The sequence below is a fragment of the Rattus norvegicus genome, chromosome 9 (genome assembly GCF_021556685.1).
Source record: "Rattus norvegicus strain SHRSP/BbbUtx chromosome 9, alternate assembly SHRSP_T2T, whole genome shotgun sequence".
Taxonomy (NCBI): domain Eukaryota; kingdom Metazoa; phylum Chordata; class Mammalia; order Rodentia; family Muridae; genus Rattus; species Rattus norvegicus.
The window spans coordinates 5095274-5239452 of record NC_141542.1 but is presented as its reverse complement, the minus strand read 5'-3'; the positions used below and the strand labels follow the sequence as shown (position 1 = coordinate 5239452).

General features: G+C 39.8%; 1 protein-coding gene, 1 non-coding gene and 2 pseudogenes across 2 annotated transcripts; 3 read left to right on the top strand and 1 right to left on the bottom strand.

The window, feature by feature from the left end:
• Window positions 1-44060: 44060 nt before the first annotated feature.
• LOC148003247 (ubiquitin-ribosomal protein eL40 fusion protein pseudogene) lies at window positions 44061-44472 on the bottom strand (annotated as a pseudogene).
• Window positions 44473-73637: 29165 nt separating this feature from the next.
• On the top strand, window positions 73638-74646 carry LOC148003246 (18S ribosomal RNA; annotated as a pseudogene).
• A 517-nt stretch (window positions 74647-75163) lies between these two features.
• On the top strand, window positions 75164-75316 carry LOC120102558 (5.8S ribosomal RNA). Its single transcript, XR_015630013.1, has one exon. It is a non-coding gene; the product is annotated as a 5.8S ribosomal RNA (ribosomal RNA).
• Window positions 75317-75338: 22 nt separating this feature from the next.
• On the top strand, window positions 75339-112464 carry LOC148003245 (uncharacterized). The gene is made up of 2 exons (XM_087568226.1): window positions 75339-75824; window positions 110939-112464. The coding sequence occupies exons 1-2, from the start codon at window positions 75377-75379 to the stop codon at window positions 111166-111168; spliced, it is 678 nt and encodes a 225-aa protein (XP_087424352.1). The 5' UTR covers window positions 75339-75376; the 3' UTR covers window positions 111169-112464.
• Window positions 112465-144179: the final 31715 nt, after the last annotated feature.

The window sequence follows — 144179 nt, the reverse complement described above, 5'->3', positions numbered from 1 at the left end:
AGACAGATAGACCAATGGAATAGAATTGAAGACCCAGAAATGAACCCACACACCTATGGTCACTTGATTTTTGACATAGGAGCCAAAACCATCCAATGGAAAAAAGATAGCATATTCAGCAAATGGTGCTGGTTCAACTGGAGGTCAACATGTAGAAGAATGCAGATCGATCCATGCTTATCACCCTGTACAAAGCTTAAGTCCAAGTGGATCAAGGACCTCCACATCAAACCAGACACACTCAAACTAATAGAAGAAAAACTAGGGAAGCATCTGGAACACATAGGCACTGGAAAAAATTTCCTGAACAAAACACCAATGGCTTATGCTCTAAGATCAAGAATCGACAAATGGGATCTCATAAAACTGCAAAGCTTCTGTAAGGCAAAGGACACTGTGGTTAGGACAAAATGGCAACCAACAGATTGGGAAAAGATCTTTACCAATCCTACAACAGATAGAGGCCTTATATCCAAAATTTACAAAGAACTCAAGAAGTTAGACCACAGGGAAACAAATAACCCTATTAAAAAATGGGGTTCAGAGCTAAACAAATAATTCACAGCTGAGGAATGCTGAATGGCTGAGAAACACCTAAAGAAATGTTCAACATCTTTAGTCATAAGGGAAATGCAAATCAAAACAACCCTGAGATTTCACCTCACACCAGTGAGAATGGCTAAGATCAAAAACTCAGGGGACAACAGATGCTGGCGAGGATGTGGAGGAAGAGGAACACTCCTCCATTGTTGGTGGGATTGCAAACTGGTACAACCATTCTGGAAATCAGTCTGGAGAATCCTCAGAAAATTGGACATTGAACTGCCTGAGGATCCAGCTATACCTCTCTTGGGCATATACCCAAAAGATGCCCCAACATATAAAAAAGACACGTGCTCCACTATGTTCATGGCAGCCTTATTTATAATAGCCAGAAAATGGAAAGAACCCAGATGCCCTTCAACAGAGGAATGGATACAGAAAATGTGGTACATCTACATAATGGAATATTACTCAGCTATCAAAAACAATGAGTTTATGAAATTCGTAGGCAAATGGTTGGAACTGGAAAATATCATCCTGAGTGAGCTAACCCAATCACAGAAAGACATACATGGTATGCACTCATTGTTAAGTGGCGTGGCTATTAGCCCAAATGCTTGAATTACCCTAGATCCCTAGAACAAACGAAACTCAAGACGGATGATCAAAATGTGAATGCTTCACTCCTTCTTTAAATGAGGGAAAAGAATACCCTTGGCAGGGAAGGGAGAGGCAAAGATTAAAACAGAGACTGAAGGAACACCCATTCAGAGCCTGCCCCACCTGTGGCCCATACATATACAGCCACCCAATTAGACAAGATGGATGAAGGAAAGAAGTGCAGACCGACAGGAGCCGGATGTAGATCGCTCCTGAGAGACACAGCCAGAATACAGCAAATACAGAGGCGAATGCCAGCAGCAAACCACTGAACTGAGAATAGGTCCCCTATTGAAGGAATCAGAGAAAGAATGGGAAGAGCTTGAAGGGGCTCGAGACCCCAAAAGTACAACAATGCCAAGCAACCAGAGCTTCCAGGGACTAAGCCACTACCTAAAGACTATACATGGACTGACCCTGGACTCTGACCCCATGGGTAGCAATGAATATCCTAGTAAGAGCACCAGTGGAAGGGGAAGCCCTGGGTCCTGCTAAGACTGAACCCCCAGTGAACTAGTCTATGGGGGGAGGGCGGCAATGGGGGGAGGGTTGGGAGGGGAACACCCATAAGGAAGGGGAGAGGGGAGGGGGATGTTTGCCCGGAAACCGGGAAAGGGAATAACACTCGAAATGTATATAAGAAATACTCAAGTTAATTAAAAAAAAAAAAAGAGAGAGAACTTAAGACCATCAGGACCCTTCCCCCATTGTAGGGTTTCCTTAAATAAAAACTGTCAAGAAAATACAAAAAAAAAACCACTTAGTCACATCTTAAAATTTAAGAATTCACAAGGACTGACTGAATATTATTGTTTATTGTAAAACTGTGAATAATTGAAGAAATCATTGTAGATTTTAGTGTCTAAGAGTGAGAGTTAAAAAACTGAGAGGCTCAGTTGAGCTGTGATTCTGTAACAGAACACAGTGAGATGTGAGCAAGAAGGGGCCAAGTATGAATTATGATATTCTTTTGTGTTAAGGATTACAGTATTTTAGTAATAGACTTCATGTTTATATATCAAACTTTTAATTTTTATTCACATTCTCATGTTTATTAAATGAAATTCTACCATTCTGTGGAATTTTGATCTAAATAAATTTCTAACTAGAGACAACCAAAAAAAAAAAAAAAAAAAAAGAATCGACAAATGGGATCTCATAAAACTGCAAAGCTTCTGTAAGGCAAAGGACACTGTGTAACCTAACAGACAAAACGGCAACCAACAGATTGGAAAAAGATCTTTGCCCATCCTACAACAGATAGAGGCCTTATATCCAAAATATACAAAGAACTCAAGAAGTTAGACCGCAGGGAAACAAATAACCCTATTAAAAAATGGGGTTCAAGGGGTTGGGGATTTAGCTCAGTGGTAGAGCGCTTGCCTAGGAAGCGCAAGGCCCTGGGTTCGGTCCCCAGCTCCGAAAAAAAAAAAAAAGAACCAAAAAAAAAAGTTTAAAAAAAAATGGGGTTCAGAGCTAAACAAAGAATTCACAGCTGAGGAATGCCGAATGGCTGAGAAACACCTAAAGAAATGTTCAACATCTTTAGTCATAAGGGAAATGCAAATCAAAACAACCCTGAGATTTCACCTCACACCAGTGAGAATGGCTAAGATCAAAAACTGAGGGGACAACAGATGCTGGCGAGGATGTGGAGAAAGAGGAACACTCCTCCATTGTTGGTAGGATTGCAAACTGGTACAACCATTCTGGAAATCAGTCTGGAGGATCCCCAGAAAATTGGACATTGAACTGCCTGAGGATCCAGCTATACCTCTCTTGGGCATATACTCAAAAGATGCCCCAACATATAAAAAAGACACGTGCTCCACTATGTTCATCGCAGCCTTATTTATAATAGCCAGAAGCTGGAAAGAACCCAGATGCCCTTCAACAGAGGAATGGATACAGAAAATGTGGTACATCTACACAATGGAATATTACTCAGCTATCAAAAACAACGACTTTATGAAATTCGTAGGCAAATGGTTGGAACTGGAAAACATCATCCTGAGTGAGCTAACCCAATCACAGAAAGACATAAATGGTATGCACTCATTGATAAGTGGCTATTAGCCCAAATGCTTGAATTACCCTATATGCCTAGAACAAATGAAACTCAAGACGGATGATCAAAATGTGAATGCTTCACTCCTTCTTTAAAAGGGGAACAAGAATACCCTTGGCAGGGAAGAGAGAGGCAAAGATTAAAACAGAGACTGAAGAAGACGTCAGAAGATGGAAAGATCTCCCATGCTCATGGATTGGCAGGATTAATATAGTAAAAATGGCCATTTTACCAAAAGCAATCTACAGATTCAATGCAATCCCCATCAAAATACCAATCCAATTCTTCAAAGAGTTAGACAGAACAATTTGCAAATTCATCTGGAATAACAAAAAACCCAGGATAGCTAAAGCTATCCTCAACAATAGAAGGACTTCAGGGGGAATCACTATCCCTGAACTCAAGCAGTATTACAGAGCAATAGTGATAAAAACTGCATGGTATTGGTACAGAGACAGACAGATAGACCAATGGAATAGAATTGAAGACCCAGAAATGAACCCACACACCTATGGTCACTTGATTTTTGACAAAGGAGCCAAAACCATCCAATGGAAAAAAGATAGCATTTTCAGCAAATGGTGCTGGTTCAACTGGAGGTCAACATGTAGAAGAATGCAGATCGATCCATGCTTATCACCCTGTACAAAGCTTAAGTCCAAGTGGATCAAGGACCTCCACATCAAACCATTCACACTCAAACTAATAGAAGAAAAACTAGGGAAGCATCTGGAACACATGGGCACTGGAAAAAATTTCCTGAACAAAACACCAATGGCTTATGCTCTAAGATCAAGAATCGACAAATGGGATCTCATAAAACTGCAAAGCTTCTGTAAGGCAAAGGACACTGTGGTTAGGACAAAACGGCAACCAACAGATTGGGAAAAGATCTTTACCAATCCTACAACAGATAGAGGCCTTATATCCAAAATATACAAAGAACTCAAGAAGTTAGACCACAGGGAAACAAATAACCCTATTAAAAAATGGGGTTCAGAGCTAAATAAAGAATTCACAGCTGAGGAATGCCGAATGGCTGAGAAACACCTAAAGAAATGTTCAACATCTTTAGTCATAAGGGAAATGCAAATCAAAACAACCCTGAGATTTCACCTCACACCAGTGCGATTGGCTAAGATCAAAAACTCAGGTGACAGCAGATGCTGGCGAGGATGTGGAGAAAGAGGAGCACTCCTCCATTGTTGGTGGGGTTGCAGACTGGTAAAACCATTCTGGAAATCAGTCTGGAGGTTCCTCAGAAAATTGGACATTGAACTGCCTGAGGATCCAGCTATACCTCTCTTGGGCATATACCCAAAAGATGCCTCAACATATAAAAGAGACACGTGCTCCACTATGTTCATGGCAGCCTTATTTATAATAGCCAGAAAATGGAAAGAACCCAGATGCCCTTCAACAGAGGAATGGATACAGAAAATGTGGTACATCTACACAATGGAATATTACTCAGCTATCAAAAACAACGAGTTTATGAAATTCGTAGGCAAATGGTTGGAACTGGAAAATATCATCCTGAGTGAGCTAACCCAATCACAGAAAGACATACATGGTATGCACTCATTGTTAAGTGGCGTGGCTATTAGCCCAAATGCTTGAATTACCCTAGATCCCTAGAACAAACGAAACTCAAGACGGATGATCAAAATGTGAATGCTTCACTCCTTCTTTAAATGAGGAAAAAGAATACCCTTGGCAGGGAAGGGAGAGGCAAAGATTAAAACAGAGACTGAAGGAACACCCATTCAGAGCCTGCCCCACATGTGGCCCATACATATACAGCCACCCAATTAGACAAGATGGATGAAGCAAAGAAGTGCAGACCGACAGGAGCCGGATGTAGATCGCTCCTGAGAGACACAGCCAGAATACAGCAAATACAGAGGCGAATGCCAGCAGCAAACCACTGAACTGAGAATAGGTCCCCTATTGAAGGAGTCAGAGAAAGAACTGGAAGAGCTTGAAGGGGCTCGAGACCCCAAAAGTACAACAATGCCAAGCAACCAGAGCTTCCAGGGACTAAGCCACTACCTAAAGACTATACATGGACTGACCCTGGACTCTGACCCCATAGGTAGCAATGAATATCCTAGTAAGAGCACCAGTGGAAGGGGAAGCCCTGGGTCCTGCTAAGACTGAACCCCCAGTGAACTAGTCTATGGGGGGAGGGCGGCAATGGGGGGAGGGTTGGGAGGGGAACACCCATAAGGAAGGGGAGGGGGCAGGGGGATGTTTGCCCGGAAACCGGGAAAGGGAATAACACTCGAAATGTATATAAGAAATACTCAAGTTAATAAAAAAAAATAAAATAAAAAATAAAAAAAAAACAATGACTATGAAATTCAAAGGCAAATGGATGGAACTAGAAAATGTCATCCTGAATGAGGTAACCCAGTCACAATAGAACACACATGGTATGTACTCACTGATAAGTGGATATTAGCCCCAAAGCTCAGAATACCCAAGATACAATTCACAGACCACATGAAGCTCAAGAAGGAAGAAGAAGGGGGAACAAAATGCTCAAGGGAGGAATTATAGAGAGAAAGTGTAGAGTAGAGACTGAAGGAAAGGCCATCCAGAGACTGCCCCACCTGGGGATCCATCCCATATGCAGCCACCAAAGCCAGTCACTACTGCTGAAGCCATGCAATGCTTGCTGACAGAAGCCTGAATTGGATGTCTCCTGAGAGGCTCTTTCAGAGCCCTACAGATACAGATGAGGATGCTTGCAGCCAACCATTGGACTGAGTACAGTGATCCCAGTGGAAGAGTTGGAGAAAGGACTGAAGGAGCTGAGGATTTTGCAACCCCATATTAAGAACAACAATACCAACCAACCAGACTCCCTCAGAGCTCCACTAACCAACAAGTACACATGGAGAGACCCTTGGGCCTGTGAAGTCTTGATGCCCCAGTGTAGGGGAGGTGAAAGGGAGTAGGTGGGTGGGTGGGGGAGTACCATCATAGAAGCAGGGGCAGAAGGGATGGCATAGTGGGTTTCTGGAGGAGAAACTGGGAAAGGAGATAACATTTGATATGTGAATAAGGAAAATATCAAATAAATAAATAAATAAATAAATAAATAAATAAATAAATAAATAAATAAATAAATAAAAACAGAGACTGAAGGAACACCCATTCAGAGCCTGGCCCACATGTGGCCCATACATATACAGCCACCCAATTAGACAAGATGGATGAAGGAAAGAAGTACAGACCGACAGGAGCCGGATGTAGATCGCTCCTGAGAGACACAGTCAGAATACAGCAAATACAGAGGCGAATGCCAGCAGCAAACCACTGAACTGAGAATAGGACCCCCGTTGAAGGAATCAGAGAAAGAACTGGAAGAGCTTGAAGGGGCTCGAGACCCCATATGTACAACAATGCCAAGCAACCAGAGCTTCCAGGGACTAAGCCAGTACCTAAAGACTATACATGGACTGACCCTGGACTCTGACCTCATAGGTAGCAATGAATATCCTAGTAAGAGCACCAGTGGAAGGGGAAGCCCTGGGTCCTGCTAAGACTGAACTCCCAGTGAACTAGACTGGTGGGGGGAGGGCGGCAATGGGGGGAGGGTTGGGAGGGGAACACCCATAGGGAAGGGGAGGGTGGAGGGGGATGTTTGCCTGGATAACGGGAAAGGGAATAACACTCGAAATGTATATAAGAAATACTCAAGTTAATAAAAAAAAAGTACATTTATTACTAGAGCCTGCTAGTGGGAACTACCTGAATTCACAAAGAAACTGTGTTTCAGTTTTAAAATGTTGCTGTATCTTGAATGGTACCATTATTACATGCACATCCTATTGGGAACCTAATGAATTCACCATGATGCTTAGATTCGGTTCGTGAAAATGGTGCTATATCTTGAAAAGTACCCATATAACAAGCGTGTCTTATTGGCAACTAACTGATTTCAGAAGACACTGACATCCCATTATTGAAAATGTTGCTGAATCTTGAAAAGTACACTTATTACAAGAACTTAGTATTGGGAACTAACAGAATCGGCGGAGAAACTGAGTTTCTGTTCGTGAAAATGTTGCTATATATTCAAATGTATATTAATTCCAAGCGTGTCAAACTGAGAATGAACTGAATTCTCCAAGTGAATGAGATTCCGTTCGTGAAAATTTTGCTAAATCTTTCAAAGTACACTTATTACAAGGGCTCCTATTGAGAAGTAACTCAGTTCGTAAAGAAACTAAGATTCCACTAGTGAAAATGTTGCTATATCTTGAAAAGTACACTGATACAAGCATGTCTTATTGGGAACTCACTGAATTCGCCTAGGAATTTTCATTCCTTTTGTGAAAGTTTTTCTATGTCCCGAAAATTCCACTTATTACTATCGCTTCCTATTGGTAACTAACTGAATTTGCCAAGTAACTGAGATTCGGGTAGTGAAAATTTTGATAAATCTTTAAAAGTACATTTATTACTAGAGCCTGCTAGTGGGATCTACCTGAATTCACAAAGAAACAGTGTTTCAGTTCGTTAAAATTTTGCTCTATCTTGAATAGTACCCTTATTACAAGCGCATCCTATTGGGAACCTACTGAATTCACCATGATACTTAGATTCAGTCCGTGGAAATGCTGCTATATCTTGAAAAGTACATTGATACAAGCATGTCCTATTGGGAACTCACTGAATTTGCCTAGAAATTTTGATTCCATTTGTGAAAACTTTTCTATATCCCGAAAAGTCCACTTATTACTATCACGGCCTATTAGGAATGAGAAATTAGAAATCTACAGAAAGAGCCATGCCCAGGAGTTTAATGTAGGCCTTGTTCTGTCTGAGAACAGAACTTCGACTAGATGTTGTCCCTTCACATCATTGTGTTGAACATTGAGCGTCCTATTTCCCCAGTCCATTCCTCTCTTGTATTCTGCTGAAATCTGTGGCACTGCTCTGTGTAAGATGATGCCATTATGGAGCAAGGCTAGTCCAGGATAAGGCATACCCTATCATTGGATGAGAAGGAAGGGCAGGTGGGGAAATGTCTAGGAAGGAGGGAGGAGAAAGAGAGGTGAGGAAAATCAAGATGGAGACAACAGAGCAGGATGATCCAGGTCCAGGTGGATAGTTTTCCAAAGCATTATTTAAATTTGGCTTATGAGAAAGGAACAGATTTGTAGAGCTAACAGTACTTGTTTGGTTCACATGGTATAAAAGAAACCAGTATGTTTACTTCCTTTTGACTCATGACCCCAGTCCTCACTCTTTTGTGAGCTACATCTTAAAAGGACAAAGTTTTGCATTTTGCCGTATATTCATAAGTGTATGTTCATCCAAATTACTGGCAGTATTTCATTATTTTTGCCTAAGAAGATGTTGTCTGATTCCTGGCAGCTGTAGTGACTGGTGTTTGCAGGATGCTGGGATTCAGACTGCAGGCCTCATGATCGCACAGCAAGTTCTTTCAACCTGGGAAGTATCTGTCTAATCACCAGAGCTATAGTTTATAAGGAGGCGAATATAGATTTAAACATGGACACTAAGGGAGGAGAAACACACATGAAAGAATGACAGGCATGAGAGAAGGGGAGGCAGATGTGGGGAGTTGAGCTGTGTAAAGCAAAGACAGAGTGAGCTGGGGCCAAGAACAGATAATTAGAAAAACTTTTAATTAATTAATTAACTCATTAACGTATTCTGTCTCCATATGTCTATACATGTTAGTGTGTGTATATGGAGACCAGAGGACAAATGAGTGGGGAGGTCGTCCTCCTACCCCATGGATTGTAGTGATAGAACTTGGATCCTCATGGGTGATGACAAGTTCCTTTACCCCCTTTTAAAAGTGACAATTTTTATTTGTGTGTGTGTGTGTATGGCAGGAGTTGTATGTGTGAATGTTGTAGAAATTGTTTGATCCTCACACAGGTTTTCTCCCCTTCCTCTGACCACTTAGTTCCTAGATAAAAGACACCCACAAGCTTTATCTTTACATTAATCAGCAAAGGAGCTGGGCAGATATGGATCCTCTTGCTGTTATGTCTGTTTCACAGCCAATAATCCCACTATAAAATTAAATTTCCTATGTCTGGGCTTCTCTTAACTCCAATTAGCCAACCTACCTGACCCATGGAGGCTTCCTCCTCCCTTCACATTCTTTTCCCCTCATGGTTCTTCCAGAGGTTCATGCCAGAAGTCCTGGAATGCTAAACCCTGTCTCTGTGTTTTCTGCCCAGCTGTTGACTGTTGGCATCTTTATTCACTTATCAGAAATAATTTGGGGAAAAGATCACATCTCATCACTTGGGTCTACTTGTGGACTCTTGTCTCTGGGACAATCAGGCATTGGGGGTCTGCAGTTAGCATTACAATACAGAGCAACAGACCAAACCACAAAACAAGAGGTCAGGGGCATCTGGTAGGAGTCAGGTTTCAGTGTAGGTCCAAGGTTACATCAGGCTTTGCCACACAAGAACCTTTACCCATTGAGCTATCTTATTGGCGCATGAAAAACCTTTTACAGGCTCGTTTGGCCTGGTGGCTCTGCTTATGTGAGCTTGCAAGTGTGGAGGCCAGAGGACAACTTGGGTGTTACTCTTCAGGTGCCATCAATAGGACAGGTCGACTTGGCCATCTGGCTAGGGAGGATATGGAGTCTCTGTCTCCCCAGCACAAGTTTGTGCCACCAAACCAGGTTTCGTTTTTTTTTTTTTTTCTTTTCTTTTCTTTTTTTTTTTTATTATCTTGAGTATTTCTTATTTACATTTCGAATGTTATTCCCTTTCCCGGTTTCCGGGCAAACATCCCCCTAATCCTTCCCCCTTCCCTTTTTTATGGGTGTTCCCCTCCCCACCCTCCCCCCAAGCCGCCCTCCCCCCCAACAGTCTAGTTCACTGGGGGTTCAGTCTTAGCAGGACCAAGGGCTTCCCCTTCCACTGGTGATCTTACTAGGATATTCATTGCTACCTATGAGGTCAGAGTCCAGGGTCAGTCCATGTATATAGTCTTTAGGTAGTGGCTTAGTCACTGGAAGCTCTAGTTGCTTGGCATTGTTATTCATAAGGGGTCTCGAGCCACTTCAAGTTCTTCCAGTGCTTTCTCTGATTCCTTCAACGGGGGCCCTATTCTCAGTTCAGTGGTTTGCTGCTGGCATTCGCCTCTGTATTTGCTGTATTCTGGCTGTGTCTCTCAGGAGAGATCCACATCCGGCTCCTGTCGGCCTGCGCTTCTTTGCGTCATCCATCTTGTCTAATTGGGTGGCATTATATGTATGGGCCACATGTGGGGCAGGCTCTGAATGGGTGTTCCTTAAGTCTCTGTTTTAATCTTTGCCTCTCTCTTCCCTGCCAAGGGTATTCTTGTTCCCCTTTTAAAGAAGGAGTGAAGCATTCACATTTTGATCATCCGTCTTGAGTTTCATGTGTTCTATGCATCTAGGGTAATTCAAGCACTTGGGCTAATAGCCACTTATCAATGAGTGCATACCATGTGTGTGTTTCTGTGATTGGGTTACCTCATTCAGGATGATATTTTCCAGTTCCAACCATTTGTCTATGAATTTCATAAAGGCATTGTTTTTGATAGCTGAATAATATTCCATTGTGTAGATGTACCACATTTTCTGTATCCATTCTTCTGTTGAAGGGCATCTGGGTTCTTTCCAGCTTCTGGCTATTATAAATCAGGCTGCTATGAACATAGTGGAGCACGTGTCTTTTCTATGTGTTGGGGCATCTTTTGGGTATATGCCCATCCTCAGGTAGTTCAATGTCCAATTTTCTGAGGAACCTCCAGACTGATTTCCAGAATGGTTTTACCAGTCTGCAATCCCACCAATAATGGAGGAGTGTTCCTCTTTCTCCACATCCTAGCCAGCATTTGTTGTCACCTGAGTTTTTGATCTTAGCCATTCTCACTGGTGTGAGGTGAAATCTCAGGGTTGTTTTGATTTGCATTTCCCTTATGAGTAAAGATGTTGAACATTTCTTAAGGTGTTTCTCAGCCATTCAGCATTCCTCAGCTGTGAAGTCTTTGTTCAGTTCTGAACCCCATTTTTTAATAGGGTTATTTGTCTTCCTGTGGTCTAACTTCTTGAGTTCTTTGTATATTTGGATATAAGGCCTCTATCTGTTGTAGGATTGGTAAAGATCTTTTCCCAATCTCTTGGTTGCCCTTTTGTCCTAATCACTGTGTCCTTTGCCTTACAGAAGCTTTGCAGTTTTATGAGATCCCATTCATCAATTCTTGATCTTAGAGCATAAGCCATTGTTGTTTTGTTCAGGAAATTATTTCCAGTGCCCATGTGTTCGAGATGCTGCCCTAGTTTTTCTTCTATTAGCTTGAGTGTATGTGGTTTGATGTGGAGGTCCTTGATCTACTTGGACTTAAGCTTTGTACAGGATGATAAGCATGGATCGGTTTGCATTCTTCTACATGTTGACCTCCAGTTGAACCAACACCATTTGCTGAAAATGCAATCTTTTTTCCATTGAATAGTTTTGGCTCATTTGTCAAAAATCAAGTGCCCATAGGTGTGTAGGTTCATTTCTGGGTCTTCAATTCTGTTCCATTTTTCTATCTGTCTGTCTCTATACCAATACCATGCATTTTTTATCACTATTGCTCTGTAATATTGCTTGAGTTCAGGGATAGTGATTCCCCCTGAAGTCCTTTTATTGTTGAGAATAGTTTTAGCTATCCTGGGTTTTTTGTTATTCCAGATTGATTTGCAAATTGTTCTGTCTAACTCTTTGAAGAATTGGATTGGTATTTTGATGGGGATTGCATTGAATCTGTAGATCACTTTTGGTAAAATGGCAATTTTTACTATATTAATCCTGCCAATCCATGAGCATGGGAGATCTTCCCATCTTCTGAGGTCTTCTTCAATTTCTTACTTCAGAGTCTTGAAGTTCTTATTGTACAGATCTTTTACTTGCTTGGTTAAAGTCACACCAAGGTACTTTATATTATTTGGGTCTATTATGAAGGTTGTCGTTTCCCTAATTTCTTTCTCGGCTTGTTTCTCTTTTGTGTACATGAAGGCTACTGATTTATTTGAGTTAATTTTATACCCAACCACTTTGCTGAAGTTGTTTATCAGCTTTAGTAGTTCTCTGGTGGAACTTTGGGATCACTTAAATATACTATCATATCATCTGCAAATAGTGATATTTTGACTCCTTCTTTACCAATCTGTATCTCCTTGATTTCCTTTTGTTGTCTGATTGCTCTGGCTAGAACTTCAAGAAGTATATTGAATAATATAGTTTAGTCCCTGATTTTAGTGGAATTGTTTCAAGTCTCTCTCCATTTAGTTTAATGTTAGCAACTGGTTTGCTTTATATGGTTTTTACTATGTTTAGGTATGGGCCATGAATTCCTATTCTTTCCAACACTTTTATCATGAAGGGGTGTTGAATTTTGTCAAATGCTTTCTGAGAATCTAATGAAATGATCATGTGGTTTTGTTCTTTCAGTTTGTTTATATAATGGATCACGTTGATGGTTTTCTGTGTATTAAACCATCCCTGCATGCCTGGGATGAGGCCTACTTGATCATGGTGGATGATTGTTTTGATGTGCTCTTGGATTCGGTTTGCCAGAATTTTATTGAGTATTTTTGTGTCGATATTCATAAGGGAAATTGGTCTGAAGTTCTCTTTCTTTGTTGTGTCTTTGTGTGGTTTAGGTATAAGAGTAATTGTGGCTTCATAGAAGGAATTCGGTAGTGCTCCATCTGTTTCAATTTTGTGGAATAGTTTGGATAGTATTGGTATGAGGTCTTCTATGAAGGTCTGATAGAATTCTGCACTAAACCCATCTGGCTCTTTTTGTTTGGGAGATCTTTAATGAGTGCTTCTATTTCCTTAGGAATTGTGGGGTTGTTTAACTGGTTTATATGTTCCTGATTTAACTTCAGTACTTGGTATCTGTCTAGGAAATTGTCCATTTCCTGCAGATTTTCAAGTTTTGTTGAACATAGGCTTTTATAGTAAGATCTGATGATTTTTTGAATTTCCTCTGAATCTGTAGTTATGTCTCCCTTTTCATTTCTGATTTTGTTAATTTGGACACACTCTCTGTGTCCTCTCGTTAGTCTGGCTCAGGGTTTATCTATCTTGTTGATTTTCTCAAAGAACCAACTTTTGTTTCTGTTGATTCTTTCTATGGTCCTTTTTGTTTCTACTTGGCTGATTTCAGCTCTGAGTTTGATTATTTCCTGTCTTCTACTCCTCCTTGGTGTATTTGCTTCTTTTTGTTCTAGAGATTTTAGGTGTGCTGTCAAGTTGCTGACATATGCTCTTTTCTGTTTCTTTCTGCAGGCACTCAGAGCTATGAGTTTTCCTCTTAGCACAGCTTTCATTGTGTCCCATAAGTTTGGGTATGTTGTACCTTCATTTTCATTAAATTCTAAGAAGTCTTTAATTTCTTTCTTTATTTCTTCCTTGACCAGGTTATCGTTGAGTAGAGCATTGTTCAACTTCCACGTATATGTGGGCATTCTTCCCTTATTGTTATTGAAGACCAGCTTTAGGCCGTGTTTGTCTGATAGCACGCATGGGATTATTTCTATCTTTCTGTACCTGTTGAGGCCCGTTTTTTGACCAATTATATGGTCAATTTTGGAGGAAGTATCATGAGGAGCTGAGATGAAAGTATATCCTTTTGCTTTAGGATAGAATGTTCTATAAATATCTGTTAAGTCCATTTGGTTCATGACTTCTCTTAGTCTGTCTATGTCTCTGTTTAATTTCTGTTTCCATGATCTGTCCATTGATGAGAGTGGGGTGTTGAAATCTCCTACTATTAGTGTGTGAGGTGCAATGTGTGTTTTGAGCTTTAGTAAGGTTTCTTTTACGTATGTAGTTGCCCTTATATTTGGGTCATTGATATTTAGGATTGAGAGTTCATCTTGGTGGATTTTTCCTTTGATGAATATGAAGTGTCCTTCCTTATCTTTTTTGATGACTTTCAGTTGAAAATTGATTTTATTTGATATTAGAATGGCTACTCCAGCTTGCTTCTTCCAACAATTTGCTTGGAAAGTTGTTTTCCAGCCTTTCGTTTTTTGTTTTTGTTTTTTTTTTTTTTTTTGGTTCTTTTTTTCGGAGCTGGGGATCGAACCCGGGGCCTTGCGCTTCCTAGGCAAGCCCTCTATCACTGAGCTAAATCCCCAACCCCGTTTTCCAGCCTTTCACTCTGAGGTAGTGTCTGTCTTTGTCTCTGAGGTGTGTTTCCTGTAGGCAGCAGAATGCAGGGTCCTCGTTGTATATCCAGTTTGTTAATCTATGTCTTTTTATTGGGGAGTTGAGGCCATTGATGTTGAGAGATATTAAGGAATAGTGATTATTACTTCCTGTTATATTCATATTTGGATATGAGGTTATGTTTGTGTGCTTTTCTTCTCTTTGTTTTGTTGCCAAGATGATTAGTTTCTTGCTTCTTCTAGGGTATAGCGTGCCTCTTTATGTTGGGCTTTACCATTTATTATCCTTTGTAGTGCTGGATTTGTGGAAAGATATTGTGTAAATTTGGTTTTGTCATGGAATATCTTGGTTTCTCCATCTATGTTAATTGAGAGTTTTGCAGGATACAGTAACCTGGGCTGGCATTTGTGTTCTCTTAGGGTCTGTATGACATCTATCCAGGATCTTCTGGCTTTCATAGTTTCTGGCGACAAGTCTGGTGTGATTCTGATAGGTCTGCCTTTATATGTTACTTGACCTTTTTCCCTTACTGCTTTTAATATTCTTTCTTTATTTTGTGCATTTGGTGTTTTGACTATTATGTGACGGGAGGTGTTTCTTTTCTGGTCCAATCTATTTGGAGTTCTGTAGGCTTCTTGTATGCCTATGGGTATCTCTTTTTTTAGGTTAGGGAAGTTTTCTTCTATGATTTTGTTGAAGATATTTACTGGTCCTTTGAGCTGGGAGTCTTCACTCTCTTCTATACCTATTATCCTTAGGTATGATCTTCTCAGTGAGTCCTGGATTTCCTGTATGTTTTGGACCAGTAGCTTTTTCTGCTTTACATTATCTTTGACTGTTGAGTCGATGATTTCTATGGAATCTTCTGCTCCTGAGATTCTCTCTTCTATCTCTTGTATTCGGTTGGTGATGCTTGTATCTACGGCTCCTTGTCTTTTCCTTTGGTTTCCTATATCCAGGGTTGTTTCCATGTGTTCTTTCTTGATTTCTTCTATTTCCATTTTTAATTCCTTCAATTGTTTGATTGTGTTTTCCTGGAATTCTTTCAGGGATTTTTGTGATTCCTCTCTATAGGCTTACTTGTTTATTTATGTTTTCCTGGAATTCTTTCAGGGATTTTTGTGATTCCTCTCTGTAGGCTTCTACATGTTTATTTATGTTTTCCTGTATTTCTCTAAGGGAGTTCTTCATGTCTTTCTTGAAGTCCTCCAGCATCATGATCAAATATGATTTTTGAAACTAGATCTTCCTTTTCTGGTGTGTTTGGATATTCCGTGTTTGCTTTGGTGGGAGAATTGGGCTCCGATGATGCCAGGTAGTCTTGGTTTCTGTTGCTTGGGTTCCTGTGCTTGCCTCTCACCGTCAGATTATCTCTTGTGTTACTTTGTTCTGCTATTTCTGATAGTGGGTAGACTGTCCTATAAGCCTGTGTGTCAGGAGTGCTGTAGCCCTGTGTTCCTGTTTTCTTTCAGCCAGTTATGGGAACAGAGTGTTCTGCTTTCGGGCGTGTAGTTTTTCCTCTCTACAGGTCTTCAGCTGTTCCTGTGGGCCTGTGTCTTGAGTTCACCAGGCAGGTCGCTTGAAGCTGGAAGGTTTGTCTTACCTGTGGTCCCAAGGCTCAAGTTTGCTTGTGGGGTGTTGCTTATGAGCTCTCCGAGGTGGCAGCAACCAGGAAGATCTGAGCCGCCCTTTCCGGGAGCTTCTGTGCAACAGGGTTCCAGATGGAGTTTGGAATTTCCTCTGGAGTCAGAGATGTGGGCAGAGTGTAATCTCTTCTGGTTTCCCAGGCGTGTCTGCCTCTCTGAAGGTTTAGCTCTCCCTCCCACGGGATTTGGGTGCAGAGAACTGTTTATCTGGTCGGTCCCTTCAGGTTCCGGCCGTGTCTCAGACACAGCGGATTTCCTGCTTTTGTGCCCTTATCCAAGGGAACCCAGAGGCCTTATACAGTTTCCTCTTGGGCCGGGGATGTGGGCAGGGGTGGGCAGTGTTGGTGGTCTCTTCCACTCTGCAGTCTCAGGAGTGTCCACCTGTCTCTGCGGTGAGCTCTCTCTCCCACGGGGTTTGGGATCAGTGAGCTGGAGGCAGGGAGGGCGAGATTCAGGTTTCTTTATTGTTGTTGTTATTTTAATTTGCTTCTTGTGTTTGGACTGAAGTTTATTATCTGAGTTTCTGGCCCCATGGCTTTCAATGTGTGCAGGAGAGGACAAAAAGTGTCTGTGATTGATGTGTGTATTGTATATGATTTTTCTTGAGTCTAGCATAAAACTGAACAGAATGTTCCTTTCTGGCTTAGTCTTGTTTGATCACACTCAAGGTTTAAGAGGAACTTCTTTGTTTTTTTTTTAAATTTTTTTATTAGGTATATTTTTATTTACATTTCTATATTATTCCCCTTCCCGGTTTCCTGTCCATTCGCTCCCCCACCCTTCCAAGAGGTTCTTCTTGAAGGTTTGGTTATAGGACAAGGGTTGTATAATTCTCTAAACTCTAAGTATGTACTTTGTTTCATTTTTTCCCTTTTGGCACAATCTCAATTATGTAGCTGAAATGTGGAATAAATTACTAATACTAAAATTATTAAGTGTTCTTAAGTTCACTAGGGCACAGGCCAAGAGATTGGAAAAGACTGGATCTGATGCAAATACTGAGACTTTTCTCTTGCCTGTGCTGGCCCAAAGGTAGGCAGCTAATCCACAGAGGGCAGCATTTCTCTGGCTATTAAGGACCACGGGTCACTCTGTCTGCTGAGCCATTCTCTACGGATTTCATTTGACACTATTTTAGTCTACTGTAGAGAAATGACAGGAAGCAACTGCTCCTAGCTTGCCAGCTGCAGGGCAAGCTAGAATGGTTTGGTCACTCCCAGCACACTGAGATACCGAGGAGGCACACTTCCTTAAGCAGAGGATTCTGGTAACTCTTACTGCCAAGTAATCTGCAAACCTGAGGACGTGGCCTTCATGTTCATTCTCTCGTGAGAAAGTAACTTTGTTTATAGGTTAGACAACAGCACATCTAACAGATCGAAGAGTTGGAGTGCTGAGAAGTTTCTCAGTTTGCAAAGATGTTTGCATCACTTCGATCTAAGATATGCTATTGGTAGGGAAGCAGCAGTGGTGAGAACTATAAATTGTGGGAAACTTTTATCCTGCTTTGCCTTTAAAAGAAGTTGAAACTGAATAAACTGTGCATTGGCTGACTGGGCTGTGAATCCCCATATCCAGGTTAATGCAAACCTCACTTGAGACCTTAATGTACTAGACTGTAGCATTGAATCCATTTTTCTGCTTTGGCTCCATAGTTTGTCATGGCACTGCTCAAGAGTTTTCTGAATGAAACACACACGTGACCAGACGTGGATGTGCACATGCTCGCACACACACACACACACACACACACACACACACACACACACACACACTCACATACACGCACACCTGTTAATTTTGATACACCTCGAGTATGCCCAATGGCTGGACATTTCTAATCCTCCTGACATCTAGCATACATTTCCCTCTGGTATCCCAGGAGGGATCTATGTTTAAATCTGTGTTTTATCTTTGTTGCTCTGTTACCTTCTGGGAAAGCCTCCACTTTCCCTATAGGGTCCTATTCCCTTCCATGAATATTGTAGGCTGCTTTCTCTCTTGCAGCTCTTAAATCTGATCCTTCTAAATATGGATCATGGTGATTCTCTTCATTTTCCCCTCTCTCAATCCCTTGCCCTTTCTTTCTGTCTTTCTACCCAGCCATTGCTTATATGGCAACTCTTTATTTGCAATTAAGGGACTCCAGGAGCCTCAGGCCTGGAAGTGTGGTTTTTTGGGGAGCCAAAATAAGACAATGCTCAACACCAGATGTTTACCCTTTACGCATTCATTCTTGATATTAAATTAAGCAAATTTCTTTAAGAATATAGGAATTTGATCCTCAGTACTAGGGAGGGTAAACATAAAGAAGGAAATGGCAGACATTTTGACTGTGGCCTGGGTTCATATGTTGCTGGCTAGAACTTAGTCAACATGCATACTCTTGATTTGATAGTCACTTAGGAAATATAATTCATAGTTCCCAACTCTGTACCCTATTAAAGATATAGGAAATGTGAAAGGAAGATAGAACATAACAGTACAGACTCTCTCAAAATTCTCTTAGACCTCTGGGTTTGTATTCCATTTATTTAAGCATGCCTGAGTGCTCTGTATTCTCTTAGTGGCCATTCTCTGATCCACATTTTTATCTTTAAGCCATTAAATACACCATTTAAAACTGTGGTGAAGTGCTAAAATGCTTAAAACATAAAAATGTAACATTTTGATGATCCTTTTTTAGTTATCGTTTTATGTGTAAAGGTATTTTTGCTTGCTTGTATGTCTCTACACCACATTCTTGCCTGGCACCCACAGAGGCTAGAAGACAGCATTGGGTACTCCCAGTACTAGAGTTAAAGACAGCTGTGAATCACCATGTGGGTGCTGGCAGTGGAGCCCACCATAGTCCTCCGAGAGAGAAGCCAGTGCCCTTGGCTGCTCAGCCATCTCTTTGGTCCCAACCATTTTTACATGGGTTGTTCAGTAACATTAATACAGTGTGCAACAGACATTACCACCATTCGTCAGTAAATCCCTTTCATCTTGACCTAAGATGCTCCTGTTATTACCCCAATCCCGAAACACACTCTCCTGTTTTCAGTATCTCCTAAATACTTGAAGTATCTGGTCTGAGTGGGATGGTAGAGCAGTTTACCTTTACAAATGACTGCTTTTCTTAGCATCTTGTTTTCATGACTATGCTGTTGCACATCCTAAATTTCCTGAGTCTAAATAATATTTCATATGTGTATGTGGCATGTTTTGTTTTTTGATCGTATGTCAATTTATATTTAGGATTGCTTTCTCCTTTTAGCTACTATGAATGCTGCTGTTGGGAATACAGGTGTACAGATAAATGTTTCATTGTGAGCAAGTGGACCATGACATCAGACAGAAGAACTCAGAAGGTTTAGTGATCTCAAACACCATGAATCTCAGAATTGATAATGGTAGGAACGAGGCCATTACCTGCTCTAGAACATGTAACCAGGACACCACACTGAGAAGACCAGGACTATTAGTCACGTAGGAAAAACACCTGGAATCCTTCCCCATGCAAATAGAGCATCACTAGCTTCTCAAACTGATCCAGTGGGAAGCATCTTCCCTTGGATCCCACTCTACTTCTCCAAAAGTATATTTCCTATTCACATTTAATAAAGTACAGGAGCTATGTTACCTAGAGTAATCTGTGAGTGTCTGTTTTACTGAGCTGTAACTCTTGGGAAAGAGCTTTCTCTCCAGAAGCTGTCATCAGAAGCTTTCAACTGGACCTTGGTGCAGCCTCTTGCCATCAGCAAAGCCTACTGCTGCTAATGCCACCATCGCACTGGCACTGGCACTGGCACTGGCACTGGCACTGCCACAGTAGCAGAGGAGACCCAGGACCCTGGCTACCTCTCTTATATTGTCCTCCCAAACCTTCCCACTTTCCTTGTAAGAGCTGTTAACACTCTGCCCATTTGCTGCCAGACCAGAGACCCCGAGAATCAACTCAATCCATTTTCACCAAGGGCCACATCTACTTTGAGTTTGGGTCTATACTCAGAAGTGGACATAGATAATGTAGTGCTGTAGTAATGATTTGGATTTCTGCCATGCTTTTTCCCACAGTGGTAGCATCATTTTATCCTCTCACCTATTTCGTCTCTTGGGAGATGAAAGTAAGAGGATCAGGAATTCTGGCTATTTGGGTTACATAGAGTCTGACTCATGGGAAAAAAGGGCTGAGGAGAGTTAAGTGGTAGAGCACTTGCTTAGGGCACACATGACACTGGATTCAATAGATTATGCCGAACACCCTGAACCCCAGTACCCATCCATTTGGGTGTGAGGAGGCCTCTCCTAGGGGTTTTGTATGATTGGTGAATGAGAGCATATTTTCCTGTGCTTATTGGCCATGCATACATCAAACCTGTTAGATTACTTTTTCAGTGATGATAAAATTAGTTTTAAGTAGCCTATATCTTTATCTCTTATTGAATATAATTTCACATACTTTCTTCCATTTTGTAAGTTGCCTTTTCACTGCTGTGTGATTTGATGCAGTTTTAACTTAAATATTTATTTTCTTAATGTGTATGAGTGTTGTGGATTGGTTGTAATGCTATTTGTGTTCATTTGGCTCCCAAAAGCACATGGGAATCACATGTCTGCCTGTAAGACTCTGAGGGTCCTTACCCCCAGTAGGCTCTGATTGGTAATAAAATTGCTGGTGGCCAATGGCTGGGCAGGGAGACAGAGGCGGGACTTGCGAACGACCATTCCCAGGGAAAGGGAAGGTCCTGGCCTGAGAAATGTAGTACAGGGAGACAAAGACACAGAGACACTGACAACATGTAAGAATTGGAGATCAAGGCGCATGAGGGCTGCAGGCTTGGGTCTGTGGCTGCCAGTATTGAAAATAGGCTTTAGTAAGAAATAATTAAAGCATATGGGAGGGGAGACTGTTTTAGTTGCAGGGATGTTTGATGGGTCCAGACATTTCGATGTTTAAAGTATATTAAATAGAAGGCTCTGAGTGTGTGTGTGTGTGTGTCTGTCTGTCTGTCTGTTTGTCTGTCTGTGTGTGTGTGTGTTTCATTCACGAATCCAGATCATTTTGGCGGGCGGTGAGGATCGTGATTGTGTGCTGCTGCCACCGCGGCAGTATTTGAGTGCTGATATTTATTAATTCAACATACGAATATTTGACTACATGTTTGTATGTTTACAGAATACATGTAGAGGCCACAAAATGTTGCATATACTGAAACTGGAGTTACAGATGGTTCCAAGTTGCCTTGTGTGTGCTGGATACTAAACCTTAGTCCTGTGCAAGAGAAGCAAGTGTTCTCAAGTGCTGAACCATCTCTTCAGCTCCAGTTTTTACTTTTTCTCCCCAAAAGTTTAATTAAGAGTTGTAGTTGGCACACAAAATCATGGGATTTATTCTTGTCATGGACCCCCTTCTGCTTTCACAGAATTATATCTGAGTATTTTCTAGTTTATCTACTTTGTTGTGAGTATATGTTCATATCATATCCAAGAAATCATTAACAAATCCACTGTCAAAATATTTACCTATGTTCTTTTTCTAGAGTTCAGTAGTGTTGGTCTCATGTTTAAGTCCATTTTAAAATCTATTATGAATTAATATTTATATATAGTGTAAGCTAATGGTCCATCTTCTTTTGCATGTGATATCCCAGTTTCACTAACTCTCTTCATTTAAAAGACTGTCCCATTGATTTCTTACGGAGAAGCCCCTTTAAATACAGATGTCCCCGGATTGCACTATACCTTAAGGTCCTCAGTTGTAAGTAACTGCCTAAGTAGGAAACTGATAGCTAAGGTAAGGGGGAAAGGTACTGAGAAGAGAGATAAGTAAGTGACCCCAGGTTGCTTTCTCTACATTTGTGGCACATTATGTGTTATGTCATACAACTAAAATGGGCACAACAGTGAACTCATTGTACATTTGTTTTAGTTAACAAATATTTCTTGTAACTATTAAGTGAGGGTAAGGTAGCGCTTTGTATCTGTATATGACCATAGCAATGAGACTGAATAAGGTCACTCAAAGGCAGTTGCACTTATTTGTTTTGGTTATTGGTTTGTTTGAGATAGGATCTAACTACATAGCTATCTAGCCTCTGTTGGCTTGAACTCAGAATCCTCTTGCCTTAGCTTCTTCTTTGTTCTGGGATTACAGGTGTGACTTCCTGTACCTGGCTTGTTCTTCCTATGTCTCTTCCCCACAACACCGCCATTACCACAACTACATAGCCCAAACCAGCCATAACTGTTCAGCCTCAGTCTTCTGAGTGTTGAAATTATGGGGGCATGGGGGGCAGGCAAGCTTCAGTTTCTCTCATTAATACTTCATATCTTTAGGAGTTACAAATGCCATTAGCTGTATTTGGAAGCATTTTGTCAGGGTGTGATAAATGAGCTCTTTATTATTTATTGTATAAGTAATTTTCTTAGTAAATATGTGAAATGCCACTTTTGCAAAACCTGATTGTTCCTAATGATGATAGTTCCTTTGACAAATATTAAAATTAAGAATCAAATGTGGTAGTGTATGCCAAGACCCAGTCTGAGTCAGTAGGATAACTTTGAGTTCTAGGCCATCCCGGGCTATAGAGACCCTATGTCAGAAAAACCAAAAAGTAAGCAAAATTAAGTAAAGCTTACCAATGCCCACGTAAGCAGACAAAAGGAAGTTTTTTGATGGGGTGTCAGAGGCCTCTTAACATGTACATTGAAGTCCAGAATGAGCTGCTACTGCTGTGCCCAGCAAGAAGGATACATGCTTTAGTAATCCTGTAAGTCAAGAAGCCTATTGTAACATTCTAAATCCATGCTGCTCTACCATTCCCCTTCCATTGAAGGGAAGCCAGCTGGCTGACTGTTGTGGTATGTTGAATGGAACAGGGCTGAGTTATACTTTATAGTCACTGATTGGCTGACCTTTAATATTTTTGCCTTAATATTTCTTTACAGTTTTAGCTTACAGAACCTTTCAGTGGTTGAGGCACTTTGGGCAACTTTCATAGAGTCATATGAAAACAAGAAGTAAGAACTGTGCGGTACCATGAAAGACAGCCTGGTTTCTGGTTGAAGTAAGGCTAGAAATCCTGGTGACACTGAAGAGACAGTAGGCATTTGGCCTGACTCCTGGGAAACTAGGCAGATCACAAGCCCACAGTCCTCCATAGATTCATGGCCATCAGTCACATAACAGTAATGCCTCAAGTCCCTCCACAGGTAGAGGACATGGCCTGTGGTCTCATAGACTCAAGACAGATCTCCATTTTAATGAGGTACCAAAGACCTGGAGGCTTAGCCAATAACCTTTCCTTCCTAGATATTTCACCCTTCAAAAGGTACTTAATCGCAAGTCCACCCTAAGAAGTAGGGTACGTTTTTTTTTGTTTTTTTTGTTTTTTTTTTTTTTTTTTTTTAATACTCTTTTTTTTTTTTTATTAACTTGAGTATTTCTTATATACATTTTGAGTGTTATTCCCTTTCCCGGTTTCCGGGCAAACATCCCCCTCCCCCCTCCCCTTGCTTATGGGTGTTCCCCTCCCAACCCTCCCCCCATTGCCGCCCTCCCCCCATAGACTAGTTCACTGGGGGTTCAGTCTTAGCAGGACCCAGGGCTTCCCCTTCCACTGGTGCTCTTACTAGGATATTCATTGCTACCTATGGGGTCAGAGTCCAGGGTCAGTCCATGTATAGTCTTTAGGTAGTGGCTTAGTCCCTGGAAGCTCTGGTTGCTTGGCATTGTTGTACTTTTGGGGTCTCGAGCCCCTTCAAGCTCTTCCAGTTCTTTCTCTGATTCCTTCAATAGGGGACCTATTCTCAGTTCAGTGGTTTGCTGCTGGCATTCGCCTCTGTATTTGCTGTATTCTGGCTGTGTCTCTCAGGAGAGATCTACATCCGGCTCCTGTCGGTCTGCACTTCTTTGCTTCATCCATCTTGTCTAATTGGGTGGCTGTATATGTATGGGCCACATGTGGGGCAGGCTCTGAATGGGTGTTCGTTCAGTCTCTGTTTTAATCTTTGCCTCTCCCTTCCCTGCCAAGGGTATTCTTTTTCCTCATTTAAAGAAGGAGTGAAGCATTCACATTTTGATCATCCGTCTTGAGTTTCGTTTGTTCTAGGGATCTAGGGTAATTCAAGCATTTGGGCTAATAGCCACTTATCAATGAGTGCATACCATGTATGTCTTTCTGTGATTGGGTTAGCTCACTCAGGATGATATTTTCCAGTTCCAACCATTTGCCTACGAATTTCATAAACTCGTTGTTTTTGATAGCTGAGTTATATTCCATTGTGTAGATGTACCACATTTTCTGTATCCATTCCTCTGTTGAAGGGCATCTGGGTTCTTTCCATTTTCTGGCTATTATAAATAAGGCTGCGATGAACATAGTGGAGCACGTGTCTCTTTTATATGTTGAGGCATCTTTTGGGTATATGCCCAAGAGAGGTATAGCTGGATCCTCAGGCAGTTCAATGTCCAATTTTCTGAGGAACCTCCAGACTGATTTCCAGAATGGTTTTACCAGTCTGCAATCCCACCAACAATGGAGGAGTGTTCCTCTTTCTCCACATCCTCGCCAGCATCTGCTGTCACCTGAGTTTTTGATCTTAGCCAATCGCACTGGTGTGAGGTGAAATCTCAGGGTTGTTTTGATTTGCATTTCCCTTATGACTAAAGATGTTGAACATTTCTTTAGGTGTTTCTCAGCCATTCGGCATTCCTCAGCTGTGAATTCTTTGTTTAGCTCTGAACCCCATTTTTTAATAGGGTTATTTGTTTCCCGGCGGTCTAACTTCTTGAGTTCTTTGTATATTTTGGATATAAGGCCTCTATCTGTTGTAGGATTGGTAAAGATCTTTTCCCAATCTGTTGGTTGCCGTTTTGTCCTAACCACAGTGTCCTTTGCCTTACAGAAGCTTTGCAGTTTTATGAGATCCCATTTGTCGATTCTTGATCTTAGAGCATAAGCCATTGGTGTTTTGTTCAGGAAATTTTTTCCAGTGCCCATGTGTTCCAGATGCTTCCCTAGTTTTTCTTCTATTAGTTTGAGTGTGTCTGGTTTGATGTGGAGGTCCTTGATCCACTTGGACTTAAGCTTTGTACAGGGTGATAAGCATGGATCGATCTGCATTCTTCTACATGTTGACCTCCAGTTGAACCAGCACCATTTGCTGAATATGCTATCTTTTTTCCATTGGATGGTTTTGGCTCCTTTGTCAAAAATCAAGTGACCATAGGTGTGTGGGTTCATTTCTGGGTCTTCAATTCTATTCCATTGGTCTATCTGTCTGTCTCTGTACCAATACCATGCAGTTTTTATCACTATTGCTCTGTAATACTGCTTGAGTTCAGGGATAGTGATTCCCCCTGAAGTCCTTTTATTGTTGAGGATAGCTTTAGCTATCCTGGGTTTTTTGTTATTCCAGATGAATTTGCAAATTGTTCTGTCTAACTCTTTGAAGAATTGGATTGGTATTTTGATGGGGATTGCATTGAATCTGTAGATTGCTTTTGGTAAAATGGCCATTTTTACTATATTAATCCTGCCAATCCATGAGCATGGGAGATCTTTCCATCTTCTGAGGTCTTCTTCAATTTCTTTCCTCAGTGTCTTGAAGTTCTTATTGTACAGATCTTTTACTTGCTTGGTTAAAGTCACACCGAGGTACTTTATATTATTTGGGTCTATTATGAAGGGTGTCGTTTCCCTAATTTCTTTCTCGGCTTGTTTCTCTTTTGTATAGAGGAAGGCAACTGATTTATTTGAGTTAATTTTATACCCAGCCACTTTGCCGAAGTTGTTTATCAGCTTTAGTAGTTCTCTGGTGGAACTTTTGGGATCACTTAAATATACTATCATGTCATCTGCAAATAGTGATATTTTGACCTCTTCTTTTCCGATCTGTATCCCTTTGATCTCCTTTTGTTGTCTGATTGCTCTGGCTAGAACTTCAAGAACTATATTGAATAAGTAGGGAGAGAGTGGGCAGCCTTGTCTAGTCCCTGATTTTAGTGGGATTGCTTCAAGTTTCTCTCCATTTAGTTTAATGTTAGCAACTGGTTTGCTGTATATGGCTTTTACTATGTTTAGGTATGGGCCTTGAATTCCTATTCTTTCCAGGACTTTTATCATGAAGGGGTGTTGAATTTTGTCAAATGCTTTCTCAGCATCTAATGAAATGATCATGTGGTTTTGTTCTTTCAGTTTGTTTATATAATGGATCACGTTGATGGTTTTCCGTATATTAAACCATCCCTGCATGCCTGGGATGAAGCCTACTTGATCATGGTGGATGATTGTTTTGATGTGCTCTTGAATTCGGTTTGCCAGAATTTTATTGAGTATTTTTGCGTCGATATTCATAAGGGAAATTGGTCTGAAGTTCTCTTTCTTTGTTGTGTCTTTGTGTGGTTTAGGTATAAGAGTAATTGTGGCTTCGTAGAAGGAATTCGGTAGGGCTCCATCTGTTTCAATTTTGTGGAATAGTTTGGATAATATTGGTATGAGGTCTTCTATGAAGGTTTGATAGAATTCTGCACTAAACCCGTCTGGACCTGGGCTCTTTTTGGTTGGGAGACCTTTAATGACTGCTTCTATTTCCTTAGGAGTTATGGGGTTGTTTAACTGGTTTATCTGTTCCTGATTTAACTTCGATACCTGGTATCTGTCTAGGAAATTGTCCATTTCCTGAAGATTTTCAAATTTTGTTGAATATAGGTTTTCATAGTAAGATCTGATGATTTTTTGAATTTCCTCCGAATCTGTAGTTATGTCTCCCTTTTCATTTATGATTTTGTTTATTTGGACACACTCTCTGTGTCCTCTCGTTAGTCTGGCTAAGGGTTTATCTATCTTGTTGATTTTCTCAAAGATCCAACTTTTGGTTCTGTTGATTCTTTCTATGGTCCTTTTTGTTTCTACTTGGTTGATTTCAGCTCTGAGTTTGATTATTTCCTGCCTTCTACTCCTCCTGGGTGTATTTGCTTCTTTTTGTTCTAGAGCTTTTAGGTGTGCTGTCAAGCTGCTGACATATGCTCTTTCCTGTTTCTTTCTGCAGGCACTCAGCGCTATGAGTTTTCCTCTTAACACAGCTTTCATTGTGTCCCATAAGTTTGAGTATGTTGTATCTTCATTTTCATTAAATTCTAAAAAGTTTTTAATTTCTTTCTTTATTTCTTCCTTGACCAGGTTATCATTGAGTAGAGCATTGTTCAATTTCCACGTATATGTGGGCATTCTTCCCTTATTGTTATTGAAGACCAGTTTTAGGCCGTGGTGGTCCGATAGCACGCATGGGATTATTTCTATCTTTCTGTACCTGTTGAGGCCCGTTTTTTCACCAATTATATGGTCAATTTTGGAGAAAGTACCATGAGGAGCTGAGAAGAAGGTATATCCTTTTGCTTTAGGATAGAATGTTCTATAAATATCCGTTAAATCCATTTGGCTCATGACTTCTCTTAGTCTGTCTACATCACTGTTTAATTTCTGTTTCCATGATCTGTCCATTGATGAGAGTGGGGTGTTGAAATCTCCCACTATTATTGTGTGAGGTGCAATGTGTGTTTTGAGCTTTAGTAAGGTTTCTTTTACGTATGTAGGTGCCCTTGTATTTGGGGCATAGATATTTAGGATTGAGAGTTCATCTTGGTTGATTTTTCCTTTGATGAATATGAAGTGTCCTTCCTTATCTTTTTTGATGACTTTTAGTTGGAAATTGATTTTATTTGATATTAGAATGGCTACTCCAGCTTGCTTCTTCTGACCATTTGCTTGGAAAGTTGTTTTCCAGCCTTTCACTCTGAGGTAGTGTCTGTCTTTGTGTCTGAGGTGTGTTTCCTGTAGGCAGCAGAATGCAGGGTCCTCGTTGCGTATCCAGTTTGTTAATCTATGTCTTTTTATTGGGGAGTTGAGGCCATTGATATTGAGAGATATTAAGGAATAGTGATTATTGCTTCCCGTTATATTCATATTTGGATGTGAGGTTATGTTTGTGTGCTTTCATTCTCTTTGTTTTGTTGCCAAGACGATTAGTTTCTTGCTTCTTCTAGGGTATAGCTTGCCTCCTTATGTTGGGCTTTACCATTTATTATCCTTTGTAGTGCTGGATTTGTAGAAAGATATTGTGTAAATTTGGTTTTGTCATGGAATATCTTGGTTTCTCCATCAATGTTAATTGAGAGTTTTGCTGGATACAGTAACCTGGGCTGGCATTTGTGTTCTCTTAGTGTCTGTATGACATCAGTCCAGGATCTTCTGGCCTTCATAGTTTCTGGCGAGAAGTCTGGTGTGATTCTGATAGGTCTCCCTTTATATGTTACTTGACCTTTTTCCCTTACTGCTTTTAATATTCTTTCTTTATTTTGTGCGTTTGGTGTTTTGACAATTATGTGACGGGAGGTGTTTCTTTTCTGGTGCAATCTATTTGGAGTTCTGTAGGCTTCTTGTATGTCTATGGGTATCTCTTTTTTTAGGTTAGGGAAGTTTTCTTCTATGATTTTGTTGAAGATATTTACTGGTCCTTTGAGCTGGGAGTCTTCACTCTCTTCTATACCTATTATCCTTAGGTTTGATCTTCTCATTGAGTCCTGGATTTCCTGTATGTTTTGGACCAGTAGCTTTTTCTGCTTTACATTATCTTTGACAGTTGAGTCAATGATTTCTATGGAATCTTCTGCTCCTGAGATTCTCTCTTCCATCTCTTGTATTCTGTTGGTGAAGCTTGTATCTACAGCTCCTTGTCTCTTCTTTTGGTTTTCTATATCCAGGGTTGTTTCCATGTGTTCTTTCTTGATTGCTTCTATTTCCATTTTTAATTCCTTCAACTGTTTGATTGTGTTTTCCTGGAATTCTTTCAGGGATTTTTGCGATTCCTCTCTGTAGGCTTTTACTTGTTTATTAATGTTTTCCTGTGCTTCCCTAAGTGTGTTCATGTCTTTCTTGAAGTCCTCCAGCATCATGATCAAATATGATTTTGAAACTAGATCTTGCTTTTCTGGTGTGTTTGGATATTCCATGTTTGTTTTGGTGGGAGAATTGGGCTCCGATGATGGCATGTAGTCTTGGTTTCTGTTGCTTGGGTTCCTGCGCTTGCCTCTCGCCATCAGATTATCTCTATTGTTACTTTGTTCTGCTGTTTCTGACAGTGGCTAGACTGTCCTATAAGCCTGTGTGTCAGGAGTGCTGTAGACCTGTCTTCCTCTCTTTCAGTCAGTTATGGGGACAGAGTGTTCTGCTTTCGGGCGTGTGGTTTTTCCTCTCTACAGGTCTTCAGCTGTTCCTGTGTGCCTGTGTCTTGAGTTCACCAGGCAGCTTTCTTGCAGCAGAAAAGTTGGTCTTACCTGTGGTCCCGAGGCTCAAGTTCGCTCGTGGGGTGCTGCCCACGGGCTCTCTGCAGCAGCAGCAACCAGGAAGACCTGTGCCGCCCCTTCCGGGAGCTTCAGTGCACCAGGGTTCCAGATGGTCTTTGGCTTTTCCCTCTGGCGTCCGAGATGTGTGTGCAGGGAGCAGTCTCTTCTGGTTTCCTAGGCTTGTCCGCCTCTCTGAAGGTTTAGCTCTCCCTCCCACGGGATTTGGGTGCAGAGAACTGTTTATCCGGTCTGTTTCCTTCAGGGTCCGGCGGGGTCCTGCCGCTCCTGGGCCCTCCCCCACGGGAGCCCAGAGGCCTTATACAGTTTCCTCTTGGGCCAGGGATGTGGGCAGGGGTGAGCAGTGTTGGTGGTCTCTTCCGCTCTGCAGCCTCAGGAGTGCCCACCTGACCAGGCGGTTGGGTTTCTCTCTCACCGGGTCTGGGAGCAGAGAGATAGGGTACGGTTTTAATCATTCACTTTTCACCATGCCTATAAATATCGTAAAACCATGGACTGCCTCTTTTTGTTGGGATTCGCCATGGTGAGCCACAGAGAAGGCCTTAGACTACAGAGCCAGCATCTAATCTCCTGCAGAAGGCCTCCCTGCTCTCCCAACCATAGCAACCACCCCAACCAAGCCAAACCAAGCACCCCCTCACCAAGCCAAAGCCTCTCCTCAAAGGACCAGCTAGAAGCCCCCTTCTTTCCTCTTCAGCCCTGGACTAGATCCAGTTCCATGGGCCCCAACTATTCTCAACTCTTCTGTGGCATTCAGGGGCACCTGGATGCCTAAGAGCAGAAGGACCAGACAGCCCCTGCCTTGTTGCAAGCCCAAGGAACCTTCCCAATCCCTCAGGCAGCTCCAGTGGTCCTGTGCCTCAGACTACATTTCATCACCCCCAGAGCAGTGTCCCTTGACCTCCCATACAACCACTGGTCGATGGGCTAAGTGCAGTCATCTCCCACATCCCGCCTATTGCAGCCTTGCCCTGTGGCAGAGTGGACATGGGACCCACACAAAAGTACACTGAGGAATTTTACACTATTTTTAGGTGACTAGTTTAAATCAGTCTCATCCGTTCAAAACTCTTTTACTTTTAAACCTTGAGGAGACTCTATTCAGAACTTAAATCTAAAACTTAAATAAGAAAAAGACTGCTAAAGACAGGATTAAAAAATGGAACCCTCCTTGCTTGACATATTTATGTTCAGTTCTCTTTACTTTGGTCACATCTCTACCTAACATCCACATATGGCCCCACATGGGGATTTTCTAATCACTAGTCAGTCACATTTCTTGTTAATAGGTGAAGAGATCTGAGGCTCACTGCTCTTGAATATACTCTGTATAATAGCGAAGGTGGCAGTCCTTTGACTAAGATCTGAGCTGAGGTCTTTCATTAGTAAATCCTTTCCATTGTGTCTCTCTGTAGCGGTTGGATGGTTCTTTTAAGTAACTTTATGTTTTGTATAGTTTTCAAAGGGATTCTAAATCTGTTCCAACATGATTTTTGCTCTGCACTGGCAGGATAGAATCCCGTGATAAATCACTAAAGTGTTTTGAGGACATTCCCCAAATGATGGGCATAATGTGTTGTAGATTTATGAGTTCATGTCTAATTTACTTTTAAGCTTAAGGTTTTGACATCATCATTGATAGTTTCTCTGTTAATGCTGCAGAGTACAGAGAAGTTGTAGGCTGATTTATTTTGTGCATTATTTTTTAGACACTGTTTATCACTGATGCTCACCTGAGATGAGCAAACACCATACAATTAGCTTTGGAAACCCAATCACCTCAAACAAGGTGGTTTTTACCTACAAGTCTAGCTTTATAATTGATGACTTGTCAGTACAGAACCATTGCTTCTTAATGAGTCAGCATGGTAAAGAGGACACATTGTAATTGCAAAAGTTGCTTGGAACAGGAAGAAAACAACTCATTTTTTGAACTATTCCTCATCATGTTATTTGTATCCTAATCCACTGCCCTCTTCCTTTTAGACAAAGTCTTATTTAAATAAACAGACAAGTCTTGTGGAGTGGAGAACCTGTCTATAGATAAGACCACAGAGATATCGATAAACTATTTCTTTGTGGTGATCATTATGGATTAGCAGAAATTTATGCTTTTATACCATGACACCTCATAGATTATAATCCTATAAATGATTTGTAGTAATTTTCCACATACTACGTGGTTCTTCTTGCTATCAATGAGGTCCAAATGCTGGAGTTTTTTCCTATACTACTTTTAGGAGAGAATTTGTGATATATATGTTCAGAGTTTGAGTCTGAATTTTCAGAACTTTTTCTATTAAAAATGTTTTATTTTATTTTAATAATATGCATGTGTATGTAGTAGCTGCTTGGTGGTAATGGTGGGTATGCACACATGTGAATGAAGGTGCTGGCATCCAGAGAGTGTGTCTGAGCTCTTGGAGCTGAGTCAGGTGGTTGTTAGCTGCTAGATGTGTTTGCTTTGGCCAAACTCTGATCCTCTGCAAGATTATTATGTTCTCTTCTCTACTGAAGCATCTCTTCAGTCCTGGAAAAAGCTTTTTTGTTCATTTTGCTTGTTTGTTTTTTGTTTTTGTTTTTATTTCTTGGAAACAGGTTCTCACTATGTGTTAGTTTTCTGTCTAAGCTCCACCCACACAGTTACTTGGTAACAGCCAAGTATGCCTGGCACTGTAAAAGGGGTTGCTTGTCCCCTCCCCATTCTCTTACTCTCTTCCTTTCTTGCTTTTTGTTCTTGCCCTGCTTCCCCTCTTCCTCTTTGTCCCTTCTCTTCCCATTCTCCTTCCCCCTTCCCTCCACATGCTCATGGCCAGTCTTTACTCCTCTCCTCTTCTACTCTTCTCTCATTAAACATTTCCACATGGAACCTTGTTGTCCCATTGTGGTTTGTCTGGATGCGAAATGAGATTTCTACCCCAACATTATGTAGTCCTGGCTGGACTGAAACAGTCTTTGCTACCCAATCACATGTACAGTTAATGGCAATTTAATATATTTTCATGATAATATTTGAGTATGTGAAACAAGATTCTTGTTGGTTTCAGTGAAATATGAACGTGTACACATGAATATGCTCTCCATGTTTATGTCAGCTCAATCTAGGCTATAGTCATCATAAAGGAGGGAACCTCGATTAAGAAAATGACTCCCCATAAGATCAGGTTGTAATCAAGCTTATAGGGTGTTATTTCAGTGATTTACATAGGAGGGCCCAGGCTGTTGTGGGTGTGGCCGCCCCTGGCCTGTTGGTCCTGGGCTGTATAGGAAAGCAAGCTGAGGAAGCCAGTAAGCAGCACCACTGGTTGACCACTGTACCAGTTCCTGGTTTTAGGTTGCTACCATGTTTGGGTTCCTGTCCCAAGTTCCTTCAGTGATGGATTACCATGTGGAAGTGTAAGGCAAACACTCTTTCCTCCGCAACTTGCGTCAGTGTTTCATCACAGTGATAATAACCCTAATTAGGGCAATGAGTATCAATGCAAGTGTGGAGAAATGTATCACTTGCCTTGTATTTGGCCTTTTAGTAGAAGTTGTCGGGGGTTTAATTTCCAGAAAAATTGATTTGTTTACTTCTAGTTTGTTATTTCTTTTTTTTTTTAATTAATTTATTTATCTTATGTATGTGAGTATACTGTCACTCTCTTCAGACACACCAGAAGAGGGCATCAGATCTCATTACAGAGCTGATCTGAGCTACCATGTGGTTGCTGGGAATTGAACTCAGGACCTCTGGAAGAGCAGTCAGGGCTCTTACCCACCGAGACATCTCTCCAGCCTCAGTTCTTATTGATAATATAGAGATCAGTATATTTGGAAGATTCTTCAACTCCAGTTCTCATTCCTTTCGTGTGGTGTTTGTTAAAATTATGGCTGCTCTTCAGCCACTCCTCTGGAGTTGACAGATTATTCTCAGAGAGGAAAGAATCCCATTGGGGAGAAGTAGCAGGTATTTGTAAATTTTGTTCTCTTGAGATAATTATTTCACTAATTTCCACTACTTGGGAAGTGACCTTGCCTTGGGACAACTTTTTATAGAAAACATAGTTTTAGTTTCTTGTGGGGCTTGCTTGGTTTTGCGTTTTTCCTTAATTATTGACACCAAACCCACAGCCTCTTCAATGACAGGCGAGTGCTGCACCCCTGATGCATATCCATAGCCTTAGCATCTTTCGCAGTGTCAGACTTGATTGATAAACTCCTTGTTACACCATCAATAAGGATTTTCTCACTGGCTTTTCACAGCAGAATTTTTAGTGAGCATACCGTGCTCTTAAATGAATAATCAAATGAATTGTTATTATTTTTTACTTCTCACTAATTTTTCTTTCATTTGTTCATTTTTTTAAGAACTGAGACTAGGGTTCTGTAGTTGAGGCTGGTCCTGAGTTCATTATATAGATAGGGCTGGCCTTGAACTTCTGATTCTCCTCACTGTACCTCCCAGACACTGAACGTAAAGGTGTAATACACCATACCTGACTTTAAGTTTGAAGATATATTCTATTATTTGTAGAGAAATGGCAGGAGGACACTGTTCCCAGCTTGCCAGCTTGCAGGAAACCTACAGCGTTTTGTCATTCTAAGCAAACTGAGACCAAGGAAGCAGACTTTCTCAAGCAGAGAATCCTGGTGCTCTGCCAAGTAAGCTGCAAACCTGAGGAAGAGACCTTCCTTTTGCTTTTCCCATGAGAAAGTAACTTTGTTTATAGTTTAATAGACATCTTGATGGGAAGCATGGTGGTGAGCAGAAGCAGAGAGAGCAGACTGGACAAAGAACATTCTTTACCTCTCCAAGCTTCCCTCCTGGGACATGCTTCTTCCAGCAAGGCCATACCTCTTAATCCCTTCCAAACAGCACCACCAGCTAAGTGTCTAAATATCTGAGTCTGTGAGGACATTCTCATGCATATGACTACATGTTGTTACATTTAATGACTGCCACATACACATTAGCAGAATGTTCAAATCATTTGCTGTTAAAAGTACGTGTATAGATTCAGAGTTTCTTTGAACCAGCCATTATGCAATAGGAATTTCTTTGGCTCTTAAGGGATGAAGACTAGCAAATAAACCTCTTAAGGAGAATTAATGAGATACATCTGGCAATTCTGGGCTTGATAAGGAACACACCATGGAACACCCTGTTACCCGCCTAGAGCAAATTTAAGAGCAAAGTCCACAGAATTAGTAATTTATTCTCAGGGCCTTTTACATAGGCCCCTAAAACATTTAAATTGTCTTTCTCACTCCTAGGACTTAGCTGACAATGTCCATGTGTCTTTAGCCATTTTTCATGTATATAATATGTTGTTAATACAAATGTCAGAAAGAGAAACCAAATCAAAAGGCTTTTCAAAAACTAGAAGTCATGTGTGTGGATAAAATATGTTTTAAGATTAAAGATTCTTATAAATCTTACCAAAGCTTGTTTGACTTTGATAGTGAAGGCTTCATATAATAGTCTTTGATATAATCTTAGAGAATTACAGAAAGCGATGTAAATGTTGCATTAATTTATGAAAGTTAATGCAGTGGTGGCCTAACTTGTACCTAGAAAAATTTAACTTTGTGCCTCTTTTGATCCAACAATGACTTAACTAGCTGACAAGTTAGTCCCTAAGCTGGAATCTTGAGACATGCTAGGATCTGGTAATCTTGGTGTTGTAGAGTACAGTTAAGTGTTGCATTAAGAATGCCAGTGTTTTCTGTCCTCTGACCTTGTCTTCCCTTCTCTGCCCTCATGGCTCTGCTCTTGTCTGCCTGCTTCTACCCAGTCTCCAGGCCCTCACCCCTCCCCAATCCTTCTTACCCCTGATCTCTTGCATGTAATAATTTCTCAAGAGCACATCTTGGCATGGGTCTGCAGTAAGTAATACTCCTTTATGTATTTCGTTTCAACCTCATGTATTAAATTTGTTATCACACTAACAAGTCGCTTATGTAGATCTTTTTATGAACTTCTTAGGGGTGCATTTTGTTTAGCAGATACGTTATACTATGTGTGTTTTCTTGAGTGGCTTGTATGACACAGTTTAAGAGTCATTTTAGGTCAGATGATGAAGGGAATATTTTAGTAGATTGTTTAACCAATTAATGGTAACAAGTAAATGACAGTTGGATTTATTGATGTTTTATGCAAAGTGGATGTTAAGTGTTATTCAGGAGGGCATAGATTCCCCATTGACCCCGATTACAAGTAGAAAGTTTGAAAGTGTTTAAATATGAGACTAAAAGTGTAGGGAGGATGTTCTCTGGACAGACTGCACTGATAAAGCAACCTGAAAATAACACATTTTGATAAGGTTCACTTGGGATTATACTTTTGTCTTTCGTTAATTGGACATTTGAGTTTTCAAATTTCCCATTTCCCTTGATAAAATATCAATGAAGAGTACGTTATGGTATAAAACTGACTTATTGTTTTCTCCCCATACAGAATCTCCACCTACCATGAGGTGGTGTTGTTGGAGGAGGAAATCCGAAAATCATGGCTGGGAAAAGCGCTGTGTTTTAATGAATAAAGATGTTTACATATCCAGATAATTTTTGTTCATTTTAGTTTCCAATATGGCTTCAGGTAGAATATATTTTCACTGCTCAAAAATTCTAACCTTTAAAGTTAATTTTACTCTCAAAAATTTTGTTCAGAGGAAGTAGATATTCTTGCACAGAACAATTCAATATATTTTTGTTTAGCTCAGCATTGCTAGTAATACTGAGAATTAGGAAAAACATATAAGTATCTAGTACATAGTGTTATTAGTTAATCATCTGTATATAGCAAAACATTTTCTTTTTATGTTTCTAATTTTTGAAAAATACAAAGAACATATAAAATTTACTAATCAGTAAAAGTAAGTTGTTTGCAGTTTGGACAAAGTATACCACTAGTTGTCACCTATAGCTTGACTTTAAAGGCAAACTAATCTTTACTATATTAATCCTGCCAATCCATGAGTTTGGGAGATCTTTCCATCTTCTGAGATCTTCTTCAATTTCTTTCTTCAGAGGCTTGAAGTTCTTATCACACAGGTCTTTCTCTTGCTTGGTTAGAGTCACACCGAGGTATTTTATATTATTTGGGACTATTATGAAGGGTGTCATTTCCCTAATTTCTATCTCTGCTTGTTTCTCTTTTGTGTAGAGGAAGGCTACTGATTTGTTTGAGTTAATTTTATACCCAGCCACTTTGCTGAAGGTGTTTATCAGGTTTAGTAGTTCTCTGGTGCAACTTTTGGGATCACTGAAGTATACAATCATATTGTCTGCAAACATGATATTTTGACTTCTTCTTTTCCAATCTGTATCCCTTTGATCTCCTTTTGTTGTCTGATTGCTCTGGCTAGAACTTCAAGAACTATATTGAATAAGTAGGGAGAGAGTGGGCAGCCTTGTCTAGTCCCAGATTTTAGTGGGATTGCTTCAAGTTTCTCTCCATTTAGTTTAATACTAGCTACTGGTTTGCTGTATATGGCTTTACTATCTTTAGGTATGGGCCTTGAATTCCTGTTCTTTTCTGGAACTTAATCACCAAGGGGTGTTGTATTTTGTCAAATGCTTTCTCAGCCTCTAATGAAATGATCATGTGGTTTTATCTTTCAGTTTGTTTATATAGTGGATTATGTTGATGCTTTTTCGTGTGTTAAACCGTCCCTGCATCTCTGGAATGAAGCCTACTTGATCATGATGGATGATTGTTTTGATATGGTCCTGGATTCGGTTTGCAAGAATTTTACTGAGTATTTTGTGTTGATATTCATAAAGGAAATTGGTCTGAAGTTCTCTTTCATTGTTGGGTCTTTGTATGGTATAGGTATAAGAGTAATTGTGGCTTCATAGAAGGAATTCAGTAGTCCTCCACCTGTTCCAATTTCATGGAATAGTTTGGATAGTATTGGTATGAGGTCTTCTATGAAGGTCTGATAGAATTCTACACTGAACCAATCTGGACCTGGGCTCTTTTTGATTGGGAGACTTTTAATGACTGCTGCAGATTCAATGCAATCCCCATCAAAATTCCAAGCCAATTCTTCATGGAGTTAGACAGAACAACTTTCAAATTCGTCCAGAATAAAGAAAAGCCCAGGGTAGCTAAAACTATTCTCAACAATAAAAAGACTTCCGGGGAAATCACTATCCCTGAACTCAAGCAGTATCACAGAGCAATAGTGATAAAAACTGTATGGTATTGGTATAGAGACAGACAGTTAGACCAGTGGAATAGAATTGAAGATCCAGAAATGAACCCTCACACCTATGGTCACTTAAGTTTTTGACAAAGGAGCCAAGGAAAAAAGATAGCATTTTCAGAAAATGGTGCTGGTTCAAATGGAGGTAAGCATGTAGAACAATGCAGATCTATCCATTCTTATCACCCTGTACAAAGCTTAAGTCCAAGTGGATCAAGGACCTCCACATCAAACCAGATACACCCAAACTTATAGAAGAAGAAGTGGGGAAAAACCTCAAACACATAGGCACTGGAGAAAATTTCCTGAACAAAACACCAATAGCTTATGCTCTAAGATCGACAAAGGGGATCTCATAAATCTGCAAAGCTTCTATAAGGCAAAGGACACAGTTGTAAGGAAAAAATGGCAACCAACAGATTGGGAGAAGATTTTTACTAATCCTATGATCAATAGAGGGCTTGTATGAAAATATACAAAGAACTCATGAAATTAGACTGCAGGGAGACAATAACCGTATTAAAAAATAGGGTTCAGAGCTAAACAAAGAATTCACAACTGAGGAATGCTGAATGGCTGAGAAACACCTAAAGAAATGTTCAACTTCTTTAGTCATAAGGGAAATGCAAATCAAAACAACCCTGAGATTCCACCTCACACCAGTGACTGGCTAAGATCAAAAACTCAGGTGACAGCAGATGCTGGTGAGGATGTGGAGAAGGAGGAACATTCCTCCATTGTTGGTGGGATTACAGACGGGTAAAACCATTCTGGAAATCAGTCTGGAGGTTCCTCAGAAAATTGGACATTGAACTACCTGAGGAACCAGCTATAACTGTCTTGGGCAGATACCCAAAAGATACCCTAACATATAACAAAGTCACATGCTCCACTCTGTTTAAAGCAGCCTTATTTATAATAGCCAGAAGCTGGAAAGAACCCAGATGCCCTTCAACAGAGGGATGGATACAAAAAAATGTGGTACATCTACACAATGGAATACTACTCAGCTATCAAAAACAATGACTTTATGAGATTCATAGGCAAATGGATGGAACTGGAAAATATCATCCTGAGTGAGGTAAGCCAATCACAGAAAAATACACATGGTATGTACTCATTGATAAGTGGATATTAACCCAAATGTTTGAATTACCCTAGATGCACAGAACACATGAAACCCAAGAAGGATGACCAAAATACGAATGCTTCACTCCTTCTTAAAATGGAAAGAAGATAACCCTTGGGAGGGAATAGGGAGGCAAAGTTTAGAATAGAAACTGAACAAACACCCAGTCAGAGCCTGCCCCACATGTGGCCCATGCATATACAGCTACCAAACTAGATAAGATGGATGAAGGAAAGAAGTGCAGGCTGACAGGAACTGGATTTAGATCTCTCCTGAGAGACACACCCAGAATACAGCAAATACATAGGCGAATGCCAGCAGCAAACCACTGAACTGAGAATGGGACCCCCATTGAAGGAATCTTAGAAAGGACTTAAAAAGCTTGAAGGGGCTTGAGATCCCATATGAACAACAATGCCAACCAACCAGAGCTTCCAGGGACTAAGCCAGTACCCAAAGAGTATACATGGACTGTCCCCGTGCTCCAACTGCATAGGTAGCAATGAATAGTCTAGTAAGAGCACCAGTGGAAGGGGAAGCCCTTGTCCTGCCAAGGCTGAATCCCCAGTGAATGTGATTGTTGGGGTGAGGGTCATAATGGGGGGAGGATGGGGAGGGGAACACCAATATGAAAGGTGAGTGGGAGGGGTTACGGGGATTTTGTCCTGGAAACCAGGAAAGGGAATAACAATTGAAATGTAAATAAGAAATACCCAAGTTAATAAAGATGGAGGAAAAGAAGCAAACTAATCAAAACAGTGTAAAAAAACATGAAATTGTATTTGTAAGTGTGCTGGGACTTTAAAGTTATTTTTGTGGCAGGGAGTTGTACCTGCTGTTTATTGGAATGTCTTTTCTTGGTTGTAGGATGAGCACCTGGCTGCCTTATTCTAGAAGCTGGAGGAACCGTTTGTTCTGTTAAGCAGAAGGATGGGACACTGCAATATTTAGAGGAAGTGCTATCTATATTAATGGGTAGAGATGTTGAGTGCTTTTTACTGGTTTTGTGTCCAATTTTATCATGAACTTTTTAAGATTAAGAAAATTTTGTTTTAATCTTCAATTACTTATAGTCTGACTTATTTGCTTTTCTGTTGCTATGATGAAATACCATGACCAAGCCAGTTTATGGAAGAGTTTATTTTGGTTGGGCTTCCATGAGACCATCATGGCAGGGTGCTGAGAGATCACATGTTAAACCCCAAATATGAAGCAGAGAGAGTGGACAGGAATTGGGGCTAGTCTATACACTAGCCTCAATGCTAGCCCCTAGCAAGGTATAGCCTGTAAAGTCACCACCAGGGTTCATACATTTGAGCCTATGGGAGATATTCTCATTCAAACCACCACATTTCCCTCCCAGGCTCCAAAGGCCATTGTTATAATACAAAGTATATTTAATCCTACTTCAGAAGTCCTCATGGTCTCCCACAGTCTCAATAAAACCCTGTGAATTCAAAAAGTGAATTAATTTTAACATACAATGGAAAAATATATATCACTATTTCCTAAAAGGAGGAATGGGGGCATAGTCAGAAAACACTGGACCAAGAAAGACTTATAAGTCAGCATGTAAACATCAAGTCCCCTAGGTCAGACTTCCCACCTGTGGGTCATGGCCCATTTACAGGGGCTCCCTAAGACCATCTGTAAACATATATTTACATTATGATTCATGACAGTAGCAAAATTACAGTTATGAAGTAGCAACAAAGATAATTTTATGGTTGGGGTTCACCACAACACAAGGAATTGTATTGAAGGGTCACAGCATTAGGAAGGTTGAGAACCAGTGCTCTAGCTTAATATCTGATATGAGAGGCTTAGATGGCACCATCCCTCCATCTTTCTGCCTGTAAAATACATCTCTTCCAGGCTGGTTCTATCCCATGTAAGCAACTCTCCCTGGCAGAAATCACAGCTTTGGCGCTTCCAACACCTTGGAGTCTGTACAAGTATCCCAGGCTTCACTTCATCTCTCAGGGTCTTCATGCAGGAACTCAGGATTAGGGTTGGCCCTTTGGGGTGCATGCTTGTGTTTTCCTAGAGAAAGATCTCTTTTTTCTTGCTTGAGAAAGGGTACATCCATAGCAGAGAACATTTTTAGATTTGTCAAAGAAGGTCAAGAAAGGGCCATAATTGTCAGTCTAGAAAGGGTACCAGGGAGTTACCCCTTTGTATTGGTTGCCTCTTCTACCAGCTCTATCTACTCTTCCTGGGTCTAGTCTCTGGAATGAATGAGTAGTTTGTCTTGTGGGTTGGTGAAGATATCTGGAAATTTTAATTTTTTTATAGTTTTAGCTATGAACTCCCTGACTGAAGACTTATCTGCTGTGGTGATTTGAATAGGAATGACCACCATAGGCTCATATGCTTGAATCCTTGTCGTATAAGGAGTGGCACTATTAGGAGGTGGGGCCTTGTTGGAGTATGTGTGGCCATGTTGGAGGAAGTGGGTCACTGGGAAAGTGGGCTGTGAGGTCTTTATATTCAAGCTATGATCAGTGTCGACACAGTCTCCTGCTCCTGCCTTCAGATGAAGATGTAGAACTCTCAGCTCCTTATCCAGCATGATGCCTCCCTGAATGCTGCCGTGCTTCCCACCATGGCGATAATGGACTAAACTTCTGAGAGTGTAAGCCAGCCCAATGTCAGTTTTCCTTATCAAAGTTGACTCAGTAACAGTGTCTCTTCACAGCAATAAAACTGTAAGACACCTACTCACCTACTTTTTTTTGCCCAGTGAGATTGTTCCATCTGTTTCTGGCCCCCAATTATTTATTTATTTATTTAATTTTATTTTCTTTTTTTTATTCCAAATAATTTCTTTCAGAGCTTTCATTTACCCAATCTAGATTTATTCCTTTCTGATCATTTTAGCACTTGTCTTTCTTTATTGAGTACTACTACCCAAATTTTTCTTAATTTTGAGTCTTCTTGATGGTCATAGTTGTGTATGTTTGCCCCCAATTGACAGCAAATTGCTGTCAATATGTATGTCAGTGTCATTTTTTGAATCCATGTAGTTGACTGATACATATTTGTCATTTAAGATCTCTTCATATATCACTGTGCTTGATTGCCTGGTTGTCTTCATACTGGTTTAGATGAATTCACCTTGTTTCTCTGGGTCCATGGCTAATTAATTAATTAATTAATTAATTGCTCAGGTCCATGCCTCTTAAGGTATGTGGAATATTAGCCCTCTTTAGTCCTTACTATAGTTCCTTGTTATATAGACACAAGGTAAAGCTACATTTTCATTACTGTATTAATTGTACTGTTGTTGTCTCTGTGATGACTGAATCTAACTATTTTATTTATTCGATGAGTTAAAGTTAAGTACTAATCAATCAAGATATTTGCTTAACGAGAGCAGATCATACTGTTTATAATTACAAGTTTTGCTGGTAAAGTGTTACTTCAGAGTGGATCCTGGTACAGCTTTTAGAGTTAGCCTATAGAAAATGCAAAAATTTTCTTTAACATACCTTGGCAGACTTTGGTCATATATACTCTGAGAAGCTAAGAATGTTAAAAACAAAATCACTGCTTTTTATACTCACTACTTAAGAAACTCTTCAATTCTCTATAGCACCTTATGTGGGAAAAAGCGAAGGTGGAACAGATTGCAGTGGTACCTTTTTAATTCTTATACTTGGTCTGAAGTTTCTTTTATCTTTGTTCCCTTCTGGTTTTAGGACATTAAGGTCCTTTCGGTTTCTTTCACTAGTAGGGAGGGGCTGACTGTACAAAGACCCTTGGCTTTTGTGTTTTGAGCCCTTTAGGTCTTTTGACTGTCCTGTATAGCCTTCAGCCTGTGTATTGATCTTACACAGCCTGCAGTGTAAGCAGATGAGAGACCTGGTCTTGCTGCCTGTGTCCTGTGCCCTGTTTAGAAGTGGAGGGATGTCGGGAATCAAAGTGTGCAGGGGAAGGTTGACTTGGGAGAGAGATGCCTAGATCAGCCCATTGTTATCTGTGAGAAAGCTTTGGAAAGATACCTGCTGTGATTTCAGTTGCTAATTTTCAGTTGTGAAGGCCTCATCTCAGGCAAACTAGACTTCCCGTCCTTTTTTTTTTCCTCTCAGACTCAGGGAACCCCAACTATGTTGTAGCATTGGCACCACCTTGTGTCCCAACTCAGGGCTGGTGTGCTACCTCTGGTTGCCTAGGTTTGCTTGGGGCTTGGGCAGGGAGCCTCTCAGTTAGCTCTCTGTACACCCTTTAGACTCATGCTTAATTTCCACCCTGAAGCAGCTTTAGAGTGAAGCCCTAGTTGTTAATATTGAGTGGATGGGGGTGGATTTCCATATCGGGTTACTTCAGTTCTAAGCCAGACATGGGTTTGTCAATTTGTTACTAAAATTTCCAACCCTAACAACCCATGTAAAAGACACACAATTCAAATATTTTAATTATAAGTTATATGCATAGATTGGGCATATCTAATACAATACTAACTTATTTCCCAATTCTAAGACTTCTTATTACTTCTGGTTTCTCCCAGCCACATATTCTGGTGCATAGGAGCTTCCTTCTCTCCTCTTCCTTCTCTCTTTTTCTCCTTCTACCTGCCACTCCCTCCTGAGCCTCCAGTCCCACCTTTCCTATCCACTACCCAATCATAGGCTCTAACCTTTTATTTGACCTATTAAAGTGGAGAGAAGGTTCACATAGCATCACCTAAGTACATGATGCTCTGCTTGTGGGGTGGGGGCAACCCCTCTTGAGGAACCAATATGAACAATAATATACAAGCAGCATCAAGCCAAACCACTACAGTTTACTCGTAAGGTCTCAATTTTTAGTACAAAATCCAATAATGTTATTTGTTTAAATGTGGGTCTTACTATATTTCTTACACAGCTGTTTTCCATGATGTGGGTTTGTCTGGTGTGCTGTACCAGGATAGAGTATTCATAGTTAACAGTGAATTTTCTTGCCACCAATACATGAATTTTTGTTGGATATGCTAAAGAGTCATAATGGTTTTACACAGGAAAGCTAATTGTCAGAATTTTGTTTTGTTTACTGAGTCAGGGTTTTCTGTATAGCCCTGGCTGTCCTGGAACTCACTTTGTAGACCGGGCTGCCTTCAGACTTACAGAGATGTGCTTGCCCTCTGTCTCTGAATGCTAGGGTTTAAGTCCTGTGCCCAGCTTGATATCTCTCTCTCTCTCTCTCTCTCTCTCTCTCTCTCTCTCTCTCTCTCTCTCTTTCTCTTTCTCTTTCTCTTTCTCTCTCTTTGCCCCAGTCAATGGATTTTATTTGGTCACAGAGTCACAGGCCAGGTATGGCCCCAGCTTTATTTGACCTTCTTCTTTGGTGCTCAGGTGGTTGGTGTGGCCGAACTTCTTGTAGCAGTTGACTACACTGTATGCAGGCATGAGTAGCACTTGTGGCAGATCATCTTGTCACAATTGTAATTCTGGACAAGGTGACAAAAGGATGACTCGATGATGCCACTGTGCAGACGCAGCAGCAGGTGCAAGGTGGACTCTTTCTGGATGTTGTAGTTGGACAGGGTGTGGCCATCCTCCAACTGTTTGCCAGCGAATATCAGCTCTGCTGGTCGGTGGGATGCCTTCCTTGTCTTGGGTCATTATTGATGGTGTCACTGGGCTCAATCTCAAGAGTAATGGTCTTGCCCATTAGGGTCTTCATGAAGATCTGCATGTTGGCATCTGCCACTTGGCCACCTTGCTGAAGAGAAAGAGTGGTTTGGGGTTTTTGGGGTTTTTTGTTTGTTTGTTTGTTTTGTTTTTCCTTTTTAATACTTAGATAATTTTGTTGACTTCTCAGTGTTTGTTGAGGGCTGCTATAATTTGCATTTTATATAAATTTACCTGGATCCTCACTGTTTGCTCTTAACAGGCAGGTGTCCTTTGATTTGGGACTGAATAGACTTTTTTTTTTAATTGTTTCCAGTCTGTGTTCTTTCACTGGCCTTTTTTGAGTCAGTTGTTCACAGAATTGGCTGTCACAGTGCACGAAAGATTCAGCCAGAGCTTGAGACAAGTAGAAATTGGTGGCAGTTTTAGGACCTGTGCTATCATATTTTGGAACACCAGGGGGATTATTAGAAGTAATATTATTATAACGTAGTGTTATCCTAATAGTTGGGTTATACTAATCCTTATTAACAATCTCTGGTTATTCTAAGTCAGTAATTTTCCTTATGAGATAATATTTACTTTCATCTCCATAAATATAATAGTCATGAGGCAGAACTAGTAACAGCTAATGATGAAAGAAAAATTCCCTGTGTATATAGACTTTGTTTTTTTGTGAACTACTTTTTGAAATATGTCGAATTATAACAGCAGTATTGTTGGTATCAGGAATTGCCTTGAGCAGCGACACCATTTGGTAACTGTTGACATGGCAACAGCCCTACATTCCCAGTATTCCTTTGGTCCAAATCCCAACTCCACGTAGGAGTAGTTATGTCATATTCCAAATGAAAGGCAGACTTCTTCTGCCCTCATTCTCTTCATTCTTTTCTCTTCTTTCTCTCGCCCCTTTCCCTTGTCTTGTTCTCCCATTAAATCTCACCAAGTGGAACTGTGTTAGTTTTGTGTGCTCTATTTGGATGGGTGTGGTGGGTATTTTATTACAACGAGATTTTAATAACAACAAGTATGATAATTTAAGAGCTTGGAAATCAGACTGACTGGAAATAAATTCCAATTTGGGCACTCACCAGATGTTAAACTTATATTGCTAATATAAAAGTTGTGGGTGATGGTAATTTTTCCCTATAGTGTTGTGAGAATTAATCTAATTCCTTGTAAACCACTTGTGTTTTATTACTTATGAGGAACATTGGATAGTATTAGCCATTTTAATTGTTTCATTAAATAAAGTTTGTAGAGTTGTGGAGAATGTACTTTTTCAAAGCTAAATAGGTGAAACTACACATAACTAAATTGTATAATCAGATTTGTCTTATAAAATTATAATCTTAAAGGAAGAAGGTTAGAATGTAGAATAGGAAATAATGCTATGCTATTGTTAGAAGTGATTTAACATTCTATCAGAAAACTGAAGAAATGGAAATTCATCTAGTAAGTTGGCATACAGTCCACAATATATTCTATATTATGTTAACATTATTCTTCAATGTGATTTTTTAAAATGGACACAATATGTTTTTAATGAGAAGAATTAGTTTGGGTTTGAATGCTCTTTTTTTTCCGTTTAGGCAATATGTGAGTATTGAGGGCACCCAGATATCAGGGCTCTGGAAGGCATGTTGAAACTGTTTTCTTCTTTGTCTCCTGGGAGTGAGAAGTATAACAGATCTTAAAGAGCTGTATTCTTGTTGGTTTAAAAAAAATTGATACATAAGAGAGTGTGTGCTGTGTGTGTGTGTGTGTCTGTGTGTGTGTGTGTCTGTGTGTGTGTTTGAAATGATAACAATATATATTTTGGAAAGTATTTTGTTTTTTCTCAATTAAATTTATTCATTTGTTCAAATTGGCCACCCTTTATTATCACAGGTATAGGGAAATTAGAAACCTACTGCTTTAGTGTACGTTGAAATATACAGAGAAGAGTATCTTAAATTGAGGACTCTGTTATCTCACATAGATGAGAGTTTCTGGATATTTTCTATATCTTTTTATTGCTCATTAAGGGGAATTTTCTGCTATACTGTGTCTTCAGACTTTCTGTTCTGTTCAAATAACTCTCCTCCCTTAATGTAGGTAAACATACTAATGTCTGGGTTTTGGATAATTCTGTATCATTGAGTTGAGACAACTGGGCAGTCTGTTTTGCAAATGAAATTTCACGTTTATGTGTGTACTACTTAGTAGTATTAGAAGCATTTATTTAGCATTTTTCTTTAGGTCTTTCTGGACAAGATAGCTACATTTGCAGTTTTGTTTGAAAGTCAGTTTTTCTCTTATGAGAAAATACTAGAAAATTCTAGATTCCCAACAAGGCTTTATTTTTGTTCTAGGTAGTTTTGACTCAGCTCTGAAAGGGATTTTTTGAAAGTAAAGGAATTGATTTTAGGCTAGGGACACTTACCTTCTGGTCTATTGTTCTCTTGTCTGGCTTATGTAGTGAGGCAGGAGAGCTTTGTATGTTCTGTGTTTCTTTGTTCTGAGCCCCCTGCTCTCTAAACCTATTTATATCTACTTATACCAGAATTACAAAAGTGTGATTGTAGTTTTTTGTCTCATTTTCTTCCCCTACAATTTGAACCTGGTATCCGAGTTGCCTGTTTTTCATTGTAAGAAATCAAAGGCCACAGAAAACTGACTCTGCTGCTGTTAGATTGAGTCAGTTCATCAGAGCCATGTTTGGTGGAGCAAGCTTTTAATCCTAGCAGGTGAACCTGTATGAGTTCCCGGCCAGCCTGGTCTACATAGAACACCTTTTCATCCTGATGCTAACACCCAGCTGGAGTGGCATTATTACCAGAATAAACTGAAAGGAAAAGCAGGTGCACATAAGTTCTTTAAAGCAATAGTCCTCCCATGGATGGCCTTGAATGTTGGTGTTGGTGTTGGTGCGTTAGAAGTAAAAGTAGAATTGGAATAATTAGCTCTTTGAAGGCTTTAAGAATGCTAGTGACTGTAGAGAGAGTATCTTGTGTATTTGTATGGATATATCACCTTTCAGTTAAAAAAAATTATGGCCTATAGGAAAGGGTAGAATAGAAGGTGGGACATCCAGGAGGCAGAAAGAATTCTTGGAGAGAGCCAGGTGGGAGAGATTTGCCCTGGAAAATGTGACCAGACAGACTTGTGGTTCCTGAGCACAAGTAATGAGCCACATGGCAGAATGTAGATTTGAGTAAGTGGGTTAGAATTTGTCAGAGAAGAGTCTAGCTCTATGGCCAAGGTATTTGTTAATATATTTTGAGTCTCGGTCTTATTCCTGGGATCATAGGGCTGGGAGGAAGAACCAGGTCCAAACTTCTACACGTGACAACATGAATCCAAACAAAATCGAAATCTGAGCAATGACCAGTGTATAGTTTTGATTTCTGGAACAGGATGATGATGTTCACCTAGAACTCAATCCCAACAAAGGATGGGAGTGAAAGCATGATTTATTTCATATTAACTAGATGAGCTATTAGCGATGTGGCTTATATCACCGTGCAGACACTGAATATTCATGTTCTTCAATATTTTTTAGAACTTAAAAGCAGACACCATGGTACCTAATCTCGGCTTTCAGGAGATGACACCAAGAGAACAGAACTTTCAAGGGAAGGCTACAGAGCAGGGAACCCCGACTAAAGGAAAGACACAACCACTATTGTAACCACAGTCTAAATGCCTCATTTGAGTGAGCTGGTTTCTTAGAAGAAATATTTCCATAACTGTCTTGGAAAATTAGTCTCTTTACAATCACAAGTCTTCATTTGTTTTACTACCCTGCATTACAGTTCCAAAGAAATTGGCAAGTCTTTCCCATTGGTTTCCTTGTAGAATAAATTGTAAAAAAAAAAAAAAATCATTGTTTTAGGAACACATTAATGAGAAGAAAGACATATAGCACAGTAGAAAGGATCTAGATTTTGGTTTTATCCAAGTTGCTTCTGTTCCCTATTTTCTCAGATTTAAAAAAACAACGGTTATTTTAGAAACGACCCTGATGAGGCAAAGCAGAATCTGGCCACCTGGATTTCTTTTCTGGAATTAGTCTTTCTTGGTTGCCACCATCTGCTTACACGGTGCACCAGGAAGGGTGATTGTAGACACACATTTATATTTTATATGTGTATCAGTTTTTCAAGTTTTCTAGGGTCTTATTAGCTGTTAAATGTTTTCAGAAAATTTTGAGTTTAGTGATTTGTGTCAGTAGACCTTGGGATAACTTCCTGAGCTTGTTGAGTGTTTGTTTCATTGTCTGTGGTCAGTTTCTTCAGCATACTTGTGTACAGGTTGCTTTTTCTTTCTGAATCTCCTACTTCGTATTATTAAATAGATAAAAATTTAAGTTCTAGAAACAAGGGATGTGTAACTGAAGGAAGTACACAGTACGTGTCCCATGCTGAACACTAAGAAAATACTGAGTGAACATCTGTCAAAATGAGGGGAAAAAACTGTTGTGCATGTTTGGTGGTGTTTCTAAGCTCCTCTGTTGCTCAGTGTGGTGGGTAGACTCCATGTCAGCTGCTTGTTTTAGTAGTCTGCATCTAGATTTTGACCCGGGTAGGTGCTTGTTCTTTGAAAGTAGCAGGAAACTAATCATCTTTTGTCTTGCTTTCCATCACTGGCTGGCCAAGCCTGGTTTTGCAGCAGAATATTTTCTTTGCTTACTTCATTAGCTGCATCTTAGTAGCCACTGATTTTTAAAATATTTAACATCCTTTTATAATCCATATTTTCTTCATTTCTTTTGGATGGGCCACCAGAAGTCACATATTAGAGGAAATGTTTAAGTTCCACTTGCTATTGAAAAGTGACAAAATGAAATATTCCTTTCCTTTAAAAAAGTGGTCATAATACCTTGATACTATATTCTTGTTTTAACTTTATGACATTCATTTTTGTATCTTAAGGTTTTTGACACATTTGGAGCCCGTAAACGTATTTGCTATATATAAAAGGACTACATTGTCTTGTTTTAAATTTACAGCCTAACCTGTGCATAAAACTCTTTTCCAATGCCTTTCTTCTACTTTTTTCCAATATCACATTCTATGAGTCATTATTAGACATCGCACAAAATTAAATGTACTAAGAGTCATTTTAGAAGTTAGTATCTTTGACTTCTAAACATTAGCTCTATAAAAATTAGGTCTAATATTGATTTGTATTATTAGATGAAGCATCTTTCATGCTTTTTGGAAACTGATTTCTTGTTCCTTACATTAAGAAATTAGGTCAATGTAACCAGAGCATTTGATCCATCTGTGACTTCCTTTGTGTGCTGTTTCCTGAATCATCTCTTTGATGATTCTGTTTAGAGCTATTTAATCTCTGCACATGTTTGGGGCCTTTTACAAACCCTTCCTGGATTCTGAGGATGCAGATGTTTTCTACCCTGTTAGCAACTTTACTTTTCATTCTACAGGAGCAACAATTTAAATTCTATTAGTCACAGACTGACTCTCAGCGATTTCTCTTTCACTATCTTGTGTCCCGGTCTCTGATTTCTCCAACTATTCCTCCACATCCTTTCTCCATGTGATTCTCTAGTTTGCCCTCCAGTGAGGACCGTGTATCCTTGTATTTCCATGTAGATCACTCGGCTTGTGGAGGGACCCATGCACTCTGCTGCACTGTGGAACAGGTCAGCTAGCCCAGTGAAGAGGAACACTATGGTGTTGCCTCTCCGGCCAGGGCAGTCGGGGTGCATGGCCCACACTCAGTGGTCAAAGATGAACTTTGCATAATTTCCAAGTTGGACTCTGATTTTAAAAGTCCTTAAAATATAAAGGTTAAGTAACTTCCTTTTAAAGCTTAATTCATGGTTGTACTTTGGAATATAATATATCATGGCTGTTGTCTTTGTTTAGTGGCATTTTCTGTTGGTTTGTTATTGATGACCCTTAAATTCTTGCAGATTAAATAGTGGACTGTTGTGGAAACACTGGATAATCTGCTCAGTTTGTCTTGAGTTTGTAAGAATGTGACACGTACTTACATTTTACCAGAAGCCATAGCTATGGGTGCTAGGATCTGAAAATATCTGTATGGGCTGTGTATTAGGTAAAGATGTTGATGGTTATTGGTCAGATAAGGAAAAGTTATTGGTGGGGTTGGCCTGGTGCTGCTTGTATTTAAAGCTCCCTTCATACTGGCTCCCAAGATCTGGAAGCCCTGAGGAGCAGATCCTCAGGTACCCCAAGTGATGCTTTGTAAACTTTGCTTCTTAGTTTAACTCATCAAAAATGGATAGAGTCTGTGATTAGGCAATAGAAGAAGAAAGGTGGGATTGAGGATGGAGTGGAGGGTCTCAAGAGGGAGGAGATGGGGGAACAAGAGAGGAGACCAAGGGAGGAGGAAGCCACCATGTGAGGAGACGGACCCTGAGCATGTGGCCTGGAAAGACAGCAAGTAACAAGGGACATTATGGCATGGAAATAGGTTAGTATAGCTGTAAACCTGCCCAATTAGGCTTATGACTTGTAAATAAAGTACCTGGATTGTGTGTCTTTTACTTGGACTAGTTAGAGTGTTTAATTCCTTTTAAAATTGGTGCCCTTGACCCAGAGATTAAGTCTCATGGTGTACTGAAATGAAGTTAGATATTGAACTGTGTATTTCTGGTGGTGCAATAACTTTGTTGTTTTTCATAGAGCATTGAGGTGTTTCAATATGTTTGAAAAAGAGGCACTGAGTAGTATTTTTAACTATGTGCTACTGAAGTGTACAACAGAATAGCCATGTTTGAAATTAGCTAAAGTGATAAGTTTGACTCTTGCTTTACTAACAGTGTTGTTTGTAGCAGAAAAAGTTCTATAAAAGCACATATCATGCTTAACCTAATAGTATTATCCAGAGAAAATGACCAATTTCTTTAATATACTTATCCATTATTAATGGACTTCTTTATGGTTCAGGTGCCGGGCACATTTATACATCTGGATGAGATTGCAAATTTGATTTGGATATTACAAATGCTGGTAAGCTGTTTTCTATCGAAACTGGAATTACATTCTGCAAAGCAGTTACTACTGACTAAAATGAGCTCAGGTTTTTTAGTTGAAGGCGCACTTGTTTCATGACAAGTAGAAAATAATGCTGTTAGACTGTTTTTACCTGTGTGTAAAAGAAAAACTTTAATGTTTAAGATAAAGTGTCATTATAGTATATAAATCTATTTATATAATGTGCATATATTTGTGTGTGTGTGTGTGTGTGTGTGTGTGTATGTGGTGTGCGTGTGTTCGCGCAAGCGTGCATGTATGGATGGATGTAGTGTATAGATGAGATCATCAAGCTACACTGACTTAGTTTCCGGATATGGGAAACAGGAAACCAAACTTTCTAAAAATGATTAATAAGTTTTTGTTTAATCAAATGGCTGGCAGAAACTTGAAATTTCTTTAACATATTAGTTTTAAGTTCTATAGAAAGCTCTTTTAGGAAAGAAAAAGTAACTATTCCAAGAAACTTCTTTTCTGTTTTTCCTATTACAGTGAGTGGCATAGTTCTCCTAAGCAAGGAGGTGGACTTCATCCTCCTTACCACTTTCACCCTTGCCTACCCCAGGGACTGTGTTACAAGGAAACAGAATGGTTTTCATTTATTAAAACATGATACCATGAGTTTATTGTGACGCGTTTTTGTCTGAACACTGCTGAAGAATTAAAAAACAATTTTATTAGTTTTTGTACTAAGTATAGACATAATGGCCATTCATGCAGGTGTTTGGAACATAAATATTTGCACCTAAAAAGAATAGAAACCATATTTCCTTAATAAAATTTAAGGAAAACATATTTTAACATAATGATTAAATCTTATTTTAATGCAGACCTAATATCAGATTCATCAGTGAGTAAGAATCCCGATTCTACGCAAAGAAATTGAAGTGGTTCTATTTATTTCAACAGATGAAATTGCTTCTTGTGGTTATGAAGGCAGGTATGGAGAAGCTAAGTGAGTTCTATTTCCTAATGGATAGTTGATTTTTTTTATATTTTTAGAAAGATTAATCCTCACAAGTCAGTTCTACAATTTCCACATATGAAATATATATTACAAAAGGAAATATTTTAGTCTGAGTCTTTCATCTATACTACCATGTAAAGAATTTTAAATAACAGAATAGTCCCTAGTGATCCTCCAGTGAAAACCAAAATAATAATAATAATAATAATAATAATAATAATAATAATAATAATAATATAGGCATTGTCACGTTTATCTTCCTTCAGGTATAAAATGGTAAGAAATTGAAAGCTACATTTTTCTTTTTCTTTTTCTTTTTTTATTTGAATGGCATTGGCGGGGCCTTATTTGTCAGTCTTTACAAATAAGAAAAACTCGCCTCACAACTGTTCATAACTGCCCTTCTGGGCAGTCTGTCTCTTCACGGACACAGTCACATACATTCAAGAAAACGCACAGAAAATTAAGCTGAAACTCGATTTCCTTCTAAATTAAAAGTAAACGATTTTCTACCATTGCTGATGTCCAATGTTGGTATCTGTGTGGTGGGAAAATGAGGCAGGCAGCCGTTGGGGTCAGTGCTTAAAGCTATTGATGGGGGTGGATCCAGACACCTATGGGGATGCTGCCACAGGCAGCCAGCGACTAGAGATGTTACTCAACAGACAGTTTTCTGAGGGAGCAAAGCTTAAGTTACTGGGGGGTTTGCACTCTCTATGATCAGCGAAAAACCTATGAACTCTTAACTCCTTGGGGTCAGTGAGAAAGACCAGGGAAGAGAGAAAACACACACACACACACACACACACACACACACACAGCCACACACACACACACACACGCACGCACACACACATAGAGTTGATGGTAGAAGGAACAGTGTTCCAGCCCATCATACACAAGCCTTAACAGATACACATAGTTGATGGATGCCCTAACCCTTGTGCTTTATTCTTTGTTCCATCACTTATATGTCCCAGCCAAATCTTTCAAGCAGCATTAAAATACAATGTAATTGTTTTAGTTTTCTTCTAGACAAAGACGGGAGTAATTATTACATTATTTATCCTTAAAAAGTATCCTTAAAAGACTCACAGATCTAACCACTTATATAAAAATCAGTCGTATCTACTTTAAATCCTCAGATCAGGAAGCTGAGGGCAAAAATGTGTATAAGAAATCAATTGTTAAGGGGCTCGAGACCCCAAAAGTACAACAATGTCAAGCAACCAGAGCTTCCAGGGACTAAGCCACTACCTAAAGACTATACATGGACTGACCCCGGACTCTGACCTCATAGGTAGCAATGAATATCCTAGTAAGAGCACCAGTGGAAGGGGAAGCCCTGGGTCCTGCTAAGACTGATCCCCCAGTGAACTAGACTATGGGGGGAGGGCGGCAATGGGGGGAGGGTTGGGAGGGGGACACCCATAAGGAAGGGGAGGGGGGAGGGGGATGTTTGCCCGGAAACCGGGAAAGGGAATAACACTTGAAATGTATATAAGAAATACTCAAGTTAATAAAAAAAAATGCAAAAAAAAAAAAAAAGAAAGAAAGAAATCAATTGTTAGTGCCAGAGATGTTGGCCAGTGAGTGATTTGAGGCCCCTTAGAGTTTTCCCATAATCCTTAGATTATGAGGAACATGCTGGAAGTGAACAGAGCAGAACTCCATAACAGCATAACAGCATCAAGTCCTCAGGACACATAGCTCTCAGGACACATAGTCCTTGGAGCTGTCACACTGAGTCGCACCCACAGGACTGTGGTAATTGGGGGGGGGTCTATACTAGATCCTATCTCCATTTTAAACTTGATACTTAAATGGTTTATTTTATTTACATGAAAAATGCATGAAGCTTGGGATTTGCTTCTCAATAACTTAAGAGGTTTCTTAGTTGTTTGTAGTTCTCTGTGGTGATGTGAATGTAGGAAAATCCCAGAAGCCACTGAGTACTAACAGAGTATTATTTATTCTTCTGCTCTTAGCAAGAGGGCAAGAAACACCTGTAGCTGTTTCTTTTTTTTTTAAGATTTATTTATTTATTATATATAAGTACACTGTAGCTGTCTTCAGACACAACAGAAGAGGGCATCAGATCTCTTTACAGATGGTTGTGAGCCACCATGTGGTTGCTGGGAATTGAACTAATGACCTCTGGAAGAACAGTCGGGTGCTCTTAACCGCTGAGCCATCTCTCCAGCCCCCACTGTAGCTGTTTCTTAAGCAGGAATATGTTCAGTGAATTTCTTTAGTGTTTTACAGTTTTCATGGCACACATTCCTTTGTCATATTAATTTCAAGTATTTTCTTATTGTTTTGTTTTGATTTAGTTTACTGAGAGTAGTATTGTCCCCTTGCTTTCTGTGTTTGTCTATTGTATATAAAAAGGATACTGATTCCTGTGTTTTAACTTTGTGTTTTTCAACTTTTATCAATATTTATCAGCCCTAGGAGCTTTTTTTATGATTTAGTTTTTATGTATAGAATCTTAAAACCTGAAAACAAACATATATTGATTTCTTCTCTTCTCATTTGTATTTGCCTCATTACCTTGACTTGTTTAATTGCTTGACCTAACACTGTAAGAAGTATATTGAGAAGTGAGACGAGAGAACATCCTTGTCTTGGTCTTGATTCCAACACAAATACTTTGAATTATTCTCTCTTTTGGATGACTTTTGCAGTATATTGCCTTTTTCAAGTTGAGATAAATCCCTTGTATCCCTATTCTCTGCAAGACTTTCCTCACAAATGGAGGCTTTATTTTATCAAAGGTCTTTTATGTACGCAATAGGGTGGTACTTGTACTTATGTGGTAGATTATGTTAATTCTCATGTATTGATGCTTTCCTCCATCTCTGGGATGAAGTTGCCTTAAGCCTAATGGGAAATCTGTTTGTGTTACTGCATTTGGTTTACACGTATTTTATTAATGCCTTGTGCACCTATGGTCATCAGAGATGTTGGTGTATGACTTTCTTTTCCGGTTGTTTGGTTTCAGCATCAGGATTAGACTCCCAGTAAATGTTTTCTAACAGTTTTTGGAATATCTTACCTTTTCAACTTTGAGAATGTGGTGGCCACCCTTTTCATACTTTTCTTCCCCTACCTTTATATCGGCTCAAATAGGATTCAGGAATTAATATTGACCTATTGTTAATACAGATTACAATACTGTGCACACTCAAAAGGTATACTTCTTGGTTCTGAACCATGTATGATCTTGGTTCCATTACTATAGGCGGAAATATTTTCAGAACGAAATCTGCTTCTTAAATGTCATAGTTTAGGGCTCACCTGCTTTGTTTTGCAACATAACCTGCTTTTGCTTTTTGTTTGTTTGTTTTGTTTTGTTTTTTGAAAAACTGCTTTTATTTGTTGTAGCACAAAACTATTATTTAGCCTATTAATTTAAAATTAATATTTTGTAATTACATCTTTGATTTATATGAAAACAAGTCACTAGACCATTTATTTCACTTCTTAGCGTGCTTTTATTGAATTTCACCAGGTCCATTAATGAACATAAGAGGAAGGACCATGGAAAGGAGTATATCTGTTACATATTCACAGAAGATTATGCGAAGCAGGAATACTGCGTATAAGACCTACATTTCATTGGAAGAACCTGACTGAGGAAGTGAAAAGGAAAGGATGGGAAATAGGAAAACTTTGAAAATAAGGCTGTTGACAGTCTGGAGAGGAAGGAGAAGATTGAAATTTTAAATTGTGCTACCTGAAACAATGTATTTTCATGGATACAAATATGTCTTTGCCTATTTAAAAAAAGTACTAGTTACTATGAGGTAGGATTTATCCATGTCAGTTATGGCTTTAGGAATTTAATTCCTGGGGACTTAAATTGAAAGCTAGTGGTATGGTTATTTAAAAACTCATTAAAAACAATTTAAAAAGAGATAATTTCTCACTGTAATTGTATACTTTTCTCCATTTCCATTGCTTATATAGATACTTATTACTTCTTCTTACCATCTTGTAAATGATGTTTAGTTACTTATAATAGTTTTTCTTTATGTGAGCATAGTTATAAACACACATGATAGTATAAAATAATACAAAGTATAGTGTACTCTATCTTACTTATCTGTTTGTAAATACTCATCTGTGTGTGTGTATGTGTGTGTGTGTGAATATGTGTGTGTGTGCGTGTGTGTACTTTTAATGTGAGTGAGGTATGTGCCTTGAGAGTGTGGCAGTTGCCGTGGCAACAGAAGCAAGCAGGTCTTTGTTACCTAAGGATGATGTCATTGCTGGATTCAGAGGCTAGCTGTAAACCACTTCTGATGATAACATGCCTCCCTTTTTCTTATCATAGAGAGAAGAAAAAAGGGAAAAAGGGGAAGCCGATGCTAAAAGGGAAATAGGGGCTTTAGACCTCTTAAACTGCTCCCTGCTGTCTAGGAGCATTATCAGTTTTGGGATGTAGCTGACTTTCACCATCCAGGCCCACTTGATAGTTGTGTAAAAGGAACTGTTTGACTTTTTGGTTAGAAAATTTTGAATTTGTCTTTGAAGGAATGTGGAAACAAGATTAATGAGGCAGGGAGGAAATAGTAGCTCCAGGAAAATGGAGAGAAGAGGCATTAAGAAGGGCAGTATCCTATTTCCATGTAGGGTTTTGAAAAACCCAGGAATTGGAGGCCTCATGCTGTTCCCTGCATTTCTGGATGTCTGATTGCAGCTGATGGAATGTATTTCTTACTGCCCCAAATTCGTTGACATAGAAACAGCATTCTTCCTGGAGAAGCAGACAAAGACCACCTTCTTTAGCTGTCAGGACATCTAGTCCCTGTCAGTTTTGAAGCACAACTGCTGCCAAAGAATCGATCTTTTTCTGGATGATGAGCATGGTTTCATACATTCCTTGGAAACCATTGTCAAGCTGGGATAAGAACTTCTTGTATAGGGCTAGGGAAGTCATTGGCCCTGCTGTTCCAGTGCCAGCACCTGTAGCTACTCCTGCAGCAACCAGGAATGGCACAACCTGCAGTGCCCTCTTATGCTGGACAGGTATATGTCAAAAACTGGAATTGGTAGAGATTCTTTGTCATGTATTACTCCTAGTTCAGGGAAGGAACACCAGTGTGCAAACTCCTCCTGACCAACTGGCAGGTAGGTGATGATATATATATATATATCATCAGTATATACATATACATACATATATATATATATATATATATATATATCAGTGCCACAGAGAATTGACGTGTTTTGGACTGCAGGGCACTGCGGCAGAGATGGGGTATCAATGATTGTGGTTCTATTGCAGTCTAGGGAACTGAGTTTTCCTTCAGAACATGTCCTGGATGTCATAAAACTGTCACACCAATAAGAGCGATATAAAAAAGTATGGGGTGATGGCAGCATCGGAGTCAGGGCAGCTGATAAGAGCCGAGGCAAGGTTATTGGGCAATATCACTAGAGAGGCTGTAATTGGCAATTGTGAATTAGTTTCAGGGGGTACTGCATAGTCAACAATCTTCAAAGTGACCAGGTTGGGTGCCATAAGGAGTTGGTACACCAAGGTCAGGGTCTGAATCAAAAGGCTAAATGACAAGTTAGTACTATTTGTGAGGGAGGATGTCAAGGACGTAAAGACCTTGGAGGAGTGTTTGATTATTTCTCCTATTTTTCCAATATCTAGAGTTTGGGAAATTGGACAAAATTTCTCTGGATGTGGATAGTACTCACTGGAGACCCTGCTTGGTTTTTACATTAGAGCTTACCAACAACTCCTGTTTTCTACCTGGGATTCCATGGGTCTTGTATATAGAAGAACAGGGTCTTGCATTGCTGAGAGAAGTGATTGGCCCTTGATCCTAACATATGTTTCTGGAACAACCTATATGGGCAGCCCCCATATTTGTCTGTCCATTTTTTGCAATCATCTTTTGTCTGGTCAAAGAGGAAGCAGACAAAGAGAACATAATATGCAGAAGGAATGGCAGATATAGGGATGACAGCAATTTGGATTGGCTCCCAGCATAGAGTGGTTTCCTGATCCTATTGGGAAAGTCTGTTTGTTATCAGTTGGGATTCCTTGAACCATGAATCTCTAGATGTAAGTGATTCAATGGATGGAAACGATCAGATGAGAAGCCCAGGTCTAATCCAGTGGAGTGGAGCGCAGATGCTAGAGTGGAGTCTCATTCTTCTGGGATTGGGGACAAGGTGGGTGGTCTCAACATCTTCTGGAGCTTAAGAGAGCAGGGTCCATGAAGGGCCCTACCATTTAGGAGAGACAGCTAAGAGCTGATGATCTGGAGGGGACAGAAGACCTTGGTCTCAATGTTGATAGGTAGTGGACAAGAGACAGCGTGTGGCCTTAGTCAGTGTTGGTCAGTAAAGTTCCATAGGAGAGAAAGGGGGTGACAAAGTAATGGGGTAAGTGAATGGTCTAGGAGGGGAGCACATTAGTTGAAAGACCAGGAGTTAGTACTGACATCCTTACATGAGTTTGAAAGGTGAGACAAAGAGAGGTCACTTGGGGAGAGCTTGTAGCCTAAAATGAGCCAGAGGTAGGAGTTTTGCCCAATCAAAGTTCCTGTGACAGTTTGACAAGAGTGGTTTTTAGGGAGCAGTTAGTTCTTTCTACCTTACCTGAAGATTGAGGGTGGTGTGGAATATGAAAATGCCAGGTGATGTCTAGGGCCTTAGACAGAATTTGAGAAATTTGGGAAGTAAATTCAGGACCATTGTCTCACTGAAGGGAGGCTGAGACACCAAATTGGGGATGATCTGTTGGAAGAGGAGCTCAGAAACTGTCTGAACCATTTTGTTAGTTGTGGGATATGCCTCCACCCACCCCGAGAATGTGTCAATCAAAACTAGGAGGTACTTGGCATTTTTGGCATGTGGGTAAAGACAAGTTGCCAGTCAGTTCCAGGAAGGGAATCTCTGGCCTGATGGTTAGAAAAAGGGGTGCTACAATACCAGAGGTTGAAGTCTGACACTTTACAGACTTTGGAAGAGGCAGTGATGGATTTTAAGAAACTTAAGTCCTTAGGAGTAGGCTTCAGGTGGGTTTTAACAAAATAAGACAATGCCTTGCTGTTAGGATGAAAGATGTGGTGAAGATAGGACAGAGTTTGATGAGTGTTAGGGAGTGAGAGTGGGGATGTGGGTTGCAGTGAAAAAATGTCCTGGGGAGGGTGAGACATGTGCAGGCCCCTAAGGGCCTCAGCTCTGGCTGCCTCTTCAGCTCAGTTGTTTCCCTTGGAGACAATAGAGTCATTCGTCAGGTGGGATCGGCAGTGGACAAACCCAATAGCTGTGTGGAGATGGGAGGCCTTTAGCATGGCCATAATTTGGTTTGCATTAGTTACTGATCCTCCTTTAGTCATAAGTACCCCATGCTCCTTCCAGTTAGTGGCATGGGTCAGGATGATATGGAAAGCATATTTAGAATCTGTGTAGATGTTGAGGGATTGTCCCTGTGCCAGTTTAAAGGCATGGGTAAGAACTACTACTTCAGCCTGTTGATTGGTGGTATGAGCAGGAAGGGCCTGTGCCTCAGTGTCTGACACTAATGGGCAGCTGGCTCTTATGGCTCCTTCATGTAGAAAGGAGCTTCCATTTGTATACCAGGTATAGATGGTCTGAGGCAAATTGCCCTCCTGTATGTGGGAAGGGTGAGGTAATAATTCCTCTAAGGTTTTAGTGCAGGGGTGAGATAAGGAGTGGTTAGTATTTGGTGGAGAAAGAAGATTGGAAAGGCAGGTGTGATTGAAAGGTTAGTGTGGAGTCTTCTATTAGTGCTACCTGAAGAGAAAGAACCTTGGAGGGAGGTAGATTCTGTAAACCTTTGAAAGGTAGGAGCTGTGACATGTTATAAGAGGAGAAGAGCATTATAGGCAACCCAAATGTTAGTTTTTCTTATTCTTGAATAAGGAGTTCAGCAGCTGCTAAGGTACAAACACAAGGTGCCATCCCTGCATGGTTAGATAGTTTTTTTTGACAGGTATGCTACAGGTACAAAGGAGGGTCCCAATTGGTGACCTAAATTTCCAAATGTTGGTATCAGGAACTACTTTTGCCTCCAGCAATGATGTCATCTGGTCACCTGAGCATCTGTTGTCAAGGCAACGGTCATCCATTTCCAGCATACATTTCATGTTACAGTCACACCACATTTCACATAAAAGGCAGATCCTTTCTGCCCTCTTCCACTTGTCTCTCCTCTCTTCCCTTTTTCTCCTCTCTTTCTCTCCTACCTCTCTTCACACTTTGGCCTTTGTCTCTACCATTCCAATAAACCTCTCCACGTGGAGCCCTGTTGGCCTGGTGTGGTTTGTCCAAAAGTGAGCCATAGAGCCTCTCTGTAAAAGACAATGTAAAAGGTGGTATGTGTATGGCTACTTAAAAGACAACCAAAAGCCATCAGTGGCTGAACAAAGAAGAAAGTGAAAGGAAATGGATTCATGGGAGTTCAATCAACCTGATAACATTTTACATTTTATGCCCAGGTTGGGTCCCATAGGAGAACAGCCTATAGTATAGTTGGTGACCTCCAAAGGAGCTGGGAGTTGGATTGAATCTTGTGAAAAGATCAAATACAGAGAACTCATTCTGAACCATACAGATCCCATAGGATGCTTTATGCTATGAAATATAATGTCAGTGCTGGAATATTGTTATTGGTTAAAACTTAGGCTTTAATACCAAAGTACTCATTTTGGTTCAAACTGAATTTGCACACCTGCAACGTGAAATACCGAAGAGGGCACCATCCCATATTAACCCATGTACCAGCAGGTCACATGGCACCAATGGGTCATTTGGCCCTGGTGGCCTGTTCTCATCTTGACAGACTTTCTGGCCTGTATCTCCAGCAATCTCTTCACCCAAATTGCTAAGTCACTTTAGAAAGTTACTACCATGACAAACCTCAGATTTGAGCATCCAAATTTATCGGCTGGCTGGGGGTGGGGGTGGGAGTGGGGCTGTACCTATCTCTGGAAATGAGTTGAGAAGCTGTATGAAGGCAAACACCACACAAACTTAGTTTAGAATCAACAGGTAATTCAGTCACTGAGTACAACTACTAACATTCCTTATTAGTAAGCCATAGTAAATGAAATCCTTCAGTGGCTGATCCTGACTGATCGGAAATCTAAGTGGGAGGCTCTAGTTCATTATATCACCTACCCCAAGTTCTCCTACAATCCAACAATCCACAGGTCCCTTTTCTCATCCTCTCTTTCTCCCTCCAACCTGGAAGTCTAACCTGGAAGTATATGTCCAGTGATTGGTGCCCTGAAATCTTTATTCATTAAGGAAAGGACCTTGCCACAAACACCCACCATATCAAATACTAATCCATATGAAATAAGCATGGGCATGGTTGATGTGGATACCACAGGTCACATGGTAAGGTGGAAAGAGAAAAGAAGATAAGTCTTGGATGCTTCTAATCAAGGTAGCCTTGACTACTCAGTGGTAGTAGCAATAGAGGCTACCCAGGACAAGGTAAGGGGTGAGAACCTTCACATGACCTTTTCCTCTGACTTTGACATGTGTTTCCACACAAAAGGGTGTGCATTCACACATAAATATGTACACATCACACACATGCCACACACACACACACACAAACACACACACACACACACACACACACACACACACACACACACAGACCACACACATTTATAAAGACAGATGTACAAAAAAGACACCTAACCCGTGGGTATATACCAGCCACACTTGTATATGTGTATATATGTAGGCATGTGTGTACATATGTCTACTTGAATATTGTAAAATGTTTTTGAGTAATTTAGTAAATATGTAATTTATTTACATGTGTATATAGATGTCTGTCTGACACATAGTTAGATACACATAATAAATGCATAGGTTCTTTCTATATTTGGTTTTGTCATGGAGTATATTGGTTTCTCCATCTTTGTTAATTGACAGTTTTGCTGGATAGAGTAACCTGGATTTGTGTTCTCTTAGGGTCTGTATGACATCTGCCAAGGATCTTCTGGCTTTAATAGTCTCTGGTAAGAAGTCTGGTGTAATTCTGATAGGTCTGCCTTTATCTGTTACTTGATATTTTCCTTTACTGCTTTTAATATTCTTTCTTTGTTTTGTGCATTTGGTGTTTTGACTATTATGTGATGGCACAGATTTCTTTTCTGGTCAATCTATTTGGAGTTCGGGAAACTTCTTGTATGTTTATGGGCATGTCTTTCTTTTCTTTAGGGAAGTTTCCTTCTATAATTTTGTTGAAGATATTTACTGGACATTTATGTTGGAAATCTTAGCTCTCTTCTATACCTACTATCCTTAGGGCTGATCTTTTCATTGTGTCTTGGATTTCCTCAATGTTTTGGGTTAGGAGCTTTTTGCGTTTTACATTATCTTTGATGGTTGTGTCAGTGTTTTCTGTTATCTTCTGCCGATGAGATTCTCTCCTCTATCTCTTGATTTCTGATTGAAAATACTTGTGTTTCTGACTCCTGATCTCCTTCCTTCTTTTTCCATCTCCAGGGTTGTCACCCTTTGTGCTTTCTTTATTGTCTCTATTTCCATTTTAAATTCCTGGATAACTTTGTTCAATTCCTTTACCTGTTAGTTTGTGCTTTCCTGTAGTTCTTCAGGAGATTTCTGTGTTTCCTTTTCAAGGGCTACTATTCCTTACCTGTGTTGTGCTGTATTTCTTTAAGATAGGTATTTATGTCCTACAAGGAATAATAGATCGAAAACTCAAACGCAAGGAGGAAAACTAACCCTAGAAAAAGCACAAAAGTAATCTTCTTGCAACAAAACCAAAGGAAGAGAAATACACAAATATAATTCCACCTCTAACAACCTCTGTTAACACATTTTAATAATTAACATATTTTTTAATAACAGGAAACAAAATCCTATTCTTTAATATCTTTTAATATCAATGGACTCACTTCTCTAATAAAATGACATGGACAAACAGAGTGGATACTTAAAGAGGACTCAGTATTTGCTGCAAACTGGAAACCCACATAGGTGACAATGACAGACATTACCTCAGAGTAAATTGCTGGAAAATAATTTCCTGAGCAAATGGTCCAAAGAAAAAATCTGGAGTAGCCATTCTCATATGGAAAAAAATCAACGTTCAACTAAAAGTTTTCAGAAAGTATAAGGAAGGACACTTCATATTCATCGAAAGAAATGTCCAACAAGATGAACTCTCAGTCCTGAATATCTATGCTCCAAATGCAAGAGCACTTGCATTCATAAAAGAAACCTTACTAAAGCTCAAAGCATATATTGCATGTCACACAATAACAGTGGGACATTTCAACACCCTACTTTCATCAATGGACACAGCTCATAGGAACAGAAATTAAACAGAGACATAGAGAAACTAACCTAAGTTATGAACCAAATGGACTTAACAGATATTAATAGAACATTTCATCCTAAAACAAAAGAATATACCTTCTTCTTAAAACCTCATGGTATCTTTTCCAGAACTGACCATATAATTGATCACAAAACAGACCTCAACAGATATAAGATTGAAATAATTGCATGCATCCTATCAGATTACCATGGACTAAGGCTTGTTTTCAATAACAACAATAGTGACAGAAAGCTCACATATACATGGAAGCTGAATAACACTCTACTCAATGATAACTTGGTCATGGAAGAAATAAAGAAATAAAGACTTTTTAGGATTTAATGATAATAAAGGTACAACGTACCCAAACTTATGGAACACAATGAAAGCAGTGCTAAGAGGAAAACTCACAGCTCAAAAAGAAATTGGAGAGAGCATACATTAGCACCTTGACAGAACACCTAAAACCTCTAGAACTAAAAGAAGCAAATGCACCCAAGAAGAGTAGAAGGCAGGAAATTGTATTAAACTCAGGGCTGAGATCAACCAAGAAGAAACAAAAAAGGAATATACAATGAATCCACAAAAGTGGGAGCTGGTTTTTTGAGAAAATCAACAAGATAGATAATAAAGCCTTAGCCTGGCTAACCAGAGGGCACAGGGTATCCAAATTAACCAATCAGAAATGAAAAGTAAGACATAGCAAGAGAATCTGAGGAAATTCAGAAAATAATCAGATCCTACTACAAAAGCTTATATTCAACAATACAGGAAAACCTGTATTGAATGGATAATTTTCTAGACAGATACCAGGTACCAAAGTTAAGTCAGGATCACACAAAGCATGTAAACAGTCCCATAACTACTAAAGAAATAGAAGCGGTTATTAAAAGTCTCCCAACCAAATAAAGCCCAGGACCAGATGTGTTTAGTGCAGAATTCTATCAGACCTTCATAGAAGATGTCATACCAATATGGTGCAAACTATTCCACAAAGTAGAAAAAGAAGGAACACTACCCAATTCCTTCTATGATACCACAATTATGCTTGTTGTTGTTAAATATTGGCTGTGACTGTCCAGAAAGAGCACACCAAACCAATACCAACACGGTTCCTTGTGGTGAGATTTAATTGAATACAAGGGGAATACAAGGGGAAGGGGCCAGAGAAAGAACAAAAAAGAGAATGAGGGTGGACAGAGTCTGCTTTTATTTGTACTGTGAGGTAAAGATGCCCAGGTGGAGGTGAGACTTGAGCCAAAATGTCTTCTGGGACTGTATGGTGTTACTGCTAAAGGCAACACTTGATACCAACAATGCTTATACCTAAACCACACAAAAAACCAAGAAAGAAAGAGAACTTCAGAGCAGTTTCCCTTATGAATTCAAAGCAAAAATACTCAATAAAATTCTTACAAACCAAATCCAAGCAACCATCAAAATGATAATCCATCATGATTAAGTAGATTTCATCCCAAGGATGCAGAGATGGTTCAATATATGGAAATCCATCAATGTAATTCACTAGAGGGGCAGGCAGTGAAAGCTACCCTGATTCCTGCTGGAGATAGGTTGAATCCCCAGGACACTTAAAGGGGACTGCAGGTGCCTTCCCAATTTCCCAGGATAACAGGTCCCCCCAAAGACGCCTTTACAGAGGTTTGAGACAGACCAGTCATGTAGGGCAATGCTGCAAGCCCCTTCAGCACAGGTCATGTAGGCTCAAGACAGATCAGAGGTAGAAGCAGGACCACACCTACAAATAAGTATATGAGGAGGTCTTCCCAAGCTCTCAGGACAAACCAATAGGAAGTACCTTCTGTCAGACTAACTCATTCACAAAACTATTTTAGCACAATGAAAGGCGTGCAGGAATTATTCCATTGTCTATGAGCTTCTGTTATAAGAGCTGTTACTCTGCCACTTGGAGATGAGATCTGCTCTCCAGAAATCATCACTGCCAGAATCTCCCTTGTACTCTTCACTGGCTAGTCAGTCCCCTGCTGGTTCAGCCCAGCCCAGGTAACCAAAGTGGCAGGCAGTAGGGGTAAGGAGAAAGACAGGCAGTTGGGGTAGCAAAAAATGTTCCCCCTCCCTGCCTGAGTTCTTTTTCCCTTTACCTGTACCCACACAACTAGCCAGCCTGGTCAGAGATTACTGGGGAGAGCACTCTGGCACCAGAGCCCTACAATGTAGTGCTCGAACAATGATCAACAAAACTGCAGTCCAGGAAGGTAAGTCACCTCCCCCAACTCAGGAGACTAGCAACCTATCTTTTCCTGCTGAGTTTTCAGTCAGCACCATCTCAAGCTTAGGTCAAGCTGAAGGGGCAACTGAAGGCTCCTGGCCAGAGCTACTCTCTGGGGTTGGCTGAAGGTCCCTCTAGCCCCTGTCTAAATCCTGACAGCCTGCAAACAGCCTGCAATCGGTTTTGGCAGACTCCCTATCTAACCTGGTAAAGCAGCACCTGCTCGTTCTTTAATCTGCAGGAAGGCTTAACGTTTTGGACTTATGTGGAATCCCCCAAGGCTGATAGGCCAAGGGAATGTTCCCATTGGACAAACCGTTTCTCCTCTTTTTTGTAAGAGACAGTTCACCGACACACACAAAAACACAACATTAAAAAAAAATTCCTCAGTTTCTGCACCAGTCCTTCCCCAGCCACCGCAGTTCTTGCAGCTTTCCACAGCCCAACACCCACCCTGTGGCATTGTGGGGTAAGTGTGGTCAAACTTCTAAGTCCTGTATCACCATGGCAATGTACCCTGTGGCTGAACTGATGCAGAAAAACCTCAAGGCTTCAAAGGAGACACTAAACAGGACTCCATTAAAAAAACAAAGGAGCTTCCACCTGCCTCTCCCCTTACTCCACCTCCCCCCATCCAACTAAGGAGATCTCTCCTTAGAGGTAGGTGTTAAAACAGCCAACCAGATAAAGACCGCATTAGGACAGAAGATATCACCTATAAAGATAATGGAATACCCAAGGAGACCCAGAACCCCCCCTCCAAATCACCCCCAATTCTAAGGGCCACTGTTGACAGCACACCTACAAGCTCTAGAACAAAAATAAATAAATAAACCCAAGAGGAGCAGAAGGCAAGAAATAATCAAAATCAGAGCTGAAATCAACCAAGTACAAACAAAAATGAGTATACAAAGAATCAGCAAAACCAGGAGCTGGTTCTTTGAGAAAATCAACATGATAGATAAACCCTTAGACTAACCAGAGGTCACAGAGAGTGTATTCAAATTAACAAAATCAGAAATGAATAGGGAGGCATAACAGCAGCATGTGAAGAAATTTAAAAAAAATTAGATCCTACTACAAAAGCCTATATTCAACAGAACTGGAAAATCTGGAGGAAATGGACAATTTTCTAGACAGATACCAGGTACCAAAGCTAAATCAGGAGCAAATAAACCATTTAAACACCCCCATAACTCCTAAAGAAATAGAAGCAGTTATTGTTATTAAGAGTCTCCCAACCAAAAAGAGCCCAGGTCCAGATAGATTCAGGTCTGAATTCTACAAGACCTTCACAGGAGACCTCATACTAATACTGTTCAAACTATTCTACAGAATTGAAACAGATGGAACACACCTAAATTCCTTCTATGAATTAAAAATTGTATAATAAGATTATACAATTAATCTTATACTGAAACCACACAAGGACCCAACCAAGAAAAAGAAGTTCAGACCAATTTCCCTTATGATTATTTATGCAAAAATACTCATGAATGTCTTACAAAGGGAATTCAAGAACACATCGAAATGATCATCCATCATAATCAAGTAGGCTTCATTCCAGGGATGCAGGGATTGTTTAATATACAAAAATCCATCAATGTAATCCACTATATAAACTAACCCAAAAATAAGAATGACATGGTCATTTGATTAGATGCTGAAAAAGCATTTGACAAAGTTCAACACCCCTTAATGATAAAATTCCTGGAAAAATCAGGAATTCAAGTCCCATATCTGTATATAGTAAAAGCAATATACAGCAAACCCGTAGCTAACATCAAACTAAATGGAGAGAAAATTGAAGCAACCCAACTAAAATCAGGAACTAAACAAGACTGCCCACTCTCTCCCTACTTATTCAATCTAATAGTCATAGCCAGAGCAATCAGACAGTGAAAAGAGGTCAAAGGGATACAAATTTGAAAGGAAGAAATCAAATTATCACTATTCGCAGATGATATGATAGTATAGTTAAGTGACCCCAAAAGTTCCACCAGAGAACTACTTAACCTGATAAACAACTTCAGCAAAGTGCCAGGGTATAAAATTAACTCAAACAATTCAGTAGCCTTCTTCTACTCAAAGGATAAACAGGCTGAGAAAAAAATTAAGGAAACGACACCCTTCACAATATTCCCAAGTAATATAATATATCTTGGTGTGACTTTAACCAAGCAAACGAAAGATCTGCATGACAAGAACTTGAAGTCTCTTAAGAAAAAAATTGAGGAAGAACTGAGAAGATGGAAAGGTCTTCCATGCTCATGGATTGGCAGGATTAATATAGTAAAAATGGCCATTTTGTCAAAAGCAATCTATAGATTCAATACAATCTCCATCAATATCCCTACTCAATTCTTTATAGAGATAAAAAGAGCAATTTGCAAAACCCAGGATAGCGAAAACTGTACTCAACATGAAAAGAACTTCTGTGAGAATCACCATCACTGACTTCAAGCAGTATTACAGAGGAATCGTCATAAAAACTGTATGGGATTGGTACAAAGACAGACTGAGAGATCAGTGGAATAGAAGTGAAGACCCAGAAATAAACCCACACACCTATAGTCTCTTGATCTTTGACAAAGGAGCTAAAACCATCCAATGGCAGAAAGTTAACATTTTTAACAAATTGGAGGTCAGCATGTAGAAGAATACAAATTGATCCATTCTTATTACCATGTAGAAAGCTCAAGAAGAAGGATGACCAAAATGCAGATGCTCCCACGCCTTAAAAGGACATATATATATATGTGTGTATGTACATATATGTATATATGTATATGTATATATATGTATATACATATGTATGTATATATATGTATACTAGTAACGATTGATGAGGTAATAAAATGCATCTTGAAAGGAACAGGATATAGATCTCTCCTGAGAGACACATCCAGAGGATGTCCAATACAGAAGTCAATGCTAGCAGCAAACCACTGATCTGAGAACAAGACCCTTGGAGGGAATTAGACAAAATATTGAAACAGTTGAAGGAGCATGCAACCCCATCAAAACAACAATGCCAACCAAACAGAGCTTCCAGAGCCTAAACCAGTACCAAAAGACTATACATGGAATAATCCAGGGCTCCAACAGCATATATAGCAGAGAACAGACTTGTTGGGGCACCAGGGGAAGGGGAAGCCCCTGGTCTTGCCAAGGTTGGACCCCCACTGCAGGGGAATATGGGGGGGGAGGGTTAAAGTGGATGTATAGGTGGAATACCTGTGTGGGGGAGGGTATGGGAGGGAATGGGGGCTTATATAAAGGCCACCAAATTTCCCTTGTCAACTGAGAAGTGGTTTAAATGGACTTGCCACACTAGAATCCTGTCACTGAAGCATTCATATGCTATTCCTTGTAGCAGCGACATGGCCACTGCCAGAAAGAGGTAGCACCTCTGCTAAATTATTTCTGATACATGCATGAGGATCTGAGTGCAGTCTCCAGAGAACATGTAAAAAGTCATGGGACTGTGTTCCAAGCTAATCATCCTGGTGGCTGTGAAATGGAGAAGAAAGAAACCCTGTGGCTTGACAGAGCCCCAGTCTAGCTAAATTGGTAATTCCATGGTCAGCTTGAGACCATGTCACAAAATCAATATAGTAGAGAGTGACTGAGAATGATACCCAGTATTGACCTTTGGCCTCCTTATTCACACCTGTGGACATGCAACTGCAGAGACATGTGCTCCCACACAAACATGTACACATAAAGTACTGTGACCTTATAAGCAGACTCAAGCCTCTTTAGAAAGTTTCATGTCATTTTTTACCCTGCAACATCTCTCATACAGCACACTGTTCCTTATTGTTTGCACTTTATCTTTTTTTTAGTTTTAGATATATTATGCCCATTGTCTACCATAATGAATTTCATCTTTAAAAATAACCCAGAATCATTATATTCATTCAGACTCCTTGTCTTTAGGCAACAGAAACCATTTTTTTAACTTATTTTTACAGGAGACTGGAGAGTTGACGGAGAGTTAAGAAGATGTACTACTTTTGAAGAAGACCCATGTTAGATTCAAACAACAAGATGACTCATAATCACTGGTAATTTCAGTTTCAGGGATCCAATACCCTTCCTTTTCTAGCCTCCACAGGCAACCCTATGCAGGAAAATATTCACACATAATTTAATAAAGAAACTGCCCCCTCTACACACACACACACACACACACACACACACACACACACACACACACACACACATGTTTACAATTTAAATTATTTTTTGGCCTTATTTTTTTTTTTACTAAGACAAAGAGGGTAAAATTATTCAATCTACTTCATATTTCTGAAGGGGAACAACAATAGGAGACAAACCCCTCCAGATTTAGAGGCATCTAAATCCAAGTTGACAAAAGTGTCCATCATATACATTTATGTGCCTTTTGAATTGTCTTTTACTTTTCCATAATGGGTATTGCTTACAATTGTGTTGCTGCAGATTTGGTTTTACCACAGGCTTCTTTGATGCTCTGAGCTGCTTTGATTTTAATTTCTGCTCCTCTCTCAATTAGCTTCTAACCCTACATTGTTATTCTATCTTATCATTCATTTTATAACATCCATGCTCCGTAAATTTGAAGAAGATAACAAGAATTGCTGCTTAAAGTGTACTTCTTTTCTTTATAGTCACTCTATTGGAAACATAGCCTTTTGCCTTTAATTGTTGTTTTGTTTCTTTGACACAAGCCTTTTCCTTGAGTATAATAATATTGTTTTACTCTTTTAAATTTATCCTTTCCAAGTAAGACAATAGAAAACTTGTGGGGGTGCTTTGTAAATGAATATGAGGATGATTCCTCTTGTCTATATTTTGATGTCTTCTAAATTTGAAAAATGAGTGCTGATTCAGCAACTAAATCCTGCACAGGCAACCACTGTGCGGAGACCAGTGGAAGTATTCCATGACTCCTGATGGATGTCAGATCCCCTTGGACTCATACACTTGACATTTTCAACTAATATATTACCCTAAACCCAAGTTGTTGGGGTATTTTTTTCATCCTCTACCTCATATCACAGAAAGAACGAAGAATATCATATTGGAACAAGGTCACTTGATTCTATTTCACGATGTGACTAAGAAACCTGGAATCTCCTAATAATATTTCTGATTTGGTTATAAAGGAGAACATTTTGTTTTATTTCTCTAGTTACATATAGTACATTTCAGTGTAGATGCCTATTCCTCTACCATGCAAGGAAAGGTTCCTAGAAATCTAAGTGATACAAATACATTTGCTATTGTCTGGTCACCCTGGTTACACAATTCCACTGTGGAAAAGTCTCTGGAATCTACATGCCCCATATTTAAGTTTTTTGATTCACCAATCTCAGTAATACATGTTCATGAGTCTGAACTTATAGTATCCAGGGGTTGTTTAGCTTATCTCTGCAAGACCAAGTTGCCTTCATATGAACTATGTATGTATTCTTTTTTTAATTCTCAATATTATGTTCTGTTGCTCTGTAATACTAGGCAGAAATTCCATGTATGTAACTTTTTTCTTGCTTCAGACATGGGAGAAACAGAACACACATATGGACAGGGATACAGGATGACAGAGTACAATTTATGGCATTCATTTCCTCCTTCCATTGTGTATGTCCCAAGGACCAAACCAAGTTTAGCAGTCTTGGCAACAAATATCTTTACTTTCTGAGCTATTTCACTCTTCCTAGTAAATTTCATAATTTATTTTTGCAAGCCCAATTGCTACCCCATGCCAAAAAAGAAATGTTTTCTTGCTGGTGTGTGCTATAATCTAAAGCATTTCTTTAGATTAAGTCATTGTCCTTTTTAATACCCTATTATGATACATATAATATCTGTGGGCATGCAGAAACACATATACACACATAATTTCACTGACATACACTGTCGGTGCCCAATGCCCACAACGACACGGTACCGAGAATCAGGCAAAAGCCTGCGGGATTAAAGAAACACACACACACACACACACACCCCCCCCCACACACACACGTTATTAATAGCCATTCTTTTGAAAAAATTTTAATGCTATCACTTCACTACACAAGCTTAGAGATATACATCCACAAACTCTCACCTACAAACTATATAGGAAGGTTTTTTATCAATGTGATATAAAACTAGAGATAACTTGGAAGAAGAAATCTTAACTGAGAAAAAATTCTTCATAAGATTGTCCTATGAAAAAGCCTGTGGGCACTTTTTTGATCAATAATTTTGTTGGAGGGCCCAGCTCACTGTAGGTTGTCCCACTCTTGGGTTTATTGTTCTAGCTTTTATAAAAACACAGGCTGAGCAAGCCATAAATATAGCCCATGTCTCTCTAACATTTCCTGCCTGCTTAATCACTGGGATATCTTCCCACCCTACCTGATGCAACTAGGATTTGTTTTAGTGATTTTGCGTTTTGGACTGATGGCTGCTAATGGGATCATAGAATAAGACTTAAGTTGAATCTTTCAACCTTCAGAAAATGTGTAGAATAATTTTATTCTAATACCCTCATCTTTGAGACACAGGACATCATAAATGAAAGGTCAGAAAGATTATGCCATAAATATAGGCATCCTGAAAGGTTAATTCTTTATAACCAATAGGTCCAGGTAAGAACTAGGTAGATAAATATTAGCAAAATGATTGTACATTGTAAGGTTAGTTTATATAAGGAAGTAGCCATGTTTAAAAGTGTCATATAATTGAGGGCCAGATAAAGTAGTAATTCAAAGAAAAAAGTGACAGAATGTATCACAGATAAAATATGCCCAATTCACAAGAGAACAGCTTAGGAATAAGAGAATGCACAATAATAGAGAAAGAGAGACAAAAATAGACAAAAGAAAGACAGAGAGAAGTAGAGCAAGAAAGAGAAGTTGTGGTGTGTGGCATGTGTTTGTGGAAGTTTTCTGGACATCTTTTTACAGATTCAGGTTCTGAGAGAACAAACTATTCACTGGGGAAAACAGAAAAAGCTGGAGAATTAGAAGGATCCAGAAGATTGTAACACATTGTCCAAGTTAATGTGAGTCCAAGCAGAACAACACATGAAGATGCCAAGAGAAACCATATTGAATCAGTCAGCTTGGAAGGTTGGATTACATGGAGGCTAGAAGCTCCTAGTATTAGGTCTATAAATAGTAGAACAGAGGGAAAAAATACTCTGGCCTCAGCCTAAAGGAAGTATTTGCATAGCTTGGGTAAGACTCTTATCTCATCACTTTATCTAAGAAAAGAAAAGTGACATTCACTTAGAAAGACATACAGACAGACACACAGACAGACAACAGACACACACATATACAGAGACACACAAACACACAAACATACAAACATAGAGCGGTGTGGGGAGCGAGGGAAGAAGAGACAGAGGGAAGAAGGGAGAGAGAATGCTTGCAGTCAACCATTGAACTGAGAACAAGGTTCCAAAAAGAGGAGTTACAGAAAGAACTGAAGTAGTTGAAGGGGTTTGCCACCCCATAAGAAGAACAATATCAACCAACCAAACCCCTGCCCTCGATCTTCCATGGACTAAACAACCATCCCAAGAATACACAAGGATGAGCCTATGGCTCCATCTGCATATGAAGCAGAGGATATCCTTTTCAGGCACCAATGGGAGCAAATGCCCTTGGTCCTGTCAAGGCTTGATGCCCCAGTGTAGGGAACTGTCAGAATGGGCAGGTTGGAAGGAGTAAGTGGGTGAATGAGGAACTGCCCTCATAGAACAGGAGGCATGAGGGGAAATAATAGCTGGTTTGTAGAGGACAAATCAGGAAAGGGGATAATATTTAAAATGTGAATTAAAAAAATCCCCTCCCCCAATGAAAGAAAAAGAAAGAGAAATGGAGAAAGAAAAAGAAAAACAAATGGGGGTACATAACTAAACAGATGCCGACTGGTGATGCAGCGGCGTTATTCCCATGATAGTCAAGCAGCTTCTGGGAAACCAAAGTCTTTGGGTTCCAGGGGGAGCATGGTTGCAAAGCTGAAACTTAACGGAATTGACGGAAAGGCACCACCAAGAGTTGAGCCTGCAGCTTAATTTGACTCAACATGGGAATCCTCACCCGGCCTGGACACAGACAGGATTGACAGATTGATAGGTCTTTCTCGATTCCGTGGTTGGTGGTGCATGGCCTTTCTTAGTTGGTGGAGCGATGTGTCCTGTTAATTCTGATAATGAACAAGACTCTGGCATGCTAACTATTTATGGCGTCCCCCAACTTCTTAGAGGGACAAGTGGTGTTCAGCCACCTGAGATTGAACAATAACAGGTCTGTGATGCCCTTAGATGTCCTGGGCTGCATGTGTGCCACACTGACTGGCTCAGCCTGTGCCTACCCTACGCCTGCAGGTGAGGGTAACCCATTGAACCGCATTCGTGATGGAGATCGGGGATTACAATTATTCCCCATGAAAGAGGAATTCCCAGTAAGTGCGGGTCATAACCTTGCATTGATTAAGTCCCTGCCCTTTGTACACACCGCCTTCGCTACTATGGATTGGATGGTTTAGTGAGGCCTGATAGGCCCATGGCCCTGTAGGAGGGCTGAGAAGAAGGTCAAACTTGATTATCTAGAGGAAGTAAAAGTCGTAACAAGGTTTCCATAGGTGAACCAGCGGAAGGATCATTAATGGAAAAGGCCGAGGGGGTGTCTGGTCCTTTCTTGGGCCTGTGTGAGTCCCTCCTCTCACCAGGAGGCGCGTCCCCGGGTCCGGGTCGCCAATGTGGCATGTGCCACAGCAGGAGGCCAAGTGAGTGTTTTGGGAAAGGCGGGGGATTGTTATGGAGAGGTGCGGGGAGGGTGTCTGGTATGGTCCGTCGAGGGACCTCCTCCATTCTCCCTCCTCTGCCTCTGTCCTCACCTCCCTGAGCCCGCCTCCTCCTCCGCTGCCGCCGACAGTTCCTCCCTTGCCCGCCGCCGCTGGGTGCTGGGTTTGCGGCGTCCCATGTCCCGTGTTTCCTGCCTTTCTGTTCCCGACCCGGTCTTTTTTTTCTTTTCACATGTATCCTTTAGTTTCCCGCTGGCCGGCCTGAGGTGGAACCACCTCGCCTTTGGCCCCTCTCTTCCGGTTCAGCAGGGGCGGGCGGGGGAGCTGGTGCCCTTGTTAGCACCCATACAAGTCCACTCACACCCCAGATATCGATACGACTCTTAGCGGTGGATCACTTGGCTCGAACATCGATGAAGAACGCAGCTAGCTGCAAGAATTAATGTGAATTGCAGGACACATTGATCATGGACACTTTGAACGCACTTGCGGGCCCGGGTTCCTCCCGGGGCTACACCTGTCTGAGAGTAGCTTGATGATCAATTGCCACCCCCCTGCGGTTTCGCCACCACTGCAGGGGTGGGACGGGGGATGGGCGCGTCGCGCGGCTGGGACTCTGCTCGCAGGGCCTCTCCCCTAGGCCCTCGGTCTCCAGAAGTTCAGACATGGGCGGCGTCCGGTGGTCGTCCGTGCCCGGTGGGTCTGAGAGGGCCTCATCCTCCCCATCCACTGGCGCTGTGCGCCAGCCACCCTCCTCGTGGCTCCTTCCTGCTCGCTCCGCCGCTCCCGCTCCCGTCCTCGCCTGCTCTCCCCACCGTGTGGACACGTTGGCGTGGGCCGGTCGGGTGCCTGGGCGCGAGCAGGGCCGCGTCCCCGGGGTCGGTCATCGTGCCTCCGGTCTGGGAGGTGGGCCTTGCCCACTGGATCGGTGCGTCCACCGCAGCCGTGCACCCGCCAGTGCACGCGTGCACGCGGAGAAAGCGACCTGCAAGTGTCGGACGGGGTGGGGGCCATACCACACCCGCGGCGCCTTTCTCAGGTACCTCTCCTCCCCACTTCCCTCTGCCAGGGGCCGACCGCTCGGGCGCCAGCCCGCAGGACGCCGCGGCGTCTGTGCGCTGACACGACTTGCCCCCGATGTGGGAGCTGGCTGGGGTAGAGAGGTCGCAGGCCCCCCTGGGACCCCGGCACCCTCTTGCTCTCCTCTCTGTCTGTCTGCCCGCGGCAGCTCGCGCGCCCTCCTTTCCTCCTTCCCCTCTCGACAGTGACCTCAGATCAGACGTGACGACCCACTGAATTTAAGCATATTAGTCAGCGGAGGAAAAGAAACTAACCAGGATTCCCTCAGTAATGGCGAGTGAACAGGGAAGAGCCCATCGCCGAATCCCTGCTGCGTGCCACAGTGGCGCGGGAAATGTGGCGTACGGAAGACCCACTCCCCAGCGCCGCTTGTGGGGAGGCCAAGTCCTTAGGATCGAGCCCAGCCCGTGGATGGTGTGAGGCCAGTAGCGGACCCAGGCGCGCCGGGCCCGGGTCTTCCCAGAGTCGGGTTGCTTGGGAATGCTGCCCAAAGCCCATGGTAAACTCCATTTAAGGCTAAATACCGGCACGAGACCGATAGCCAACAAGTACAGTAAGGAAAAATTGAAAAGAACTTTGAAGAGAGAGTTCAAGAGGGCGTGAAACAGTTAAGAGGTAAACGGGTGGGGTCAGCGCAGTCCGCCGGGAGGATTCAACCCAGCGGCACGGGTTCAGCTGTGCCAGTGGTCCCAGGGGATCTTTCCCGCTTCCTGTTCCTCCCGACCCCTCCACCCACTCGACTTTCTTCCCCCTCCACTCATCCCGCTGTCACTGTCCCCGCTCCTAAGTCCAGCGGCGCGTGCGCTCCAGCGGCAGGCGTGGGGTGCGGTGGGGGCGCCCGGGTGGGACCGGGGGTAGGGTTGGTGGGTGATTGCCCACCCCCCCCCCCCCCCGTCGGTGACTTGCTGCCTCTGGGCGCCCTTCCACCTTGGTGGTGCGCCAAAAGAGGCTATGGGACCTCTGGGAAGGCCCTGAGGGGAAGGTGACTGGGGAGGCGGTGTGGCATCACCCGTGGGCCCTGGATCACCGGCCCTGAGTATTACAGCACATCCTCTCCATACAGAAGACATTGACAGACAGACAGACAGACAGACTAACAGACACACACACACACACACACACACACACACACAGGTACTCACACACACAGAGACACACACACACAAATACATATTTAAATATTTAAAATGATGTTTAAAAAAAGTAGTCTTCCTGTTTAACAGAGGTTTAAAGGGAAATTGGCTGACAGAACGTTTTTGTGGGTTTTTATTCTCTTTTTTACCAAATAGGAGGTAGATCTGTTGGCCCTTTTATTAAAAGCCAAAGTATTAAGTGGCGAGCTGATGTTTCAACTTTTACCATTCTGTTCCTTTCACGAAAACCAGGTAGTGTTGTTTCTTTGACTTTTCCTTTTTGAAACAAAATGAAAGGAGCTCTACCAGTTGGCCTAGTTTCCCTGTTACTTTTCCCTCTTCCACTGTATGCTCAATGAAATAAAGGAAATAAATGAAGTTTCCAGTTATTTATTTGTTTGGGAGACCCGAACTCTCTCTCAAGAGATATTTCCATCTCTCCCCCTCCACACACACAAGGCCTCCTCCCTGTATGTGAGGGGAAGGGAGAGGGGTGGACAGGAGCTAGCTAAGAGGGGGTGGGGTAGGGCTGAGAACATGCATGTCCCTGAAGGTCTGTCAGGGAAATACTGCTGCTGCCCTAGCATGTTGCTTCAGTGTTGAGCCAGGCGGTGCCTCTTTAGGGTGGGGGTGGGGGGCAAGTTTTCTGCCTGAAATCAGTGAGTGATGATTTCATTGTGAATGTCTGATCCCTCGCTGTCCTTTCAGTGCTATGGCTCATGGCAAACGACTGAAGAAAACCTTAGTTAGACTCACACCCAGCTGTTTGGAAATGGTAATGGAATTGATAGCACACCCTCAGGGAAAGAGGAAGACTCCCTTTGCTCACTCTCAAATCCCAGCTGTAGTGCCATATTGGATTTGGGCCTGGCCGCTTTGTAACTGTATGGCCACAGTAAAAGTCTTGGGATTGTTGGACAGAGGCCTCTCCCATGTATTTACGGCACAGGAAGAAAAACCAAGTAGTAACACCCAGTGTCTCCACTGCATGACCTCGGCTGAGCCTGGCTGATGCATGTGGAACCAACACACCTGGACCACACCTGGGTGGTGGTCAATTTACTTCTGCCTTTTGCTTCCTCAGCCTTTATCCTGGAGATTTAGGCTGGTCTTCTGGGATTTCTCCCTAATTAATTCGGGTCTCATAGTTGGTCTTTTGTTACCGAAGTCACGAGCCAGGGTTTCCCGCTGTGCTTCCCAGTTATTTTCTACCTGGAGACTTGGGTATATAAGTGGTGAATAAAGCTACAGGAGTCTCTCACTCTCACTCTTTTTCCTCACTCTCACTCTTCCTTCTGCTCTTCCTCTCTCTCTCTCTCTCTCTCTCTCTCTCTCTCTCTCTCTCTCTCTCTTCCTCTCTTCCTCTCCTGGCTTGACAAGATAACCTGTGTGTGTGTATGTGTGTTTCTTTCATCCTGTAGGCTTTCGCCCGATTCTCGGTACCGTGTCGGCGCTGGCGCCGACACCCAGCCTCACCCTGCCAGCTCTGGATTTCTAAGTAAGGCTTAATCTGGACCATATTTATAAGATTTGGAGTTTCTGATTCATGTTTAATGTTTAGTTAAATAAAGCTTGTGAAGGGCTGGAGAGATGGCTCAGAGGTTAAGAGCACTCACTGCTCTGCTCTTCCAGAGGTCCTGAGTTTCATTCCACAAAAACCATATAGTGGCTCACAACCCTCTGCAAAGGGATATCCCGTGTACTCTACTTCCGTGTGTATATGAAAAGGACTTTAGTGTACTCATATAAATGAAAATAAATAAATAAACCTTTAAAAGAATGAAACAAAATAAAGCTTGCAAAGAAATTGAGCATCTTAAAATGCCAGGCATGTCTATCCACTCCTTTTATTTTATTTCGTGTGTGTAAAACATAACCACAGAGGTGGTTCCCCTTTTATTAACCTCGATAGCACAACTGGGACAGAAGTGCAAACTGTCATCTAACTATCTGGGAGTGGAGTGGTTGGAAACAGGGAGATGGAACATTTGCAGTTAGTAAAGTTCTGCTGTCGGTTTTTTTTTTTTCCTTTCCTTTTTGGATAGGTATCGGGAGCTTTTTTTTTTTTTTTAAAGTACAAATTTTGTTTTCTGTGCAACATTCTGATCATAGTTTCCCATCGCAAAGCTCTTTCCAGATCCTTCCTCCCCATCCACCACCCCGTTCTACCCCAGGCCTGCCCTTATATGTGGTTGATGAATAGCCAGGTAAATCTCCATTGGAGAAAGCACGATATTCCCATCTCCTATGACTGTCAATGGCAGATGACTTAAATGCCAGTGACTTCGGACTTGACTCCATTTTTCCCTTGGAGAACTGGGTTTGGATCTGTTGAATGAAGGCAGGTCCTGGGTTTTGAAACAAACAAGCAAACAAACACACCAAAAAATATTTAAACCAGGCAACAACTGCCTGCACACCAAGAGATTGTTGACTCCTCTTTGGAGCTAGTACGATGTGAAACTTGCTTAATAAAGTAGAATCCACACAGCACAAAGGGAACACTTTAACAAATTATGAGGAAAAGAGAGAGAGAGAGAGAGAGAGAGAGAGAGAGAGATCTGTTTATCTCCCTCCTCTAGTTTTTCAGACTAGAGATTTCATCTTCCTCTGTCTCTGGTGCTGGTGGCTTTACTGCTGGTTTGGGGGGGATTGGGATAGGGATAGGAAGAAAAAAGTTTTGAGTGCTGATTTTAAAGCGCTCTCTCTCTCTCTCTCTCTCTCTCTCTCTCTCTCTCTAGAGCACTCTCTCTCGCTCTCTCTCCCTCTGCCCCTCTCCCTCTCCTTCTCCCTCTCCCTCTCCCCCCCCTCTCTCTATACACACACACACACACACACACACACACACACACACACACACACACACACACACACACTTCCTAGAATGAAAGAAAAAAATGAAAAGGAAGGCACCCATGGTGATGCATGACTTTGATCTCACTTTGGTCTCAGCACTGGAGAGGAAGATAGGAAGGCCTATCTAGATGCAATGTGAAGAAGGCCTATGTCAGATTAGTTAATGGCTAGGTAACTGTTACCTAGCTAGTCTGCCATTTTGTTGCAGTTACTAATATTATAAGGACACTTTCTCATTGGTTGTTTCTGCTGTTACTGCCGGAATTCATTACATATTCTGGTAGGTTCTTCTGTGTGATAACACTCAGAAACCAAACACTGTAGAAGTCAGTCTAACTGCATTCTTTGTTGTCTAGTTACCCGCAATAATCTTGGACATGAACTGAACACCCAGCAGCATTTCCCAAAACCATCCATGTATAAGCTTTTATAAGCTGAACCACCAACACTAGAGCGACAGTGCAGACAGAGACTATTTGGAACCGGACGTCCATTTTGAGTTTTTGTTTGTGTTCTTGTTTTTTTTCTCCTCTCCTGTCCTGTTCTGTCCTGTCCTGATCTGTCTTGTCCGTCCTGTCTGTCTGTCTGTCTGTCTGTCTCTCTGTCTTTCTGTCTGTAAATCTACACATATAGTTCTTTCCACATCTTATATTTCAAAACATATAATGCTTGTTGTGCTTCTCATTTCATTCAAGGGTACTACTCTCTAGATCTGAGGAGCCCCCTTACAATTGTCCACAAGTAGTGATGACTGGGGTGTTCAGTGTGACTAAGCAGGAATTATATGGTTGCTGCCATTATGCTTGATCTTACCCAAGGTAGGGTTTCAGGGCATTGTTGCCAAGATGGCGAACAACAGACAGTGATTGAAGAGACAGAAAAATAACCTACAATTTTCCCTCTCTGTCACTGTTTCTCTGTCACTCTCTATCTCTCTTCCCTCCTTCCCTCCCTCCTCTCTCAGACCTGAATGAACCTTGGAACTAAAGTAAATGTACAGTGAAAAGAAGCCAGGTGCGGTGCTGCATGTCTTTAATTGCATCACTTGAGAGGTGGAGGTGGGTAGAACCCTGTGGGCAGGCTGCAGACCTGATCCAGGTACTGATTTCTAGGGCTTATGTGCAAAGACCCCCGACTCAACGAAAGAAATGAAGAGGAAATTAAAGGAACAGATACAATTAACTTGGAATAAACCAAACAAACTAAGGAAAAGGAAAGGCAGTATTGGGGTGGCCTGCCTTACAGAGGCAAACATTTATTTGTCAGTGCCTCCTCAGTTGAATACACACACACACACACACACACACACACACACACACACACACACACACACACAGAGAGAGAGAGAGAGAGAGAGAGAGAGAGAGAGAGAGAGAGAGAGAGAGAGCGATCTGTTAATCTGTTTGTCTCCCTCCCCTAGTTTTTCAGACAGGTTTCTCTATGATTCCTCTGTAGACTGATGGCTCAGAGGGCAAAGCTGCTGGCTGTTAAAGGTCTAGGGAAAACATGAGGGCCTAGATGCAATGTGTAAGCCTGAGGGAACTGTTAAGGCCTAGATTCCCTGTGAAGGAGGCCTACATCATGTATACATATATACACACATTCATATATATGAATATGTATGTGAATGTGTATACACTCAGGTATCCTTTATTTTATTAGCTTATTTTGAATATAATTTCCATGCTAATCAAAAAGAGGAAATTTTCTTTGGCATCGGATTCTTCTTGAACAAAAGATGGATATAAATAATCACATATTCAGATGTTATATCTAATATTGAGAAGATATTCCCAGATATGGTGTTAATCCATCATAGTCCATGTGTGAACACAAAACAGACTTAGTAAGAATTTTGGCAAGTGGATTTTAAAAACTTATATAGGGTTATTAAGAGCAGTGGTAACATTTTTTAACTTGATATTTTATATATTTACATTGCAAATGTTATTCCCTTGCCCAGTTACCCACTCTCCCACAACCCACCCCCTGCTTTCATGAGGATGTTTTCCTCCCATCCACCCATTCATACCTCAATAGCATGCCATTTCCCTGCACTGGAGAAAGGAACATTCACAGGACCAAGGGCTTCTCCTCCTATTGATGCCAGACAATGCCGTTCTCTGCTCAATATGCAACTGAAGCATAAGGCTTTTACATGGGTACTATTTGGTTAGTAGTTTAATCCCTGGGAGCACTGGTAAGTCTAGTTGGTTGATATTGTTGTTCTTCCTATGGGTTTGCAAACCGTTTCAGCTCTTCCTTCACTCCTTCATTGGAGTCCCCATGGAGTCTGATGGTTAGCTTCAAGCATGCTTGTCTAAATCAGTGAGGTTCTGGCAGAGTCTCTCAGGAGACATCCACATCAAGCTCCCATCAATAAGGAATTCTTGGCATTAGCAATACTGACTAGGTTTGGTGGCTGCATATGTGATAGGTCCACAGATGGGGCAGCATCTAGATGGCCTTTCCTTAAGTCTCTGCTCCACTCTGTGTCCCTATATTCCCCTCCCTCTTGAGTATTTTCTCCCCCTTCTAGAAAGGACTGAAGTGTACACATTTTGTTCTTCCTACTTCTTGAGCATTGTATGGTCTATGAATTGTATCTTGGGTATTCCAAGCTTTGGACTAGTATCTACTAACTGTGTTAATTCACTCAGGATGATATTTCCTAGTTCTATCCATTTGCCTAGGAGTTTCATGAAGTCATTGTTTTTGAAAGCTGAGTAGTACTTCATTGTGTAAATATGCCACATTTTCTGTATCCATTCTTCTGTTAAAGGGCATCTGTGTTCCAGCTTCTGGCTGGAGGGCCTTTGCACTAGAACTCGTCCAGTCTGATGTCTCTCAGACATGCTCAAAAGTTTTTGTCCTGGGTGATTCTAGAATCCCATAAATCTGGATATAATATTTTGTGTAAAATTATGAAGGCATTTTAATTAAATTAAAATATAGCAAAAGTTAAAACTATGGATAAACTCTCTTCCAGCTTAATCTTTTCTTGGTTATTATCAGTATATAAGATACATGCTGGATGACAACAGCAAATTAAGAATTACCCTGTAGTCCCTTAACCATTTTCTATGTATCTGTGGTGTTGTGTGTTGTAAGAATGTTGGTGGATATGAGTGTGTGGTGCATGCCTGTAGCTGTGTGGCTTTACCCATCTGTGCATGTGTATTTGTAGTTCTGAGAAGGATTTCAAGCGTCTTCTTTAGTGCTGTTCACTGTTCTTGACATAAGTTCTCTTGTTGAACTAGAAATTCAGTGTGGGATTGCAGAACTGGTCAGTGAGCCCTCAGGATTCAGAGGTAATAGTTATGTGTAGCTATCCCCTCTGCCTGGCATTATGTATACATGCTGAATATTCAGACGAAGGTCCATATGTTTCTACCCTCTGAGCAATTTCCCAGTCCTAGAGTGATTGAATGTTTGCTTAAGATTTGATAACAGACCTTAATTGTTTTCTGTTTTGCTTTTGTTTGTAATTTTCCATAGATCACTCTGCAGGTGGATATTATAAAAGACACCTGAATAGACCATAAAATAAAAATAGGAGTAGATGCATTACAAGCAATTCTATAAAACCGTATTTTGCATACTTACCTTGTGAAGCACAGTTGATATTTCTGGGTTTGCCTGTTATATAAACAGCATAGTTTGATATAAGGACAGTTTAGACTCTTTAAATAGAAAAGAATAAGAGAGATACATCTCTTGAAATAGTATAGAGAATGTGATACTTTATCACATGAGAATTAAAACTGAGCCACATAGCCTACAGCAGAGGAAATGAGGGAGAAATGTGTATATACCTTTTGCAGCACAGTCTCTGGAATAAAACAAACAGGGACATTTAAATAAATATATAGCAGTATTTAAGACTTCATTTCTCTTCCAATATTTGCAACTACATAGTCAAACATTATATCTTGGAGTCATAGATCACTGTGCTATCTAGGATTGCACGATGAGGATGGCATAGTGGCAGTATAGCAAAATAACTGATAGGAAAAGCAGAGCAGTCACCCCATTAGGATGCATATGAATTGCATTTCCTCCCTGCTGGGAACTAAGCAACAATGGGTGAAACGGTGCAAGTGCCTCTGTAGTAATTTGGTGTCCTGGGGTTATGTCCAGAGGATATACAGCTGGAGCACATGGTGTTCAATTTATTTTTAGTTTGTCTGATTTAAAATGTGATTGCTGTTAGTAAACATTTTTGTGATGATTGCTTGAAATTTATTTGCTCTTTATTAGAAATTGTAGAATCATATTTATAATTTGCAGTCCTGGGGGTACTGGTGGTTGTACATGGGGAACAACTAAGTCAGCAAATGATTACGTCAGACAATGCTGACGAAAAGAACATGGGTACCACAGTTACAGCTGCCTAAGAACTGATAACCACAACCTAAGGGAAGAGTCTCTTCCCTCAACCTCGACTCCTTTAAGACATTGGCTTCTGCATCAGACAGGCCTTGACAAGTTTGATCCTGGGTAAGGGCATAGAACTAGTGTTCCAGTTATTCTTTTGTCCAGGTCTTTCAGACAGCCTAGGGCAGTCCTGGCTCCCCACATTAATAGGTACTTCATAGTATTCATAAGACTTTCCAGCTGGATGTGACTTTTGAATTTTCTTTCATAAGCAGGGAAGTGTTAGATCACAGTCCTGTCTAACTGGCTGCTTTCCTCAAACCTGCCATTCCCTTTGTAACCTCTCAATATAATTGATAAGCCACATATTCTGTGGCCTTGTAGTCTCTCTGTCCCTTGCATCTGATTCCCAGGCCCCAAAAACCTTTAATGGTAACTCTGCCTCCACCTTTTTTCTTTCTGTGATTCATCTATTAGTCTAGATCACAAGGTATATATCCTACCCAAAAAAATCATACGATTGAGGAACACCAAAATCCTATAATTTCTTGGAAATTAAAAATCCTCACTCTCCTATCTTTGTCTTTAGTATCCCATCATGGTTATATGTGGCCATGATGCAATAAATCACTTCACACTCAAAGACTTAAGCATGTTTCCCTTCAGGACACTCGACACACAATATATGTGCTGCAGTAAAAATAAAAACAACAAAACAAAACAAAAAACCCAACAGAACTGGTTCCCAGGTATACCCTAGCTGTCTCACTCCCTTAATATTTCTGGTGCCATTGGAAATAGCAATAACTTATCTCAGTGGCTCCATGCTGCACCATCTACTTTCTGACACACTAATCTTCCCAACATGGCACCCTGTCAGGCTGCTCCTCCGTCATCCACAGCCCTCTTGGTTGGGTTTCCACCACGCCAGGCAAACACATCCCAATTCTTTGGTAGGCCCATGCATCTGGCCACCATACACTCTCTTAAACTCAATTAAGTTGCCTTATGAAAGAACACATCAAACAATATTTTCTGATGCAATTGATAAGGTATAATTTGCCAATCTAGATGGCACAGAATCCTGTACACACCCATCCCTTGAGAATAGTCATAACAACCTGTAATATGTACAGAGAGGCATCTAAACATCTACTGCCATGTTCTCTGTGCTCTCACATTCTCACTCTGGCTTCCTCTGCCTCTCTAAAACTTTTCTCCCACCCATCCTTCCATCTTATGCAATGACAGGCCTGGTTCTATCCTGTATCTCCCTTCACCTTAATAATGACATCAATCTACTCTTTTACCCTTTTAATTAAAAAAAAAACAGAAACTTTTTTCTCAAATATAAGTTGAGCATAACTATTATCATTCTGTAATTTAAAAGTATAAGATGTACATAACACCCAGCCCAACTTTTATCAGTTAAACAGAACATTTAGATATATTTTAGCTTATAAAAGGCTTAAAATCTGTTATATCCTGGCTAGCTTAAGTATTATCTGATAACTAGATAATTAAATATGTATTCTCAAAGTTACATAGTCTGAGTGGGTTATAAGATTATACTAAGTTTTCAACCCCCGCTAGTAATCTGAGAATGAGCCATATATCTGTAAATATAGGAAGCCTAGCATGGCTTCTAGAACTGAGACAGGTTATAGAGACAATTTTCTATTTGCACAGTCCCCTGTGAGCAACACGTGAGAGAAAGTCTTCAGGCTTCTGGCCTAGGATCATCAGACAGACTTTTGAAACACTGAATTTTGAAGGGCTAATCATTCTGGCTTGGCAGAAATTTTCAGCCAACTTATTCTGCAATGTTTCCTTTTCTGGACAGTAATTAGTCTGTAGAAGAATTGGAGCAATTTTTGCATAGTGCCTGTCTGCCACAATAAATCACCTCATGTGGAGGTGGAGATTTTCAGTTTCTTCTTTGAATATACCAAAGGGGAGCTGGTGGGAGTGGACATGTCTCAATAAAAGTTAAAGAACATTAAATGTCATATTTTGTGGACTTCTGGTGTTTTTAGAAACCATCTAACTATATAAGTAATCTGGACTGTTGTCCATTAATTATCTTAATAAATTATCTTGAAAGCATTCTAACAATAAAACTTAGAGAAATGAATTTGCTATTTGGCCTTAAACTCACGTGCTTAATCATCTCAGCTTCATTTTTTAATAGCAGAAAAGGACTGGGTATAAGCCATCAATGCTGAAATGTGTTGTATAGGCACAATACGTGTACATCAGAGTAACAATATTAATTTTAAATCAATGAGAAATTTATATTAAAGAAAATCTTAAAAATCTAAATTTGTATCAAATAAATTCTGTACCAATGTAAAAGATCATAATTTTAGTTTAGTAATAAATATAAAAATAATTATGTACAGCTTGAAGAAACCATTGAAGAGTTTTTGTCCCAATTCCGTGAACTTTGGGGGACTAAAAGTACTTATTCTAAGGTCGTTTTTCTGAGAAATTTAGAAATGCGTATAATTTAACAGGGAGGAATTAGCTCAAACTGATTATACATAATCTCAGTTGGTGAAAAACCTTGTATTTATTACTAAGCTAAAGTTATACTCTTTTACACTTGAAAGTATGTTATAATACATTACATTCTCTCCCATGATCTCTTATGATGATCTCTTTTTTTTTTTCCCCCCCGGAGCTGGGGACCGAACCCAGGGCCTTGCGCTTCCTAGGTAAGCGCTCTACCACTGAGCTAAATCCCCAGCCCTTATGATGATCTCTTAAACAGTGAAGAAAATTTGTACATCTTTTAAACTCATCTATTATTTCTAGCTTTATGTATATAAGCTATTTAAAATTTGTCTATAGAGATATTCTATCTTCTGTTAATTAAGAAAACATCTGTCCTTTCATATTTTTCTTTATTTTTTATATAAAGAAATATACTTGTATGCACTCTACATTCTCTTTACCAAATCTCACCAGATTTCCTATAATACATCTCCTGACACCATGTCTTCATCTGTTTACCTTTTAGATCTCATCAAAGAATCAGAATCTAGTGTCACTCGTGAAGGGAATCTATTGAAGCACAAGCAAATTACCAAGGCAATACCCCCAAAAAATGAATGATTCTTCATTCACCAGTAGCCATCAAATTCCAAAAGCCCCTTAATATGGCATTGGAAAGGGTTGGTCACCTCATCTAAGCCCTGACTCTAGCTGGCTTGATCATGTGAAAGTATTGTGTTAACACTGGTGCTGTGGGTTCATGAGTGTGATAACCATGAGCTGTCCAGAGGACAGCTTTTCATTCTCTGTACCGAACAGCTATCACAATTTTCTTGATACAATAGAGATTAATTCAATGTTCATTACAAGAAGGCAGGAACATACTCATCTAATTATGATGGAGATGTTATTAAAAATTTTAGTTTCTAAATGCCTTTTATTTATGTAAAATTCCAGAAAATTTTATTTCTGTTTATGGTCTGAAACATCTTCCTTTCATTCATAACAAACACAATGATAGTTCTAACTTTTGAAATGACATTATAATATAATGTATATGTATCAAACTTTTCTAAATTTGTGTGCATGTGTATCCCATTTTTAAGAGTATTAAGTTTTTTCTTAATGTTTTCTAGCTGTATTAATACGATCATAAGATTTTCTTTTTAAGTAAAATAACTTATGCATTATTTTCCTAACATAAGTCTTAATTTTATATCTCAAATATTATTTTCTATTGCATACATAGATGAATTTTAGTTGTCAACATTTGGTTGATCAATTAGTTCCTTGTTTATTAAATTGTAAATTTATACTTTTGTGTAGAAACTAACTTTTGTAAAGTTTGCATACATAATTTTCATATTTATTCAGTTGATATCACGTGATTCATAATATTTTTTCTCTTCAAATAACTACAACATAGATTTTGATTAGTTTAATGAATAAAGACTATTAAATGCACCTGTAGAAATTATTGATTTGAATATTGATCTGAATAACTATAGAGAATAATTTGATATTAAATACTGGGTAGGAGTGTGGGACTGCATTTTAACTATCTGAATTATGCTGTTTCAAGGTTATGTTAAATGACTTTTTTTATAGATACGTACAGTGTTAAAATGACTTATATTCAAATCATTGTTCTTTGTCCTTCATTTTCTTTTTGACTTTTTTTAGTTTTTCATATTTAAAAGCGGTTTTAAATATTTGCTTCATGCATCTGTACATGTGTGCACAAATGAGTACAGGTACTTGCAAAATGTAGGAGAGGGTACCCAATTTCCAGAGCTCGATTGACAAGTAGTAATGACCCACCAAATATAAATACTGGACACTGAACTTAGGTTCTCTACTAGAGACCAAGGAAAACCCATGAACCTTTTTTATAGGTCCTGATTTTAATTTTTGTTAAGGGTCTAGTTCTTTGTGCCTTTCTTACTCATGAAAACAACTTTGTCGAGTTTGATACAAATAATTTTGTGTAAATATTCATCTTTAATTAATTGGGATTCAAAAATTTGGACTGTATTTCCTATTGATTTTAGTAAGATGATATCATACTGATGTATACTATCAGAAAATCCTGCAAGAAGTCACCATGACTGAAAATGGGAATAGAGAAGGCTTAAAAAATTGTATTTCATTACAGGTGGACATGTCCACCATTCCTCTCATTAAAGTAAGCTCATATGTGGGAAAAGATACTTCAAATCAGACAGTTGAGGATTTGTGTTATTCTTATACTATCAACTCAGCTCATTTACATTCTACCACTGTTAGCAAATTCCCTCCCCAGGTGACTGCCATGTGGTTATTATCATTGTCTTTTTGAATTTTGCTGTACGTATGACTAGCTTGAAAAATTTGAAACTTAATGAGGCTTGAATGGACTAAGAAAGAATCACCAGTGTTTCATTTGCTCAGTCCTTTTTTTTTTCCCTTTTCAACACCTCGAATTGCCGTTATTTCAGTATGCATCCACATTTCAACATTTAGTGGTCCTGAACAGAGTGGGGAGCTTGTCAATGAGACAGGAGCCAGGCCCACCTATCTGCAAATGATCTGTGAACACGGTGACACAGAGCTCCTCTGGGTCCCTGCCCAGGGTCTGAGGAACAACACTGAAACCCGAGTTGGCAGAGTCAGGGCCTCGTGCTCCAGCTGTCAGACTCCACTCCAGACCTGATGGGTGATCAGGGTGACTGAGAGCCCTGTTCAAACCTCTTCAACTTGTAAAAACAAAGCAATTATGGGAAAAGGAACCAACTCAGAACCATGTTCACCGAGGACTTTCCACATGGCCTTTCTCTAGGCATATATCCAAGGACCCTGAGCGGTGGCCCGTCTGAGTCTCCCTGTGACTGCACCGTTAACCTCTAGACCTGAGCTCAAAGGTCAAGAGCTGATGGTGGTGGCAGGGCCGTGGACCCAGTGCTCCCTTCCCAGGCTGGTGGCCGGTGAACAAGTGTGGTCCAGAGCTAAGGGAGTGTGGCCAGGCTTTTTCAACCTCATCTGATGGCTTCTGGCCACAGCAAGTGTTGGGTGGTGATGGGCAACAAGGGACTTGAGGAGGGGAAAGCAGCACCCCTTGATAAAGGTGGGGAGACTGGAAGCTCTGAATTCCTCACCCGTGGCCAATTTCAGGGGAGGGGAGGTTACAATCTAAGCTTTGACCAAGGGTGGGAGTGGAGGAGTGGGGACCATGGCTTGGATGGGGCAATCACTTAAGACTTAAGAAAGCATGGGTACAGCCAGAGCACCCCAAGCCTAGTGGTGGTCAGTCCCACGGCTGCTACCTGAAACCTCCCCATCTATTCTAAGGGCCACCACACAGCTGTGGCAGAGGGCAGGGCGGGCAAAGGCATACCCAGGCCAAGTGCCAGCAGCAGGTGATTGTGTGAGACGTGTCTGTCCACAGTTGTGCCCACTGCTCCCAAAGGAAACCGATTTCAACACACCTTATTGATCCCATAAGTTCAACCAGGCAGACAGCGGTTATACGCGACAGATGATTTTACACAGCACAACTTAAGTATTTCAAATGGACAAGAAGTTAGTATCAGAGCAATGTCTCAGGATGAAGTCTAAGTGGGGATTCCTGTCCAGTACTTTGAGGTCTACAGATGGATCTAGAAAATCCACTACTGTGGAAAATGAAGACTTGGGTTGGATGGGGAAGGGAGGCCGGGGCCTTGGTGACTAACGGCTCTAACTTTGTCCTTTTGGTGGCTGTGGCAGCTTCATGTTCTCTTTTGACATCATCAAGCGCCTCAGTTCCTGCAGGATGACTTTGATGCTGTGGGAATTCTGTCACTTTGCCAGCACTGCCATGGCTCGTGGATCCACCACTCCATTGGAACTGCTCACACCGTTCATATTGACTCTTGTTACAAATCTCACAGGCTGGGATGCTTCTGGATACTAGAGTGGCCCACATTCTATCTTAAGGCTGCATATTCGGTTTTCATAAATTGTTCGTGGAGGCCCAATTATCATGCCTGTCCACCTTGTGAGTGTCATGTCCTCATCTTCCTCCAGACCCTAGCTAACTGTGCTGTCGCCTATTCCTTTCTGGCCTTCTTCCAGCTCTTCCAACAGTCGGAAATCTCAAAGGACTTTATTCCCGAGCCCGTGGTGGCTGCCATCTTGCGTCGCTAACGCTCGAAGTCAGTCCTTCCTTTCTTCCTCTAACCCTAGGTCCCTAGCTCCCTCCCTCCCTCTCTCTCTCTCTCTCTCTCTCTCTCTCTCTCTCTCTCTCTCTCTCTCTCTTTTTTCCACAGGGTCTCATAAACTCCAGACTTGCCTGAAGCTCAATATATATATCTAGTGATGACTTTGAATGTCTGATATTCACCAATAAATTATAGATAGGAACAACCATGCCTGATCTTGTACAGTTTTGGAACTCATCCAAGGGTGTCTTCCATACTGGCATGTAGCCTTTCAAATGAGCAACTTACCAAATCTCTTCCTGTTTCTTCCTTGTTCCCTTCCTTCCTTCCTTCCTTCCTTCCTTCCTTCCTTCCTTCTTTCCTTCCTTCGTTGCTTCCTTCCAAGCTTTCTTCCTTCCCTTCTTTTATTTTCCTTCTGTTCTTTCTGTTCATGCATTTTGTTTTCATTTTGATTTTGAAGTTAAAAGCTATTACTGAAGTTTTCACCTCTTGAAATCAGAAAGCATGAGCTGTAGAGCATTTAGACTTTCATATGTAGAAATCATTGTGTACCTATAGCAAAAACTATATACATTAAAGGTGACAGAAGCATTATTGTCTCAAAGTACTGGCTCTGTTCTTCAATTATTGTTAGAAACTTTTATTATTATTAATAGTTCACATAATCTAATATGTATACTATGAACATCTGCATTTTGAAAATGACAAAGGGGTATAAATTACATTTTCAATCCAGCAACACAGAAACAAGCATCTTTCTAATATTCTCATTCTAGAGTTAATATTTTATCTATCATGCAAATGTATTTTAGAGAAATTCATTAAGGATTCTCCTCTTGCTTAATTGTAGGTGACATTATCAAAACTTCTGAGAAAAAAGGAATTCCAATGTGATTGTACTTAATATATTAAAGTTGAAATTGGTACAAAAAACAACACTAGGATGAATTTTTTTATAACTTCTGATTTCATTGAATAGGCATGAGATTAGACATGGCTTGTGTCATTCTTAGAAGTTCTTACAAGAAAGTAACAGGAGAATTCTTTTGGAGCTTCCATAATTTGTGTCATTATTTGAAGAAGATGCTTATCAGTTTTATCTGAGGTTACTGTCTAGGTGAGGTGTTTCCAGGATGTTTTCATCTTATTACAAGAAGTCACAGAGAGCAAGGTGACAAAGAAACTTTATTCAAAAGCAAAGGGAGAAACACTGGCATTCAGTGTAGCTTTAATGTGTGGACCTCTCGAGAAGGAGGAATTGTTTACTCAGAGTTCAGTGTGGATATTTCTGTTTTGATCGACTTTTTTTGATTAGGCAAGCCTTAATTAACTGTGAACGTCAGTTTCCATGATGCATTTGATTTAATCAAATGCATATTCATGATCACTAGGTATATGACATTAAACAGGATGTTTCCCTTGAAAGTTGTTCCAGAGGATTCAATACGACTTACTGAGTATATATTCTAAACTGTCTCAGGCCAGTTGAAACAGATTTCTCCCTCCAGTATGTGGATATGCTCTTGAATACTTTTGAATGGAAGTTGATCATGAAAGAGAAGTTTATAAACAATGTTATGTGCAGAGAGTCTTAGTCCATTGTTTGATACATATACAGCTTCATGCAGGTGAGATGAGGTGAGCAACTTCATTGTTAGGTATATTTCTGGAAGGTAAATTTTTATGCAGCCTAAGTCAAGTGAAGTCCCAGGTTGAAGTGCTTTTCCCATACCTATATGCCTCATTCAAGGAATTTTAGTGCTTTTGCTTGTATCGTTACTTAGGCTACAGTACAGCTCACTGTTTCTTTGATGTTTGCTCAGACTCAGCTCAGTCAGTGACTGCATCTCAGTAGCTGCTGGACTCATTTGGCTCTTGTTCTTTGTCTTCCAATTTAATGGTAACTTCTTCAAGGATCAAACAATTTGGTCATTCTATGAATATTAATGTAACTAGTCATAAGTCCTTATCAAATGATATCCAAGTCTCCTATGCTGACATAAAATGGAATTGTCACTCCAGAGGCTTGCTGAGCTTCAATATGAACTTCTAACTTCATGATGAGTAAATAACCTTCATCAATTGCTTATAAGAAATTCATTTAAATTTTGACAATTATGTTGGGCCAGCAAGAGGGAAGAAGGACTTGCAGAACAAGCTTAACACCCTCACTTTAAACATAGGATCCATAGATAATGACCCAATACAGAAATTGGCCATCTGGCCTATACACATGCTGTGGAATCAGAAGACCTACATGAACACACACACATGCAGTACACACACACACACACACACACACACACACATACACACACACAAACACACACACACACCCCAAAAATAATAAACTAATGTTTTTTAAATTTTCTAATATTAATATTTCTTTATTCTGACAACGATTTATTTTACATATGTGGATTCATGGTTCACAAAATAGTATTTATGATCAATGGCAATTATAAAGGTCAAGTGGACATTTTCATGAGTTCAAGGTTATAAATTTTTAATTTAATATTCCTCAGTACATGACCACCAAGAATTAGTGTGTGTGATATGGTGTGTGTGTGTGTGTGTGTGTTGTGTGTTGTGTGTGTGTGTGTCTGTCTGTCTATGTCTTCATGCCTATGTGTTCAAGCAGAAGACAGAGAAAGTAAATAGTATCCTCTTTTATAATTTTCTACACAATCTTCTCAATTCAAAGCCTTTCACTTATACTGATGCTATCTTGCTGTGCACAAGCTCCAGAAATTCTTTCCCTGTCATCATATCACTGGGGTATAGCTGTATACAACTATGACTGTTTTAAAGTGCGGGCACAGAAATTTGAATTCTCCTCTTTCTGCAGCAAATTCTTTCCCACACTAGGTTATCTCTTATCATCACTTCTGAGTAATTTTGAAGACTGCTGTTTTCACTCTCTGTAAATTTGGAAAATTATATTTACAGTCAGGATTTGGAATTTCTATGGTCTGATAATAAAACCTACCCCATGTCGACTAAGAGCTTTTAGAATGTGGCCATAGCTATTTGCTTTTCATAATTTCAAATGTCTCCTCCTAAACAGAAATCAATGTGTTTTGATAATCATAATTTAGAATGTTTCCAACTGATTTAAAATGTTACTTCAAATTGTTAATTCATTTCTTTTTTTGTATCATGACATGATTTGGGCTTCTGGAAATAGTAAGTTCAAGCAGAAATAAAAGTTTAGACATACTGTATCTACACAGCTAAGGCTTAAGCAGCCAACAAAGCATTTCTCTAACTGACATGTTTACAAAGGTGTCCTGTGAAAAAATAAACTAAAAAGTCAGAAATTTTGCTAGCTCAACACTCTAGGTACAAGTAGTTGAAATGACTGATCTTCTCTGTCAGACTGAGGATTTCCTCCCGATAACTGCAGTGTCAGCAATCAATGTTGTCTCTTTTCTCTTGATCCATCTGACTAACTCCAGATACCTGATCTAACTGAAGCGGTGAGTTGAAATATTGCTGCATTCACTGGCCATTTCAGTATAGAAAGAACTGGAAATGATATCAAAAAGGAGAAGACTCAAACTGAGCAAAGCATACTTTAGCTAATGCTGCAAGGTAATATGGTGATCAACATAGTTGGTTTCTGACAGACCTGTGTTTCATCTGAAGATGTCTAAAAGATATAACATTGTGAAAATCTACATATTCTTAGAGATGTAACATTCCTCCTCTGTTCACTGTGAGGATAAAATTAAATTGATCATGCAATAGTCGTAGTGGGAACTATGTCAAACTAATAACCATACATGATAGCAATTGTTATTTGGACTCTCTTCTTGACGCTGTTCTTTCACAGCAAGTCTGTTATCAATTAGTATTCAAAATATAACTGAAAAGAATGCCTCTACTGAAAACAGTTGCTTATCTAAAACCTAATAGAATACATATACTATGAAACTCCACATGACTTTTCCTCTTCTTCTTCTTCCTCTTCCTCTTCTTCTTCTTCTTCTTCCTCTTCCTCTTCCTCTTCCTCCTCCTCCTCCTCCTCCTCCTCCTCCTCTTCTTCTTCTTCTTCTTCTTCTTCTTCTTCTTCTTCTTCTTCTTCTTCTTCTTCTTCTTCTTCTTCTTCTTCTTCTTCTTCTTCTTCTTCATCTTCCTCTTCCTCCTCTTCTTTTTTTTTTAATTAACTTGAGTATTTCTTATATACATTTCGAGTGTTATTCCCTTTCCCGGTTTCCGGACAAACATCCCCCTCCGCCCTCCCCTTCTTTATGGGTGTACCCCTCCACATCCTCCCCCCATTGCCGCCCTCCCCCCAACAATCTAGTTCACTGGGGGTTCAGTCTTAGCAGGACCCAGGGCTTCCCCTTCCACTGGTGCTCTTACTAGGATATTCACTGCTACCTATGAGGTCAGAGTCCAGGGTCAGTCCATGTATAGTCTTTAGGTAGTGGCTTAGTCCCTGGAAGCTCTGGTTGCTTGGCATTGTTGTACATATGGGGTCTCAAGCCCCTTCAAGCTCTTCTGGTCCTTTCTCTGATTCCTTCAACGGGGGTCCTATTCTCAGTTCAGTGGTTTGCTGCTGGCATTCGCCTCTGTGTTTGCTGTATTCTGGCTGTGTCTCTCAGGAGCGATCTACATCCGGCTCCTGTTGGCATGCACTTCTTTGCTTCATCCATCTTGTCTAATTGGATGGCTGTATATGTATGGGCCACATGTGGGGCAGGCTCTGAATGGGTGTTCCTTCTGTGTCTGTTTTTAATCTTTTTTTTGTCTGTTTTAATTTGCCTCTCTATTCCCTGCCAAGGGTATTCTTGTTCCCCTTTTAAAGAAGGAGTGAAACATTCACATTTTGATCATCCATCTTGGGTTTCATTTGTTCTACGCATCTAGTGTAATTCAAGCATTGGGCTAATAGCCAGATATCAATGAGTGCATACCATGTGTGTTTTTCTGTGATTGGGTTACCTCACTCAGGATGATATTTTCCAGTTCCAAACATCTGCCTACGAATTTCATAAAGTCATTGTTTTTCATAGCTGAGTAATATTCTATTGTGTAGATGTACCACATTTTCTGTATCCATTCTTCTGTTGAAGGGCATCTGGGTTCTTTCCAGCTTCTGGCTATTATAAATAAGGCTGTGATGAACGTAGTGGAGCATGTGTCTTTTTTTATATGTTGGGGCATCTTCTGGGTATATGCCCAAGAGAGGTATAGCTGGATCCTCAGGCAGTTCAATGTCCAATTTTCTGAGGAGCCTCCAGACTGATTTCCAGAATGGTTGTACCAGTCTGCAATCCCACCAACAATGGAGGAGTGTTCCTCTTTCTCCACATCCTCGCCAGCATCTGCTGTCACCTGAGTTTTTGATCTTAGCCATTCTCACTGGTGTGAGGTGAAATCTCAGGGTTGTTTTGATTTGCATTTCCCTTATGACTAAATATGTTGAACATTTCTTTAGGTGTTTCTCAGCCATTCAGCATTCCTCAGCTGTGAATTGTTTGTTTAGTTCTGAACCCCATTTTTTAATAGGGTTATTTGTCTCCCTGTGGTCTAACTTCTTGAGTTCTTTGTATATTTGGATATAAGGCCTCTATCTGTTGTAGGATTGGTAAAGATCTTTTCCCAATCTGTTGGTTGCCGTTTTGTCCTAACCGCAGTGTCCTTTGCCTTACAGAAGCTTTGTAGTTTTATGAGATCCCATTTGTCGATTCTTGATCTTAGAGCATAAGCCATTGGTGTTTTGTTCAGGAAATTTTTTCCAGTGCCCATGTGTTCAAGATGCTGCCCTAGTTTTTCTTCTATTAGTTTGAGTGTATTTGGTTTGATGTGGAGGTCCTTGATCCACTTGGACTTAAGCTTTGTACAGGGTGATAAGCTTGGATCAATCTGCATTCTTGTACATGTTGACCTCCAGTTGAACCAGCACATTTGCTGAAAATGCTATCTTTTTTCCATTTGATGGTTTTGGCTCCTTTGTCAAAAATCAAGTGCCCATAGGTGTGTGGGTTCATTTCTGGGTCTTCAGTTCTGTTCCATTGGTCTATCTGTCTGTCTCTGTACCAGTACCATGCAGTTTTTGTCACTATTGCTCTGTAATACTGATTGAGTTCAGGGATAGTAATTCCCCCTGAAGTCCTTTTATTGTTGAGGATAGTTTTAGCTATCCTGGGTTTTTTGTTATTCCAGATGAATTTGCAAATTGTTCTGTCTAACTCTTTGAAGAATTGGATTGGTATTTTGATGGGGATTGCATTGAATCTGTAGATTGCTTTTGGTAAAATGGCCATTTTTACTATATTAATCCTGCCAATCCATGAGCATGGGAGATCTTTCCATCTTCTGAGGTCTTCTTCAATTTCTTTCTTCAGAGTCTCGAAGTTCTTATTGTACAAATCTTTTACTTGCTTGGTTAAAGTCACACTGAGGTAATTTATATTATTTGGGTCTATTATGAAGGGTGTCGTTTCCCTAATTTCTTTCTTGGCTTGTTTCTCTTTTGTGTAGAGGAAGGCTACTGATTTATTTGAGTTAATTTTATACCCAGCCACTTTGCTGAAGTTGTTTATCAGCTTTAGTAGTTCTCTGGTGGAACTTTTGGGATCACTTAAATATACTATCATATCATCTGCAAATAGTGATATTTTGACTTCTTCTTTTCCGATCTGTATCCCCTTGACCTCCTTTTGTTGTCTGATTGCTCTGGCTAGAACTTATTGAATAAGAACTATATTGAATAAGTAGGGAGAGAGTGGGCAGCCTTGTCTAGTCCCTGATTTTAGTGGGATTGCTTCAAGTTTCTCTCCATTTAGTTTAATGTTAGCAACTGGTTTGCTGTACATGGCTTTTACTATGTTTAGGTATGGGCCTAGAATTCCTATTCTTTCCAGGACTTTTTATCATGAAGGGGTGTTGAATTTTGTCAAATGCTTTCTCAGCATCTAATGAAATGATCATGTGGTTTTGTTCTTTCAGTTTGTTTATATAATGGATCACGTTGATGGTTTTCCGTATATTAAACCATCCCTGCATGCCTGGGATGAAGCCTACTTGATCATGGTGGATGATTGTTTTGATGTGCTCTTGGATTCGGTTTGCCAGAATTTTATTGAGTATTTTTGTGTCGATATTCATAAGGGAAATTGGTCTGAAGTTCTCTTTCTTTGTTGGGTCTTTGTGTGGTTTAGGTATAAGAGTAATTCTAGCTTCATAGAAGGAATTCGGTAGTGCTCCATTGTTCTAATTTTGTGGAATAGTTTGGATAATATTGGTATGAGGTCTTCTATGAAGGTCTGATATAATTCTGCACTAAACCCATCTGGACCTGGGCTCTTTTTGGTTGGGAGACCTTTAATGACTGCTTCTATTTCCTTAGGAGTTATGGGGTTGTTTAAATGGTTTATCTGTTCTTGATTTAACTTCGGTACCTGGTATCTGTCTAGGAAATTGTCCATTTCCTGAAGATTTTCAAGTTTTGTTGAATATAGGCTTTTACAATAAGATCTGATGATTTTTTTGAATTTCCTCTGAATCTGTAGTTATGTCTCCCTTTTCATTTCTGATTTTGTTAATTTGGACACACTCTCTGTGTCCTCTCGTTAGTCTGGCTAAGGGTTTATCTATCTTGTTGATTTTCTCAAAGAACCAACTTTTGGTTCTGTTGATTCTTTCTATGGTCCTTTTTGTTTCTACTTGGTTGATTTCAGCTCTGAGTTTGATCATTTCCTGCCTTCTACTCCTCCTGGGTGTATTTGATTCTTTTTGTTCTAGAGCTTTTAGGTGTGCTGTCAAGCTGCTGACATATGCTCTTTCCTGTTTCTTTCTGCAGGCACTCAGCGCTATGAGTTTTCCTCTTAGCACAGCTTTCATTGTGTCCCATAAGTTTGGGTATGTGGCACCATCATTTTCATTAAATTCTAAAAAATCTTTAATTTCTTTCTTTATTTCTTCCTTGACCAGGTTATCATTGAGTAGAGCATTCTTCAATTTCTACGTATATGTGGGCATTCTTCCCTTATTGTTATTGAAGACCAGTTTTAGGCCATGGTGGTCTGATAACACACATGGGATTATTTCTATCTTTCTGTACCTGTTGAGGCCCGTTTTTTGACCAATTATATGGTCAATTTTGGAGAAAGTACCATGAGGAGCTGAGAAGAAGGTATATCCTTTTGTTTTAGGGTAGAATGTTCTATAAATATCTGTTAAGTCCATTTGGCCCATGACTTCTCTTGACGTCTCTGTTTAATTTCTGTCTCCATGATCTGTCCAATTATGAGAGTGGGTGTTGAAATCTCCTACTATTTGTGTGTGAGGTGCCCTGTGTGTTTTGAGCTTTAGTAAGGTTTCTTTTACATATGTAGGTGCCCTTGCATTTGGGGCATATATATTTAGGATTGAGAGTTCATCATGGTGGATTTTTCCTTTGATGAATATGAAGTGTCTTTCCTTATCTTTTTTGATGACTTTTAGTTGAGAATTGGTTTTATTTGATATTAGAATGGCTACTCCAGCTTGCTTGCTTCTTCCAATCATTTGAATGGAAAGTTGTTTTCCAGCCTTTCACTCTGAGGTAGTGTCTGTCTTTGTCTCTGAGGTGTGTTTCCTGTAATCAGTAGAATGCAGGGTCCTCGTTGCGTATCCAGTTTGTTAATCTAAGTATTTTTATTGGGGAGTTGAGGCCATTGATGTTGAGAGATATTAAGGAATAGTGATTATTCCTTCCTGTTATATTCATATTTGGATATGAGGTTATGTTTGTGTGCTTTTCTTCTCTTTGTTTTGTTGCCAAGATGATTAGTTTCTTGCTTCTTCTAGGGTGTAGCTTGCCTCCTTATGTTGGGCCTTACCATTTATTATCCTTTGTAGTGCTGGATTTGTAGAAAGATATTGTGTAAATTTATTTTGTCATGGAATATCTTGGTTTCTCCATCTATGTTAATTGAGAGTTTTGCAGGATACAGTAACCTGGGCTGGCATTTGTGTTCTCTTAGGGTCTGTATGACATCTGTCCAGGATCTTCTGGCTTTCATAGTCTCTGGCGAGAAGTCTGGTGTGATTCTGATAGGTCTGCCTTTATATGTTACTTGACCTTTTTCCCTTACTGCTTTTAATATTCTTCATTTTGTGCGTTTGGTGTTTTGACTATTATGTGACGGGAGATGTTTCTTTTCTGGTCCAATCTATTTGGAGTTCTGTAGGCTTCTTGTATGCCTATGGGTATCTCTTTTTTTAGGTTAGGGAAGTTTTCTTCTATGATTTTGTTGAAGATATTTACTGGTCCTTTGAGCTGGGAGTCTTCACTCTCTTCTATACCTAATATCCTTAGGTTTGATCTTCTCATTGAGTCCTGGATTTCCTGTATGTTTTGGACCAGTAGCTTTTTCCGCTTTACATTATATTTGTCAGTTGAGTCAATGATTTCTATGGAATCTTCTGCTCCTGAGATTCTCTCTTCCATCTCTTGTATTCTGTTGGTGAAGCTTGTATCTACAGGTCCTTGTCTCTTCTTTTGGTTTTCTATATCCAGGGTTGTTTCCATGTGATCTTTCTTGATTGCTTCTATTTCCATTTTTAAATTGTAGAGTTCCTTAGGATGACCAAGAGTAAATTCTTTGGAATTGAGAACTCTTTTTTATTTTCCGGAGCTGGGGACCGAACCCAGGACCTTACGCTTGCTTGGCAATTGCTCTACCACTGAGCTAAATCCCCAAGCACTTCTATTTCCATTTTTAATTCCTTCAACTGTTTGATTGTGTTTTCCTGGAATTCTTTCAGGGAATTTTGTGATTCCTCTCTGTAGGCTTCTACTTGTGTATTTATGTTTTTCTGTGTTTCTCTAAGGGAGTTCTTCACGTCTTTCTTGAAGTCCTCCAGCATCATGATCAAATATGATTTTGAAACTAGATCTTGCTTTTCTGGTGTGTTTGGATATTCCGTGTTTGCTTTGGTGGGAGAATTGGGCTCTGATGATGCCATGTAGTCTTGGTTTCTGTTGCTTGGGTTCCTGCGCTTGCCTCTTGCCATCAGATTATCTCTAGTGTTTCTTTGTTCTCCTATTTCTGACAGTGGCTAGACTGTCCTATAAGCCTGTGTGTCAGCAGTGCTGTAGACCGGTTTTCCTGATTTCTTCCAGCCATTTATGGGGACAGAGTGTTCTGCTTTCCGGCGTGTAGTTTTTTCTATCTACAGGTCTTCAGCTGTTCCTGTGGGCCTGTGACTGGAGTTCACCAGGCAGGGCACTTGCAGCAGAAAAGTTGGTCTTACCTGTGGTTCTGAGGCTCAAGTTTGCTCATGGGGTGTTGCTTATGAGCTCTCTGGGGTGGCAGCAACCAGGAAGATCTGCACTTCCCTTTCTGGGAGCTTCCGTGCACCAGGGTTCCAGATGGCGTTTGGTGTTTTCCTCTGGCGTCAGAGATGTGTGCAGAGTGCAGTCTCTTCTGGTTTCCCAGGTGTGTCTGCCTCTCTGAAGGTTTAGCTCTCCCTCCCATGGGATTTGGGTGCAGAGAACTGTTTATCTGGTAGGTTTCTTCAGGTTCTGGTGGTGTCTCAGACGCAGTGGTCCTGCTGCTCCTGGGCCCTCCTCTACAGGAACCCAGAGGCCGTATACAGTTTCCTCTTGGGCCAGGGATGTGGGCAGGGGTGGGCAGTGTTGGTGGTCTTTTCTGCTCTGTAGCCTCAGGAGTGCCTACCCTCTCCCTCTCCCTCTCCCTCTCCCTCTCCCTCTCCCTCTCCCTCTCCCTCTCCCTCTCCCTCTCCCTCTCCCTCTCCTCCTTCTTCTCCTCCTTCTTCTCCTCCTTCTTCTCCTCCTTCTTCTCCTTCTCCTTCTCCTTCTCCTTCTCCTTCTCCTTCTCCTTCTCCTTCTCCTTCTCCTTCTCCTTCTCCTTCTCCTTCTCCTTCTCCTTCTCCTTCTCCTTCTCCTTCTCCTTCTCCTTCTTCTTCTTCTTCTTCTTCTTCTTCTTCTTCTTCTTCTTCTTCTTCTTCTTCTTCTTCTTCTTCTTCTTTTTCTTCTCCTCCTCCTCCTTCTTCATTCTTTCTCTTCCTCTGCCTCCCTCCTCCCCTCCTCCTCTTCTTGCTCTCTCTCTCTCTCTCTCTCTCTCATACACACACACACACACACACACACACACACACACACACACACACACACACTTGCCCTTTCTTAGAAGATCTAGGGTAAGGCAAGCCTCAAACTCCTTATGTATGATAAAATCTTATCTTGAGTCCTGGTCTGAAGAGCTCAAGTCATTATATCTGGTTAAGTTATAGAAGAATGTATATCAGTGCCTTGTACATTCTAGGGATGCATTGTTCTAAATTTTATCTTCAGCCCCCATCCACTTCCTAAAGCACAACATTTTCTAGTTTTAAATTGTTGAGGCAGCATCTCATGAATATTATGTTGGTTTTAATTTTACTGTGTAATTGAAAATGACCTTGAATTCCTGTTCTTTGCGCCCCTACTTCTTGAATGCTGGAAGTACAGCTGTGTGCTGCCACACTGAGTTTTTTCTTTCTTCCTTGACAGAAAAATAATAATGAACAATTCATCTAAGGTACAAGACATGTGGAGGAGGAGCTGTGACTCAAGATATTTGAGACACACACACATATTTATATCACAGCTCTGTCTATTTGTTCAATTTTCACAGGTAAAGACACTGTATGTCATGTACAAAATCCCCATGCAAATTAATTTTAGCTAACAAACCAGTCAAGCATTTTGCTCCTTCCCTTTCTAATTTGTTTGGCATGCTAATCACTATACCACACCTCCTTGACAACTGTTTTGTCTTGCAAATTCACAGATGCACACTCAGTGTAATGGCAGTTGACCAGGAGAGATTTTGCTAAAGTGTGTGTTGTTTTGTTATATCCAGGTCCTTTAATTAAAATTTCAGACCTATGATATATCCTTATGGAAAACTGCACTTTGTTTACACTGAAAATACTATCTTTTAGAAATATTAAGGGTTGATGCTGAAAAGATGGTTTAGTCAACAAAGGGCTTGCCACACTACATCAAGACCTGAGTTTGAGCACCAGAAACCATGTGCTGCAGCTTGATTTCTATTACTAGGATAAAACATCATAACCAATTACAACTTAATACAGAAACACTTTGTCTTAAGATTAGATCATCATAAGGGAAAGTGAAGGCAGAAACCTGAAGATAGAAACCAAAGCTGCCACGAAGAAACACTGCTTAATTGTTTGTTATCCATCGCATTCTCAGCCTGCTATCTTCTACAACCCAAAACAAACTGCCAAGGTGAGGCCCCACAATATTCTTAACTCCAATACTCATTCTTTACAAGGAAAAGGCCCAGGAACCAGTCTTTTGGGAACATTTTTGTCAGAAGCCATAGTAGGAGGTATGCTTCAGATTATAATCTGCAACAGTTTTGCTTTATAGGCGAAGCCCAAGAGAATTCATTTTAGGAAAGTTTCCTGATATTAATATATGTTTCTTGTTATTATTAAACATATATAGCAATCATTAGGTACTAGCCCACCCCTTTTGAGCAGATAGCTGCAGATCTATGAAGATGTACTCTTGCAGTGATGCCATATAGACAAATAGATGACTTCTTAGTTCTTAAGGATGATCCTAGAAGAATTACTGAAATATCAGTGATTATTAAGCTCTCTTAATAGTAGTACTGCTAGTAGATCCCTTTCTGATAGTCAAAACTGCAATGAGAATTCTGTCAGTCTCCCATGTGTCACCAAGTAATTGATTCTTAGACAGTAACCATACTTTCTATTACTCAGAACACATTCCAAGAGATTGTCAAAACAATTAAGTAAGGTCACGTAAAGGGAACTAACAATTTATTAGAGGTAAAAGAAGATAAAATATCGACTGGGTTAATCTATACAAAACTTCACTAATAGCTTAGTTATGGTTTTCAACTCTCTATGAACCTGTGAAGATGTGACAGGTGGTGGATGTTTAACTAGATAATTATTCCTAATGGCTATGTATGTAAACACTCTCAGTTGTAAACTTCTATGTCATTTATGATTTGCTTTTATGTGTGAACGTGTGATGGAATTTTTAACATGTAATCATGTATTCTGAAAGTTGTATAAGTACTTAGGACAAAAAGATGTGAAAGAGAATTTTTCCCTTTTCCCGTTCAGGATCTTTCTGCTTTTCCCCTTAGATAGCTTTCATAAGAAATGTTTTACAACTTAGTAATAAATATTATAATCACTTCTCAAAGTACTCCCCTTTTCCTGTAACTTCTGACTAGCTGGTGGAAAGTTCTATCTGTGCAGTTCCTGCTGAGATAGCACAAAGTCTACTTACTTAATCCTTTGTTGTTTTAGGAAGAAGTGTTAAGTGCCAGAAAGTTGCAGTTTCTAGGCAGTTCAACTATAGTAGCAAGGTAATTTAGTCTCAGATAAGAAATTTTTTTTATTATTACACAGCAACCCTAAATATGTCATAAGACAAAGTCTTATCCCTGTATCTTGTAAGGAAAAGTCCTATCCTCTCCTGATGCTCTTTCCTTTCTCTGCCTTATGAAAAACTGACAAGAAAGAAGATCCTGCCAAAGTTGGCACTTGGCACATTTTTTTTCAGTTGAAAATTCCTCTTCCCAGAAGACCCTAGTTTGTTTCAAGTTAACAAAAGAAAGTAGTCAAGCAGTATGCAATGTAAAAAGGAGGACAACTAAAAAATTTCTAATTCTACCAGTGAGAAAATAAGGATGTTAAGCAGAAATAGCTCTTGTGTGCTAGGAATAGTCAGTTTAACCAATTTTCAAGATACAGCTTCTGTTATGAAAACTTATCTCTAGAAGAAGATATTTAAAGGAGATAAAGAGGAACCTTAATAAGAGGATTAAAGCGGGACAGGGATGAGGTGGTAGGCTACTATAGGGACTACTGTGACAGACAAGTAACTATAAACACCCCTTGAATATACATTTGGGACACTACCACTGTAGAACTTTCCTAAGCTACACAGACAAACACACACACACACACACACACACACACACACACACACACACACACACACACACACATTATATGAAAGGAAGATAGATGGAGTCGTCATAGATGAAGTTCTAAATAAATATCATATGTCACCATGTAAAACGTTCGGCCAGGAATGCCTAGCATATTGTTAAATCATTGATGAAAGACAACAACATAGATCACCCCTCCCATCACAGGCCATTCTTCTGGGTATTATTTACTCTCTATAAAATGATATTAAATGTATAGTGCTGAGGATAACATACAGTGTCAAACATGGAGAAGTAGAGCCAGAGCCCAGATAAATGTTTCATTCCTATTGACTAGTGTTTATGATTCTTGAAGGGAAAAAATATTTAGATATAAGTCCTATAATCTATAACAGTCAGTTGGTTAAAAAATGTACTCACTTAATAGTGGTATAAATGTGTGAATAAACAACCTCTTTTCTTTTACATTGTATTTGAGCCCCACTCTGTGAGACAGAATTCATATCTGACACTGATAAAGTAGCCACAATCCTGATAATATATATATATATGTATATGTATATATGTATATATATATGATTGTGTTTGTGTGTGTGTGTGTATTTTCACATACATTTAGAGAAAAGCAATAATTTTATTATTCTAAAGGAACATAGCAATAAAACGAATGGCTCCTGCTAATATACTGTTGTTATATGTGTAGATCAGTGCCATGGTCAGCCTTCGTAAGAGAAGCTTTCTTTCAGTTGAAGGGAACTAATATAGAGTTCAGATAGTGATGGAATTTTGAGCTCTCTATCATAAGTGAGATTTTTTTAATCATACCCCTTACCTAAAATTTCAGGCATCTGTATGGAAGAGGAGGCAGAAAGAATGAAAGAGCCAGAGGTAGGTGATAACTTCAAAGAAACCGTATTTTCAAAACACAATCATCCAGATACACATATGAAGTCATAGGAACTCTGACAGCCTGCACAAGTTCTGCACAAGTTCAAACCAGATTAAAAAGCTAGCACTGAGAAGGAAATATATATACAAAGTCTCATCCCCAGGCAAGAAGCTGTTGGTGATTGAAACTTGCTGACAAAGTGAAAACCAATTTTCTCCAAAGGAGTATCATGGTATACCAACTTCACTCACTAGAAAGGAAAAAAAACATGCCCTGGAGTGTTGGGCAGCACATTGTTGACTCTACAATTCTTTGTGTGTCTCTGTGTATACCTTGTCTTATTTTGTTTGTTTGGGTATTATTTTGTCTTATCACTTTTGTGTTTATTTTTAGTTGATTTTTGGGTAGGCTTTATATTCCTAAGAAAGGGAAAGATAGAGTTCTAGAAAAAGCATAAACACGGATTTGTAGATAGGTTTGGAGTATTTGTGTAGATTCCAATGAGAAGAAAAAATATAACCAAAATGTATTTTCTGTAATTTTATTTTTTAATTAAAGAAGTAAAACTTTAAATAGATAAATAACAAATAAGGTAAGAAAGAAATGAAGAAGACTTTAAATGGCAACCTCTAGTTTCTACAGTCACCAATACCAAAAGGAATGTACACTAAGTAAATACTAAATTTCTACAAATAACAGTGGATAATAAAAACACTACACTCACAAAAATAGAAAAAAATTAGGGTTTATCAAGTAACATGGAGAAAGTATCATTGTATTACCATAAAAATTTACGATACGATAGTTTAATCTTGTATGTTTTAGAAAAGTTGGAAGGCATAAAAGGTTTGACCTTTCAGGCCTTTTTTGGTTTTAGAAAAGAGTTTAATTTAAGAAACACGTCTATCTGCAGCATGGTCTTTATACTGAAAGCACAAATTCTTTTTTTTTTTTTTGGTTCTTTTTTTTTTTCGGAGCTGGGGACCGAACCCAGGGCCTTGAGCTTCCTAGGTAAGCGCTCTACCACTGAGCTAAATCCCCAGCCCCGAAAGCACAAATTCTTATTTTATTCTTTTCACGGCTATTTATACACATCACGGTGATTAATTTTGTTGTCAACTTGACAGGATCTAAAATCGCCTAGGAGACAAACTTCAGGAAATATCTGTAATGTGGGTTCTGAATTTAATTGATTAATGGGGAAAGACTCCACCTATGTATAGGCAACATCAGCATTCACCCCTTTCTGCTTGCTGACAATAGAGGGTGGGTTACTAGCTGTGTATTAGTACTTCTCCTGTGCGCTGTATCATGAACTCTAATCTCAAATAAGCCATTTATTTGTTAAGTTGTCTTTTTCAGATATTTTGTCATAAGAACAGGCAAAGGGAAAAAAGATATTTCATGTGTAATTTGTCATAATTATACAGGTAGGATGTTAGAAAGAAAAATGGTCCTTTGTCCTCATATCCAATGAAGACATTGGCAAGTTGGATCCTTAGATAAGCCCAATTTGGTCCTAACAAATATTCCTTGGCCATAAGGTAAAAACTATCTGTAATCTATTCCTAGATTATATTTGATATTAAAAGCTATATTGGACCCAAAGAGAAGTTTACATACATCTATTTCTTGCCCTTGGTTTTATCTTTTCTGTAAAGTATGGCATGGGTATTTCTGAATATACGTTTCCTCTTTATGTGGTAGAATCTTTAAATAGAAGAACCTAGCTTTATGATAACACATACTGCTCTTCTTTTTTTATCTTTATTAACTTGAGTACTTCTTATTTACATTTCGATTGTTATTCCCCTTGCAGGTTTCTGGGTCCGAATCCCCCTAGCCCCTCCCCGCCCCTTATATATGGGCTTCCCTCCCCATCCTCCCCCCAGTACCACCCTCCCCCCACAATCACGTTCACTAGGTATTCAGTCTTGGCAGGACCAAGGGCTTCCCCTTCCACTGGTGCTCTTACAAGGCTATTCATTGCTACCTATGAGGTGGGAGCCCAGGGTCAATTCATGTATAGTCTTAGGGTAATGGTTTAGTCACTGGAAGCTCTGGTTGGTTGGCATTGTTGTTCATATGGGGTCACGAGCCCCTTCAAGCTCTTCCAGTCCTTTCTCTGATTCCTTCAATGGGGGTCCTGTTCTCAGTTCAGTGGTTTGCTGCTGGCATTCACCTACGTATTTGCTGTATCTGGGTGTGTCTCTCAGGAGAGGTCTACATCCAGTTCCTGTTGGCCTGCACTTCTTTGCTTCATCCATCTTGTCTAATTGGATGGCTGTATATGTATGGGCCACATGTGGGGCAGACTCTGAATGGGTGTTCCTTCTGCCTCTCTTCTAAACTTTGCCTCCCTATTCCCTGCCAAGGGTATTCTTGTTCCCCTTTTAAAGAAGGAGTGAACACATACTGCTCTTATTTTGTGTGTGTGTGTGTGTGTGTGTGTGTGTGTGTGTGTGTGTGTGATATACATGATAATGTCTGGCTATGTTTGCTGACAGAGGACTGAGGAAGACATAATGCATCTTTCTCTACCACTCTTTCTTTTTCCCATGATGCAGGGATACTCTGTCCCAACTTTTACAGACATATTAATAAATCTTTTTCCATAGCTACTCAATTTGAACACATTACTTGTACGGGAATTTCCCTTAATTAATTGATTGGCTAATAAAGATGAAAAGAAGCCAATCATTGAATGAGAAGGAGGAGGTGAGTCTTCCAGGTCCTAGAAAGGAAAAAGGGACTAAGGAAGAAGAAACAGGCTTTAAACAGGGAGGCAAGAGGGAGAGGAGGCAGGATATAGACTGGGAACTGTTAGCCCTGGTAGCAGCCTCCCCCACAAGAAGATTTCTAACATAGAATAATTGGTGAGTTTAGAAGGATAGATTTCACACCTAGTGGTTGTGTCATCTGTTTATTTTAAATGAAGAGTACTGGTGTTTCCCATTCTAAGTGACCTAGATGAGCATGAGGGAAAGAACATAGCCAGGCGGCATTCAGCTAGTGTTTTGAATGGAAAGACTGTACAAAAGTCCAAGCTCCAGAGGAGAGGAAACCACTGGAGAGCCCAGGCTGGCAAGAATGTCCCCAGAACTGACTATGGGGTGGTGAACTGGCAAGAGAGTGATCTTGGAGTTCAGGAGAGGTAGAGCTGGCATTTGTGAGAGAGGCGTTGCCTAGGAAAAACACACAGTCATGGATCTCAGACTCTGCACCAGGATAGGAACAGACACCACCAATGCCAATACATAGCTGACTTTAGCATGGGTTCATTTTTAAAGCTACATGGCTACAATAACTCATAACCTCCAAAGCATGTGAATAGTCCAATGGACATAGTAAGGTTTTTCAAAATGTGGCTTAACATGTGTACCTTGTTCCATCAGCTATACTATAAAGAGTGTGTAAAAAACAAATCTAGCTATAATCCCAGTAAGGAAAATATATATTATTTATTTGTTTTGATGAGCATTCATTTTTTTCTATGCCTTTTACATGTTTTGGTATGTCTTGAGAGAAATTCATATTAAAAAATTTTCATACCACAACTTTTGGTCTCAATTTCTCTTCTAGTTTTCTTTATGTGCTATGAAAAACATTAGGACTAAAAGCAACTTGGGAAAGAAAGAGTATATCTAGCTTACACATTTAAGTCAAACCGCATCATTTAGGGAAAGGTTGAAGTGGGCTCTTAAAACAGTAACAATGGAGGCAGGCTGCTTGGGGACTCAATCTGGTTTGCTCAGGCTCATACTTAACTAACATTATAATACATCATGAGGGAAACTTCAGAGGGATTGGTGCCACCAATAATAGACTGAGTCTTTCTAAATCAATTAGCAAAGCAGTCTCTTACAGACAGGAATTTGAAGACAGATTATTTCATTGAGATGTCTTTTTTGGATGAATCTAGGTCATGTCAAATTGACAAGGCTAGGGAGGTCATATACTTCCTCTATGTCCACAAATGTACACTCATCTGTTTTATAAATGGTAGGATTTTTCAGGAATACATGTTTAATAAATTTAGAAGAAAACTATTAATAACTTTATAGAACTATTACCCTACTAAGAAATCTCATCATTAGCAATTTTCTGAGGAACCAACACAAGACAAGGGAATTATGGCATTTGAACACACACACACACACACACACACGACTTGATAATAAAGAGACAAAGTTCTGATTTTTCTCTAAGAAGACACCACAGGATTATATAGAGCTGATTATTATATTTTATAAGCACAGGGAAATAAATTGGTTTTCCTGAAACTCGTAAAGTTACAGTCTGAACTTACTTATCAAATAGTTTACATACATGCTAGTTGTGTATCTGTGAGAATTGGCTACTGAAAAATGTCTAGGTTTCTTTTGGAGATCCTATCTGACATCAGTGTTGTTAGTGAGCTATTGATCATTAAGCCAATTTCAGCAACTAACCCAAATATTATAATATTTGAGAGTTCAGAGTATTCAGGATATGTACCAGAGACAAAAATAAGTTTAATTTATTTAATATTTGAATGAAATAAGTTTTAAAAAGTTTTTTTTTACATTTATGGATACATATATATGGATGTGGACAGATGAGAGCAGTTGCTCAAAAAGTTCAAAAGTAGGCATTGGATTTTTCACAGTTGAAGTTACAAACTGTTGCTATCCACTAAGTGTGTTTGCTACAAACTGAACTAGAGTCCAGTGAAAAGCTGCAAACACTGTCAACTACTCCACTTCTTATATAGTATACTTTCAATTATGACCTGAGGCTTTATTAAATCTTTCACTGAAAATAGCATGAGCATTTTTCTTACCAGAGGAATCTTTGCTTAAACTTGTTTGTGACAAATGTGTAAGAAAAGCTATTCACGTTTACACAGTCCCCAAAATAGCCGAAAAGAAACAACACAAGAAAGAGCTTAAACACCACGCATGTGCGTGCACGGAAACACACACACACCCTGTTTCTCTCCCTTATACATTCAACCAATGTTGTGTTGAGACCATTGAGTGCAACCATTGATTGTAAAAGTTTAAATTCACAGAGGAAGGAAGGAAGATGGAGGAAGACAAAGATGATCCAGATTCTGTGTGGCTTTAAATAGCCCACAGGTAGCTATGAATATCTTATAAAGGATGGATAATTACAGGATAATTTGTCTTATCTAGTTCCAGAGGGAGAAAACTTCATCATGGCTAGGAAGTATCAAAGCAGGATGAAAAGCTGCAAGATCACATCTTGTAACAGAAATCCAGAGCAGACAGAGAGAACCAGAAGTAAGCTGCCTCAGGCTCCTGTCACCATAGCCAGAGCTGCTCTGACTGCCCTGCCTTCCCTCCTCCATGAGTCTGGTGTCCTAACTGGCCACTACAAACAAACCATGGATAAGTTGATTTAGTCAAATATGTTGTCACAGCAATGAGAAGAATAACAAATACCATCATCTCCCTGAAACTAGAAGTGCTGGCCACCTCAACAGATTCCTGACTTTTCACAAAGCATTCATTCACAAGAAAGAAGTGAGTCTCTGGTATCATCAAAAGACCAAAGCTGTTAAAACTCACTATTTGTGCAGTTTCCAGGGATGACAAGTTCAGGTTGAAAAGAGAGCATCAAAGTTAGTTATTCAAAGAGCTCTTAAAGTTGCACAAAGCCGTTTTCACTACAAAGCCTTAATTAAAAGTTGCCCCTTAATTATTTATGTGCCACCCAGTGCATTCCAATGATGTCCCTAGAAGTGGCAGCTAACCTTCTGCAGAGTAGGGAGCAGTGCATACAGTGACTCTGTGACATTCATTCAGACTACTCCCTGGTTCTTCCAGTCTGCCTTCAACTGCAGAAAAAGGTGAGAGCTCATGAGGACTCTGATGAGATTAAGAGCTACGAAAGTGCTGGTATTTGGGGATACTCATTTAAGGCCCAGAGAAATGTAAAACTCTAAGGTTTTTGTTTATTTGTATTGTTTTGTTTTTGTTTTTTGATGTTTTAAAAACATCAGCTCACAGGAGAACAATCAGGCTGAGACTCGAACAGATTTTAAAGAACTAATAACAACCCTGATGAAAGAAAAGTGACAAGTTATCTAATGCAGCCTCCTGGTGAGCAGACTGACTCTGAGGTTGCAGGAGCAACTGTCTGGCAAACTCCAGCCCTGGGCAGGTGAGCTAAGAACACTTGAGAGAGAAGGATCCCAATCTGAGCCATCTCCATAGTCCCCAAAGCAAAGAGCAAGGATTCATTGGATTCTTATATTCCTAGTTCTTGGAGGGTGGAAGCCGGAGGAGAAAAGTGCTCAAGGTCATCTTTGGCTACATCAGTGTGTTTGAGGCCAGGCTGAGCTTTGTAACACCTTATCTGAGAAAGCAAACACGCAAAGGAAAATCACAGAAAACAAACAAATGAGCCGCATAGGCACTCACAACACCTCCAGCATCCTGACAGATGGGAGAAATGTCTTTCCACTTGGACATCTATGGCAAGAAAGCTACAGACCATGAACTTTCACATTTTGATGAGCGGAGAGAAAAATTGAGGATGTATCGTGATGACCACGAAGCAGGTCAGCCAACATCTGTGCAGCTGCTGGTGGGAGGTGGTGGGAGAAGGAATTGTGGGAAGCTCTGTGACCAGTGAGACTCACGATAAGAAAACATCCTGTCTGTTAAACTGAATTTTGGATTCACATATCGGAGTCAAAAAAAAAAAAAAAAGAAAGAAAGAAAAGAAAAGGAAAAAAGAAAAAGAGAGGTCAGGTTCAGGGCTTTTGGTCTTTCAGTGACTTGAGTGCGTTCCTTGATCCCTTTGGAGTTGAGTTGTGTTTGGGGTGAGAGATATGGATCTATTTTCATTTCTCTGTATGCTGCTATTCACACCATCTGTCTGTCAAGATGCTGACCTTTTCCCCAGTGTGTAATTTTGTTTGCTTTGTGAAAAACAAGGTGTTTTTACCTGTATGGAATTATATCTGGAGCTGAGTCTTCAATTATATACATTGATCAATGTGTCCATTACGTCAATAAAATGCTTTTTTTTTATTACTGTAAGCTTTTTAATACAACTTGAAATCTGGGGAAAAAAGTTTAAATCCACTGTAATGACATGTATTCTGTGTTTTTCTTCAGTTTACCATACAAAGTTATCCCTTCAACCATTTCCATGGACATAAATATCAATAATTTATCAATTACATTCAAATGCATTCATTTAGTCAATTTCAGGTTAGTCTACCAAATCAACTGCAAGACCTCACTCAAATATGAGGGATGATTCTACTACAAAAATCATAACTTTTAACAACTTATGGCATCTACAATTTATTATTTGAGTATGTGCTTAGACAATATCCCCTGTAAACTTAGCTTGGCTTAAAACTCATGAACAATATAATGTAGCAGTTTGATCCAGTTCTTCCACACAGCGCCATGCTCCGAGAACTAAGACTCAGACTCAAGATATATTTACAAATACCTTGACTATATAGTGAGGCTCTTCTCTAACTAGATCACAATTTAGAATAACTGACTTATTTTAATCTACATTCTGTAACATGCCCACTTAACCATGTTCAGGTACTATGTGTCTCTCTCCTCACGTCTTCCGAGGTGAATCTCCTGCCGCATTCTATTTCAGAATTATGATTTCTCCCAGATTTCCCACTTCTTATTTACCACCTAAATAATAAGCCGTCAGATTTATTATTAACAAGTGCCATAGTCATATCAATATTAGATATTCTCTCAATAATCCCCCTTTGAAGTACAATAAATGTCTCTTTTTCAAATATAAATTGAATAAAATTATAAAAATTATAATAGTTATAAGGTGTGATATATATTTACAATGTCAAGTCCATAGTATGTGGTAATTAAGAAAAATATCCTATTATCTATCCTGTCCTGGTGAGTTCAGAGTTCTGGATCTAAATCACATTTTGTCCTAACTTGCATTAACAACCTAACACCATCTTTTTAGGTCTAATAAATCTTCTTAAGTATAACAACTTAACCTTTTATTGAGACTATGATTATCTTGTATTCAACCCCAAAAGACAACTAAGAAGAAATATTTTCTGATTAAGTAGGAAGTGCAGACAAACACTTTCAAAGTTTTAAAAATGGCAGACAGTTGGCTGTCGAGACCACTTCAAAGTATTCTAAGACATTGGAGCACTGTCTTCAGCCCTCTTGTTCAAAGTATCTGACAAACCTTATGTGAAGCCGGAATTACCAAGGATTTGCTTACCCTGTATTGGCAAAGCTTGGCAATCAAGTTCCATGCATTTGTTTTCATTTTGATTTCTTTTCTTTTCTGGATGGCATTCTGTCTGCCGATTAAGTTAGGGCACTTTCTTGGCCCAGGGGCTAGCTTGCCACAAATGAAGACAGCTCTAAATGGAGTTTCTTTGGACCTCATCATCTTCTTCTTCTAAGTTCAATGAGGTACAGCTGAAATCTGATATGTTTTGAAAGACCCTCAGACCGAGGAGACTCTCGCTCCAATCCTGAGGACACCCACCACCCCACAAACATGCGGGACTCAGTCTTGATGGAAAAACAAGAGGTTTACTTTGGGATACCAATGCACTGGGGCTTGACACGGTTCTCACTCAGGAGGAATGTGAAGAGCCCAGACCAGCAGAAATATACAGCTTATACAATCATTTAAGGTTACACAGTTTCATTAGCTCAGTTCTTTTGGTGCCATGGGTATCTGTCTAGGCAGATGTTCTTGTTCTGGAGCTTCTGAGAAAAGGATGCAACCATATCAATACAGCCATTTCAGTACCAAGGATGTCTGACTTGACATATGTTTCTCTCCTGGTGTTCCCAGGACAAGGCTATAGCTACGTCAGCACAGCTATGTCAGTACCAAGGACATCTAACTTGATATATGTTTTTCATCCTGCAGCACAATCTATAGTGGTTAGTCAGCTTCCCGGAGATGTTTCTTGCCTTGTAATTGCCCTGCAGTAAATACGATCTATACCATCTATTTTATGATTGGGTACCTTCCAAGAGAGTGGGTGGGAATGTGCTTTTTGTACTTTCTGGTCTATTGTCTAACGTCTAGGGTCTAAGCAAGGTACAGCTTTAAAGATTCTCATTCTTAAGAAATGGCTGCACTTGATCCATTCTTATCACCCTGTACAAAGCTTAAGTCCAAGTGGATCAAGGACCTCCACATCAAACCAGATACACTCAAACTAATAGAAGAAAAAGTGGGGAGGAATCTTGAACACATGGGCACTGGAGAAAATTTCCTGAATAAAACACCAATGGCTTGTGCTCTAAGACCAAGAATCGACAAATGGGATCTCATTAAACTGCAAGGCTTCTGTAAGGCAAAGGACAGTGTTGTAAGGACAAAAAATCAACCAACAGATGGGGAAAAGATCTTTACCAATCCTACAACCGGTAGAGGGCTTATATCCAAAACATACAAAGAACTCAAGAAGTTAGACCGCAGGGAGACAAATAACCCTATTAAAAATGGGGTTCAGAGCTAAACAAAGAATTCACTGCTGAGGAATGCAGAATGACTGAGAAACACCTAAATAAATGTTCAACATCTTTAGTCATAAGGGAAATGCAAATCAAAACAACCCTGAGATTCCACCTCACACCAGAATGGCGAAGATCAAAAACTCAAGTGAGAGCAGATGCTGGCAAGGATGTGGAGGAAGAGGAACACTCCTCCATTGTTGGTGGGATTGCAGACTGGTACAACCATTTTGGAGATCAGTCTGGAGGTTCCTCAGAAAATTGGAAACTACCTGAGGACCCAACTATACCTTTCTTGGGCATGTACTCAAAAGATGACCCAACATATAACAAAGACATGTGCTCCACTATGTTCATAGCAGCCTTATTTATTATAGCCAGAAGCTGGAAAGAACCCAGATGCCCTTCAACAGAGGAATGGATATAGAAAATGTGGGATATCTACATAATGGAATACTACTCAGCTATCAAAAACAATGACTTTGTGAAATTCATAGGCAAATGGATGGTACTGGAAAATATCAACTTGAGTGAGGTAACCCACTCACAGAAAAACACACATAGTATGTACTCATTGATAAGTCAATATTAGCCCAAATGCTCAAATTACCCTAGATGCACAGAAGACATGAAACTCAAGAAGGATGGCCAAAATGCGAATACTTCACTCCTTAAAAGGGGCACAAGAATACCCTTGGCAGGCAAAGTTTAGAATAGAGACTGAAGGAACACCCATTCTGAGCCTGCCCTACATGTTTTCCATACATATACAGCCACCAAACTAGATAAGATGGATGAGGCAAAGAAGTGCAGGCTGACAGGAACCGGATGTAGGTCTCTCCTGAGAGACACAGCCATAGTATGTCAAATACATAGGCGAATGTCAGCAGCAAACCACTGAACTGAGAATGGGACCCCCATTGAAGGAATCAGAGAAAGGACTGTAAGAGCTTGAAGGGGCTCGTGACCCCATATGAACAACAATGCCAACCAACCAGAGCTTCCAGGGACTAAGCCACTACCAAAGACTATATATGGACTGAACCTGGCCTCAACCGCATAGGTAGCAATGAATAGACTTGTAAGAGCACCAGTGGAAGGGGAAGCTCTTGGTCCTGCCAAGACTGAACCCACAGTTAAAGTGACTGTTGGGGGGGTGGTAATGGCTGGGAGATGGGGAGGGGAACACCCATATAGAAGGGAATTAGGAGGAGTTGGGGGATGTTGGCCCAGAAACCAGGAAAGGGAATGACAATTGAAATGTAAATAAGAAATACACAAGTTAATAAAGATGGAGAGAAAAAAAAAGAAATGGCTACACTAATATCAAACAGGTAACTTTCAGTTTCAATATCAACAAAGTTCTTAAATTAATAAAATTATGTTTAAAGGCCATATTCTCTGAGTGTTTGGTACTTTTGAAGGACTTCTATTTATAGCCTATTTCAACAACGAAACATTGTTAGTTTTACAAAGGCTTAACCTGTAGGATTGTAAACTTTATCTGGAATAGGCTTCATGCCATAATGCCCATGAAATTGTATTTTTATGAACCTATATTGCTAAGCATCATCAGTTTTAATCTGCAAAGGTATATCTAAGATAGCCTTCATTTCTAATAAATGTGTAATCTCAGCATTATCCTCCTCAGAACTCATGGCAGAAAGCCATTGTAACATTTACCAATGTTACACTGTATCAAATATTCCAAATAAAATTAAAACACAACCTATTGTATGGCATTGCTTTTATTTAGGATTAATAAGCAGAATCTGTATTCTTATTTCAGTATATTATATGCCTATGAGCTGCCATCCTAATTTCTCAAGCTCCTGTGGAACCATTCTAACTGGAACTACATTTTTTGATTTTACTATAGTAAATTACAGATTGTATTCTTCTGAGGGTTTCCTGTTTTGCTTTAAAGATTCTTTCAACCTCTGCTTTATGATCTAGTATTTAATTTCTCAATCTCCCACATCTTCCTTATTCTGATTTCTCCCAAAGAGGACATAGAGAACTATAATGATTGAAATATAGCCATTTGCATGCTTATAAACAAAGCATGATCATATAAAATCCAGATACCCTGTGTCATTGCGCTTTCCCTCATCCCAAATATAGAAAACATTTTTTGTTTTTAGTCTCAAAACATCTCTCAAAGGACTTTGTTTTACCAATTTTAAGTTTAATGCCCCACAAGTTTAGCTGCCTATGGCTTTTATTTTGTGTATTGTGTTGTTTTTATCCCAGCACTAGTTTTGTAATGGCAGACCTGGCCAAGCCTTTTCAACCCTCTATGTTTCTGATCTGCCTAGGCTTCATGGCTACAGGACAAACTCTCTTCAGCAAGTTTTCAAACTTGCTGGGAGAAGTTGTAGCTATTGTGCCCTCAGGCTTTGGCCACTTTTACTTCTTTTTTAAATAGAATAGGCTTCTTTTCCAGCTAACCTGACACCTGCCCCAACCTCATCCTACCCCTGCCTTAAGCTTGGGTTCTAATTGCTGTAAATTGAGTGTCATTATATAGTAATTAAGATGGGCTTCCTTTTGTCTGCCCTTTTCAAAAGCAGAGGCTTTGCTCTGGCTCCACACAGGGGGTCCTGGCTTGGAGGAAGAGAATACTAACTGCTTTGACCCAGTTCAGGGACAGGAGAGTACAGGATTTGATGTGTCCTGTGTTTCTTTACTAGACAAGATGAAAACTTGAGTTCAAAGCCCACATTAAATCAGACACCATCATACTCATGCCTATAACAATAATGCTAAGATAAATAGGAGGTAGAGAGAAGAGAATCTAATTTCAAGTTTACTGGTTAGCTGGCCTGTAGTATATCTGCCTCAAATACCAAAGAAATCAGTGTCCACATTTGAGGTCATTCTGTTATCTCAACACGTACACTTGCATGCATGTGAAAGAATAAAAAATGCAGCCAAAAATCAGAAGCTTAAAAATGCTACCTCACCCCTAAGGAGCCATAAATACCTCAAATTCCAGCTCTCTGCCTGTAAGTAAGAGGTCACATTTCTTGAGCCTGCTCTCCCAGGATCCAGATAAAAGGGCTTAAGGCCCTTAGATAGGTGATCCTATCTAAGAGAAGAGGAGGCTTCTTCCAGGAACTAGCTGACCATAAAGTTAGATTACAATCTCAAAAGCAATCTTGAGAGACGAGACGGGGAAGCTTCTCCTCGTGATTTTTCACTGGTATTCTCCACATTTTCCAATGACACCATCCCTGCCCCCTTGGGTTGTGACTTCTTCCTTTAAATAACCCTTCTCCCAGCTACTGGGGGTCGAACTCCTGTGCCCCTGTGTGGGATATGAGTCTCGACCCCAGTGCACTGGTTCCTATTGATAAGTCTCATGTGATTAAAGCAAAGACAGTCTTGTGTGAGTTCTTGGGGAGTCGTGTCATCCGGAGACTTGAGTGAGGGTCTCCCATACAACAGAAACACACACACACACACACACACACACACACACACACACACACACACACACACACACTTTTAAGAAGAAAGAAAAGGGCAGATCTAATAAAATATTAAAATACAGTAAAACTAGAAATAGATGAAAAGAAATTAGCTATTGTTGGTGAGCATCTTGATGGGTATGAATGAGTTAGTTAACTGATGCCTATACACTTTACCATAGATGTTTGTGCCACCAGAGAAAAGAAAATGAATCCTACAACATTTAAGAACTTGTATTTGAATATAAAAATTTATTGCAGGAGATAGAATAGTCATAACATTCTTTTTTAAATGTTTTGATATACTTTATTACGACAAATTAAATAGATAAGAGCTTAGAAATGGATTAACACAAAATCAATTCCTTGTTAATATAAACGAAGAAATGTTGTTTGATTTAACTTCTAGTGAATGTAGGCTCTTATTACTGTTACATTTCAAAAAATCTAAGGCTCCAGGTGAAATTCAAATTGTTCATGTACTTTAAAAACTTCTAAAATTATTTTAATTGTTTAAACCTTGACATTTTAAGATGGCCTTCTCTTTCTAACCTTAACTTTGTGAGACTTAAAATTCTGAAAACTAATTCATATGAAGTGTTGTTTATACAATTTACCAGATCAGGAATGTTGATTGATTTTAAATTTCAAATGTGGCAATCATGAACACTGGCCTGAGAGAATGGGTTTTTAAACAAACAAATCATGTGGTACTAGCTTAATTGAGTTGGAGAGTCAGCTCTGACAGAGACAATCTAATTGTCAGCCACTGAGTACGAAAGACCCCCAGAGTGGGGAGACCCTCACTCAAGTAAGGAGACCCTTACTAGGTCAGGATCTAAGGGCCTTATCTTTCAGCCATTTTATCTAGGTTCTGGGAGAGCAGGCTCAAGAAATGTGACCTTCTACCTATTACAGGTGGAGAGCAGGGTCTGGAATTTGAGGTATTTAGGGATTCTTAGGGGTGAGATAGCATTTCTAAACTTCTGACTTTTTGGCTGTATTTTTTATTCTTTCAGTAAAGAGAAAGTCTTATTTGATTTTGTCACTGGCAAGCCTCCTTCCAATTACAGCTACTGGGCTGACATAGTTCCAGAATCAAAGAGGATTAAAGGGAGATATTGTTAGGCAGATTTTGACTCTGAACTCACCTCAGTCTCTTTCTAGCCCTGTGACTAAAGTGTTTGCAAGCTTCTTCACAACATGACTACCAGAGCATTATCACAGAGAAGGAACTTTCATGAATCTCAAATTTTTATTTTGACTTCTTTTTATGTGTGTGGAATGGGCACATAAAAGAGAAAGATGTCTGATGCTCCTGGAGTTAGCATTTCTGCAGAAATGACCAGCATATTGGGTTAACCATTCAAAATGACAAGAACTTGACTGATGTGTCAGACCCTTTTTAATGCAGGGTTAGGGAATTTTCCATAAGGGTTAGATAACTTCTAATATAATTGGTAAGGACAAAGTAGTCACACTAGTACAATTTTGAGTGGCTGCTATGTTAGTTTCATTTTATTTGGTGAGACCTTGAAGAATTTTAGAAACCAGCTAAGTTTTGGTCTTGTTATCTCTTCTAGCTAGGTGTCCCAGGAGCTGACACAGCTTCAGAGTTATGCTGCCTAAGTCAGGGCTGTCACAGACTAAAGACCTATTGTCAGTGTCCCTCTCTAAGGAACCCAGTATACTTTTGGGGGAATTGAACATGTTTATTCCCTAGGTTTTTAGTCTTCTCACCATCACCTTCTACATGTAGTACCAAAAATGGTGCTGAACTTTTTAATTAAGTTAACTTATATTAATACTTCATAAATGTAAAGAAGTTCTCCACCAGGCATTTGGAATAAAGTTTTAAGTGAAAATGACAAATGCAGAGTTAAAAATAAAAGACTTATTTTTATTTTTTTTGTGTGTGACTGCTTGTACATATGTGTATTTGAGTCTGCCAAATGAGTACAGATGTCTCCAGAGGCTAAAGAAGTGGAATGATTCCTGCAGCAGTGCTCTTAACTGCTGAGTCATCCTTTGAGTTGACAAATATAGGCATTTAATGAACATATAAACAAAGCCAAAAGACAAACTGGCAACTCCTTCTTGTAAATTTTAAAAGTATAATTAGATCTTTATCAAGGAATCTCTCTTTTTTAATTTTTAAAATAAAAGTGTGCAATTGAATGGAGCCCCTGTCAGCTGTAAAGCAAGCACAGGGGAGTGAACAGCTCCACTTCTCTGCAAATACCCTACACACTATCATCTTCCAAGTTCAGGCTAATTGTTGAGGGGATGGGGATGGCAACAGAGTGTTTCTTCTAATCCTGTCAGCTCCTTGAATTCCCACTGAGCTCTAGCACAGGCAGAGGACAGTCTGCCCCTGTTCCTTGAATTTCTACCTGTATACCCTACACTATTGCATTTTGTGTTTTGCTTTTCTAAGGAATTCCTTTAAGACAATTTTTTTTCTTTTCCCTTTTAAATTAATTTCCCATGGCCTTATTTGATACTTTATATACTAATACATAATTTTCTTTTAAAATCATTGCTCTCCATCGTGCTATCTCCACTCCTGCCCTTAAGTTTGTTTAAACACATTTTTTTCAGAACTGGTGATGTGTCTCAGCACTAAAAAGAACTTGTGTTAAAAAAGCCCAGAGTTAGATCACCAGGTATGGTGGTTCCTAGCTGTATACAGCCCACTTCCCCAAAAATCTGAGGCCTGTTTTAGATCTGTGAGCACCTGAAAAAAATGTACAGAAGGAAAAACTTTAAAAAGTATTTTAAAAACCTTGTTAAAAAATCTTTGTTAAAACTTTATTTTAAAATGAGCAAATTCAAATATTTTATTACAAAAACAAAAGTATAGGTGATATAGCACAAATTCTTTCATTGGGTATATTATTAGGTCTCTCTGAGCTTTCAAATACCTTATTTGTGAAAAAATTGTACAGAATTTTCATTATATTATCAAATTATGATGAATGGATATGTCTTGACTCTGTAGATTTATAGCAAGTTTTGATTAAAATGTTAAATATGACGGAAAGACTACACATGGACTGACCAAGGGTCCAACTGCATATGTAGTAGAGAATAGCCTTGTTGGGGCACCAGGGGATTGGGAAGACCTTGATCCTGCCAAGGTTGGACCCCCAGCGCAGGGGAATATGGGGGGGGGGCAATAAGGGAGATGTATAGGGGAATAGCTGTACAGGGGAGGGGGAGGGGAGGGAATGAGGGCTTATGGACAGGAAACCGGGAAGGGGAATAAGGTTTGAAATTTAAGTAAAGAAATATAACTAATAAAAAATTAAGCAACAGAAACCAGATGATACTGGGTAGATGTCATATAGACCTTCAGAGATCACAAATGCCAGCCCAGCTATATCCAGCAAAACTCTCAATTAACATAAATGGAGAAACCAAGATATTCTATTACAAAGCCAAATTTATACAATATATTCCCCAAATCCAGCCCTACAAAGGATAATAGATGGAATATATATTCTGGTATGATTAAAATGTATACTTACAAGACGCAATGGCAATAACTATGTAAAGACGCTCCCAGGAGCAGAGGAATGCAAACATCCCTACAGAAAAGGAAACATGCATATGCACACTCCAGAGTATGTTCCGAGGTATAATAGAAGGTTTTGGGGGGTGTAATAGTAGTAGTTTCTCCAGGAGACTTCAAACTCAGCCTCTCCTATTTCTATTTGATTTACATAATTAAAGTATTAAACACCGCTTCCAGTTTCTGCATGTCACCAGAGATGACTCTGTCCCACAGTTCTCTGTACCCAGATTCCATAGGGGAGAGAGCTGGACTCTCAGAAAGGCAGACAGTCCTGAGAGGTCAGGGGAGACCACCACTTCTGCTCATAATCTGGACAAGAGGAACCTGTCTAGAGCCCTCTAGACACAGGAAGCTAGGAGCAGCCAGGGACAGGATCCTTCCTGGCTTTGCCTACTCCTAGAGCGGAAAGCCAGTCACCAGCCATGCTGACACACTTGAGAGCAAAGGTAAGACCACAACTTCTGCTCCAAGAGACACGCCTGGAACCCCCAGGACAGAGGAATCGAGGAAGAGTCTGGGAAAGGATCTTCCAGTTTCTGCCTGAACCCAGACCTGACCAGGACCTACGGTTCTCTTCTCTGTACCCAGATCCCGCTGGGAGAAAACAGGTCTGTGTGGGACACACAGGCTTATAGGAGGGTCAAGCCACTGTCAGAGATAGCAAGGCCAGCTGAAACCAGAGACAACCTGATGGTGAGAGGCAAGACCAGAAACCTAAACAACAGAAACCAGATGATACTGGGTAGATGTCATATAGACCTTCAGAGATCACAAATGCCAGCTCAGCTATATTCAGCAAAACTCTCAATTAACATAAATGGAGAAACCAAGATATTCTATGACAAAGCCAAATTTATACAATATATTCCCCAAATCCAGCCCTACAAAGGATAATAGATGGAAAACTCCAACACAAGGAGAGAAACTGCATCCTAAAAAATGCAAGAAAGTAATGTTCTTGCTATAAACCTGAAAGAATAGAGCCAAGCAAATGTGATTACTCCTCTAACAACAAAAATAAAAGGAAACAATAATCACTACTACTTAATATCTCTTAATATCATTGGACTCAATTCCCCAATAAAAAGCCATAGACTAACAGACTGGATACGTAAAGAGGACCCAGCATTTTGCTGCATACAGGAAACAGAAGTCAGTAAAAAAGAAAAAGATTACCTCAGAGTAAAAGCCTGAAAACAATTTCCCAAGCAAATGGTCTCAAGAAACAAGCTGGAGTATATACTCCAATATCCAATAAAATTGACTACCAACCAAAAGTTTTCGAAAGTGTTAAGCAAGGACAATTCATATTCATCAAAGAAAAATACACCAAGGTGAACTCTCAATCCTGAATATCTATGCTCCAGGTGCAAGGGAACCTACATTCATAAAAGAAACCTTTCTGAAGCTCAAAGCACACATTGAATCTCCCACAATAATAGTGGAAGATTTCAACACCCCATTCTCATCAATGGACAGATCATGGATAGAGAAACTAAACAGAGACATAGAGAAACTAACAGAAGTTATGAACCAAATCAATTTAACAGATATTTATAGAACATTTGATCCTTAAAAACATACCTTCTTCTCAACACTTATGGAACCTTCTCCAAAACAGACCTCAACAGATAGAGGAAATTTGAAATAATCCTCATGCATCCTATCATATCACCATGAAATAAGGCTGGTCTTCAATAACAAAAAAAGAAAAAAATATGACAGAAAGTCCACATACACCTGGAAGTTCAACAATGTTCTACTCAATGATAACTTGACCAAGGAAAAAGTGAAGAAAGAAATTAAAGACTTTTTAGAATTTAATGAAAATGAGGGCAGAGCACACCCAATCTTATGGGACACAATGAAAGCAGTGCTAAGAGGAAAACTCACAGCTCTGAGTGCCTCCAAAAAGAAGCTGCACAGAACATATATTAGCAGCTTGACAACACACCTAAAAGTTCTAGAACAAAAAAAAGCAAATACCCCCAAGAAGGATAGATGGCAGGAAATAATCAAACTCAGGGCTAAAATCAACCAAATAGATAAAAGCAAAAACAAAAACAAAAAACCCCCCAAATAACCAAACAAACATAAAGAACATGATAATCTCATTAGATGCTGAGAAACAATTTGACAAAATTTGAAACTCCTTCATGTTAAAAGTCTTAAAAAAATTCACAACCCATGCCTAAATATAATAAAAGCAATATACAAGAAACCAGTAGCCCCATCAAACTAGATGGAGAAAAACTTGAAGCAATCCCTCTAAAATCAGGGACTAGACAAGGCTGCATACTGTCTCCTTACTTATTCAATGTAGTATTCAAAGTTTTAGCCAGAGCAATCAGAAAACAAAAGATGGTCAAGGGAATCCAAATTGGAAAGGAAGAATTAAAATATCTCTATTTGCAGATGATATGATAGTATACTTAAGTGACCCCAAAAGTGTCACCAGAGAACTGCTAAGCCTGATAAAGAAATTCAGCAATGTGGGTGTGTATAAAACTAACTCAAACAAAATCAGTAGCCTTCCTCTATTCAAAATCTGGGAAAGAAATTATGGAAATGACACCATTCAGAATAGTCACAAATAAAATAAAATATATCAGTGTGACTCTAACCAAGCAAGTGAATTATTTATTTGATAAAAATTTCAAGTCTCTGAAGAAGAAATTGAAGATCTCAGAAGATGGAAAGACCTCCCAATGCTCATGGATTGACAGGATTAATATTTTAAAATTTCCATTTTGCCAAAATCTATCTACAGAGGCAATGAAATCCACATCAAAATTCCAACTCAATTCTTCATGGAATTTGAAAGAGCAATTTGCAAATCATTTGGAATAAGAAAAAACCCAGGATAGCGAAAACTATCCTCAATAATAAAAGACCTTCTGGAGGAACGAGCATCCCTAATCTAAAGCTGTATTACAGAGCAATATTAATAAAAAAAAGTATAGTATTGGTACAGAGACAGGCAGGTAGATCAATAGAATAGAATTGAAGAACCAGAAATGAACCCACACACCTATTGTCACTTGATATTTACAAAGGGTATTTTCCATCCAGTGGAAAAAAGATAGCATTTTCAATGAATCTTTCTGCTTCAACTGGAGGTCAGCATGTAGATGAATGCAAATCGATCCATTCTTATCGCTGCAAACAGTCCCATGGAATAACAGATACCTATGGAAGATTTTCTCTCATTTTCAAGTTGCTGGAGATTCTGAACTTTGGGGGATTTCATTTCAGAAAAAGAAACAATGATCATTCCAGGGGAGATATCACTGAAATTCCCAAACCCATAACCCACAGACAATGATGAGCCTCATGAGTTTTTCTACATCTAGGAATTGTTAGCTGCCTATCAACCCCACGGAAGAGGCCTAGGCTCATGAGACTCTTCTCTTTTTGTTCTGAATATCTTCCATCACTCTTTATGAGTGAATGAGATTGTTTAAAGACTAAATCATCCTCTTTGCAGTCTTACATCTCAGAAATATCCAAACGAGAGGAGGAGGAGGGTGAAGAGGAGGAGGAGGTGGAGGAAGAGGAGGAAGAGGAGGAAGAGGAGGAAGAGGATGATGATGCCGCAACAACAACAACAACAACAACAACAACAACAACAACAACAACAAAGCATGGATTAAAAGTAACATCATAGGTCAGTTGTCAGCATTCTCTGTCCATGGGATAACCAAAAGAGTTTGTCATGATCTCAGAAGTTACTGGACTGGCAACTACAGAGCATCCATTGTATGCTGTGTCACATTACATATCCAAAGTTGAAGTTTCTTCCTTTTAGTCTCCGTAGTGGATTGCCCAAAATGATCATTTCACCCATGACTGATCTGATGATTTTTAAATAATAATGCTGTTTTCTGGCTCTCTGTGAGAGTAGTCTATAGGCAATTATAGTGGCTAGAGGAGGGAGAGATTTTCCTCAATGGTTTGCTACAGATAAGTTGCACATGTTCCTGTGAGAAACCCTAATTAAAATAATTAACCCCCCCCCCAGAAAATGACAGAAAAGTAGAGGCAGAATAAAAGGAAAGGTGGAGAGAGAGAAAGAGTGTGACAGGAAGAATGGAGAGGAAGGGGAATGGATGGGATCAAATTATTAGCAATATGAAATGTAAGATGATGAAATCTATTATTGTTTGACTCAATACCTAATAATAAAAATCTTTAAAAATATTCTAGGGCAGTCTTTTTTTTCCATTTTCAACTGTCAGAGCTAAGACTCTCATTTATAGTCCATGTTCCTATCCCCACTTCTATACATGGTGCTAGGAAGCACCATGGTGAGAAAGCAGCTTTGATCTCTTGTGGTTAATTTCAATTTCTTGAAGGATTATAACTTATGACATTCACTATTCTAAGACTGATGACTGATGGTCTTGTCTGTACTATTGACTTATCATCCCATGTGATCAATGAGACATACTATAGTAGAATTCCCAATATTTTTCATGACACTAAATCATGTTGATTTCTCTCCTACCGTCTTTCAAATGCATCTCCTATCTTAGCTATATTGTATCTATTGGTTTACATGATTATGATTTATATGTGATCATTAGGGACAAAGAAGTGTTTCCCTACTGTAGATCACCCTCCAGTTTTTTGTAAGAAGTTTGATGTGATATTGGTGCTACTACTTGACATACTCAGCCCACTTTCTGTTCACACTTGTGAATTTGGTTTCCAGTGATGGCCATGTGCTTGGACACATCTTGTGCTTTGTTATACTTCAGTATCTGTTGAGTAAACTATGTATATTCCATTCTCATTTCTGTGTTAACTGAAAGACTTCCTCGACTTCCGTGAGTGTTGATGACACAAGTATGGGCAAACCAGTAAAGAAAGTCTTTTCTGAAATCCAGCCTGTAAAGTATCTTCATGATTGTAAGTACATAGCAAATAACCTACATGCTAATGTCAAGTTGATGGATAAAGCTACAGAAAAAGTGTAATGGAGATGATAAGAAAATGTCTGCCAACTTGAGAGAGGATGTTCCACTTTTGTACTTTGGAGAACCGAAGATACAAGAGTATACAGAGGGAACTGAACTAGACACAATGATAAAAGTCAAGCAATATTTTAAGAGCACAGTAGCAAGATTCTTCATAATTATTACACGTATATCCACTTAATCCAACACATGGTGTTGCAAAATAGAACAGAGCATTTGACTATGAGACAGTAGGAGGGAACACTTACTTGAGCTGGGACATACAGATATCTGCAGAAGGGAGGATATGTCTAAAGTGTGTTAATAGTATGAAACAAGTCATTTAGGAAATTAAAAAGACAACAAAGAAATGGTTCATTTTGTGTGGCCTTTTGTTTGCTTTGAAATAATTATCAGAGATTCAAAAGTTCATTGGGAAGTGAAAAGGACTGTGACTTGACAGGATGAGTGGATGAACCAGTGAGAGACAGCATTGACAATTGGCAGGGTTGAACTCATAAAGGCCCTATCAGCTCTAGAGATAGAGTGGAAAAGGAGCAAACAGGTTGTGTGGTTTAAATGGTAACTCCCTCATAGGCTTACCTATTTGAACATATGGACCACAACTACTGATGCTATACGGATGCTTGTGGAATTTCTAGGAGGTGGAGCATTGTTGGAAGTGGGTCACTAGGAAAGGGCCTCGAGGCTTTGTAATCACACTTAATTTTCATTTTTTGTTCTTGGATTCCTGAATATAGATACATTGTGACCAACTACTTCTTACTCTTGCTGCATTCTCTTCTATGTCTGCTGCCAGGCAGTTCCCAGTTTGATATATCATATCCTTCTGAAATAATGGACAAAATGAACTTTTTCTCCCCTAAGCTACTTGTTCAGGATACTTTTATCACATTTATCATAAGGTATCTAGGAAAGGGACAAGGAGAAAGTGCTATGTAGGGAAGAGAAAGAAGTTGATGAGATGTAGAATTAAAGAACCAAAATAAAATTTTAGTAGATTTTTAACATGTCTTCATTTTTTGCCTTAATAGGCTAAATGTTAGAGTATATGACTTTACAATTTCTCATGTCTTCATTGGGTACTGCAGTGGTTTGATTAAATCTTTCTTTCTGTGATGCTTAATTCCAGTGAAAACTTAATGAGTTACAGATCTTGGTGGTTGCACACCTTGGTTTGTGAGGGTATTTCAAGGATGGTTGGGTGAGCAAGGAACACCCAACCTGAATTTTGAAAAGACAATTCCTGGACTGACATCTCATGTAAGTGAAAATGAGAAAGTAGGCTAAGGACCAGCATTCATCTCTCTGCTTCCTGACCGTGGATGCAGAGTAACATAGCAGCATCATGTGTGGGCAACTGTGACAGACATCCCTGAGGAGATGCACTGGATTATCAAAATGTGAAACAAAATAAACAATACTTTCTTTAGTTGCTTCTGTTATATGTTTTGTCACAAAAATTGGAAAAATTAACTGGTATACTTAGTGTTCTCCCAAATTCAGAGTTGCTATATATGATTCCTCTCTTTTATTCTTATATGTCTGTATCTTGAGCACCTGAAGTTCACTGCTACTCAGTTATTTAATTATAACCTCTTTGTTTCTAATATTTGCAGATATTTTCTTAATGATGCATGTCTTGCTGAATGCAAAATGCTACAAATACTTCTGTCCCTATGTAAGTAATAGATCTTAAAATAATCATAAGAATTTTACAAGTCCACTGGGTTATAATATTTCTGACATGGAGTGGCTTCATGTTTAGATAGCTGCTACATGCAGGAGATTAGCCAAGGAAAGATATCCATAAACAGTGGAAAGTCACACTGTACATTGAATGACATTTCTAGCATGCTCTTACAGACTTTGAGGAAAAATCATGAGCGGAATGCCCCAAGACTGGATTTTGCTTTTAGTTACATAGTCTGTTTTCAGACTGGGACTAAGATTCCTAGCATTGTGATTTATAGGGCTATTTTTTTTTATTAACTTGAGTATTTCTTATATACATTTCAAGTGTTATTCCCTTTCCCGGTTTCCGGGCAAACATCCCCCTTACCCCCCCCTTCCTTATGGGTGTTCCCATCCCAACCCTCCCCCCATTGCCGCCCTCCCCCCCACAGTCTAGTTCACTGGGGGTTCAGTCTTAGCAGGACCCAGGGCTTCCCCTTCCACTGGTGCTCTTACTAGGATATTCATTGCTACCTATGAGGTCAGAGTCCAGAGTCAGTCCATGTATAGTCTTTATGTAGTGGCTTAGTCCCTGGAAGCTCTGGTTGCTTGGCATTGTTGTACATATGGGGTCTCGAGCCCCTTCAAGCTCTTCCAGTTCTTTCTCTGATTCCTTCAACGGGGGTCCTATTCTCAGTTCAGTGGTTTGCTGCTGGCATTCGCGTGATTTATAGGGCTATTTAAGTACTTAAATGACTTCATGAAATTCTTAGGCAAATAGATAGAACTAGAAAGTGTCATCCTAAGTGAGGTAACCTAATAACAAAATAACACACACGGTATGCACTTACTGATAAGTGGATATTAGCACAAAAGCTCTGAATACCCACGATATAATCCACAGACCACATGAAGCTCAAGATAAAGGAAGACCAACGTGTGAATGCTTCTATCCTTCTTAGAAGGGGAAACAAAATACTCACAGGAGGAAGTGAGAAGACAAAATGTGGAACAGAGACTGAAAGAAAGGCCATTCAGAGTCTGCCCCACCTGGGGATCCATCCCATATACAGTCACCAAAATCAGACACTATTGTGGATGCCAAGAAGTGCATGCTGAAAGGAGCCTGCTATAGTGTCCTCCGAGAGGCTCTGATACAAATTAAGATGCTTGCAACTACTCATCAGACTGAGCACTGGGATACCTAGGGAGGAGTTAGAGAAAGGACTGAAGGAGCTCAAGATGTTTACAACCCCATGGGAAGAACAAAAATATCAACTAACCAGACATCCCAGAGCTCCCATGGACAAAACCACCAATCAAAGAGTACCCATGGAGTGACTCCTGGCTCCAGCCACATCTGTAGCAAAGAATGGCCTTGTCAAGCATCAATGGGAGAAGAGGCCCTAGGTCTTTTGAAGGCTTGATGCCCCAGTATTGGGGGATGCCAGGGAGGGGAGGCAGGAGGGAGCAGATGGGTAGGTGGGGGCACCCTAACTGAAGGAGGGGAATGGAGGATAATATAGGGGTTCTTTGGAGGGAAAGAAGGAAAGGGAATAACATTTGAAATGTAAATAAAGAAAATATCCAACAAAAGAAAGGAAAATAGAAAAAAACTGCTTTAAGTGCTGGTGTGTGCACGTATGCACATGTGTCTACCCAATTTATTTTAATATATAATGATATCAATAGAACAAAAGCAGAAGATCTAGTAGCAGTTTTGTGTATAATTTTGAACATTATCATTTTAATTTAGGCCAAAAACACCCTTACATTTTGTTGGGTTTTTGAGTAAAGGAAATTTAATAAAATATATAGTTCTAATCCTTAAGTAACACGAATACTGCATATATTAATTATTCCTACATATTTTGTAAAGGTCTTTTCTTGGGGACATGCAATAAGTACACACATACAGAAGAGTGAGGGATAGAGTGAAATGAGAGAAGAGAGAAGAGAGGACTAGATGACTTATGAAAAAAGCCATGTCAGACCAAAGTGACAACTGTATCAAAGTCCAACTTGGTGATGCGATGAGTTTTTGGGGGGATGAGAAACAGGGGTTTCACTGGAGAGTACTTTAGAGCATTGCTGACACAAAAGCAGCTGCCTTACCAAAATACCCCACTTCAACATAGAAGGTGACTCACAAAAACAACACAAGTTGAATGAAACTCTACAAGTCCAAAGATTTATCTCCTGTCACTGCTTCTTGGTCATCATTGCCTCCCTCTTAGCTTCCCTAAAGATTGTGGGGTGGGGATTGTCTAGACTCAGTCAAGTTTCCACCTTTCAAGATATGTGATGTTTCTTCCCTCCTACAGTGCATGTTCAAGTTTGGGGAATCTGACATTCTACAACGAGAATGTGATCATTTCACAGCAATTGGAAATGTACTGGGAGATGGTTGGGTAAGGTTTTAAAGTGAAAACATGAGGACTTGAGTTTGAATGCCCGAAACATACATAAAAGTCAGATGCTCTAATTTGTTTTCTGTTGCCCTAATAAAACACTTACCAAAACCAACTTCATGAGGAACGCGTGGATTCCATCTCATACATCCAGGTTATAGTTCATCATCTAGGGAAACATGGAAGGAATATAGCACAGGAAGCTGGAGGATTATGCTGAGGTAGCACATATAGATAAGTGTTGATTTTATGAGGACACACATTACATATTTGTAGTTGATGTAAAAACTACATAATGAGCAAACAGGAAGAGAAAACCGAACAGTTTACCTTGGGAACACAGATGAAAAATACTCAATAAAATTTTTGCCAATCAAATGCAAGAATACATCCAAGAGATCACTCACCATGAACAGGTAGGCTTCATCCCAGAGATGTAAGGATTGTTGAACATAAGAAAAACAGTAAAGTAATGCATTATGAAAATAAAGCAAAAAAAAATATCTAAGGATCATTTCATTAGATAGTGAAAAGTCTTTTTTTAAATTTTTTTTCATCTTTATTAACTTGAGTATTTCTTATTTACATTTCGATTGTTATTCCCCTGCCTGGTTTCCTGGCCAACATCCCCCTAACCCCTCCCCTTTCCCTTCTCTATAGGTGTTCCCTTCTCCATCCTCCCCCCCCCCCCATGACCGCCCTGCCCCCAACCATCACGTTCACTGGGGGTTCAGTCTTGGCAGGATCAAGGGCTTCCCCTTCCACTGGTGCTCTTACTAGACTCTTCATTGCTACCTATGCGGTTGTAGCACAGGGTCAGTCCATATATAGTCTTTGGGTAGTGGATTAGTCCCTGGAAGCTCTAGTTGGTTGGCATTGTTGTTCATATGAGGTCTCGAGCCCCTTCAAGCTCTTCCAGTCCTTTCTCTGATTCCTTCAACAGGGGTCCCGTTCTCAGTTCAGTGGTTTGCTGCTGGCATTTGCCTATGTATTTGCTATATTCTGGGTGTGTCTCTCAGGAGAGATCTATATCCAATTCCTGTCGGCCTGCATTTCTTTGCTTCATCCATCTTGTCTAATTGTGTGGCTGTATATGTATGGGCCACATGTGGGGCAGGCTCTGAATGGGTGTTCCTTCTGCCTGTGTTCTAAACTTTGCCTCCCTATTCCCTGCCAAGGGTATTCTTGTTCCCCTTTTGAAGAAGGAGTGAAACATTTGCATTTTGGTCATCCTTCTTGAGTTTCATGTGTTCTGTGCATCTAGGGTAAATCAAGCATTTAGGCTAATATTGACTTATCAATGAGTGGATACCATGTGTGTTTTTCTGTGAGTGTGTTACCTCACTCAGGATGATACTTTCCAGTTCCATCCATTTGCCTATGAATTTCATAAAGTCATTGCTATTGATAGCTGAGTAATATTCCATTGTGTAGATGTACCACATTTTCTGTATCCATTCCTCTGCTGAAGGGCATCTGGGTTTTTTCTAGCTCCTGGCTATTATAAATAAGGCTGCTATGAACATAGTGGAGCACGTGTCTTTGTTATACGTTGGGACATCTTTTGGGTATATACCTGGGTCCTCAGGTAGTTCAATGTCCAATTTTCAGAGGAACCTCCAGACAGATTTCCAGAATGGTTGTACCAGTCTGCAATCCCACCAACAATGGAGGAATGTTCCTCTTCCTCCACATACTTGCCAGCATCTGCTGTCACCTGAATTTTTGATCGTAGCCATTCTCACTGGTGTGAGGTGAAATCTCAGGGTTGTTTTGATTTGCATTTCCCTTATGACTAAAGATGTTTAGGTGTTTCTCAGCCATTTGGTATTCCTCAGCTGGGAATTCTTTGTTTAGCTCTGAACCCCATATTTTAATAGGGTTATTTGTCTCCCTGTGGTCTAACTTCTTGTGTTCTTTGTATACTTTGGATATAAGCCCTCTATCATTTGTAGGATTGGCAAAGATCTTTTCCCAATCATTTGGTTGCCATTTTGTCCTAACAACAGTGTCCTTTGCCTGAAAGAAGCTTTGCAGTTTTATGAGATCCCCTTTGTCGATTCTTGATCTTAGAGTAGAAGCCAGTGGTGTTTTATTCAGGAAATTTTCTTCAGTGCCCATGTGTTCGAGATGTTTCCCCACTTTTTCTTCTATTAGTTTGAGTGTATCTGGTTTGATGTGGAGGTCCTTGATCCACTTGGACTTAAGCTTTGTACAGGGTGATAAGCATGGATCGATCTGCATTCTTCTACATGTTGACCTCCAGTTGAACCAGCACCATTTGCTAAAAATGCTCTTTTTTCCATTGGATGGTTTAGGCTCCTTTGTCAAAAATCAAGTGACCATAGGTATGTGAATTCATTTCTAGGTCGTCGATTGTATTCCACTGGTCTATCCATCTGTCTCTGTACCGATATCATGCAGTTTTTATCACTATTGCTCTGTAATACTGCTTGACTTTAGGGATAGTGTTTCCCTCAGAAGTCCTTTTATTGTTGAGGATAGTTTTAGCTATCTTGGGTTTTTTGTTATTCCAGATGAATTTGCAAATTGTTCTGTCTAACCCTCTGAAGAATTGGATTGGTATTTTGATTGGGAATGCATTGAATCTGTAGATCGCTTTTGGTAAAATGGCCATTTTTAATACATTATACTGCCAATCCATGAACATGGGAGATCTTTCCATCTACTGAGATCTTCTTCAAATTCTTTCTTCAGAGGCTTGAAGTTCTTATCATACAGATCTTTCTCTTGCTTGGTTAAAGTCACACTGAGGTATTTTATATTATTTGGGACTATTATGAAGGGTGTCGTTTCCCTAATTTCTTTGTAGATTTGTTTCTCTTTTGTGTAGAGGAAGGCTACTGATTTATTTGAGTTAATTTTATACCCAGCCACTTTGCTGAAGTTGTTTATCAGCTTTAGTAGTTCCCTGGTGGAGCTTTTGGGATCACTTAAATATGCTATCATGTCATCTGCAGATAGTGATATGTGAAAAGTCTTTAATAAATTCTACCACCCCTTCATGGTAAAAGTATTCACAAGATTAGTGGAAAAGGAACATATCTTGATTTACTTCAAGTCGATAGCTAATAGCAAATTGAATGGATAGAAATGCAAACTAATTCCACTAAAATAAGGAACAAGACATTCCACTCTGTTCATACTATTCAACATAGCACTTGAAGTTTTATCTATAGCAATAAGACAGCCAAATGAGATCAACGGGACACAAATTGGAAAGGAAGAATTGAAAGTATCATTAACTTTGGATGAAATGAGAGTACATTAGTGACCCTAAAAATTCTACTAGGTATCTCCGAGAGTTGATAAACACTTTTAGCACAGTAGTTGCATACAAGATTAACTGTAAGTACTCAGTAGCCTTTCTATATAGAAATGATAAACAGGCTGAGGAAGAAAATGAGGAAACAATCACTCTTCACATGAGCCTCAAGATGTAGATAATGTCTAATCAAGTCAATGAAAGATTTCTATGCTTATAAGCTTATAATCTTTGAAGGAAAAATTGAAGACGATACCAGAAAATGGAAAGATCTCGATCCTCAGGGATTGGTAGGATTAACAGTAAAAATGGTCGTTTTTATCAAAAAAGTCTACTGACTGAATGGAATCCCCATCAGAATTCCAACACAATTCTTTACAGACCAGGAAATGACAATTCTCAACTTCATAGAGAAAACCAAAATCCAAGAACCCAGGATATCTAGAACAATTCTGAATATGAAAAACAAAACAAAAAAGAACAACAACAAAAAGAACAACAAAAAATGTTGGAGGTATTACTTTCACTGATTTTCAAGTCATACTATAAAGCTACAGTGATAAAACCCACAAGGTATTGGCATAAAAACAGATACAACAACAAACAGAATTGAATTCTAGGCCCAGACATAAATTCACACCTAAGGACAGGGAAGCCAGAAATTATCATCTGAAAAGAAAAATCTTCAAAAAATAGATTTTGTCAAACTGGGTGTCTCCAGGTGGAAGGATTCAAATGATGCCATATTTATTATCCTGCTCAAATCTCAAGTACAAGTAGATCAACGACCTTACCATAAAACCAGAAACACTGAACTTGATAGAGGAGAAAGTAGAAAATAGCCTTAAACACTTTGGCATATGAGACAACATTCTGAACAGAACACCAATACTATATGCTATAAGATCATCAATTAAAAATATAGGGCTATTTCCAGGGCAGCTGGAGCTAGTTATACCTAGTCTTGAAAAAAAATACAAATAAATAAATAAGTAAATGAGTAAATACCTCAAAACAGATTTTGCATTTTATGTCAGAGTAGAAATAAATGTATTCTTCATTACAAATAGAAATCTTAACTTGCAAGGACTTAATACAGGACAAACAAACTTATTCTGTAAGTATTTCACAGATTTAACATTGTAAAAACTGGAACTTAATCTTCACTACAAACAAAACCCTAAACCTGCAAGGTATATTTTTATTGTTTTGTTTTCTCATTAACTTGTAATGCATATTGTTCCTGTTTTAGTCTCACAGGAAGAGAGAGGGTAATCAAACAGCATTATGTTTATGTAAATAATTGTCAAAGATTAAGCTTAATAATAAGATGCTTTAAAACATCTCCAAATGAAGAAAAAATCATTAAAACAAAATATCAAACAACAAATACTAAAGTTGGTGTTAGCCATTTTCTAACCTCATGATTGTGATTGCTGGGGAGTTTGTATGCTTTAGACACACAGCACCTTTATGTAGTGAAACTGCTTTTCTTCATTGTCTTTAATATCTTGTCCTTCATGTACTCAGACCTTTTCATGAAGTAAACCAGGCTCACTGCACTTAATAAAATGTGGAACTGCACCACTAATGAATCCTGGAAGTCTTTTCTCATTATGTGCCTAATTTTCCTTAGAGAGCACAAACCTTCGGGTAGGGTCTTCTCATTCTTAAATCATCTTCAATTGGCAGTGAAAGGGAATATGCTCCTTCTCTGTCGAGTTCAGAGAGTCTAGTCTTGCTAACAGATAGAGAAAAGATGAGCTCTTCACAGGCCACACTATCTAAAATTACACTTGTCTTTATAGCCTGGTACTTTGAGTTTTTGCTTAGGTTTCTTTGAGACTAAAACTCAAACCAAACAAAAGAGAGAGATTAGGGATGGCTCCCTGGTTTTCCTTCTTTTGAGACAAAAATGGCATCAATAACACTCCATTTATTCAAGGTCATTCAATATTCAGTTTCTGCACAGCAAGATAAAAGAGTGGGCCCCTGGCTTTCTCTTCCAGAATATATTAATATTAATAGTCTGAGTTAATAGGGATAAATGGCTGTCTGGAGCAGATCTGTAGCCTTGTTTCTCAGGCTCCTATTTGATTGGGGAGTGCTCCCAAATGTCTCTTTCTGGAGCTTTGTCCCCTCAATCATTCTACTGCTATAATTGGAAATATGAGCCCAGAGACTCATTTTATTCATTAACAACTATTTTCCATGATGAATTTTTTTCCTCAGAGTGCCTCAAGTGGTAGTTTTGTAGAAATAACAAATTTTCCAATTTTGCCTTTTTTCAGAATCTGCATATACTATGCCTTTGGACAGGGGTTTACATGGAACACAGATGTTGACATCATGCATCCAGCAGTGTTACTTGCCACCTTATTTCCTTGAGACAATGTCACTCATTGAACTTGGAGCTAAGCTGGCAGTTAGCAAGGCCAGTGATCCTCTTTTGTCTGTGCCCCAACTCTCATGCTTGGCTTTTTATATTGTTGCTAGGGATTATATCAGATCTTTTTGCTGACACAGCAAGAACTTTTTCATACTAAACTACTTTTCCATGCCTAAATCATGCTATTTTATTAATATCTCTTTTGTGTAAAGGAAAACACAGAGAACTACATCAATGGCATAAATCATTTATTGAACTGAAGTCCCCATGTTCTATGGTAAAGCATCCAATAAAGTCAGTTTTGCTGACTATCCTTGCCAGTCTTCTCCAGGAGCCAACAGCTCATAGTGAACTGTTTTTATGAAGAGTTAAAGAGATAAAGAAACACCTGTTTTTACCAGACTTTCTCCATACTTGATTCTTGGGTACTTTTTAATATTTTGTACTTGTTCCCTGTAAAACAAGATATTAAAAGGGTCTTCTTCAGGTCTGTTTCAGACCCTATACTTAGTACTGAAGTTAGTGAAATGCCAATATCCATCTTAGCTTCAATCATATGAAGTCACATGTTTGAGAGAGTTTTGAAATTCCAGGGATGGCAGTATGCATCATGTTTTTTTTTCCTATCCATTTCTGCTCAACAAACCCACGAGTAGTTCCAATGTCTTGAACTACAAACCTCTGAAGGCCTCCAATGGGACATGTTGCTCCATTTTGAGAACTAATCTTTGTGAAAGCAGCACTTACTACACCATTGTCTTAGTTAGGGTTTTCATTACTGTGAAGAGACACCATGACCTAGGTGAATATTTTAAAGGACAGCATTTAATTAGGGCTTGCTTTACAGGTTCAGGGGTTCAATCCATTATCATCAAAGCAGAAAGCATGGTCCTGGAGGAGTTGAAATTGTGATATCTTATTTCAAAGGCAAGCAGGAGATGACTTGTTCCTACCTGGCTAGAAAGAGGGTCTCAAAGCCCATGCCCACAGTGACACATTTCCTCCAACAAGGCCACATCTCATGATAGTACCACTTCCAATTTGCCAAATATATTCAAACCACATTCTACTCCCCGGTTACAATAGGACAGTTCAAATACATGACTCTATAGAGGTCATACCTAGGCACAGCACAATGCAAAATACATTATTCCAACTTTACAGTCCCCATAGTCTATAAGAGTTTCTCCAATGTTAGGAGTTCAAAGTTCAATGTTTCTTCTGAGATTAGGTAATCTCTAAACTGTAATCTCTTAAAAATCAAAAACAAATAGAAGACCACATACCCCCAATATCATGCAGGATGTACATTATCATTCCAAAATGTCATGGTAAGAAAACACTGGATGAAACAAGATGAAAATCAACCTGAGCAAACTCCAAACTCTGCATCTTCATGTCTGGTGTCAAAGCCAAAGCAATTGTCAGATTTCTGAGTCTTTCCACCCTTGTTCACTTCTATTGCCAGATCCTGCATTTAACAGCAAGAAACTTCTTCGTTCTCTGTTCTTCCATTCCCTGTTGCAAACTTTCTTCAGCAGTTTGCCTACAACTCTGGTATCTCTAACATCTTGTGGCATCCAAGACAACTTAACCTTTACAGCATCTTGTTCGAATGTCTAGGATCCACACTTGATTTTCTGGGCTCCTCCAAAGGGTTTTGCCACTTCTCTAGCTCTGTACTCTGTAGCACTCTAAGCTCTTATTGACTCTAATTCCCTGATGCTTTTCTTGGTGATCATCCCATGGTTCTGGAATCTCCAATATGCTGGGGTCTTCACCTACAATCAGGTTTCACCAGTAGTCTCTCATAGACTCTCTTCATGATGCTAAGCCTCAACTTCTTTTCATGGTCCCTTCATTCCTGAGACCTCAACTGTTACTAAGGCTGTTCCTTCAACAGTGGCCATCCCTACACTCTCACAGTGCCAAGCCTCATGTGATCTCATGACCCCTTCATACCTTTAAAGCCAATACTACCTTGGTGATTCTTACACATTACAAGTCCAGCTGCAGCAGGAGATACAACCTTGAACATCTCTGGAAAACAGCTTCTTTGTACTCCAATTAGATGGAAACAGCATGGAAATCTCGGGCAAGTTTCTTCACACGGGAGTGTATGCTTTGAATCAGCATCTTATATATGGTGCAGTTTCTCCCACAGACAGGATCTATGGGTCCAGGAATCAAGAGGTGGAAAAGCGCATTCACTACCACTCCTAGTAGCCCACTAAATGTTGTCTCTGCAACCCTAAATTCTGCTGGGCAAGAAGTTTGTAAAGAAAGCTAGCAAGTAACTGCAAACAGTTGCATAGAAAAAGGAAACTTTCCTTCTTTCACTGACCTTATGTATACCTCCAGCAGAAAATAGTTCCCAGATTACAGTGTGTACCACAACATCTGGATCTATGGTATTCTTTACTTGAAACTTGATCTGTCTCAGGCTGACCTTGATCAGAGATCTGATTTCCTCTCTCTCCTAGGATTAAAGGCATGTACCACCTTTCTCTGACTAAGCCTTTCATGGTGACTATGTTTCAAGATTCATATCAAAAGCATGTGTTTTTCAGCCTCAAGATCTGAAAATCCACTATAAGATATGGGCAATATATCTTGATATTGACAGACATATCTTCAGTGACTTAAACAGAATATATTTTTGAAAAACTTTAAGCACTAAAATATCAATAACTGGAAACCAATTACACATTAAGTCAAAAATAGGTGATCATTGTGTTATTATCATCTGCAATACTCCCTATCAGTGTTTTTATACAACAAACTTATATTCAATACACTTCCAGACAAGAATGCAATCATTTTTGCTTGATTGACTGCTGTATTTTCGATGATGAGAAACTTGAATGTAACAACATGTGAGTGCCAGGGAGCACTGGTAACTATATGTGGATTCCTAGACATTCTTTATTTGTCATTAGATATATCTGATTCTGAAATTTTAAAATACATTCCAGTTGCATTAGCTTTATTATATATGACTTTTATTTCATCCTACTTCAAATTCATCCAGCAAAGAAGTGACACATGAATAAATAAGTAATAATGTATGCTTCAAATATAAATATGACAATAAAAAGTTTACAAATCCTCAAAGAATCTCATTGCTAGAATTTGAAATGTGGCAGAAAGCTCAATAGAGTAATAAGAGTTTTCCTTTAAGTTTCTATAAGAAAATATTCAGTACATTTCTGCAAACGACAGAACAAAAGGAAAAAGAGAAGACAAATGGAAAATGAGAGTAAAAAGGATTGGTAAGGAAAGAAATGCAGAGGAGGTAGGTAGGTTTATTCCTTGCCAGCTATGACACAGAAGAGTAAGCAGGAGGAGAGCCAATGGGATAATAGATGCATAGTGACACTAGTATAGTCAAGAATGGATTGTGGTGTGTTTGAGAGTGTTTGTGTGTATGTATATTGTGTACAGGCATACACACTTCTGTATGCAGGTTCAATCTACCAAATGTGTACTTGCAGAGGACAAAGGTTCATGTTAGTTTTCTTCTTCAATTATTTCTCCAGCATATGTTTTTCAATACTTTGTAGGTTCTATTAATTTTTGAAATTCTGTTCATATATTGTCTGTGTAGACTTTTGTGAGTAAGTGTGTGTGTGTGTGTGTGTGTGTGTGTGTGTGTGTTTGTGTGTGCTTGTTCTCACGCGTGCAAATTCTACAAAGCACATGTGAAAGTCTGGGAACAACTAGCATGAGTTGGTTCTCTTCTGTCATCTGTCTGTCTAACAACTGACCTTTCACCTGGGTAATCTTTCCAGCTGTCTACCTTATTGTTTTGAATTTGTCTCTCAGGGGAGATTCTGGAGCTTAACTAAATCTGCTATACTGGCTAACCAGCAAGATTCAGAAATCCCGTTTGTGTGTCTTCTCAACCCTGTCTCTCGTAAAATAGAAAAACAATACCACAAGTTTAGCTTTTTCTTTTTTTTTTTTCTTTTTTTTTCTTTTCCAGAGAAATTTCTTTTTTTTTTTTTTTTATTAACTTGAGTATTTCTTATATACATTTCGAGTGTTATTTCCTTTCCCGGTTTCCGGGCAAACATCCCCCTCCCACCTCCCCTTCCTTATGGGTGTTCCCTTCCCAACCCTCCCCCCATTGCCGCCCTCCCCCCATAGACTAGTTCACTGGGGGTTCAGTCTTAGCAGGACCCAGGGCTTCCCCTTCCACTGGTGCTCTTACTAGGATATTCATTGCTACCTATGGGGTCAGAGTCCAGGGTCAGTCCATGTATAGTCTTTAGGTAGTGGCTTAGTCCCTGGAAGCTCTGGTTGCTTGGCATTGTTGTACTTTTGGGGTCTCGAGCCCCTTCAAGCTCTTCCAGTTCTTTCTCTGATTCCTTCAATAGGGGACCTATTCTCAGTTCAGTGGTTTGCTGCTGGCATTCGCCTCTATATTTGCTGTATTCTGGCTGTGTCTCTCAGGAGCGATCTACATCCGGCTCCTGTCGGTCTGCACTTCTTTGCTTCATCCATCTTGTCTAATTGGGTGGCTGTATATGTATGGGCCACATGTGGGGCAGGCTCTGAATGGGTGTTCCTTCAGTCTCTGTTTTAATCTTTGCCTCTCCCTTCCCTGCCAAGGGTATTCTTTTTCCTCATTTAAAGAAGGAGTGAAGCATTCACATTTTGATCATCCGTCTTGAGTTTCGTTTGTTCTAGGGATCTAGGGTAATTCAAGTATTTGGGCTAATAGCCACTTATCAATGAGTGCATACCATGTATGTCTTTCTGTGATTGGGTTAGCTCACTCAGGATGATATTTTCCAGTTCCAACGATTTGCCTACGAATTTCATAAACTCGTTGTTTTTGATAGCTGAGTAATATTCCATTGTGTAGATGTACCACATTTTCTGTATCCATTCCTCTGTTGAAGGGCATCTGGGTTCTTTCCAGTTTCTGGCTATTATAAATAAGGCTGCGATGAACATGGTGGAGCACGTGTCTCTTTTATATGTTGAGGCATCTTTTGGGTATATGCCCAAGAGAGGTATAGCTGGATCCTCAGGCAGTTCAATGTCCAATTTTCTGAGGAACCTCCAGACTGATTTCCAGAATGGTTTTACCAGTCTGCAATCCCACCAACAATGGAGGAGTGTTCCTCTTTCTCCACATCCTCGCCAGCATCTGCTGTCACCTGAGTTTTTGATCTTAGCCAATCGCACTGGTGTGAGGTGAAATCTCACGGTTGTTTTGATTTGCATTTCCCTTATGACTAAAGATGTTGAACATTTCTTTAGGTGTTTCTCAGCCATTCGGCATTCCTCAGCTGTGAATTCTTTGTTTAGCTCTGAACCCCATTTTTTAATAGGGTTATTTGTTTCCCTGCGGTCTAACTTCTTGAGTTCTTTGTATATTTTGGATATAAGGCCTCTATCTGTTGTAGGATTGGTAAAGATCTTTTCCCAATCTGTTGGTTGCCGTTTTGTCCTAACCACAGTGTCCTTTGCCTTACAGAAGCTTTGAAGTTTTATGAGATCCCATTTGTCAATTCTTGATCTTAGAGCATAAGCCATTGGTGTTTTGTTCAGGAAATTTTTTCCAGTGCCCATGTGTTCCAGATGCTTCCCTAGTTTTTCTTCTATTAGTTTGAGTGTGTCTGGTTTGATGTGGAGGTCCTTGATCCACTTGGACTTAAGCTTTGTACAGGGTGATAGGCATGGATCGATCTGCATTCTTCTACATGTTGCCCTCCAGTTGAACCAGCACCACTTGCTGAAAATGCTATCTTTTTTCCATTGGATGGTTTTGGCTCCTTTGTCAAAAATCAAGTGACCATAGGTGTGTGGGTTCATTTCTGGGTCTTCAATTCTATTCCATTGGTCTATCTGTCTGTCTCTGTACCAATACCATGCAGTTTTTATCACTATTGCTCTGTAATACTGCTTGAGTTCAGGGATAGTGATTCCCCCTGAAGTCCTTTTATTGTTGAGGATAGCTTTAGCTATCCTGGGTTTTTTGTTATTCCAGATGAATTTGCAAATTGTTCTGTCTAACTCTTTGAAGAATTGGATTGGTATTTTGATGGGGATTGCATTGAATCTGTAGATTGCTTTTGGTAAAATGGCCATTTTTACTATATTAATCCTGCCAATCCATGAGCATGGGAGATCTTTCCATCTTCTGAGGTCTTCTTCAATTTCTGTCCTCAGTGTCTTGAAGTTCTTATTGTACAGATCTTTTACTTGCTTGGTTAAAGTCACACCGAGGTACTTTATATTATTTAATATTATGTCTATTATGAAGGGTGTCGTTTCCCTAATTTCTTTCTCGGCTTGTTTCTCTTTTGTATAGAGGAAGGCAACTGATTTATTTGAGTTAATTTTATACCCAGCCACTTTGCTGAAGTTGTTTATCAGCTTTAGTAGTTCTCTGGTGGAACTTTTAGGATCACTTAAATATACTATCATGTCATCTGCAAATAGTGATATTTTGACCTCTTCTTTTCCAATCTGTATCCCTTTGATCTCCTTTTGTTGTCTGATTGCTCTGGCTAGAACTTCAAGAACTATATTGAATAAGTAGGGAGAGAGTGGGCAGCCTTGTCTAGTCCCTGATTTTAGTGGGATTGCTTCAAGTTTCTCTCCATTTAGTTTAATGTTAGCAACTGGTTTGCTGTATATGGCTTTTACTATGTTTAGGTATGGGCCTTGAATTCCTATTCTTTCCAGGACTTTTATCATGAAGGGGTGTTGAATTTGTCAAATGCTTTCTCAGCATCTAATGAAATGATCATGTGGTTCTGTTCTTTCAGTTTGTTTACATAATGGATCACGTTGATGGTTTTCCGTATATTAAACCATCCCTGCATGCCTGGGATGAAGCCTACTTGATCATGGTGGATGATTGTTTTGATGTGCTCTTGAATTCGGTTTGCCAGAATTTTATTGAGTATTTTTGCGTCGATATTCATAAAGGAAATTGGTCTGAAGTTCTCTTTCTTTGTTGTGTCTTTGTGTGGTTTAGGTATAAGAGTAATTGTGGCTTCGTAGAAGGAATTCGGTAGTGCTCCATCTGTTTCAATTTTGTGGAATAGTTTGGATAATATTGGTATGAGGTCTTCTATGAAGGTCTGATATAATTCTGCAC

Excerpts from the sequence above, each read along its gene's own strand:
- LOC148003245 (XM_087568226.1), top strand. The coding sequence starts at position 75,377 with ATGGGCGCGTCGCGCGGCTGGGACTCTGCTCGCAGGGCCTCTCCCCTA. Across the intron at positions 75,825-110,938 it reads ACCCGCGGCGCCTTTCTCAG|TTCCAGAGGGAGAAAACTTC; the intron begins GTACCTCTCCTC and ends TGTCTTATCTAG.